General features: G+C 65.0%; 5 protein-coding genes and 1 long non-coding RNA gene across 38 annotated transcripts; 4 read left to right on the top strand and 2 right to left on the bottom strand.

Moving 5' to 3' along the window:
• Nucleotides 1-2,609: 2,609 nt before the first annotated feature.
• FGFR3 (fibroblast growth factor receptor 3) lies at nt 2,610-18,458 on the bottom strand. Of its 26 annotated transcripts, none has more exons than XR_014812034.1 (18): nt 18,270-18,458; nt 17,682-17,892; nt 11,669-11,935; nt 11,472-11,525; nt 9,677-9,849; nt 9,418-9,541; nt 9,143-9,333; nt 8,157-8,307; nt 6,719-6,919; nt 6,278-6,423; nt 5,767-5,888; nt 5,571-5,681; nt 5,204-5,394; nt 5,002-5,124; nt 4,852-4,922; nt 4,552-4,689; nt 4,366-4,471; nt 2,610-4,289 (listed from the first exon to the last, which is right to left on the bottom strand). XR_014812034.1 is itself a non-coding variant. In XM_021100898.2 (18 exons), the coding sequence occupies exons 2-18, from the start codon at nt 17,788-17,790 to the stop codon at nt 4,143-4,145; spliced, it is 2,421 nt and encodes an 806-aa protein (XP_020956557.1). In that variant the 5' UTR covers nt 17,791-17,892; nt 18,270-18,458; the 3' UTR covers nt 2,610-4,142. The 26 variants fall into 26 exon arrangements, 20 of the variants coding, with proteins under 20 accessions (XP_020956557.1, XP_020956558.1, XP_020956561.1 ...); XR_014812036.1 differs by lacking the exon at nt 8,157-8,307 and adding an exon at nt 7,328-7,472; XR_014812035.1 differs by having other exon boundaries at nt 9,677-9,846.
• Nucleotides 18,459-45,405: 26,947 nt separating this feature from the next.
• Nucleotides 45,406-62,439, top strand: LOC110262042 (uncharacterized). The gene is made up of 3 exons (XR_014812033.1): nt 45,406-45,587; nt 57,182-57,323; nt 61,440-62,439. It is a non-coding gene; the product is annotated as an uncharacterized LOC110262042 (long non-coding RNA).
• Nucleotides 62,236-71,851, bottom strand: TACC3 (transforming acidic coiled-coil containing protein 3). 5 transcript variants are annotated; one of them, XR_014812030.1, is made up of 17 exons: nt 71,806-71,851; nt 71,157-71,370; nt 69,939-70,101; nt 69,642-69,784; nt 67,435-68,229; nt 66,892-66,967; nt 66,656-66,776; nt 65,649-65,922; nt 65,383-65,486; nt 65,032-65,119; nt 64,753-64,857; nt 64,086-64,162; nt 63,957-64,000; nt 63,330-63,490; nt 62,742-62,848; nt 62,544-62,664; nt 62,236-62,414 (listed from the first exon to the last, which is right to left on the bottom strand). XR_014812030.1 is itself a non-coding variant. In XM_084971218.1 (17 exons), the coding sequence occupies exons 3-17, from the start codon at nt 70,098-70,100 to the stop codon at nt 62,349-62,351; spliced, it is 2,223 nt and encodes a 740-aa protein (XP_084827344.1). In that variant the 5' UTR covers nt 70,101; nt 70,602-71,370; nt 71,806-71,851; the 3' UTR covers nt 62,236-62,348. The 5 variants fall into 5 exon arrangements, 3 of the variants coding, with proteins under 3 accessions (XP_084827344.1, XP_084827343.1, XP_003128852.1); XM_084971218.1 differs by having other exon boundaries at nt 65,649-65,701; nt 70,602-71,370; XM_084971217.1 differs by having other exon boundaries at nt 65,649-65,701.
• Nucleotides 71,852-71,978: 127 nt separating this feature from the next.
• On the top strand, nt 71,979-77,897 carry TMEM129 (transmembrane protein 129, E3 ubiquitin ligase). Of its 2 annotated transcripts, XM_003128802.5 has the most exons (4): nt 71,979-72,679; nt 75,027-75,501; nt 76,163-76,322; nt 76,422-77,897. In XM_003128802.5, the coding sequence occupies exons 1-4, from the start codon at nt 72,475-72,477 to the stop codon at nt 76,668-76,670; spliced, it is 1,089 nt and encodes a 362-aa protein (XP_003128850.1). In that variant the 5' UTR covers nt 71,979-72,474; the 3' UTR covers nt 76,671-77,897. The 2 variants fall into 2 exon arrangements, with proteins under 2 accessions (XP_003128850.1, XP_003356879.1); XM_003356831.5 differs by lacking the exon at nt 76,163-76,322.
• Nucleotides 77,898-79,504: 1,607 nt separating this feature from the next.
• On the top strand, nt 79,505-94,706 carry SLBP (stem-loop histone mRNA binding protein). The gene is given in 8 exon segments (NM_001244857.1): nt 79,505-79,652; nt 79,745-79,861; nt 83,834-83,938; nt 86,047-86,106; nt 86,663-86,800; nt 88,475-88,624; nt 90,330-90,411; nt 93,793-94,706. Coding segments are annotated over 8 exon segments (828 nt in total). The 5' UTR covers nt 79,505-79,593; the 3' UTR covers nt 93,910-94,706.
• A 6,583-nt stretch (nt 94,707-101,289) lies between these two features.
• Nucleotides 101,290-120,760, top strand: FAM53A (family with sequence similarity 53 member A). 3 transcript variants are annotated; one of them, XR_014812032.1, is made up of 6 exons: nt 101,290-101,372; nt 101,896-102,015; nt 111,060-111,307; nt 113,212-113,266; nt 114,262-117,529; nt 119,916-120,760. XR_014812032.1 is itself a non-coding variant. In XM_021100891.2 (6 exons), the coding sequence occupies exons 3-6, from the start codon at nt 111,230-111,232 to the stop codon at nt 120,177-120,179; spliced, it is 1,080 nt and encodes a 359-aa protein (XP_020956550.2). In that variant the 5' UTR covers nt 101,290-101,372; nt 101,896-102,015; nt 111,060-111,229; the 3' UTR covers nt 120,180-120,760. The 3 variants fall into 3 exon arrangements, 2 of the variants coding, with proteins under 2 accessions (XP_020956550.2, XP_020956551.2); XM_021100891.2 differs by having other exon boundaries at nt 114,262-114,944; XM_021100892.2 differs by having other exon boundaries at nt 101,290-101,478; nt 114,262-114,944.
• Nucleotides 120,761-125,300: the final 4,540 nt, after the last annotated feature.

Genomic DNA, 125,300 nt, shown 5'->3' with positions numbered 1-125,300 from the left:
GGCAGGGGCCACGTGGGCCTGCGGGCGGCAGTGGTGCCCCAGGACCCGAGGCCCGGGCTGGAGCCCCCTTCTCGCTTCCATGGTTCAGACGGCCACATACAGGGGGCGCTGGGGCTCCGGCAGGACTGCCCGGGGACGGGGTGGGGGCAAGGATGGCTTATAGAGGTGGGGCTGCAGTCCAGGGACCCCACAGCCAACCTAGAGGGACCCTTCTGGCTAAAGTGATACAGAATGAGTATCAAAAACGTGAAGACAGGAGCTCCCATCGTGGCTCAGCAGAAATGAACCAGACTAGGATCCGTGAGGACGCAGGTTCAATCCCTGGCCTCACTCAGTGGGTGAAGCATCTGGCATCGCCATGAGCTGTGCTGTAGGTCACAGATGCAGCTTGCATCTGATGTTGCTGTGGCTCTGGCGTAGACTGGTGGCTACAGCTCCGATTCGACCCCTAACCTGGGAAACGTCCATATGCCATGGGTGCAGCCCTAAAAAGCAAAGCAAACAGTGAAGACAAAATCAACCGTAAACAAGAACCCACACACCCAGGTGACCCTCAGACTCCGTCCCTGTGGTGGGGAGTGTCCGTGGGAGCAGGCGACTGACAGGGGAGAGCCAGGGCCACCTGTTTTCCCAGGAGCAGGAGCCCATCCCAGGAGGCTCCCCAGGGGGATTCAGCTGAAGCTGGAGCCCACCTTCCTGCAGGGCCACCCGGGGAAAGGCCACCCTGCGGTCATGGGGACAGTGAGATGGGGTGACAGTGAGGTGGGGAGCTGGGTGCAAGGGCCGCTGGCTGTGTGCCCCAGGCACTGCCCAAGGCTTAGCCAGGGAGGTCTGAGGAGCCACCAGGAGCCACCAGCGTGGCCGTGGCTGCCCCCATCCAAAAGCCACACATGGGGAGGGACGGCCAGATGGGATCCTGCTTGAAAACCTCCTTCGACCATGGTGGGGTGACTGGGTGCCTTCCATTTCAGTGGGGCACACCTCTTTACATGTGGTGACGCCCCCGAAGACTGGGGCCCGGACGGAAACAGCGTGACCAAGTATTATCCACGCAGCCGCCTGTGGAAGAGGGCACCACGGGGTGGGTGTCCAGGCGGGGCGGGTGGGCAAGCAGGCAGCCCCCGCCAGTGGCAACGAGATGCCTAAGGCCAGGGCCCCAGGACAGAGGCACAGACACACAAACCAGGCGAGTCACCCCTGGCAGGAGAGAGAAGGCGAGGTCTGAGAACGGGGGCCTCTGGACCCTCTCCGGCTTGTTTCCTAAGCCCTGCTGCGGCCCCAACCAGGCCTGGGCCGGACCCCACGGATTCTGGGGCTCAGCGGCCGGTGGAGGCTGAGCCAGGTGGGCGAGGGCCAGTGCCAGCGGTCAAGGCGGGGCCACGGGTGGAGGCGCGGCCCAGGGAGGTTCCTGCGCGGGTGGACCGAGCTGCTCCACTGTCTCGGGCCCCCACCTGCCCCCCTGGGCCTGTTCCTCTCCAGCCAGCGCCCCGCCCGCGCTCCCCACCCGGCCGCCCGGCTCCCAACAGCTGTGACCCTCGGTATCCAGAGCGCGCCGGCAAGGGGCACAGCCGGAATAGAGCCCCGCTGGCGCTAGAGGGCGCCCCTGGGCCGCGCTGCACCCGACCCGGCCGCCTTCCCTTCCCGTCGCTGGACACAAACATGGGGTCTCTGGCGGGGGGGGGGGGGGTGCTGAAAGTGCTTCCGGGGGGGGGGTCAGGTTTTGGTTGGCACTGTTATCCAGAACCGAGCCCCTAGCACCTTCTGGTCTCTGGGAAGAGACCACAGAAACGCCCTCACCTGGAAGGTGAGTCCAGTACGGCGATAAGGGGAGTGAGTTTTGCAGAAACCGCAGTACAAGTTCACACCGCCGAGGGGCTGGTTCAAGATGGTGAGAAAGGAGGGCTGTAGGAAGGGGCGTCAGGCCACAAAGCGGCGGCAAGTTGGGGAGGGACAGCTGGGTTCCAGGGAGAACACGAGAAAGTCTGCATGGCCACCTGTCCCTGAATCCACCGTCTCCCCATCTGACCCGGAAATGACTGCCTCCTCCAGGAAGTTTCCCCAGACTTCCTCCCTCCACGGCTGGGGGCGATCTGGAACACGTGGGTCCAGATCTTGTCACTGGGCCTGTGGTAGCAAGGGGGGGGGGGCACTGGAGGGGCCCAAGGGGGGTGCCTGGCCTGTGGGAGGGAGGGAAGCTGGCCAGGAGCAGGACTGTGGCCAGTAGTGCAGACACTTGAATCAAGGGACCAGGGGTGTCCACGGGGCTCTGTTGGGGGGGGGTTGCCCCATGGAGAAACCGCTCCCTCCCCACTGACTGGGAAGGCAGGTAAGAGGGGGGCGCGATGTGGCGGGGCTTGGACGCATCCTGTCCAAGCCGGAGACCTAGGCTAGACACCCCTGGAGAACACGAGGCCCAGGCAGCCTGTCCAGTTCACAGCCCCCGCCCCACCACTGCTCCAGCAGCAACTAGGGCTCCCTCCCTCCTCGGGGGACGGGGAGGGGGGATGGTGGCAGGGGGGAGGCGGGCAGATGACAGAACTTGCCCCAGCTGGGCAGGGAGGACATGGGAGCTGTCCGGATTCCAGGACAGGAGATAAGTTAAGCACGGATCTGAACCAGTTGTCTGTTTATTTTCTTCGGAAGGCACGTCTGCCAGTTTGGGCCAACACCTTTGGCCCCCACGAGGCTGGGGGCCATGAGAACAGAGCCCTACCCCAGCCCGCGACAGAAAACATCCGTCCAAACGCAAGGCTGTTACCGGTACAAAGAGTAATGAAACGGAAATTGCAGCTTTCTCTTCCAAGCTCTGAAAGGTAGTGCGGGCTATAAAAGTCCAGAAGCATTGCATAAGAAGTGTTAAATCTACAGCAAATACATCTTGTAAAAACTCAATAAATTATATATATAGATATATATAAACTCGTAATATCTAATAACATCTGAGCCTGTACGCAGGGCTGGCCCCCGCGGAACCTGCCTCCCTGCCTGGATCACATGGCAATTAGAACTTGTATGAAAATACCAGCTTGCTTTGAAGTTCAAAAAAATAAATCTCCTAAAGAAAATCCTATAGACATCTATGTCTCCTGCAAAAGAAGGCCAAAGGAAATCAAACAGCCTCCCTGGCATCACCTCAAACTACTCTCCCCCCTTCAGGGGGCCGGGGGCCGGCTCCGGCCGCGGATGGTGTGCTGGACGCATCCTCAGCCACCCCCCTAAACGAAGCATAAACCTTCTCACTGTTAATAAGTTAAAACTTAAACCTCTGCCACACGGCCAGCTAAGCACTAGGAGCCCGGGGAGCAACAGGGACACGGGCTCTGGGGGGGGGGGTCCATAAATAGCTTTACAAATATACAGGTCCAGGTACAATCTTTACAACCAAACGCGGTGCCAGAGAAGCCCCTCCATCCTCTGCTGGTTTCTGCATCTGTTTCCATAGTGAGACCCCCAGGGGCCCTCCCCGAGTAGAGCCCCTCCGCCGCCTGCGCCCTCAGGGTCCCGCGCCTCAGTTGTACCAGCGTCCTCCTCCCATATAGGTATTTATATATATACGTATGTGTATATACCATATACACAGCATCTATGCATATAAATGTACACTCATCTCTGAAATAAACCTTTCGGATAGAAGTTGAAGGCTCCTGCCTTCAGGTACCCGTAATTTCAGTCTCTGAGGGGCAGCGGGGAGGTGGGGAGGCCTGGAGGTGGGGGCCGCTCACGCACCCCGGGCGCAGGTGCCACTGGGGTAGGAGGTGTGTCACGGGGGGCCCTTACCGGTAGGCTCAGCTTGGGCACTTGGAGGGGGCTCGGCCCACCCCGACATGCCCTGTGGGGCGGCAGTGGGGGGAAAGGGAGTGGGGGGCCCAGCTCCCTGCCCTGAGGAGCCCCTTGCATTCTACATTCGGTCCCCAGTGCTGCTGGCACAGGTGGCCGGGAGGTCACTGTCCAGCAGGGCAGGCACCCCAGGGACCCCTGCGCACACGCGTGTGCACGCACACCCACAAAGCCGTCTGTCCGCCCACCCGGACCCGTCTGGGTCTGGCCGGTGGGACGCGTGGTCACCCCGTGGCAGCCGCACGGTGGGCTGGGGTCCGCTCTCACATTGATGGGGGCTCGGCCCGCCCGCCGCCTGCGACCCTTCACGTCCGCGAGCCCCCGCCGCTGGGTGGGGCCGGAGGCAGCAGGTCGTGGGCAAACACCGAGTCGTCGCCTGAGGAGCTGGAGCTGGGCGTGTCCTGGCCGCCCGGCGAGTACTGCTCGAAGGGCACCGACAGGTCCAGGTACTCCTGCGGGCGGGGGCGGGGCGGGTCAGTGCCGCCCCCCCCCCCGCCCTCCCCCCCCGGGGGCGGGACCAGCACTCACGTCGGTGGACGTCACCGTGAGGACGCGGTCCAGGTCCTCCACCAGCTGCTTGAAGGTGGGCCTCTGGGAGGGCGCGGCGTGCCAGCACTCCCGCATGATCATGTACCTGCGGGCGGCACTCAGGTCCGGCCCCGCCCGGTGCCCGCCCCCGCCCCCCCCCAGCAGCGGCCGGGGCCGCGCACTCACAGGTCGTGTGTGCAGTTGGCCGGCTTGTCCATGCGGTGGCCTTCCTTCAGCAGCTTGAAGAGCTCCTCCACGGGGATGCCGGGGTACGGCGAGCCCCCCAGCGTGAAGATCTCCCACAGCAGAACCCCGAAGGACCAGCTGTGGGGGGGACCCGCACGTCAGCCTGCCCTGCGGCCCGCTGCCCCAGAACAGACGCTGCCGAGGGCGGGGGGCTGGCTCTGCCCCCACGGCTTCCCCGCCCCTGCCCTGGAGGGGCCTGGACCGACGCCCCCCTCCCCCCGCAGGGCTGGGGGCACGTACACATCACTCTGGTGGGTGTAGACGCGGTCGAACAAGGCCTCGGGTGCCATCCACTTCACGGGCAGCCGGCCCTGGGGGAGGAAGGGGGGTGTTGGCTCCCAGGCGCCCTCGGGCTCGAGCCCTGCGCCCCGCCCCGCGGGCCGGACTCACGTTGGTGGTCTTTTTGTAGTAGTCGAGGTTGTGCACGTCGCGGGCCAGGCCGAAGTCCGCGATCTTCATCACGTTGTCCTCCGTCACCAGCACGTTGCGGGCTGCCAGGTCCCTGTGGATGCACTGGGGGCGGGGCGGGGGCTGAGGCCTCCGGGCGGCGGCCGCTCTGCCCCCCGCCCGCCCCGGCCGGCCCCCCGCTCACCTTCTGTGAGGCCAGGTACTCCATGCCCCGCGCCACCTGGTAGGCACAGGACACCAGGTCCTTGAAGGTGAGCTGCTCCTCGGGCAGCCTGCAGGTGTCGAAGGAGTAGTCGGTGCCCGGGGGCCGCCGCGCCCGCAGGTACTCCCGCAGGTTGCCCTTGGCCGCGTACTCCACCAGCACGTACAGGGGCCCTGCGAGCACAGCCGGCTCAGAGGGGCCCCGGCCCCCCGCCCATGGGCAGGGCCCCCACCGCAACCGCGACCCCAACCCCAACCCCCGCGGCCCTGCGTGCAGGCGCCCGGCCCCCGCGGCCCAGCCTGCAGGCGCCCGGCCCCCGCGGCCCTGCGTGCAGGCGCCCGGCACCCACCGCCCTGCGTGCAGGCGCCCAGCAGGTTGATGATGTTCTTGTGTTTCCCGATCATCTTCATCATCTCCATCTCGGACACCAGGTCCGACAGGTCCTTGTCGGTGGCGTCGTCTGTGCCGGGAGGGACCGTCAGGCGGGGGGGGGGGGGGGGGGGGGCGGCCCGGCCCAGGCTCCCCTTGACGCGCCCCTCCCTCACCTTTCAGCATCTTCACGGCCACCGTGACGGGCTTGGCAGCCCGGTCCTTGTCGATGCCGATGGCCTCTGCCATGACCACCTGGCCGAAGCAGCCCTCCCCAAGAGGCTTGCCCAGGGTCAGGCTGGCGGCAAAACCAGAGAAATGATGAGCACGCCCACCCACCCGAAGTTCTGTCCCCGGAGCTGGAGGTCCAATGCCCCCGCTTCCAGGAAGCCCTCCATGCTTGCCCTGGTGTCCCTTCTCATGACGGTGAGGGACCCTGCCCCCAGCCTCCTGGCCGGAGAGGGCACTCTTCCAGGGGTGGGTACCCCCCCGCCCCCGGTGCCCCAGCCCAGACCCCTCCGGCAGCACCCAACCCCACAGCCGTCAGTGGCCTCGATTCCTACCCCACTCCCATCTGATTCCCATCAGGTCAGGGTGGTGGCCCCACCCCACACGGGACCCCACCCTGTGTGTGCCCCCAGCCCCCCCGCCCTGGGTCAGGGCCCCGGGCCTCGGCACATTACTGACCGGGCCCGGGACAGCTCCCACTTGGGGTCGGCAGGCAGCTCGAGCTCCGAAACGTTGGCCAGGGTGGGCCCCTCCCCCGAGGACAGGCGGGCGATGCGCACCAGCGGCGTGTTGGAGCTCATGGACGAGCTGGACTCCAAGGACACCTGCTTGGGTCCGCAAGGGCAGGTTGGCGCCAGGGCGGGGCCAGGGTGGGGCCTGGGGGCGCGCGTGGGGGGCGCCGGCGCCCGCCTTCGGCAGCAAGCCGGCTCAGATTTTTAAATGTTTTGGGCCCAGCGGAACTCGCTTGGCAGTAACCACGGAGGTTAGGGAGGGGCCGGCCCCCACAGCAGAGGTGCTGGCCCTGGACCCCAGACACCGCAAGACGTCGAGTCCGGGAGGGGCCGTGGGGGCCCCAGGGGGCCGGGTGGGAGGGCAGAGGGCTCGGAACCTGGTATCTACTTTCTGTTACCTGTCGCTTGAGCGGGAAGCGGGAGACCTTGTGTACGGTGGGCGAGCCCAGGCCCTTCTTGGGGGGGCTGCGCAGGCGGCAGAGTGTCACGGTGGCCACCACCAGGATGAAGAGGAGAAAGCCCAGCCCGTAGCTGAGGACCCCCGCGTACACACTGCCAGCCTCACCAGCCTCCACCAGCTCCTCCTCGGCTGCAAAGACACAGGTGTCGGGGGCCTGGCCCGGCCTCTCGGGAGCCCCGGGGCGCCGTGGGCCGGAGCCGCGGGCACAGGGGGGCGGGGAAGGGGGCTCAGCCCCCCTGGTGGGGGTGCCGAGGCCTCAAGGCCCTACTCGTCGAGGGTCCTGCAGCCAGAAACGCCTGGGTCAGGAGGGGAGACCCAGGACAGAAGGAGCCCAGCAGAGCCAGCAGCACCCACACCTGCCACCCGGGAGACGCCAAAGCCACCAGCTGGTTCGGGTCCTCCAAGGAGGCCCCTCTGGTCTTTGTCCCCATACAAGGCGCAGGGCCCAGCTCGGGGGCTCCGTGGTCCCGCCTGTCCCCGTGGCGTTGGCGTGTCCCGAGAGGACAGGAGCCGAGCGACAGCAGCAAGAGCCGGTACCTGGCAGCACCACCAGCCACGCAGAGTGATGGGAGAACCCGATAGAATTGCCCGCCAGACACGTGTACTCCCCCGCGTCCTCAAAGGTGACATTGCGCAAGGACAGAACCTCTAGCTCCTTGTCGGTGGTGTTAGCGCCCGCCGTCTACAAAGAGAGAACAGAGCGCGATAGGAGAGCGCCAGCACCCCCGCGGGCACCGCAGCCAGAGTCCACGCGGCGACGATCCAGCCAGGCTGCAAGGAAAACGCCGCCACCGCCACCACGGCCACGGCCACAGCGGCCGAGGGTCCTCTGCCTCGTGCGTCCACACCGAGCCCGAAGCCAGTCCCTCCACCGGCGAGTCCTCTGTCCCAGGTGAGCACTAGGCGTGCGGCCAGCAAGACAGCATGCGGGGTTAGCGCAGCGGGGAGGGGGCTGGGGAGGGGCAGACGAGCAGGTGGCGGGGACACCAGAGGGACCAGCAGGAGGAGAGTGGGCAGCAGAGCGGGAGAGCGAGAGCGAGACAGTGAGACAGAGACAGCGAGGCAGCGACAGACAGCGAGAGACGGCGACAGAGACAGAGAGTGTGCAGAGAAGCCAAGCACCGGGGAGGCCCCTGGGGAAGGGCCTGCCGGGGGGCACGGGGAGCAGACGGGTCAGCACAGGCCACGGGGCTCAAAGCAGGACGCCGCAGCGGAGGCCAGAGGTGTCGCGCCGCAGAGGCGGCCGCGCCGGGAGCGGAGGGTGAGCCGGGCGGGGAGCGAGCGGCAGGGCGTGCAGGTGGGCGCATGGCCAGGGCGTCGGAGCTGGAGCTCGGCGTGCCAGGCAGGCGTGGGACAGAGTCGTTACCTGCTTGGGGCCCGTGAACACGCAGCCAAAAGGCCTTCTCAGCCACGCCTATGAAATTGGAGGCTCGACAGAGGTACTCGCCCCCGTCGCGCTCGGACACATTGGCCAGGCGGAGGCGCGCGTCGGCCTCCACACTCTCACTCATCCACGACTGCGGGGACAAGAGACCCGGCTCAGGCCGCGGCAGCCCCGCCGCGCACAGGAGGGGCCGCGCAGGCGTGGGGACCAGCCCAGACCCCGAGGTTCTAAGGCAGAAGTGGGAGGACCCCCGCAAGGAACAGATGGGCAGCCAGGCTGTGCCAGCCAGGTGGGCTGCCTGGAGGAGGCGTGGAGGCACCCCACAGCAGCAGCTGTGGTTTCCCCCTGTGCCTTCTCCTCATCCATCTGCACAGCCCAGGGCAAAGCCCTGGCAGGCGGCCCTGAGAGAGACCCTCCCCAGGGGACCCACCGCTGGGACCCCGGCATCGCTGCTGGGCGGGTCTGGACTCCCGCCCCTGCCCCCAGGCCCATCTTGTCTCTAAACAGAAGTTTCTCTCCGGGCCGCAAGTGTCGCAACCACCCCAGCTTGGGAGGCCCTGCCCTCTGGGCCGTGAGAACAGAGCTGGGCCGTCCCGCCCTGAAGGAGGAGGCAGGTGGAGGGCACTCTGCCCTTGTGGACCCTACGCCGCTCTGGCCCAGGGGGCGCCACCTGCCCGCCAGGCTGGGGGGAGTCGTGGTTGCTGCGGGGAGGGCATCTGCGGGCCCCCCCCAGGGCTGAGGCTGACCCGGGAGCAGAGAGGGAACCGGACTCACCGAGGACCCAGCCCCACCGCCCGAGCCGACGCGCGCCCCTCCCCTCCGGAGACCAAGCCCGCGGACCTCCCTGCAGGTCCAACGCCTGTGCCCGCCCCCGCCACGCCTTCCACCTGACAGGCCTCCGGCCCGGGGCCGCCCTCCCTGCCCCAGCCAGGCACACCTGCCCGCGCCCAGCCCGTGGCGGCGCCCACCTTGAGCACGGTGACGTAGGGCGTGCCGTCGGGCCCCACTTTGCTGCCGTTCACCTCCACGTGCTTGAGCCACTGGATGTGGGGCTGGGCGTCGCTGTACACCTTGCAATGGAACTCCACGTCGCTGCCCAGCACGGCCGTCTGGTTGGCGGGCAGCCCCGCCTGCAGGATGGGCCGGTGCGGGGAGCGCTCTGTGGAGCAGACGAGGCTCAGAGACGGCCGACCCCTGCACGCCCGCCCGCCTGCCCAGCTGCGCCCACCAGCCCGGGCCTCACCGAGCACGTCCAGGGTGTACGTCTGCTGGATGCTGCCAAACTTGTTCTCCACGACGCACGTGTAGTTGCCGCGGTCGGAGGGCACCACGCTCTCCATGACCAGGCTCCACTGCTGGTGGCGCAGCTGCAGGAGGACACGTGGGTGAGCGCGTGGCAGGCCGTGCCCCGCCAGCCGGCCCGGGGCCCCAGAGCCCCGCCAGGAGCAGAGCGCGGGGCAGGCCGTGCCCCGCGAGGCCCCGGCCCCCGCCAGGAGGCCCACCTTGATGCCCCCGATGCGATGCTCGCCTCGGAACTCCTTGCCATTCTTCAGCCAGGAGATGGATGGAGTGGGGTTGCCGGCAGCCGGGCAGCGGAAGCGGACGGTGTTGGCAGCTGGCACGGCCAGCAGCTTCTTGTCCATCCGCTCGGGCCGTGTCCAGTAAGGGGCCCCTGCTGTCAGGGGGCGAGAGGCCATGACTGCCTGCCTGAGCCCCACTCCGGCCTCCGCTGCCCCTCCCGCGTGGGGAACGCTGACCTCTGGAGGCCCCCGCCGGGGCTGCCCGAGGCGTCCTGTAGCCTCAGTACTACTGCTGGCACCCCGGAAGCCAGACCACAGGTCCCCTCACCTCGCCGTCCATTTGCCTGGAGCACACCTCCAGCCCAGAGGGTCCCGGTCACCCGAGCATGGCCTGGGAGCCTTGAGGACGCAAAGGTGTCTCCCAGGGAAGCGCCCGCCCACCCACCTAGGGAGGCACACGTGGGGCAGGCCCGCCAAAGGGGAGACCCAGCCGGCGGAGGAACCAGGCCATGCCCGGTTAGGAAGCCAGCTGGGTGGAGGAGCAGGGCCAGGAGTTTACCAGGAGGCAAGGCCCTACCACCTGCAGAAGCCAAAGCCCTGAAACTAGCCAGGAGCCTGCTGGAACCCACGTACCCTGCACCACCCTCTGCAGCTCTCCAGGTGGGGACCCGTGCCATGAGGTCCAGGAGGCCCGCCCCCACCCCCACAGCCCAAATGGCTTTTCTCCTGGTGCTGGGGTGGGGGCTGCATTCCCTGGGGTGGGGGAAGACTGGGTGCGGGGCGTCTCTGGAGGGAGGCACCCCCCCATCCCTGCAACCATCACGGCCATCACAGAGAGAGAGCTGCGGCCTAAGTGGGGAGCAGTGTGGACACACTGCGAAGAGGTGCCTCCAGAATCCTGGGGGCTGCGTCAGAGGCCCCTGGGGTGGCCCAGAGAGCCCAGCAGGCTGTGGCCTGCCAGTGACTCTCAGTGTTCCCAACACTGGCCTGAGACGGCCAGGTGAGCGGGCAAAGGGGATCTGAGGGAGGAGGGCAGCAGGGGCATCTGGACCAGGGGTTCAGCTCTGAGCTTCCTGGCAGCCAAAGGGAAAAAAAGAGACATCTATCGGCACCCAGGCAGGAGCCACTCCAGCTGTCCTGGGGCCCATCCCTCACTCCTGGCACCTAGGCCCTCCCTCTCCGGGGATCCAGCTGCTTCTCTCACTTCCTTGCCTGGTGGACCCCAGAACAGCCCTCACCCCTGCTCCCACATCTCACAGCATCTAAAACTCAGCTCTTCCAAAACCCGACGCCCCCACCTCCCCAAACGGGCCCCTCATGGCCGGGCCGAGCCTGCCCGCTGCTTGCTGTTCCAGGCCCAAGTACCTGGGTGCTGTCACCCACAGCCTGTCATGAGGAACCACTGCCGGCAGCCCCTTCACAGTAAACACGCCCAAACCTAACGTCCTGACACCCGTCGCGGCCGCCCTCTTTCCTTCCCGGACCGGCTCAGTCACCGTCCGCGGCCCCACGCCCGCAGCCCTGGCAGGCTCACGTGTGGATGGACCACCCTACCCACAGCCCCGGGAGCCCTGTGCCCCGCTCACCTGCAGCAGGGGCCCTTCCCACCCGTCTGGGCCTGCCACCCAGAGCTGGGCACCCCACACTAAGAGGCCCCCAGGTCTTATCTCTTGCCTGGCTGATGAGCAGGGCCCTCACCTGGGGAGGGGAGCGCTTGGCCCAGGCGGGAGGGTAGGCCCCCACCCTGCCAGGCTGGCCCCCCGGCCCCTGCGCTCACCTGCGTCGTCGGCCTCGTCCTCGCCATCTTCGTCGTCCCCCGAGGCGGGAGCATCTGCAGGGCAGGCAGGGAGCATGGCCCTGTGACGGGCAGACCCTTGCCCAGAGGTGCCCCGGGGGGCCCTCCTCTCCACCCTGACCAGCCGGCCCCTAGGGCGGTGTGTGCTCAGGAGCCCCGGGGGCCCGGCAGGCACTTACCCGTCACGCGCACGCTGAAGTGACACAGGACCCGCTGGGTGAGCCGCTGCCGGCAGCTGTAGGCCCCCGTGTCCTCGTGCGAGGCGTTCAGCACCTGCAGCCGCCGAGGCCCCACCAGGATGCGGTCTGAGGGCACCAGCCCCGCACCGTCTTTCACCCAGACGGTGGGCCCCGTGGGAGCCCCCGTGGGCAGGTGGCAGCTCAGCTCCACAGCATCCCCGGCGCCGAAGACCAGCTCCTGCTGGCCAGGCTCAGGGCCCGGGGCCTCTGTGGGCAGGACAGGTGACTGTGAGGGAGGTGCCCCCCAACCAGGAACACCGGGTGCTCTGTACCCCCCCCCAGGAGGTGGTGTGGCACCCCCATGGGGGGGGGGGCGGAGGGCCTGAGGGCTGAGCAGCGACAGAGGTGGCTGAGAGAGGGACGAGCCTCTGGTCCTGCCCGGTGGGCACCGCCCATGGTGCCAACAGGTCTCTGTTCCCAGTTGTGACACTTACGACGATGACATGCAAATAAATGGGTGGGGCTGCCCCCCAATACACACAGTTTCCAGACACTGAAAACTCAAATCTCAAAATTCTTCCTTTGATTTTTTTTCAACCAGTTCGCACGGCAAGCTGCATTCTGACCTCACCAGCAACACCGAAGCAGAAGCTGGCACCCTGTGTTTGGCCAACTCAGGCCAAAACAGAGGTTCAGAGGGTGGGGCAACACGGGGAGGGACAAGGCAATCCACCCCAGGAGGGGCCCCTCCTGGTGCCCCCCCTCCTCCGGGCTCACGGGAAATCGGAGAACAGACACCACCCAGCACCGGAAGGACGCGCCGCAGCCAGACGGCGCTCGCCGCAGGCTGCTTACCAAGCGGCCGCAGGCGAGCCGGCCGGGGGCTCTCGGGGGCGCGGAGCAGCCTGTACCCAGCTTGGGAGAGAGAGCCTGGTGTGGAAACTATGCCTCAGCTGTCAGAGAAAACACTTGCAGAGAAAGAGCTCAGAGTGCAGACGTGGTACCAGGTCCGGCCAGTGGGGTCTCAGGACAGTGGGGTCTCAGGACAGTGGGGTCTCAGGACAGTGGGTCTCAGGACAGTGGGGTCTCAGGCCAGTGGGGTCTCAGGACAGTGGGTCTCAGGACAGTGGGGTCTCAGGACAGTGGGTCTCAGGACAGTGGGTCTCAGGACAGTGGGGTCTCAGGACAGTGGGTCTGGACAGTGGGGTCTCAGGACAGTGGGTCTCAGGACAGTGGGGTCTCAGGACAGTGGGTCTCAGGCCAGTGGGGTCTCAGGACAGTGGGGTCTCAGGACAGTGGGTCTCAGGACAGTGGGGTCTCAGGACAGTGGGTCTCAGGACAGTGGGGTCTCAGGACAGTGGGTCTCAGGACAGTGGGTCTCAGGACAGTGGGGTCTCAGGACAGTGGGTCTCAGGCCAGTGGGTCTCAGGCCAGTGGGGTCTCAGGCCAGTGGGTCTCAGGCCAGTGGGTCTCAGGCCAGTGGGTCTCAGGCCAGTGGGGTCTCAGGACAGTGGGTGAGGGCCTGGGATCCCATGTGGGATGAGGACGCATGCAGGCTGGGAGGGAGAGGTCCAGACTCAGCCGGAGCAGGTCAGAGCGGGCACTCCCGGAGCCAGGCTGAGGAGCCCGGCACCCACATCTCCCTGCAGGTGCCAAGAAGCTGGGGTGGGGGTCCCTACCAGAGGCGGATGTCCACTCTGGCCCCTGGCCCCTCCCCCTGCCCAGGGGCCATCCAAGGAGGCCGGAGCCCCAGGGGCGCACCCTTGGTGGGCTGACCATCACCCCGGGCCCTCCTGCCAGGGCCCAGACAATGATTGGTGCAGGCGGGCAGCCTGGGCTGCGGGCCCGGGCCCGGGGTGGGTGGTCCCAGCGTGCAGACCAAGCTGGGCTGGTTGCCCCATTACTTGTCATTCCACCGATGCACGGCCTAGATTCGAGGGCCCAGCTGCCCATTCTGGCCACACCAGGCCCTCGGACAGAAGCGCTTCTGCCCGCCCACCTTGGAGGCCCACAAGCTTAGTGCACACCAGAACCACCCCGACGTGTCACGGAGTCTGGATCCCCAGGAGCCCCGGTCAGGGGGCTGTGTTCTGTGGGGACCACCCAGTGCCAGCAGCCGGCTGGGGCCCCCCAGAAGGCGGATAACAGGCTGCCTATGGCAGCCTCAGCCCCAGGCCCCAGCCCAAGGGCAACAGGGCTCGGTTCCGGTTTGGTCTGGGTGGTGGCGGCAGGTCAAGCTGTCCACACAAGTATTCTCTTCAACCTGGTCCAGCGGGGGAACTGAAGGACCCAGAGCAGCCCCCCGGCCGGTCCTGCCCAGCAACCATCCGCTGGTGCCGGTGGGGGGGAGGCAGGGCCCCATCCTCTGCCGAGGGCGACCACTGACCTGCCCACCACCCTGACCCCTAAGCTGGCCTTAGAGGCCGGGGCCCTCCAGACCAGGGCAGAGACGGGCGGTAGCATCCCACTTCCTGCAGGTCCAGTCTGGCAGTGGCCAAGGGGATGGTGTCGGCCAGGGGGACACGGGTGAGGGACAGAGCCCTAGACGAGCACAGGGGGGCGCCACCGAGGGAGCCATAGGGGCACCTGCCTCGGCCCACTCGGCACCCTGGCAATGGCCTTGGGATGGAGGTTTTCTTCACCAGTCGGGGGGTCTGCCCACACCCACCGGCACTAGGGCCTGTGTGCCATGGGGGCGCCCATGTGCCATGTGGGGTGGGCACCGGCAGGATGTCAGTCCCTCCAGCGCCTCCCCAGGCCTGAGCTCGATGGGGGGTGGCACCACGGGGTACTGTGTCCTGGAGGAGCCAGGCTGGGCCTTCAGGCACAGAATCCTCCAGACTCTGCTACTCACTGGCTCCGTGACTGGGTTCCCTCCCTCTGGGGGTCAGGGAGGCCACCAGAAGCAGGTAGCGCCCAGGAGCAGAGGGAGTGGGAAGGAGACCCGCCCGCCCTGGGTCTGCGCCCAGCATTGACGCCCACCAGGCCACCGGCACAGCCAGGCTGCTCTGGGGACCTGACCCCTGCTGGGGAAATGTGCTCCCGCTTTGGGGTCACTACACTGAGGCCCCTCCACACACAGGGGGCCCAGAGGTCGGCAGCACTCCGCGTCAGAGGGGTCTTGGGGAGACCCCAGAAAATAAGCACCCAATTCAGACCCGATTCAAAGGAGCCCACGGAGCTGGCGGAGGAGCAAAGCCTTCAGGTTCCGGTTGTGCATCAAGCTCTCCGCTGCCAGGCACACACTTAAAAGCGCCTGAGAGGGGCCCCCAAAGGGACCCTGAGGTCAAGGCCTTCCTGCCACCCCACCCGGAAACCACCTGAGAAGTTTCAACAACCTAAAAAGTTTCGTAACAAAGTTAGAAAAAGAAAGGGCGGGCCCCGGAGGCCTGGCAGGCTGGTGCGGGCCCCGGAGGCCTGGCAGGCTGGTGCGGGCTCACGGGATTACCCGGGCTAATCCTCCAACAGCCTCCATCGGGCCCCGGACAGGTGAGGAGACTGAGGCCACAGGAGGGAGCACCCGGAGCCCAGGCGGGCAGCTAGCGGCCCGGAGCCCCAGACGGCCTGGGTCTGAGCGCCCCCAGCCTCCAGAGGCTCCCCTCCCTGATCATTCATTGTAAAAGGCCCAGGCCTGGCCGCCCCGCCCCTGAACCCGGTCTCCTCTGCAGGGAGACCGCCCCCCAGCTCTTCTTCAGGTTCAACTGTAAAATGGGGCACGCCAGGCCCCAGTGAGGACCCCGAGTGGGAGACGAGGCCCTGGGGGGAGGGCAGGGATGCTCCTCGGCTCCGTGCAGGGGCTCAGAAACCAAAAGTCCAGCCTCGGGCTCAACCCAGGTTAATGAACCACCCGGAGGCCCATGGGGCTCAAAGTCCAACCCCGACAAGGAGCCAGTGGGGGAGGCGGCAGCCAGTGGCTTCCAGGGGGAGGGCCCTACCCCCGGGAGATGCCCCCAGGCTAGCTGGGTCCCCCACTAACCTGGCTGCGGGGTCGGGGCCCTGCCCAGACCCTCTCCCCCACGCGGAGACGGCGGCTGCGCTGTGCGAATCTGGTCTGAGGTGGCCCAGGCACCCCAGCAGCAGACACCTTCCCCGCTGTCCTTGGCCTCTGCCAGCTCCAGCTCCATAATTTATGTTTCCCGGGCAAGTGCCAGGCTGGGACCTTTGTAAATTTCACGAGGCCTTTGTATTTTTACTGCCAGGCCTGTGGCCCAGCTCCTTCAGGAACCGGATTAAGTTTATTGACCTATCAACGCACTACCTGTTTCACCAGCTTTACTGCGGGGCGGGGGGACAAGGCCCGGCGCCCCTACCCCAGCCCCCGGTTCCCCCGACCGCTCTCCCCCAGGCCCGCATCGGGTGGGGCCGCTGCCAGTTCCCGCAGGCGGGGCAAGGAGGCCGCCAGGGTCCCCCCGCCCCCCCACCCCCGCCCTGCGCGCCGCAGGGGGTCCCGGAGGCCTGGGGCCCCGCCCCGCCCCTCCCCCCGGGGCTCGTGGCCGTTCCCCGGGCCGTAGGGAGTAATATCTTTATCTGAATGCGAATGCTAATTCGGGGCTCCCCCCGCGGCCGCCTATTCGGCGCCCCTGGAAGTGGGGGCCGCCCTAGCAGGCGCTAAAAGCGCGCGCTGACCTCCCGACGGCCTCTGTCACGCCGCTGAATGACACGCACATTCAAGCGCCGGGCCCACTTTCATTCATAAAAAAATGACATTGTTCCGCAGGCCGCGGCCGCCGCGGGAGGAAGGGGCGCTGGGGCGCGGGGAGGGGCGGGCCGCCATCTGCCTCGGTCCGGCCCGCGGCCGCCGCCTCCCTGGCACTGCGCGCTCCCAGCCGCTCGGCTCACACCTCCCCGCGAGGCCGGCCGCCATCAATGCGCCGTCTGTGGCCGCGCCGAGGTACAAAGGAGCGGCTGTTCGGGGCTCGCCCGGGTGGGGCGTGAGCTCACCGGGCGAAGGCCTCCCTCCGCGCGGCCGCCCGGCTGGCGACAGGGGCGCGCGCGGGTCCTCGCCAGCGCCCCGGAGCTGGCTGTCCCCAGGGGGCGAGCTCCCGACGGCCGCCCACCAGGCCTTCCCTCTCCGCCCCGGCGCCCGAGGCCGGCAGCGCGTGTGCGGGGCGTGGGCACCGGAGCGCTCGGCCGGGCTCGGCGGGGGGCCGCGCGCGCTGCACCTCAAGGGCCCGGCGCGTGTGTGGGGCAGGCCTGGTGCCAAGACGCGCTCCTGCCCTCCCCTGCCCATGCCCCCACGGGTCCCGTTCGCAGACCCTCGACGTCCCACCGGACCTTGACCGCCAGCCAGCGGAGGTCCGCGGCTTCACATCGCCCTGAAGTCCGCCCTCTCACCTCCCGGCACCCGCCTGGCATTAGGCGGGCCCCCCCGTGGGGCAGTCATCTTCACTCTCAGGGCTTGTGATCTGGGCGGGGGGAACGGAGGCACTACCAGGTGTCACCTGGTCTTACAGGCCACTGAGGAGCAGGGACCCGGCAGCGCTGACGCACTCAAACCCTCCCTCCAAAGTCCAGCCTCTCTCTTTGCCCGAAGCTGGCCATGGCCTGGGGCCCAAAGGGGGACTAGGGGAGCGGCACCAACAGTTGGAACTTTCCGTCAGTCAGTGCAGAACCCGCCGAACAATGGGAATCGTGAAAACACAGCCCCCCACCCCCACTCCCGAGCCCTCTGGACAGCGCCGGGGGCAGACTGCGCCCCACTGGGAAAGCACCGGGGGCGGGGGCTGCGGACGCCGCCGCGGTGCCCAGCTCGCCGCCGCAGCCTCGCACTTGGGTGGCAGCCCTGCGGCTCCAGGCGCCCCACAAACTGCCGCGCCAGCTCTGGCCCCGATCCCCGGGGAGGGAGGGCGGCAGAAACCCAGACGCCGGCCCCGAGATGCCAACCCAGAGCGCGCCCCGGGACCCACTCAGAGCTCTGGCGCTCCACACCCACCAGGCGCCGGCTCCCGGCCCCGACGCCTCTGCCTGCCGAGGCCCGGGACCGCTCCCCTGTACCCGTCGAGGCCGTCCGTACCTGCCGCTCTCCGCACGACGCGTTGCTCCATGCCCGGGGGCCCGGAGGCGGCGCGGGTCACGACTGCCACCGCCACGCAGAACGCGAAGGCGCAAGCCGGGGCGCCCATCGCGGGGGCGGGTGTTACGGCGTCCTCAGGCGGCGCGCGCCAGCATGCTGCCCCCCATGGCCCGGCTCTGGCACCGGCGGGAGGAGGGCGCCGCTCGGGAGCCTGCCGGAGGAGGCGGGCAACTCGTTACTCGGGCGGGCCGGGGCGCGCAGAGCCGGAGGCGGCGGCGGCCGGGCTCCTGCGCCCCGGCCCCTCGGATCCCCGGCCGCCCCGCCCGCCGCCGCCGCCGCCCAGGGCTCCCGGGCCGCCTGGCGCCGGCCGCCGCCTCCCCGCCGCGGTCCCTCCCTCCCCCTTCCCTCCCTGGCTGCTGCAGAGCCCTCCCAGGGCGGCGGCGGCGGCAAACTTTCCAGAGCGGGAAGCCGGCGCCCGGGCCTGGCCCCGCCGCAGAAGACTGCTCGGGATCCGAGCCCGCCGCGCGCCCTGGACTTGCCCCGCGCCCGCCTCGACCCCTCGCGCCCGCCCGGTCCCCGAGCACCGACCTGGCGGCCGCGAGCGCCCGACTCGCTGAGCGCGGCTCTCGCCCGCGCTCAGGGCCCGCTGGCCCAGCGCCTGCGCCGCGTCCCTCCGGCCGTCGGCTCGGCGGTGCGTCCGTGCGCCGGGCGGAGCAGGACCGCGCGGCGCCAGCTGCCCGCGCCGCCGCCGCCGCCGCCGCCACCACGCACTGAGCCCGGGCTGCCGGGCGCGCGGCAGCCAGTGGGGGCCGGCCCGCGCCCGCCCCGCCCCGCCCCGCCCCGGCCACGCCTGCCCCGGCTCGCCGGGCGCGGGGACACGCCCCTCCCCAGGGGCGGTCCGAGGGCGGGGCCGCGGCGCGCCTCGCCCCCGCCCGCGGAGAGGATTAGAGGGGGCGAGGCGAGGCGAGGCGGGGCGGGGGCGCCTCGCGGTCTCGGAGGGCGTGGGAGCCCGGCTGCTAGGCGAGGCCCCCCAGCGCACCGCTGGGCCTCGCTCAGAGAACGGCCCCGCGCCGGGCGGGCGCACAGAGAGGCTAAGCGCAGGCCTCTCTTTGCACAGCAGGCAGCCCAGGTCACCGCCGACTGGCCAACCAGGGTCTTAGGCCTGAGAGGGCCGCGGAGTGGGGGTGTGGAGAGGACTGGTCTGCGGCTGAAACAGGTCAGAGAGGCTTCGCAGAGAAGGAGCTGCGCAGGCTGAGCCCCGAAGTGTGAGCAGCACAAAATGCCAGGGGCCGAGGGACAGCTCTGTCTGCTGGCCCCAGGTTGAAATGCTCGTGGACGGCGCTCCCAGAACTGAGGGGCCGCTGCACTTATTATGCGCCTGTGGCACAGGTGGCGCTCAGCTGCCTGAGTTCCCTGCCAGAGGAGCACGGACCCCCACTGCCCCAGGAGGAAATAAGTTTGGAGATTCAGTACTTGCCAGACATCAGATTGGAGAGCAGCTGGGGGGGGGGACTGGGGGGGGAACCCCAGCTCTAGGGCTCTGAAGAAGGGGGTTGGTGGTGGTAGAGCCGCAGCTGGCTGGAGATGTGCCCGTCCTAGGACACTGCAGGTGGCAGGGCCCAACATCAAGGTGGCTTCCGTATCCACCTTCACAAGGTAAGAGGGCTCTCCCCTGACCTTCAGACAAGCCCCGGGGCTGGGAGCCTGCAGGAGCCCGGCGGGCCACCTGGCTTATGGCTTTGGGGACTTCGGTTGGCTCACTGGGCAAATGGACGGTGAAAGCGCCTGTGTGATCCGCTGCCCCTGTCATCCACGGAGCCGAGCCTGGCCTGGACACAGGACAGCCGCTGAGGCTCGGCCTCAGGACCCTGGAGGGCCCACCCCTCTGTGCCCACCTGACAGATCAGCACCTGCTGCCCTCGCTGCCTGCTCTGATCAAGCCCATGTCCTCCAGACTGGCCGGGGGGGCCCTCTGAACCCTAAGAGGGCTGTGTCCACACCCTGGGCCCCCCCCAGTGCACCACCTGGGCCCTCTCCGGATGCCGTCCAGGGCCCCGTGGCTCACCCTCACTCCGCTCTAATCTAGTAGCCAGGTACTTAATGGACCAGGACGGGCGTGGCCACGGGCCCCCTTGGCCCCCTCTTGGGGGGACTGGGTTTGCCCTCCAGATTCCCCAGTGAAAGGCGAGGACACAGGCCTCTCTTCTGGGGGCCTCCATTCTGCCTCCCGCGGTGGCTGGTGTCTTTGGTGCTGCCCACAGTTTGAAGTGTCCCCTTTACTACGGCCTGTCTCCAGTGGCACTTAGGTCAACGTTCAGCAGCATTTCCATGGCTCTTGACAGCTGATTCTGCCAAATTGCTTCCAGAGGGTCTGAGTAGCGCCTGTGGCCAGCGCGGGACCGGTCTGAGTCGTGGCCCCACCCTCGCCACCAGGGGAGGGCATGGCCTCAAGGCATTTGTATTATTCTTGACAAACTAATTTTATTGGTCGCAATTATTGCCTCCAAGTCAGCACATTCAGCTGGAGCAAGCTGTTCCATGGTCTCTTCCCCGGACGCCAGGCGAGCCCGTTGTCCACACTGCCGCCTGCGTCCTGTTTCCCAGAGTGGGCGATGCTGCCTTCAAAGTAGCCACCGTTTCATCCGAGCTCTCCCGACAGAGTAGTTCCCCCAAGGCGCTCTTCAGAACCACCGGCTCCGTCCTCCTGACGCCCGGTGAGGTAGGCACTCCTCCAGCCCGTCGGACAGGTGACCCGGGTGCAGGGGGACAGAGGGCCCGCTGAGGGTCAGCATGGTGGTGCCAGAGCCCGGGGTCAGCCCGCCCTGACGGCAGGGCCTGCCACCTCCCTGCCTGTCCCACCCCCAAACACCCAGTCCACCGCCCAAGGACCACAGCGCCGAGCCCCAGTGGCTGAGGGCGAGGCAAGAGTGGGGGCCTGACAGGCAGCCCGGCCCAGCCCAGCCTGGTGGGTGACTCAGAGCTGGCGGCCCGGCCTGCTGGGGCTTGTGCTGGGGAGCGGGCTGCAGGGTGCCCGGTGCGGGGATCGCAGGCGGCTGTCAGCAGCCGGCCTGCGCCTCCCCCTCCTCCCCTGCCAGGCCTGGGCAGGTGCTGGGATCAGGCAGTGAGGTGCGCTCAGCAAGGGGGACGCTCCTGGGGACGTGAATCCACACCCACCCACCATCCACAGCACTCCTGGCAGCCACGGCGGCCGCGGTCCCTGATAGGTGCCCCGCTAGGCCGGAACCAGACCTGGAACCAGATCCTGCTGCCCCGCCCCGCCGAGGGACTCAGGGTGGCACGCCTGGCCCCGAGGGGCTGCTGCGGGGGCCTCTCTCTGCGCCGCCACAGGCTGAGTGCGGGGATGGGGGAGACTGAGCCCCCAGAGGGCTTCAAGTCCCCGGTGCCCCATCCACTCTCGGGAAGCCCCTGGGCCCCTGAGGCGGGCACTGCTTCATCTCCTTGGAGCCCCCATCTCCCAGCACCGTCTCCACCTGGAAACCACTGCCCGCTCTCAGGGCCCAGGGCGGGCCCTCAAGGGAGGAGGAGGAGGGTCCCTGACGTCCCCACTGGGTGGACCCAGAGGAGAACGGGCAGGTTGGTGGATCACGGGTAATTTCTGCCTTTTAATTCACTCTCCAAAAATCTGAAGAGGATTTTTTTTTTAAGTGCAATAAATTTGCTCATTATAACAGAAACAGAATGTTTGTTTTTTTAATGGTGACACCCGCGGCATATGGAGGTTCCCAGGCTGGGGGTCGAATCAGAGCTACAGCTGCCGGCCTACACCACAGCCACGGCAACGCGGGATCCTTAACGCACCGAGCAAGGCCAGGGATCGAACCCACATTCTCATGGACCCTAGTCGGATTTGTTTCCGATGAGCCACAACGGGAACTCCCAGAAACAGAATTTCAAAGAACATAGAAACGGACAAATATTCTAGGAGTTCCTGTCGTGGCTCAGTGGTAAGGAACCCGACTAGTACCCACGAAGACGTGGGTTCCATCCCTGGCCTCACTTAGTGGCGTAAGGATTCCATGTTGCCGTGGGCTATGGTGTAGGTCACAGATGCGACTGGTTCTGGCATTGCTGTGGCTGTGGTGTACGGTGGCAGCTGTAGCTCCGATTGGACCCCTAGCCTGGGAACTTCCATATGCCGTGGGTGCAGCCCTAAAAATATCAAAAGAAAAAATAAGAAGAAGAAAGAAAAAAGAAAAGAAAAATATTCTGCGTTCCGATAACTGCTGTACATGATCCTTAATTTTCGCTCTGAGCTCCCTGGCAGGCTGAGCAAAAAGAACAACACCATGACTCCTGTGCTGTTGGGACTGTTTTCTCAGATGTACCCTGACAGCCTCAGTCCAAACACTGGCCTTTTCACCCCTGGTTCGCTTAGACGGCTGGACCTCAGACCCTGACTTTCGTTTGGAAGATGTGGTTGCTATGGGATGAGCAGAAAAAGGAGACCAGTGCTGTCTGTAGACACAGGAAGGGCTGAGGGGGCTGTGGGGGAGCTCAGCCTTCTGCTAGGTGCCAACCCAGCCTGGAGCCTGGGACCGACGCCGCTCCTCAGCGCAGAAGGGCAGGAGGTGCTGGTTGCAGAGAGTCCGGCTGGGGGCGGGGGGCGGGGGGCGGGGGTGGCCAAGGTGTGGGGAAGGCCCGGGGCAGGAAGGGGGCCGTGGAGAGCTGGCCAGCACTGGTCAGGGAGGGGTTAAGGCCTCGGCAGCTCCTGGGCCGGCGGGGGCCAGGCCGGTAGCCGCTGAGCAGCTCAGAAATCTATTTTCCTAAGCACTTGGCATTTGCCTGAAACCTCAAGTGTATTTTCCCTAAGTTTTATTTTTTCTTTGACCCCAAACTCTGGTAAATTTAAGGGAAATTTAATTATGGTGTTTTGGGTCCATTTACACTTAAACCTCCTCAGCATTTTTTCCAGGACGCTTTTGGAGTTGAGCACGTCTTGGGAGCCTTCTAAATGAGCGTTTTTATTATTATGATTTTTCGAGAAGGCTTTACTCCCCCCCACCCCCACCCCCCAGCACCAGCCTTTCTGCCAAGAATAAACAAGGCCGATTCCACAGGCTCCGGCTGCATTAGGAATTGAGGCCGAGGCCGCCAGGCCAGGCCCACGTCATGCGCTGCCCCCTCCGTCCAGCCGGGCAGCCTCCACCCTCCTCCACGTGCCTCTTCCTCTGAGCCCTGCCGACCCTTCCCGGTGGCTGTCACCTGCTCCAAGAAGCCCTGCGAGCTCTGCCCTGAGCCTCGGCCAGATGCGCCCCCGCCCCCCCCGGGCCTCCATCCCTGCCCTTTGCCCCTGCTGGTCCCTGAACCCGTCCCCAGTGGACACACCTCAGCCACGCTTCCAGCCGGAGTCCACCGGTTCAGAGTGGCCGGCTGGGTGCAGCCGGCAGCGGGGGCCTTGGGTCAGCTGGCTGGAGGCTATGGACACCGTTCGACCCAGGCGGGGCCAGGGCGTCCCCAAGGCCCAGATCGGGGCCACTGACGCCCCGTGGGGCTGGGAACGGCAGGACTGAATTTTCAGTGACGGCGACTCCTGACAAAGAGCCCCAGGGGCTGGGTACTCGCACCAGCCCTGTCATCAGGCCTCTGTGACAGGTGGGGACATCGAGGCACAGAGCCTCCATGGCAAGGCCTGTCCAGGCACACAGTGGCCTGGCCAGGAGCATTAGGAAGGGCGGAGTGTTGTCTGCAGCATTCAGGGAGCTCAGGCAGCGCCCACTGGGCCAGTCCCGGCCCGCCCGCCCCCGCCCTGGCGCAGCAGTCAGTTGCTGGCTCTCGGGCTGCAGGAGGCTACGTGGGGGAGACAGCCGTTTGCAGAGTGAACTTGCAGACCCCATCAGCTTGCCCCGCAGCCACTGGCCGGGCCCTCTTCTCTGTGTGCGCCCCTCACCAGTGGCCGGGCCCTCTGCCCAGGGTCTGCTCAGCCCTGGCGCCCCGTCCCACGGATGCCACCGACACTGAGCAGTCTAGAGGCTGTAGCAGCACCTGGCCTGGGGTGGCCTTGGGGTGAAAGGTCAAAACCTTGTGTCTAAGGCAGAGTTCTGGATCAGGCCCAGCACCGCTGCAGCCCCGAGCTATGGTTTTGGGCAAGTGGCCATTTGCCCAGGGCCTTGACCCCCTCTCCACCCAGGGACACCACCAGCACCTGCTCTGGGGCGGGAGGAGGCAGGCTGGGAAAGTGCTCGGCGGGGAGACGGGGGTCCTGGGCTTCCCAGAGTGGGGGCCTGGCTCTGGAGAGTCCAGGACAGAAGGCCTTGGCTGGGCTCAGCTCATCCAGGACCCCTGCGGCACCCTGTCTCCTGCCCCTCAGCCCCTGGGAAGGACAGAAGGGGAGTGGCTGGTCCAGGGGGGGCCTCTCCCGGTGCCCAGCTGCTGGCCATTAAGGAGCAGGACTGGAGTTCGCCTGGGGTCCGGCCAGCCCCAGGCTTGGGCAGAGTGGGCAGTGCAGGCTCGAGACTGCGCTCCTGTAGGAAGCCGGCTCTGGTCCCACTCTCCCAGGAACTAGGGCTTCTCTGGGTCCCCCAGACCCTGATCCTGCTCAGCCCGGGCACATGGCGGGCGCCAGTGGAGGCGTGTCTATTTGAGTGAAGAGTTGCCAAAGCACTGAGCGTCACCCCACTTTACAGATGGAGAAGCCGCGATGCACAGCGCCTCACGGAGGGGGTGGGGCGGGGGAGGTCTGTCCCAGCCACTGTCTGCTGAGGGTCTGCTTGGGGCCTGGGGCAGAGTGGGCATGGGGTACGGGCACCTCAGGGCACACCTAGTCAGCGCCCAGCTCCTGGCCTTGATTTGTTGCTCTGCCTAATGGGCCTCAGCTCCTAGGGGCTGCGTCCGGGGCCCTGGGGGCCTGGTGGGCAGTGTGCCCCCACCTGCCCTGGGCCTGAGGGCCTCCTCCGGGGAGGCCCACCCCTCCCAGCTCTCGGAGGCCCATGGCCAGGCAGGGTCTGCAGCCCCTAATAGAGACATCTTTGAGGGCCCCTCCCCTGCCTCGCCTGCCTGCCGCCCCGGGGCCCAAGGCCAGCTGACAGCTCTATTGTCCCAGCCTGGCCTGCCCTGCCGGACGGAGGGGTGGTGGGGATGCCGTCCACCCCCTGCAGTGGGTCTCAGCGAGGTAAATGCACCCACCCACACGGAGCCCTTCACACACCTGTGCCCACACTGTGACGCAGGACCCCCGCTCCAACTCGGGGTGAAGTGGTGGGAACAGAGCAGGGGGCAGGGCCCCAGAGCGCAGGGTGCGGCCAGAGCTGGCAATGGGCTTGCGAGCCAGGAAGCTCCTGGGGTGGGGGAGCACCAGGCCCCCCTCCCTCTCTGCGGGTCCCTGCGATCCTGGCGCAGGCGAACCCTGCCCCTGCCTTCCAGTCACCCCTGCCCTGAGGAGCAGTCACCTTCTGCGCCAGGGTCCGCCTGCGGCGGTTCCCAGCCAAGTTTATCTCAGGATGAGGGTCCGCGCTGCCTCGGTGGGATCCAAGCGGCTTATCCGTGGGCCAGGGCTCCCTTCCCTCCCCGTCCCGCCCTCGCCCTGGCCTCCCAGGCCTCTTTACCCGGGGCCATCTTCCGAGGCCTCAGCCCCAAATCCACCACCTCCAGGCCCCCAGGCCCCCCACCGCTGGGAGGATGTGGCGGGAAAGCACACTCTGCCAGGTCAGAGGGCAGGCACAGGCCTCAGCCTTTGGCCTGTGTGCGGGTTCAGCCTCAGCCAGACGGCTGGGCGGAGGCGCGAGGACAGGACGCAGGTGGCCCGACCGCAGCCGGAGGACACCCCCAACAGGTCCTCCCCGCGGCCGGGAGCCTTCTGGGCTCAGCCACAGGCCCAGGGACGCCCGCACGGCTCTGCAGGAAGCAGCCTGTGCCCAAGCGCTCAGCTCGTCAAGCCGGCGGCTGCCCCAACAAGCTGCCGCGGGCCCAGGGCCTCTGCTGCCGACCAGCTCTGCAAGCTCCCGCTGCCAGCACCACCCGCCAGGCTGGGCGCAGAGGGCCAGGCCAGGCCTGGGAAACTGGGTCAGAGCAAGGCCGGGCAGGCTCCCCGCGCCCACTGAGCACACACCCAGCCAAGGTAGGGGCTTCAGATCCTGGCACAGCCGGGGCCCGGGCTGAGCCTGGCGCAGGTGTCCACAGTCTGTGTGCGCTCACCCGCGAGTGCCCTGGGGCATGAGCTGAGAGCCTCCACTCAGGGCCCTGAGTGCCCCTGTCCCACAGGCCCCTCGCCTGGCCAAGGGCGACCTTTAGCCAGGACGGACTCCAGGCCAGCCCAGGTCCCCAGCTAGCCCACAGAAGCTGGCCAACCCCGGCCCCTTGGCTCTTTGGGGCCCAGGAGATGAATGATCTGAGGAAGACAGATGAAGAATCTACTAGCTTCCGAGAGGGCAGTGGCCCGCCCCGGGGCACACAGCAAATCCAGAAGGGTCCTCCCTCGCATGCCTTTGCTCATGGCTTCCTGGTGCTTCCCAGGAACTCTGCCCCAACACGCATGGCCCATGTCCCCACTTGCGGCACCTGCCCTCAGAGAAATTCCCCAGGGGTTCAGCAAGGCCTCGGGGTGGCCTTGGAGCTCAAGGGTTCTCCACCTGGTGCGGGGCCTGCAGGTGCAGCAGCCCAGGCTCTGCAGGGCCAACGTCCAGGATCCACACCCTGAGGCCCAGCCCCCGGCGGGCGAAGGCCCCAGGCCCCAGCTCCCAGAGGGACAAGTGCCGTAGCTGCCCCTGCCAGGCACCTCCTCTGCCTCTGCCTCACCCACGGCCACGGTCTGCCCCACAGCCACAAGTGGCTGGGAGGGTGGGGCTGTCCGCACGCCATGCTGGCTGGGGCAGCACCCTTACCTGACCTGGCCACCCTGCCCACTTGCTGCATCCATCTGCTCAGCCCAGGAAAAGCTACATGTCTTCCAAACCAAGAGTTGGTGTAGCCTTAAAGGTCCCCCATCCCCAGGCCCCGCTCCCACCCTAACCCTGTCCAGCCCCTGTCCCTGCACCCTCCTAAGGCCAAGAGACCCTTAGTCCAGCCCCCAAGACAAGGCGGCCTTGCCAGGCGTCACAGGTGGGTGACACGTGCCCCTCAGCCCAGCTCAGAGGCTGACCCCGCCCCTCCCGGAGGCTCTGGGCTCCCCAGCATTGCAGAACCTGGGGGCTCAGAGTGGCACCCCCACACCATCCCCTAAGACTTGCTTCCTCGTGCACATGCGCACACGCACGCAGGGGGCCCAGGTAACTGCTCCCCCGTAAGTGGCTTCGAGGATTCCAGGCTGCTTGCTGCTCTGAGCTCACAGAACTGGTAGCGCCAGAGAACAGGCTCGTTGGGCAGGTGGAGACTCGATGGCGGCCAGCCCACTCCCCGGGGCCTCTCTGCTCGGGTGACCCCCCTCCCCAGGTAGGGGGCCGGGAGCCCGGCGCACGTCCTCCTGTGGCTCTCCACAGACCTCTGCGTGTCGCGGTGCCCTGGCCCCAGCTGGTTCTTCTGTGTCACCACCCCAGGTTGCCCAGAGCCACCCAGCCCTTCCCGTCCCAGAGGTGGTCCCAGCTCTGCTGGCGCTTGGGGGTTGCCTCAAGCATGTTTATGAAATGAGGACAGGGAAAGTGCCACCCTGGGGCGAGGTGACCAGACCCGCAGGGAGGCTGGCTCAGACCCTTCCCGCAACCCCAGTAGGTCAGCCCCAGGGAGGGTGCTCCCATGAGGTCAGACCAGCACGCTGTCCTCTGCTGAGACTCCCAGTGGTCCCTCAGCCCAGAGCTGGGTCCCCCAGAATGCGGCGGGCCTCCCCCAGCAGCAGCTGAGCCAGTCTCCAGCCAAGGAGACCCTGGGCGGGCGCCTTGGGACAGAGCCTCTGAGGGCTCAGGGTGTGGAACTGTGACCCTGGAGGGCTAGAGCTGGGAGGTCAGGAAGCACTCGGGGAAGGGGGACAGTTACATGTCCTGCAAGCCACCTTGTGCCAGCCGGTGCCCTGGCAGATGTCACTCGTCCACTGCAGCATCATCTCCCCCACCTGCGGACTGGAAACCTGTGGCCAGGACCAGGTCTGGCTCAGCAGGCTGGCCCTGGAGAGGGTGTGTTCTGCCACAGGAAGGTCAGCCAGTGTCCCCCCCACACCTACCACCCCCGCCCCAGGACCTTCGTGCTGCTCCCGAGGGCGCCCTCCTCAGTGCCAGCCCTCGGGAACCCCATCCGAGGCGCGGGCCTGAGTCTCCGAGCCCTGCCCAACCCAGCGTCTGTGGAGGCGCTCTGGGGCTGTTGGAGGGGCTTTCAAGCTGGGGCAGGAGGACTCTGGCCCCTAAGGATCAGGACCTGTACCCCCAGGAAAGAGGGACGGCTGCTCAGGCCGGGCGCCGTTGGGAGGATGTCATAAGCAGCCACCTGTCCTGTCTGTCACAGCCGTGACTGTGGCCTCGAGGACAGTGGCCGGGTACAGGGGCAGCAGAGTGATGGGCTCCCTCTGCTGGGGGGACTCCCAGTGCCCCTCGGCTGCATACCAGCCTCGGGCCATGTGCGGCTGCCAGCTGCTGCCAGCTGGAGCTGGGGCCTGCCAGCAAGGACACATCTGTCCTGCCAGGTGAGCAGGATTAGTGGAGCACAACGGCCCGTTACAGTGGCCCGTGCGCAGCCACCTCCCCTGGGATGCCCTCCAGCCCCAGGGCCCACCCAGCGCCCCGCCAGCTCCCTCAAACCCAGGGCCCTGCGCCGCGGGGGCTCCGACATGGCAGATCTCAGCTCGTCCGTGGGATGCCAGGACCAGGGCCTTTGTCCCGCCCCTTCATCAGGACGGGACACTCGTCACTGCACCTCTGCTCTTGTCTTGGGTGCTGGTGGCCTCAGCTTGAAGCTTTTGGCAACAGGGAGCTCACGCCATGCGGGGCCCCCTTCCCTCGGAGGCAGCTGGGGACACAAGTAGGTCCCCATGTCCTTGATCCGGGAGGCCATTTACGCAGGGGGGTGGCCTGGGGCTGCCTGCCCCCAGCCTAGCTCCTGAGCACCAGGAATGCAGGCCCTGGTGGTGGCTCTGCCAGGGTCCCTGGCATGTCGGGGCCTTGGGGCTGAGACAGAGGAGAGTGGGCCTGCGGCAGCAGGCGGCGGGCGCGTCTGCTGTGCAGGTTCGAGAGTTACGCCCGTGAGAAAATACACCTTCCCTACAGTGGATTTATTTAGACGAAGAAAAGAGAAATACTCCTGAACCGATGGAGAGAGGTTGCCCTCGGCAGCCAGGGCGAGGAGACAAAGCAGAGGCAGCTGTGGACATCCGTGCCCAAGCGAGAAGGTCCATACGGGAGAGTCTGGCTGGCGAGAGGGAGGGCCCCCCGGCGTGCCGCGGCCCTCCCGGGCTGACCAGGACTCCCCTGAAGGGGGCTGTAGTGCCACCTCGGTGACCTGACAGCAGAGGGGCAGAACTTCTGTGCAGTCATGATCCGCCCGGGCAAGGGGTGGCTGAGGGACGCTGAGTGGGGCCCTCTGGGGCTTGAGGGGCCCAAGCCTGAGGGTGAGGTGGGGCCGCGGTGGGGCAGGGCCTCCTGGGGGGTCCACGCCTGCTGGCTACTGTGTCTTTCCAGAGCCACCCACACCAGCGCCTGCGTGCCTGCTCACCCCTCCCTTGGGCCCTGCCCCGGAGGCTGCAGCGGACGCCACCTCCGTCTGCTCAGGACGCTGCGGCCCTGGGCTCCTGACCGAGCGTCGCACAGCTGGGAGCTCTCAGAGCGCCCTCTCTGACCCCCTCCCGCTGGCGGCTCCTCGGGCCCCCCGAGCCCATCTCGGCCCCCGAGCCTTCCTCTCCCTCCAGCCCTGCCCCCACCTCCTCAGCACCCACTTCACCCACTCCGGGCTCTTGCGCTGCCACCTGTTCGCTCTTGGCCCTGAGCCAGCACCCCCGAGGACAGCTTAGCGCTGGGGCGCCCTGACCCCCGCACCCACGTCCCCCAGCCTGGACAGAGGCCCCGAGGGCCCGGGAGGAGGATGAGGGTTGGCGCGAGGCTCTGGCTGGACTCAGCTGAGCCGGACGGGCCTGGGCTCTGTGGGCCCTCAGCGCTGGCAGCTCCAGAGGAGCGTGGGCGCCTCTTCCTTGTCCTCGTCCTCATGCTTGACAGCCGAGGCCTGGCTGCCCGCCTGCTGCCACCCACCCGACGACAAGTGGGGGCTGGAGGCCGGCAGCTCCACACCCCCACTCGCCGGCTCAGCTGGGGAGGGGCCCCAAAGGGGCTGCAGGGGGTCCCCGGGCCTGGGCGCCCGCTCCCTGCCACCCCCGCCGCTCACTGCCTCAGTCGTCAGTTTGTGAGATGGGAGTCATTCCTACATGCATCGTGTCACTGGCCCCTGAGCATGACCTGTGCGCCCGGCTCCGCTTATGTCACACAGACTGAGGCCTGCCATCCAGGCTGGATGGTCACGAAATGCAGAACGAGCCCCTCGGTGACAAGGGCAGCGCTGGGCTCTGGTGGCCGCACAGGGAAGGGGCCCACGTGGTGCTGCCACCGACGCCCGAGGCGGGGGGGAGCTCCCGGGGAGGGTGGGTGGGCCTCCGTGACCAAGGGGTCCAGTGGGGCAGAGGAGGGCCTGGCGGCCAGGGAGGGACCAGACCTGAGAGGGACTGGTCTGGCTGGAGGTCTCAGGGCAAGGCAGAGGCTGGAGGCCAGAGGGCTTTCTGGGGTGGGGGCTGGTTCTGGTTGCCCCATGCAGGAGGGGAGTGCTGGGCAGGGCCCCTCAGCAAAGGGCACCCCTTCCTGTCTCCAGCTGTGTGGCCTCTGCGTCAGGTCCTGCGGGTGAGGCTGCCGCGGTCAGGCCACTCTGGGGTGTCCTGGGGGGCTCGGTGTGGCAGGGCCTGAGGCAGGCTGGCCTGGAGCCCTCCCCCACCCCTCCCCCACATCCCGGACACCTGTCTGGGGGAGGGGCCCGTGCCCACCCAGGACACAGGCCGGACCTGGCGGGCTGTCCACCCCGCCAAGGATACCTCCGCTCTCTCTGAGCCCTGGCAGCGCCCCCCCGCCTCCCCTGGACCCAGGAGACAGGTGGGGGAGCTCATCTTGCCAGGACGGAAGGAGGGACCCACAGTGGGATTGTGCTGTCCGTGGGCACTGCGCCAACCCCGCTCCAGCCCCTGAGTTCCCTCCAGGCCGGGCCCCGGCAGCCAGGGCTTTGTGCCTCGTGGTCACCCAGGCCTTCCTGGATGACCCTCCTAGGCTCAGGTTCCCTGGCGTCCTGCCTGACATCCTCCAGCCCGGGCCCGAGGCAAGGCCCCTGGCACAGCCTGGAGGGAGGAGGGGCTGTCCCCAGCCCCAGAGGACAGCGAGGACCTGGACCTGACGGGTGACCCCGTCTGGGCAGAGACGGACACCAACGGGGCTGCTCAGCCAATGCTGGCCCCACGGGCAGAGGACAGATCCAAGGACGGACAGAACCTGGCTCCTGGAAGCCTTGGGCTCCTTGCAGGATGGGCCTTGGCCCTCAGGGCAGGGCCAGGACAGGGGCTCCAGGGCACGTGGCCAACAGCTCAATTGCACTGAAACCTTGACTCCTCAGATGCATGTGGACGGATGCCCTGAGTCCTGGCTGGGGACACCCTGAGTCCCGGGCTGGGGATGCCCTCAGTGCCAGGCTGGGGACACTCTGAGGGCTCGACTGGGGATGCCCCGAGTGCCTGACCGGGGATGCCCTGAGTCCCTGGCTGGGGATGCCCTGAGTGCCAGGCTGGGCACAGAGCAGGGCTGAGAGTGTGAAGGGAGCACCAGGAAACAAGAGAGGGACCCAGGGGAGGAGGCAGGCAGGCAGGCGAGAGCAGGTGAGGTCGGGGCCTGCTGGGTGCCGCAGGGCAGTGAGGACTGGGAGGGGGCGGTCAGCTGGCCTGAGATGGGGAGGAGCCCGGCCTTGGTCCCCCTGGGGCAGGGGGCAGCCCCTGAAGCTCTAGGCAGGGGCGGGGCTCCATCTGATTAAGATGCAGGCTCGCTGACGGTGGGGGTGAGAAGACGAGGCCGTGTGGTCACTGGGTCAGTCGAGGGGACGCAGGCCATGCCTGCCCTGGACCCAGCGGGGCGTGAGCAGGGTCCACCCAGCAGCTGACGTTGCTAGCGGGGAGGGGCTGGGACAGAGGAGGGGGGTCCCCAGTGGAGGGGCTCTGACGGCTCAATCCTGCCCGTCACCGTCACCGCTCAAAGGCCCCTTGTCCCTCGCCATTGAGTGCTGCGTTCCGGCCCCCTGGCGACGCCCGGCCACCGCCATCTCCGGGGAGGCAGGAATGCAGCGGGCGGGGCTCAGGCGAGGGGTGGGGGCTCCCGTTCTCACGCCCGCGGCCACTCAGGCCGACTCAATTGGAATTTAAATGCTGGCCATTGTTGTCCCCAGAATGGCCAGGAGTCAGCGCTGCCCTGGGGCCTGGACCAGGCCTGGACCGGGCGTTAGAGCAGCAGCCAATTGAGCAGGCCAGCCCCTGCTCCCTGTAGGCCTTTTCCTTACCCTCTCCTCCAGGCAGCCCACCAGGAGCCCCCAGTCCTCCCTACCTGGGCCCAGCTCCAGTTGTGTCTGTCCCAGGGCAGGACTGCAGGACCCCCTGCAGTGTCCCGGCCAGGGTGGGGACCGGACTGTGGCATCTGCTTTCCCTGGGGAGCCTGTTTGCTCCCAGACGTGCTGAGTCAGGTCCCTCTGTGAAAGGCAGCTTCTGCCCTTCCAGGCCCCACTCCCGGGGTATCAGGGGCGGAGAGGAGGGGCGGAGGGGCAGAGGGGCTCAGGGCCAGGCTCAGAGAGTTTGGTGCAGCTTTCCGTGGACAAGACCCCTGGAGGCCGGGATCCTGGAGCCCAGTCACACGTCCTCTGCGCTCTGTCCCAGGCTCAGGCTCGCGGCCTGGGCCTCCCGCCCCAGCTGGAAGGCAGCCCACCAGGCCCAGGTCGCAAAGCTCAGATCCAGCAGGAGGGTCACTTTTCTCGGCTGAGGGTTGTCTCCGGGTCCAGCTGGGACCCCCGGAAGGTGCCCAGTCAAGGGCGGCACCTGGCTTGCGGGGCCATCTGGGGGACCAACCATAGGCAGGCCTGCCACTCCTCTCCTAGGCGGGGGGCCCCCCATCCTGCCCTCCCCGCAGGGCACACCAAACTCCAGACCCAGCCCGGCCCGGGCCTTGGTGGGAGCCCTCTGCGTGAGACTGGGCCGGTCCTGAGCCTCGGACCCCAGACCATCCCAAAGGCCGCTCAGGGCCCAGGCCGGCCGGGCACAGGCCTGGCTCTGCTGGTCACCCTCTCTGTCCCCGGCACGGGCTCCCCTGAGGGTGGGGGCCGCCCACGGAGCACGCCAGCCTGCCCCCCAGCCCTTCCCACCACCTCCTCCTCCGCCGAGACTTCATTCATTTATTTATTTGCTGAACCTCTGACGTCCCCTGAAAGGGGCCTTTGTCCCCACAGACAATCAATGGCACGAATGGAAATGAAGTTGTGTTTGAGGAAAGTCGAGTGTGTGTTGGGGGGGGTGTGGTCCGGGCCGGGGCGTGGGGGTGGGGCGCGAGGCCGGAGCAGCGTGTGCTGGGGGGACCCTAGGCCTGGCCACGAGCCCTCTGGAGCGGCAGGGGCCCCCGAGCCCTGAGCCCAGGAGAATGAAGACCTGAGGCCGCGGTGCTCGCGGGGGGCCGGCCAGCCCCGCTGCCTTTGCCTTCTCAGCAGCAGAGCTGACGGCAGGGGCGCGGCACTGAACCAATGGCCCAGGAGTGCCGGGAAACCGCCAGGGCAGTCAGGTGCAGGGAGGGGACAGAGGCCGGCCCGGGAGCCAACACCTGAGTGAGGTTTGCCAAGTATTGTGCAGGGCGGAGCAAGGCCAGCCAGGAGGTGAGCATAGGACAGGGTCCCAGCCGCCGGGGGTGGGGGGGGGTAGGCTGGGATCGGGAGGGGGCTCCAGGGGGCGAGGGTTAGATTTTGGCCCATCTTGGAGGCAGAGCCAGGTGGATTTGCTGACAGCTTATTCACTCTGTGGGTGCCCGAGAGATGGGAGCAGGTTTAGGAGAAGGGGAGTGGCCGAGCCCCTCACGCCAGCCTGAGCAGCTACCCAGTGGGACGGGGTCGGTCAGGGCTCCCCACATGCTCTGCCCGCTCACACTCAGGGCTGACCTTGGAGGTCACTGGCCAAGGCTAGGACATGGAGGCCATCATCTTCTGGGAGGGCTTCCTGGCGGAGGTGTCCGTGCTGGATGGAGAAGCACGGCTGACAGGCTGGGGTGGGTGGCGGCTTCCCTCCTGGGCAGGGCCTGGGCCCTCGGCCCAGCGTGGGTGGGGAGGGGTGGGAGGCTCCCTGCCTGCCCGGGGTGCCAGCAACGCTGACCCAACACTAGGCCACCTCATCCGACGCTCTGCTCCGGCCGGCGCCGGCCCCAGACACAAACGTGGCCCATTCACGGCAGAAGGGGCAGGAGTCAGGAGGCATCATGGCAGCAGGCTGGCCTGAGAGCGGGAGGGCAGTGGGCTGGCCCGGGCTGTCTGTCCAGTGTCCATTTGTCAGTCTGGGCCACGTCAGGCTGGCTGTGTGTGGCTGGTTCGGGGGTGGACTCAGCCCCTGTGACTGTGTCCCCGGCAGCTGGTGGGCAGACTGGGCAGGAAGCCGTGGAAAGAAGGCAGGAAGGAGCCCTGGTGTCCAGGGCCAGGTGCGACACAGGGGACCTAGGTCCCCAGCTGGATCTACCACTGCTGCGGGGCCATCTCTAGGCCTGGGCACCGCTTGGGACCCAGGCCAGGTTGGGCTGCCCTGTTGGTGGCCAGAGCCCCCAGTTAAGTCCCAGAGGTCAGCTTCCTCTGGGGACAACCTCGATGCTGAGGCTGAAGCTGACCCACCGATCCAAGGACCTCGGGGTGTGAGCCCCCCTCGGACCTCGAAGACGGTATCTGCTCTCATCGGACAGGCTGACGTGGGGCAGCTGTTCGCTCCAGCGATCGTCAGCCCCGCATCTGCCCCCGAGCCTGGCTGCTGGCTATGGCAGAGCCATGAAGCCCAATCTCAGACCCCAGGCTGCAGGGGCCACGGGGGAAGGTGGGCACTGTCCCTTGGGTGACCTGAGTAGGGTCCCAGGCAGCCCCATTCTGCCATGACCTCTACCCGCCCCCCAGCCCCGCTGGCCACAGGCTCAGCCTGGTTCTGACTTGGCCTGGGGACGGGGGGAGGCGCCTTCATAAAACCAAAGCCAGGGGTTTGGCTATGCCGGGAGGCCGTCTGGGGCCAGAGCCCAAGTGGGATGGGGTCTCAGCGATGCTGGAGCTGAACTGTGGGCCCTTCTTCTGGCCTCCTCCTGAGACCCAGGTGTCCCCCGGGCCTGGGCCTGATGGCTCGGCCTCAGGGTCCCGGAGCTGCCATGGGCCAAGGCAGACCTCGGCTCACATGGGGGGCCGTGTCTGCAAAGTCGCCGCCGGGCTGCGGCCTGTGAAGAGGAGGCAGGAGAAGCCCCTCCCAAGCGGAAGGTGAGCTGTGCCGGGGCCCCGTGACAGGGTAGCCCAGCTGGGGACCTCAGGCTGGGTGTGGATGCGGCCCCACGGAGAGCCTCCCACGTCAGTCGCGGGTGCTGGAGAGCAGGTGGCCGGCAAGGCGGCCGGATGGAGCGGCCAGCGGCGGGGCTGTGGACACCGGGCGACCTGAGAGCCATTCTCTAGGAAGGGCAGAGAGCCTTGGGTGGCCTGGCCCAGGGAGGCCACAGCCTTGCGGGGGAGCAGGCCGAGCCGGCAGGCGGTGGGGCTCCAGAAAGACCAGCCTTCAGGCCCTGGACCTCACTCTGTCCTTGGGGCCAACCACGCCATCACCCCCACTCAGCCCTGCAGTCAGAACAGAGGGGACACATGGCCCACGCATGGGCCCTGGTGGGGCTGCTCCCCTGGGAGCCCCTCACAGGCAGTGAGGCCCAGAGTGGGCGGGCCAGAGTGCCCACCTGAGCAGGCCACAGGTGGGCCAGGGCTGAGACAGAGAGTGTGTGTGTCCCGGGAAGGGGCCATGCCTGGGTGGGCGGCAGCGGTGATGTGAGCTGGCGGAGGCATCAGGGAAGGCCCCAGCTGGGCATCGGCCTGGCAGGCAGTGTGGAAGCTGGCCCACCGTGGGTACCCTGGGGCCGTTCTGGGCCGGGGAGCCTGAGGGAGGTGGCTGGGAGAGAGTAAGCCACAGCAGTGCACCCCAGTGCGCCCGCCCCGTCCTGACCCAGATCTCGCTGCCATCTGAGCAGGAAGGGAGCCGGGATCTGACGTTGCCCCCACAGCTCGGGTACCGAGAGTGGGGGCCCCTCCCTGCAAATGGGGCACCAAGACCTGAGCGCCCCCTCCGGCTGCCTCGCCAGGCCCCCAGCCCTGGAAATGGCTCCAGTCCCCTGGGCCCGTACCCCCGCCCCTATCTTATCCGGGACGGATCAACCTGGGAGGGGCTGGGGCAAGGGCCTGCTCGTCTAGTCTGGGAACAGCCTGCCGGGTTGGCAGCGCGGGGGGCGGGGGGAGGTCGGATTTCCAGCTGGCCCCTTCCCAGGCGCCGACACCCGCCCTGGGTGCGACGGGCCCATTCTGCTGCTGTCACAGATAGCACCTCCGGCGCTCACCGGCTGTCTGGGGAACAAGGGCTGGCACTGGGCTCCAGCAGGGCAGGGAGGTGGACGCGGAGGGGCAGGACCCAAGGGAGGGGCAGGTGCAAGTGGGAAGCCCAGGCCTCCCATCAGCTCCTCTCAGGAGCTCAACCCACTTCTGGTTCGGGGTGGCCCCGGAGCACCGAAACCCTGCACCTCTACGGGATGGCAGGGAGGGGCTTCCTGGGGGGACGGGAGCTGAGCAGACTTGGGGTCTAAGAGCATCCCTTCCTCTTAGAACACAAACCACCCCTGCACCCAGCTGGCCCCAAATCCCAGGTCACATAAAGTGGCCAGAGAGGCCCTGCCACAGTCCCACACCTGGGGGCACAGGATCGGCCCTGCTCACAGCCCCCCCCAAACCGGCTCCCCAGTCCGGCTCTGGTGACTCCTTGCCCAGCCTTGGAGCAGGGGACCCCTGGAGTCTTTCCGTGGCTGTGGCACCCTCCCACAGCCTCCGTTTCCCATTCTGTGAGATGGTGGCCTTTCCCCAAGTCACCCGCCATCGCTAGGCCCTCAAGCACACGTGTCTGGGTGCCTGTGCCTCGATGGTGCCTAGAGCTGACTCTGGAAAGACCTGGGTGCCCTGCCCATTGGTGCTCTCCGCCTGGCCCTGGCTCTCCTGGCACACTGGGTCACCACGCTGGGTCACCATGCGGCTTCCAGGTCCCTCTGCCCAGAACCTCCTCTCCTGCGGCCTCCTTGGTACTCACGGAACCTGAGCCAGGGCCTGGTGCCTGCCTGCCCAGGGCCACGTGCACACACCCATGTGCCCGCCTGCACAGAGGGACCAGGCTGGAGTCCTTGGTAGGACTCGCTGCTCAGGACCTGGGCCTCCCGGGCCACCCTAAGTGGTTGTGTCACCCGCGAGGCCGTGTCGCCAGTGGGGAAGCTGAGGCCTCTGCTCCCAAGGCCTGCACCCACTGCCTGCGGCTCTTCTCGGGGCCTCTGTGGGCCCGCCAAGGTTCACTCTCTTTCAAAATCTGGGCCCCCTGAGCCTCGTCCAGGGCCGGATGGGGTGGGGGCAGAGATAGGGGCTGCATCACAAGCTGGACCTGGAGGCCCCAGCAAAGCCCCGAGGCCTCAGCACTGAGAACCCCTGACGGGCAGGTAGGGGTGCTGGCCTGCAGCCCCAGGCTGCAGGGTCCCTCCAAGGTGGCACAGCATGCCAGGGTGGGGGGCAACAGAGTGTTGACACCCCAACCCCCAGCCATCCACCCTGGGCCCCGCTGACCCTCGGCCTGGCCAGGGGTTCTCTCATCTCCCCGACCACACGCCGCCCCAGCCCCATCACCACGGGGGCACCCTCACCATGACCGGAAGCCCTGGGAAGGAGGTTTGTTAAACCCGCAGAGCCCCCCAGGCCACGCTGCCCAGTCTGAGCTGGCACCCCCAGATCTGCCTCAGAAGTTTGCCGCCCCCAGGACACAGGCTGCTTTTCTGAATGAAAGCCTGGGTTGGCTGGGCCCCTCTGTGGCCTCTGCCCCGGGCCACAGCCCCGGTGACAGGTAGCACAGTCAGGTCTGGCTGCCAGGCCACCGACCCCACCCCTCAGCCTCGTGGGCTCCTCACTGCCCTCCGCGTTCTGACTTCTGAGCGTTTCCTGCAGCCCGTCGGGGGCTCTGCGTTGGGAGGGGCCTTCCCGCAGCCCTGGGGTTTGGGGGGCATGCAGCTCCACCTGGCAGGTGGGTGCAGATAGGGAGTCCCCTGGGCTTCCCCCCAGGACGGGTCCCCAGCCACCCCACCCAGGCCAGCTCCGCCCCCACCCGCCCCGCGCCCCCCTGGCGCGAAGCCCAGGGCTGCGGAGCTCATTAGCACTGCGGCGGCCCCGCCGAGCTCGCTTTAATTGGGGCCGGCGGGACGTGAGAACCCGGGGACCCCGTGCCCGGGCCACGGGGGGAGGGGGCACCCGCCTGAGCCGCCCGCAGCGGCGGCCGGATTAGCGCGGCTCAATGGGCCCAGCCAGCGGTAATTAAAGCTGCCCGCCCGGGCCGCCGCGGCCGAGGGAGGCTGGGCCGCCCTGGCAGCGCCCTCTGTGCACTCGGCCCGGGGCCTGGGAGTCACTGCACGCTGGGCCCTGCCTCAGCTTCCCCTCCCGAGAGTCGGGCCCACACGACCTGCCACAGGGCAGCGGGGAAGCAAGGCTCCTGGGTGCGGACGGCTGCTCCGGGACCCGCGGGGACCCCGCAGGCGTGCCACTGCCTTGAGAGACCTGGCTGGTGGCTCCACACCAGACCACAAGAGAGGGAGCCCATGGCTGTGCTTGTGGGCGGGGGCACCAGGCCGGGCTGCTGGGCGGGTCGTGGTGGGGCTGGTGGCTGCAGGACACCCGGAACCCTGGTTCCTCTTGAACTCACCTGAGTTCCCTCCTGTCCCAGGCCCTCACCTCGGAGCTCTGGGGCCTGGAGGCAGCTCAGCTGGGACAGGGGGGCCCCACTGGTAGCAACTCAGGGTACAGCTTCCCTCAGCCTTTTGCCCCTTGGCACAGCGACCCCGTGGGGTTGACTTCAGAAGAGCAGTTTTAGGAGTTCCCGCTGTGGTGCAGCAGAAACGAATCCGACTAGGAACCATGAGATTGCGGGTCTGATCCCTGGCCTCGCTCAGTGGGTTAAGGATCCGGCATTGCCCTGAGCTGTGGTGTAGGTCGCAGATGTGGCTCGGATCTGGCTGTGGCTGTGGCGAAGGCCGGCAGCTACAGCTCCAATTCGACCCCTAGCCTGGGAACCTCCACGGGCCGCGGGTGCAGCCCTAAAAAGAGATCTAAAAAAAAATAAGACAGAAGGGCAGTTTGGGAAGTTCCAGGAGGTTCTGGAGCACTGCTGGTACGGGAGCGCCTGAGGGTAGGTGGACCGGGTGAGGAGAGGCCGGGTGCACCACGAATACAAAAGCGGCCATAGGGGGATGGGCAGCTGGCACAGGAAGCCCTGAGGCCTCACTTCGGGTGTCTGCCTTTGGTGGGAAGAGGAGGGATGGGGGTCCCCCGGTGCTGATAGGCCCATGGTGGGGTGGCTCCCTCGGCCGGTCACCCCCACGCCAACCCTGTCATTAGTCGATCGGGTTTCTCGCTGCAAACCCCAGGCTCCGTGTGGTTTCTCCAGAGTCATAGGATCTGGCCAGGCCTGGCCTTGTCCTGGCCAGGGGGTTGGGGGCCCCTGGAGGGGGCGTCCAAGCCTCTCTCCTGCCTTTCCAGGCAAAGGGGTCAGTCGGGGTCGGTCAAAACCTCCTGCAGCCAGCAAAGGCAGGACTCCTGGGCTCGGCGGCGTCATCCCGGGGGCCCAGGGCCCAGGGAGCCTCTGTCTTGGGCCTGCCCCTTAACGCCCCACAGCCCCATGACGGCCTGAAGCTGGTCGGGAGCTGTGGGCCCAGGGCTCAGGGTAGGGGCCCAAGAAGGCCCTGCAGCAGAGCAGTGGTCCAGGTGGGGGGCCGGGCTCTCTCTGAGGCAAGATCCCAGCCCCCAGGGTCAGTCCTCACGGAGGGGTCAGGGAGGGACTCCCCGCAGCCTGCCTGCACGGGCGCGCTCGGCCCCCACCACATCAGGGCCAACCGACCCAGTCCCACAGGCCCGCCGGGCCATGTGGGTGCCGGGCTGGGAAGGGGGTGGGGGCTGTCCGTGTTTCACCAGCAAAGTTGAGAGGCCGTCCTGGCTCCGGGGTGGTAGCAAGAGTGAGGCCACGGCCGCCTGGGTCTGGTTTGGCCACATTTTTTCTCTCGGGAGACAGGCCTGCTGCTCCCTCTGGTGAAAGTGTTCACTCTCGCCGGGCGGGGTGCTGCTCCAGCGCCTGCGCCTGTGTGTGCACGTGTGCGGGTGCACGTGTGCGGGTCCCTGTGCTCTCGGCCCAGGAGGCAGTTGGGGTTTGAGCCAGCGCCCAGCGGTGCGCACGGACAGAGGCTCAGAGCCGGGAGGCCCAGGCCAGGCCACACCCTGGGGTGGCAGGAGCCCCACCCTACATCCATCTCGCTGGGCCAGCAGCAGCCCCCAACAGGCAGGTGGCTGGATGAGAGTGAGGACGAGGCCCCGGGTGCGGGAGGGAGGCTCAAAGGCCCGATCCACACCGCCTGGCAGTGGGACTTTGGGCAGCTTCCCTCCCTGCTCTGCCGGCTCCTGGTCTGCAGTATGGAGACAGCAGAGACCCGCCCCCCCCTTGCCGTCCGGTCTGCCTTAGTGGTCCAGGACAGGGCCCAGCACTCAGAACTGTCATCCCGGAGTTCCCTCTGGGGACAAGTCCAGCCTCCTCTCTGGCCCCCGTCAGAGTCCCTGACCCTTAGGTCCCGGAATTATTTTCAGAGAAAAGGCTGACACTCCACCTGGGAGCTGCGGTGGAGAAGCTAAGCTCCGCCTCTCGCAGCCACAGCGATTCCAGGAGGAAGTTTCAAGGACCCCGCAGCCTGGAGGACGATGCTTGGGAAAATCCAGGCAGGCTGCTGGGACAAGGTGATGCTTAGGTAGGTGGGAAGAGGCTGGAAGCAACAGCTTGGAGGTGGGCGTGGGAACAGCCCTGCAGCCCCTGTCCTTCGCCGCCTGGGGTCGGAGAGCCCTCCTCCCCGCCAGCCCGGCCCTTCTGCCGTCGCAGGGACTTTGCTTTGGAGGAGAAGGTGGCCGAGGAGCTCCCTAGGTCAGCCCTGGGAAGCCGCCTCATCAGCGATACCTGCCCTAGCCCAGCCCTGAGCAGCGGAAGTGGTTCCACCGGGTGGGCACCCAGCTCCACCGGACTGTGGGCCGCTGGCCTCCAGCCCCGAGCCCCCTGGGCTCCAAACCGCGGCGATGCCCTGACCCCAGGCGGGCGGCCGACGGGGGAATTCCGGCCGCCCAGGGAGAGCGAGCGGACCCCCACCTTCAGCCCGCCCCCGCCCGCCCCTCCCCCGCCTCTCTCTTCCCCTCACTCTCCCCTCCCCAATCTCCCCTCCCCTCCCTCCCCCGACTCTCCCCCCTCCCATCCCCTCCCCCACTCTCCCCTCCCCCCCACTCTCCCCTCCCCGCCCCGACTCTCCCCTCCCCTCCCCCCCGACTCCCCCCCCACTCTCCCCTCCCCTCCCCCCCGACTCTCCCCTCCCCCCCCCACTCTCCCCTCTCCTCCCCCTGCCGTGGTCCGGCCTGCGCGGGGGCGGGGCCGGCGGAAGGGGCGCCGCGGGCGCCGCTCAAAGGGCCGCTAATGTTCGCTAATCCCGGCCTTTCAGGCGGCCGCGGCCCCGGCTGTTGGCCCAACAACAGGCGTCTGAAAAGGGGCGCGGGGGCCGCTGCCCCGGCCGCCCCGCCCCCGACCCCGGCGGCCCCGGGACCCTGGGCCCGCAGGACCGGGCGCAGGTGCGTCCGCGCCCCCGAGCCCGGGGCGTCCCGCGGGAGAAGCGCCGTCCGGGTCCCGTCCCGGCCCCGCTGGGGAGACCGCGGCCGGCCGGGAGGGGAGGGCGGGGGGGGGGGGGGACCGGGCCGGCCGGGCGCGGGGGTAGGGCTGGCCGGTCCGCCCCCGCCGGCGGCTCGGCGGTTCCCAGGCCCGGGAGGGGCGCGGGGGCCTCACGTCGCAGACGGGCGGGCCCCTCCGGAGCGTGACCCCGGCTTTCAGCGCCGCCCCTGGCCCGGCCCCAGCGCCTCGTTAGGGATTTAATTAAGGAGCCGCCGGGGATTTGCATAATCTCCGAGCCAGGCTGGGGAGCCGGGGCGGGAGGGCTGGGGAAGGGGGGCCGGCCCGGCAACCCTCTGGGCTGGGGTCTCCAGGTCCAGGGACTGAAGGGGCCTGGAGGAGGCGAGGCCGGAGGCAGGAGGACCCTTTGTACCAGAGCTGGCCCTGGAATTCCCATCTGAGCCGGAGGGTCCCTCCTCCCCCCAGCTGACCAGAGCTGTAGACTCAGCTGGGCCTGGGCCCCCAGGCAGGCTAGGGGAGGGGTGCCCAGGAGAGGCCGCAGGCACCCCCCTCAGGCAAACAGTGAGCGCAAACATTCCAGCCCCAGCCCAGCCCTGGGGAGCAACAGGCCCCGCCCCTTCCCACAGGTCCTTGGAGTGGCCCCCATTCCTGGTGGTGGCCGGGGTCAGGCGGCAGGGGTCAGAGCAGAGTGATGGTGGCGGCTGCCCACCCTCCCGGGGCGGGACCCCCACTCCCCCCCCCACCCCCCACCCCCCACCCCCGGGTCGCAGTGACTGGGGGTGTAGAGAGCGACTCAGCACTCCAGCTCCGGCTGGAGCTTCTGGGCTGACCGCTAAGGGGTGGAGATGGCCGCATGACACATCCTTGGACCCTGGACCTGAGTGGAGGTTCAAGAGGGGCCTCTCCGGCCTGCCCTCCCCCAGAGCCTAGTGATCAGTGGGCCTGACCTGCTGGGGCGAGTCCTGCTCCTGCTCCCTCTCCCCCTGTAGTCCCCAAACCGCCCTCTCCTGGCCGTCTGGATGGGGACACTGAGGCACTGCTCTCTGCGGCTGGGTCAAGGAGGGTGGTACGCTCCGACCCCGGCTGCCCACAGGCATCTAAGGACAAGGGTGTGATAGTGTGGCCTCGGGAGGGTGGCCAGGGCTCAAGTCAGAGGCCTTTTGGGTCCCAGCCACAGCCCCCACAGCCCCCTCCCAGTGCCTGGCACCTGACCGCCCTGTGGGCATTCCCACAGCTTCAAAGGGCACTGTGGGGCCTGCACGGGCAGGGCCTTTCATCTCCTGGGTGGCAGGAGGGGGACAGGATGATCCCTGGAGGCATGGCCACCTCCCAGGCCCTTCCTCTGGCACCCTGCTGGGACTTGGCACCCCAGGCCAGCCTAGGTTCTGCGTCTGCAGTGGCTCCTGGGGGCTCTGAGTCAAAGCCCTGTCCCTCTAGTGCCCACGAGGCCAGAGGACCTGGTGTCTTGTGCCTTGCTGCCCCCACTCCCCACTCCGCCAGTTCCCTCTGTGCCTCCAGCCGCTCAGGCCTCGTCATTCAGGGCCCAGCTCAAGGGTGCCCTCCCAGGGGCGCCCTCCCTGACCCCTCACTGCCCTGCTCCTCTGCGCTCACATCACCACCTGAATCCTGATGTGGGGTCTTTTTTACATAGTCTGTCCCAGTGGGAGGCTGGCTCCACCCCCAGCCTGTCTCATTCATGGGACCCCCGCTCTGAGTTAGAGGGCAAGTGGCAGCTGTTGGTGCCCCATGGGGTTGGCATCTGTAAAAGACTGTTGAGACCCTGGGGAGCCCACCCCCATTTCTGGATCCCCCAGAAGATAAGTAGCGGCCGGAGCCAGGCACACAAGTGCGTCTTTGGTTGTGGTGATCATCATACAGCTATAAATGCAACAAATTCACTGAGTAATTAAAAAAAAAAGTCTGGTGGAGTTCCCATCGTGGCTCGGTGGTTAACGAATCCGACTAGGAACGCTGAGGTTGCGGGTTCGATCCCTGCCCTTGCTCAGTGGGTTAAGGATCCAGTGTTGCCGTGAGCTGTGGTGTAGGTTGCAGACATGGCTCAGATCCCGCATTGCTGTGACTCTGGCGTAGGCTGGGGGCTACAGCTCCAATTGAACCCTTAGCCTGAGAACCTCCATATGCTGTGGGAGAGGCCCTAGAAAAAGCAAAAAGACAAAAAACAAAAAACAAAAAAACAAGTATGTCTTCGGATCTGGGGCTGCCACATGCCAGCCTAGGTCAGGACAGAGGGGGGCTGCAGCGTGGGCACCATATCAGGCAGCTGCCTTTTGCTATCTTCCAGACGACAGGGCAGGGGGACAAGGCCCAGAGAGGGTTGTGGTGAGTCCATGGGTGCCCCATTCTGGCCTGGTCAGTTCAGGGGCCTGCCTCTGGGCTGGGTGGTAAGAGAGGACAGGGCCTGGCAGGTGGGCTCGGGACTCTGGGCACACGTTTTGGTCCTGGCAGCCCTTCCTTCCACAGGCTCCTACTTCATTCAGCTCTTGTTACCCCAAGAAGCTCCACACACCTGAGAGCTGGGCTGAGCGACAGGAGGGTACCAGGAAGCCGCAGGTGACCAGGAATGGAACAGCCTTGGCGAGGCCTGCGGTGCAGAGAGGGGGGTCTCTGGCTGAAGCAGGAGGATGTCCCTGGAGAGAGGGGGGCTTCAGCTCTCAGCCGAGGTGCCTGGGAAGCCCAGAGGGCACAGGCCAAAGTTAGGGGCACCTTCCCCAGACAAGCCAGGTGCTGTCCTGCGTGGGGACCTGGGCGCAGGAGAGGCGCTCAGCCGCGTCACTTGGCAGCAGAGCGGGGGTGGGGTCTCAGGCTGCAGCCCCGCTGTGGCTGTGGGGCTCGGGGTCCTTGGGGGAGTCTCTGGAGGGGCCTGAGAGCACAGGAGGTGGCAGAGGATCCCGCCCAGGGGAGCCCCTGCAGGGGCAAGCCCCTGGGGTGGCAGGGCCAAAGGCCTCCGGGGGCCTCCTTCAAGGGATGACTTGTGGCAGCAGAAGCCCATGCCCACAGCCCCCCACCACGCCAGGGTCTGCGGGACCCGGAACTCTCCTGGCTGTGAGGGGGTGGAGGTAAGCCCCAGGCTCCCGTCCATTTCCACTCGCGTGGTCTGAACATCACCCCGGCAGCTCCCATGGCCCCACCACCCCCTGCCACCCTGGAGCTGGAGCAGCCAGGAGCCAGCAGAGGCCTGGCGGGGTTGGCGGGGGACCCCGGAGGGCTGGCCTGTGCTGGTGGCCCCCCTCCGCCGGGGCTCTTGGCTGCGTGGGGCCTGACCCTGCTGGGGGCAAACGCAGGCCCCGGGGTCTCCCCTCCCCTGCTCGCCAGCCCGGACCCCGACGGGAAGCGGGCTCTGGGGGTAGATGTGGCTCAGCAGGCAGGAGCCCCGCTCTGGGCGCAGGGCCCTCTGGCTGGGTGCAGGCTGGCCCGGGAGAAGCCCAGGGGCCAGGGCAGAGCCTGGGGGGCCGGGGGTGGTGGTGGCAAGGGCGAGGCTGCCCGGAGAGCCGGCCGGCAGCCGCCCTCGCTGGAGCTGGTCCCTCCTGAACGGGCCTTTCTCTGGGGCCCGGGGGGCGCGGCAGGGCCCCCCCTCCCCGCCTGCCCGGTGCCCGGCCTTGCTGTCGGCGCCTCCCGGCCCGGCGGCCGCAGCCCTGGTGTTGCCTTCATAAAACAAAGTTTTCCTTTCGCGCGCGGCCTCCGGCGGTGAAAGGGCCGATTTAGGAGCGCGCGCCCCGCCCGCTGCGGCGGCGCTGGCCCCGGAGTTTAGAGCGGCAGCGCCGCGCTCCCCGCATGACTGGGGCCCTTTATCCCGGCGCCGCTCACCGCGGCCGCCACGTTTCCCATTAAGACGTTTGGAAACCCTGCGGAACCCCGGGGTGAAAACAAGCCGGGCTGTTTGTGCCTTGGCGGCACGTGGCCACCGCCCCTCCTACCCTGCGGCAGCCTGCGGTCCCCGCCCCATGGGCGTTGTGACCCCTCCGCCGGCGGCCGGTCCCCAGGTGAGCAGCCCAGGGCGGCCGCTGTGCGGGCCGGGCCGGGTCGCCTGCAGGAGTGCAGACCCAGGGGAGGGGGGTTCTGACCCGCCCCGGCAACACCCCGTCCTGCTTGGAGGCCTGGCCGCCCGCCCGAGGCGGCCAGGACGCAGCTTCACTCATGCGGTGCTCATTGCATGGCTGGGGAGTACGGGACCCCTCGCCCATCCAAGGAGGAAGCGGTGGGGGCGTGCATGCAGGGCGGAAGCTCAGCACCAGGCCAACGGGGCGGGCGGCCGTGGGCAAAAGTCGGGGGGCTCCCGTGGAGACGGGAGCTGTGAGCCGTCCGCGCCCCCCCTGGAGGGACCGCTGCCGGTGACCCATGGACTCTTCTGCCACGCAGACCACCCGGGTGGCATTGGGGGCCCGGCTCTGGGCTGGCACCCCAGACCCCTGGGCAGGCACGGCACACCGGGCACGTGCGGACCCAGAGGAGTGTGCTCGCTACCCCGGGTCTACACTCAGATCCAGCTGAGTGCCGGCTTTGTTGGGCTCCTGGACTTGATGCGTTCACGGCCAGCTCCTGACCGCGACCCCCACCCAGCTCAGGGGCTGGCAGCTGTCCAGGTCTCAGGCCAACCCCTGGGGTCCTCTTGAAGTTGCCTCTCCATCTAAGCTCGAGGGTCCCTGCCGGACCTTGGCCTCCTCACGATGCCATCTGCCCCGCTCTCTCCTGGGCAGGTGCCCCTTGCTGGTCTCCAGGTGCCCGCCGGCCACCGTGGTCTGTGCAGTGGCGGAGTCCTGGGGAGGTGTAGGTGGGCTGCTGTCCTCAGCTGAGGGCCTGGCTGGCTGCTGGGCTGGAGTCCAGAGAGCAGAGGTGGCCCTGCCCAGAAGCGTGACCTCTGCCCGCTGCCAGGCTGCGCCGGCTGGGCCCTCCACCCCGTCCCCTGTTGAGAAGTCGGCCAGACAGCAGGGGCAGGAAGCACATCCCTCCCCATGTCCTGGAGTCCGGTTGCAGCCCAGGCCGGGTGCACAGGGCTGCCGTGGGGGCGGCCTCAGGCTGAGGAAGCAGGTCCCCCTCCTCGGGGGCCTGGCACCTGTGGGGGTGGGGAGCACCCTGTCTGCTACTTGCTGCTGGGGTGGGGGCTGCTGGGAGCAGTGCTGGGGACTCGGTGCTTCCAAGGGTGCCTCCTGCCACCGTCCTGCCTGCCCCCCAGTCCTGTTGCCCACCTCCTGGGGGGCTGCCCGCTGCTGGCCCCCATCCTGGGGCCTCTGTGGACAGTCTGGCGCAGCTCAGACAAGAAACCTGTGTCTGCTGACCCACACTGCCCTCTGGGCCCTCAGACACCTGCCTGTCCAGGAAAATAAGGCTCAGGGCACCCAGGGGCTTACCAAGGTCACATAGCAAGTCCAAGGTCACAGCTGGTGATAGGCCCAGGCACAATTCTGCACCTCCAGGCAGGAGGTGGGAGGCAGTGGGTTGGGGGGAATGGGGTGGGTGGATCCGCTGGCCAAGCAGCCTCGGAGATGGCCGCCTGCGCCCACGCCTCCTTTGGGCCCACGAGCCCATCTTAGAGGTGGGGGACCAAGGTGTCACAGCACAGCTCTGGCCGCAAAGGGCTCCCATTCCCCTCCACCTGTGTGTGCTTGGGGGCTTCCCACACTGCAGGTGACACCTGACTGGAGTTCAGTCCCCTGGCCGAGGTCAGGCAGCTGCGAACGCGGGGTGGACCGGGTGTCCAAGGAGTCTGGGGGCCTCGTCTCACCCAGCACCTCTGCTGGGGATGGGGCACAGCTTGCGTCTGGGAGCCGGGTCTGTTTGGAGATGAGATTTTTAGGTCTTGGTTTTCACGTGGCGCCAGTCTCCCGGGGTCAGTGGCAGGGGTTGGGGGGCGTTGGCCTGTGTGGGCGGCCTCAGGCATGGGCCCGACAGGGTTAAGGAGCTGCCTGCACTCCCACCGTTATAGTTGGGTCATTAAAAGCCCATCTCCTGCCGGGGTCCCAGCCCTCCTGGGGCCTCCCGGGCCTTTGTCTCACTTTCTAAGGCTCTGACAGGATCGGCCAAGCGGGGGCCAGGAAGAGAGGGGGGCTGCAGCACACAAAGTACCCGGCCCTGGCGTCTCCTCTGCCAGGATGCCAGCCTCGGGGGCTGGCATGAGTCAGGCTGGGCAGGCATCCCCCAAGCCTGGCCTGGACGGATCCACCCCGGCCGCACCCCCGGCCACCCCTGGGCTGTTCCCAGGCCCGTGGCGGAGAGCCCCCAGCCCCTCACATTTGCCCATGGTCCGCTGCAGGTTGCTAGGAGCTGGGTGGGGGTGGGCGCGCAGCTGGTGGAGGATGCGGGCGGGGGGCGGGCGCCCGGGGACAAAGCCAGCCTGTGATTAAGTCATCTGCCCGTTGGCGCCACGTATGCCACCCCCCCACCACCACTGAGGGCCACTCCCGCCACACCCTGCAGCCCCTGCAACCCAACTAGGCCCTTGCCCCTGGGCCCGGCTTGAAACCAGCCAGGGGGTCTGCTGCCAGCCCACGCCCCCCTGCTGTGTGGCCCCTGCTGCCCGCTCCCCAGGCTTCTTCCCAGCTCTGCGGCTGGCCTGCAGGTGACCTCAGCCAGGGCCCTTTGCCTCAGTGCTCCCATCTGTTCCAGAGGTGGGCTGACGGCCTCAGCGTCCCCACAGCCCCCTGGGGCCTGACCCTCTTCCAGCCCCACACCCGGGGTTCTGGTCTATCTGGGGGTACTGCCGCGGGGCCTAAGGAACTGGCCGGGGGGAGGGGGGCCTTGCTGAAGGGAAGGGAGTGGGGGTCTGCGAGCCACTGTGCTGCCATTCCTGCTGTTCCCAGTGTGTCCCAGGGCCCCCCCCCTCCCTTGGTGGGCTGGTCTCTTCCTGTCCTGCCCACCCAAGGGGTGGGGGCTCTCTGGTCTCCGCCTTGGGCCCCCGTGGCCCCGTGCAGAGCCTCTACCACTTCCAGGGAGGAGCCCAGCCTGGTGGGGCCCCCGGGGGAAGCGGGTCTGAGGGTCTCTGGGGACAAAGGAAACCACACAGGGTCCGCCTCCTCGCTGGGGCCCTGGTGGCTCCCCTGGACATCATGGGGCCCTGGCGCAGCCACAGCAGGATCCGGCACCCCCTTGGGTCTGCCAGGAGCCGGGGGCCTTGCCGCTGTTTTAGGGCAAGCGCTGAGTCGGGAGGCCCCTGGAGGCAGGCTCAGCGCGAGTGGCCTCCGTCCTCTGGTCCCCAGAGTGGACGGGACAGCCTCTGGACGGGTGGGGGCTCGGGGAGGGCGGCTGGGGCACACTGGTGGTGATGGCGGCGGCCTCTGGGGCCAGGCCTGGCCCGGATGGGTGGGACCCCTGCCCGGGCCTAGCCGGCTGCTGATGGGGTTTCAGGCTGGGGCGGGAACTTCCTGGGATCTTCCCTTAACCAGGGCCTTGGGCGGGGAGTTGATCTGCCTCAGTCACACTTACCTGCCGGGGAAGGGGCAGCCTGGCTTCCCGGCTGAGGCGGGCCCTGGGGCCAAGCCCAGCTGAGGCATGGGGCGGGGGCACCAGGAGCCTGTGTGCAGGTCTGGACAGGTCCTTCTTTCTCAGGCCTCAGCCCTCATTGGGCTGAGAGGCTGCTGAGCCCCCCCCTCCCCCCCCCCCGCACAGTCCCCGGAAGCCCACCCGGAGGGTGCGGTCAGCTCCCTGGGGAGCCCGCCCTGGGTTCCTCTGTGGCCTGGGGACATGTGAGCAGGCACAGACGGTGTGGGGGGCCTTCCTGCCCCTCGCCCGTCCGTCTCTCCAGGACTGGGTTTGGGCTGTGCCCCGGGGTCTCGCCAGGCCCCGCCGCCCATCCCCAGACTCGCTCCGCTCTGCTGGGGCTCTGGCTGGGTCCCAGCTCAGATGGAGGCGGTGGTCTCGTCCTCCCCGGTCTCACCCTTTGCCCAGCTCCATCTGCTCTGGGCCGGGGCACGGGCAGGCCAGAAGAGCCTCCTCACCCACCTCTGCCAGCATCACCCCCTCAGCGGCCAGCCCCGTGCCCCCGCGGTCATGGGAACTGGCAGCTCCAGCCCAGGTGCACTGTGGGGAGGGTCCCCCCCGCCTCTTAGCCTCTCCCGGGGCCCCAGGGACGCCCCTGCTCAGGCTGGGCCCTGCGGTTCCTCCGGTCCCGCTCTCACCGTTGCTGCCCATGTGTCCACTGCCTCTTCCCGGCGAACACCTATTGTCCTCCCGCGCCCTGCTCAGGGCCACCTACTCTGGGGGTCGTCATCCGGCTCCGCCGCCCTCGGGGTAGCTTGTAACCCGCCCCTAGGCTGAGCATCTGTGGCGCCTGGTGTTCTTAGGCGTGAAAGGGGCCAGCCTCTGGGCTGGGCCCCGGGCAGGCCCAGGGCACAAGGCAGTAGTAGAGCAAACCCACCTCCAGGCCTGGTGGGGCCAAGGCCACCCTTGCCCACGCTGCTGGCAGTGTGTCCGGCTGTTACAGCCCCTCCCACAGGCCGAAGCCCCTCCGCTGGGGAGACCCCAGGGCTGGCCCGCCACCCACCCTGAGCTGGTCCTGCTGCCCCGGGGTCTGGGAGGCCCAGCCTGGCAGGGCTGATGCCCGCGGGCAGGGTGCTCTCCTCCCCGGTGCCTGGTGCCCGGTGCCATCTGTAGGGTCACCTTCAGACTGGCTCCTTCACCGTGGCCTGAAAGGTGGCACTGGGACCGGGTTCCACCGGGGGCTGGAGGGGCCGAGGCCCGCCAGGCGAGGAGGACGGAAGGGAGGACGGCTGCATTCCGGCACCTTCCCGGGCGGGCAAGGGTGAGCCCCCGCCGCTGCCGCCTCTCTCCCGCCTGCCGGGGCCTGTCTGGCCTGGGCCTTCCCAGAACCCCGGCTGCAGCGCCGGGGGCGGTCTGTGCTGCCCGCCACGGAGAGGGACGCGGTCCCCTTCCCTCACCCCAGACCCAGCTGCTCCAAGACAGGCTCTGGCCCAGGACCACCCCCCCGCCCTGTCCACATGGGCGCTCCCCAGGTCTGTCCTGGCACTGACTCTCACCCAGTCTCGTTTCCCTGTTGTCAGCCGGGGCCCCAAGTCCCACCCAGAAGGCGCCCCTGCCTCCCCACCAGGGCAGAAGCTGGGTCTGGGGCCATGTGCACGGTCAGCCAGGGTTTGTCAAGTGGACGGGTGGACCGGGAAATCCCTGACCGACCTGGCCAGCGGCTGTGGGAGGGTGCGGGGCGACGGGCTGGCGGTCGGAGGAGGGGACGTGGGTGCCGCTGAGTCACCAGGTCGGCAGACAGCCCTGCGGGTGCAGGGAGCCGAGTGCTCTCTGTGGGAGGGGAGGGCGGCGGTGAGCACACGAGGGGTGGAGGGCGGGGGTGGGGGTGGGGGTCGGGGGCCGAGTCTCTGGAAGGTTGGAAAGGAAGCGTGTCTCCCAGAACCCGGGAGCCGCACCCTGAGTGCGTGTGGTTTCCTGAGCGGCCAGGAAGGTGGTGAGAGTCCCAGGCCTGGCCTGTCCCATCCCGTGCGTTGGAGAGCGTGGCCTGTGGCACCTGCCTGGGCCGGGGGTGGGAGGGGTGGGGGTGCGCCCTGGGCTGGGAAGTGGCTTCCAGCATGGGCTGTGTGGAGGCCCTGGGGAAGAAGCCGCGGGAGACCAGGGAGCAGAGCTGGGGCTGCTGGTGGTTGGGGCCGGGAGAGTCATCAGCGACCGCCAGTGTGGACGCACGCCTGCGCCTGCCTCAGTGTGCCCGGGAACCCCCGTGGCTCCCGCTCCCCGTGGGCCCGAGGCCGAAGGATGATGTCACGTCTGCTGCGGGTGCCCTGGGGCCTGGCAGCCAGCACACAGCCCAGGGGCATCGCCAGCCAGGGTGCCCTGCCCAGGGCTGGGCCAGGTCCCCACCTCGACCTTGCAGCCTCAGTGCACTCAGGTCACCCCGGGGTCATGGAGCAGGCGAGGCACCATTGGCTGGGCAGCCTCCCCGGCCTCCCCGGTCCCTGGCCTGGTCCCCCTGATCACCTCTAGGGGCACAGGCTGTGGCCGAAGGAGCTCCCCAGGAGCAGGGCCAGGAGAGGCAAAGGCATGACCACGGACACAGCAAGCCCTGTGCACCTTCCCCGACACTCTGGGAGGGACCCGCTGCCCTGTGCCCATTTTTCAGGTGGGGCTTGGAGGCGGCACAGCGCTTGGGCCAGGCACTACCTGAGGCAGTGACTCTGGAGCCCCTGATTTAATGGGCTGGTTGCCTCTCTGCTCAGGCCAGCATCAGCGAGGCCACTGCCATCGCCACCCTGGAGGCTGAGGGCAGCCCTGCGGGCACACCCTGGCAGCTGCTGTGGGCATCTCTCCTCATTGCTGTCATCCCCTGGAGCCCGCTGGCTTCCACCACCCACCCCCATCACCCCGCAGGGAGCCGGGCCTGTGTCTGTCCTGCCCATTCGGGCAGAGCTGGGGTGGGGGTGCGGCCAGACAGGACAAAAGGAGGGTCCGGCAGACGCGGTGGCCACCTCCCCAGAGGAGCCAGGAAGGCTGCACGGGCAGATCCGATCAGCTGGTAGACTTCCGAAGCCCCATCGCTGACCGCCCCGTGAACTGCCTCATCCGCGGTGCCGGCGCTGCCCTTGGGGGCTGGGCTTCGTGAGCAGGTAGACCCCGGGCCCAGCTCTGGGGCCAGCAGCCGCCTTTCCCGGGCAGCATGGTCCAGGCCCTGTCCTGCCCTGGGCTTAGGCAAGTGACCCGCGTCCGTGACACACTGGGCTCCTGCTCCAGGGTCTAGGACAGCCCGCCCCTGCGGCTCCCAGCTTGGAAGGGCCCTTGGTCAGGCCCGGCGGTCGCAGCCTCAGTTTCCCCATCTGTAAAATGGGACTCATGACCAATAAATGCGGTTCCTTTGGGCGGGGAGCTGGGCCACGCACCCCGTGCCACGGGGGCCCCCGTCACCCTAGAGGAGGCCTGGCTCGTCCTCTCTCCCTCCCCCACCCCAGGCCCAGTGCGGAGCGGCCGTCAACTGGGTCCCCATCTGGAAACGATTGCGTTCGTGGCCCTCAAAGATATAATTAAAATATATTGGGTTTTTATGCTCCCTTCTCGGCTGGGGAGGAATCCAGGCTGGTTATGAAACCGGATCGCTCTGACGTTGGGCCCGGGGAGCCTGGGATCCAGCGCGGCGGCCTCCACGGCCACAACGGGAGCCGCCAAGGCCCACAGGGCCGGGGCTCCTCTGTGTGCTGGGTCCCCAGCGGTCCTGTCCTGTCTGGCTGCTCCAGGCCACGGGCAGGGGTCCCGGCCTCTCCCTGTGGGGTGGCCTGCCCAGTGGTGGACTTTGAGACCCTCTGCCCACCCTCTGCCCACCCCAGCCTCTCTTCCTGCTGCGGCTTCGTGCTTCAGGCCTCGCCTCCCCCAGGAAGCCCCTCTGGCTGTGACCCCATCGCAGGACGGGCCCCTCCCCCAAGCGGCTCCTCTGTGAGATCTGAGCGTCATCTTGGCCCCAAGGACACGGTGGCCCAGGGTGGACCTGGGTGGCAGGGGGCCTCAGAGTGAGTCTGCTGGGGAGGCCGGCCCCTCCTGAGCCCAGGTGCCTCTGCCCAACCGCGGGCTCCAGGGGTCCAGGGGCTGATGGGAAAAGTCGCTCCTGCGGGTAGAGCCCAAGGGGCAGATGTAGGGTGGGCTTTGGGGGACTCTGCCTCCTCCAGGGAGCCCTCCCGGCCCTCCCTCAGCCGACAGCGAGCCCAGGTTCGCCTCAGGGGCCCAAGGGAGACACAGGCACTGCCTCTGGCCTCCGCCCCTCCCTGCCTGGGCTGGGGTGACCCTGAGGGTGCCCAGGGTGTGGGAGGGCCCTGCCTGAAGCCCCCACGCTCCCACGACAGTCGCAGGGTGGCGTCCCCATCACGGCCCCTCAGGGAGGAGAAGGAGCTGCTGCCGACCCCGGACCTCAGAGGTGGATCCTGCCTAGCGCCACCCGGAAACCTGGCCTGGGGTCCCCCTCGCAGCCCCCGGCATCGCTCAGCCCCTCCCGCTGCCGGTTCAGCCTCAGAATGGCTGGCAGGCTCTAGCCCGGCTGTGCCCCTGCCCACATCCCACGGCGGAACCCGAGGCTCTTCCTGTCGGGAGGGACCGGGGCCGTGGCAGGCTGGCCATCACCCAGGGAGCGCAGACTGGACGTGGTGGGACGGCCGGCCCTCCAGGTTTGGGTGGGGGCAGAACACTGGCCCTTGGCCCTCAAGTGGCTGTGTCGCCCAGGTCCTGGCCCCTCCCCCAGCCCGGCCGGAGAGCCTGCCGCCGGGACCCAAGTGTCCCACTGCCCCGGTGGCACCTGCTGCAGGCCTGCCCCGTTGGGCGGCTCCAGACCATCAACCCTCTGCTCTCCCCACCCCACACTGGGCTCCCGGGGCCTGGTTGCCCACCCAGGGGCAGCCCTCTCCACCCAGGTCCCCCAGCCCTGGGACCATCCCGAGGAAAGGGACGGAGGTTCCTTGGGCCCCTGGGCAGGGAGCGCTGGCGGCCGGGGGCTGCGTGGGTGTCTCTGGGGAAGGGCTGGCAGGTGAGGGCTCCGCGAGGGCGTGCGGGCACAGGCTGCAGGCATGGGCCGGAGGCAGGAGCAGCGGCACAACTGGCCTGACCAGCTTTTGGCCATGTCACCACCGCCGGTCTAGAGGGATGGAAGTCCTTTATAGGGAACCCCCTGCCGAGGGAGGTCGGGAGTGGGGGGACTTTGGTGTGAAGACGGGGTTGGGACCCTGGCCATGGTGGAGGGCACACTGGAGGGAGAAGCCCTGGCCTGGGGTGCCAGAGCCGTGTCACCGGGTTCCTCGCCACCAGCCTCCCCCAAGGCACCTCCCCCAGGAAGCCAGCCTCGCTCAGCTGGCCCCGGCCAGGGGAGGGCGTGTCGGGCTGGGCCCGTGGGGCACCTGGGGCCCGACAAGCCTGGGCTCGGGGCGAGGGCACATTCCTGCTCTGAGCCTGTGGGGAGGGGGTTCCCAGAAGCACCGAGGAGGTGTGGCCAGCCTCCCGCAGGGACAGCCCTGCGCTTCCTGCTTCGGGGGGGCCCCTGGGGGGGGGACGTGGCAACAACACCAACCGTGAGTGCCCGCCTCCTGGGCCCTCCCTCCGCTTGGCCTGGCTGCCTCCCCCAGGCTCCTGCAGACAAGGCCAGCCCCCAGCGGCCCCTGCCCCCAGCCTGTGCGGTGCCCTGGGCTCCTGGTCAGGGCCCCACTTTCGTTGTCTCTGTCCGCAGGAGCACACGTGGGTTCGGGGACCCTCTCCAGGAAGTGATCAGGGCAGGGTGGGGATGGCTGTGGGACCTGTGGGGTGGGGTCGCGGGCCCGCCCTGCCGGCAGATGAGATCACGCTCCTGGCGGGTGTGCTGGCACCTGGCGTGGGGCACGCTCCCGGAGGAAGCAGCGGTGGGCACGTCGGGGCGGGTGCACACCTGGCCGCACCCCACCCAGCGGCCCCTAGGCTGGGCGTGGGCTCCCCAGGGCCCATAGCGACCCTCTTGTCCATGGACCTGTGGGCCTTCAGGCACCGACAGGCATTTGAAGCTTCCTTTAGGAGAGAGGCCCCTGCCTGTCACTGCCCACTCCTCCAGGAAGCCCTCCAGACACCGGGCCAGCCCACAGCAGGCCCCCAAGGAGAGGAGGGGGGAGCGCGTGCTTGGTCCCAAGGCCTGGGTCTCTTGGACGCTGAGCTCGCCGCTCCGGAGGCGGCCTGCCTGCTCCTGTCCTGCTCGTGGCCTGGGTGGGCCCCGGGACACAGGGTGTGCGGGGACGTTGGGGCTGGGGCGAGCCACCCCTGCCGAGCCCGGCCCAGGCCGCTGGGAAGAGGCCGTGTTGGTGATTCTTTCCGCGAAGCCTAACGTCCAGTCCACCAGACGCCTGGAGGGGTAGGAAGGGCCCCTCACCCGTGAGCAACCCTGACTCCTAGCTCCCAGCCCCGACCTTGACCTGACAAGGCCGGTTGGAAGGCCTGGGCCTCCAGCAGGGGACGCAGGCGAGCCGGCTGCGTGGTGGAGGGGCCGAGACAGACGGCAGATCCCTGGAAGGGACAGGCGCGTGGGGACGGGACAGCTGGCGGATCCCTGCCGTCTCTGTGGGTGAGCTGCCTGAGGCTGGACCAAGGACACAGGGACGCCGGGCCGGCCTGGCCATGTGTTTCTGATTCCTCGATGCCTCCCTGGCGTGATGCTTGTGCAAGAGATGCCCCCTTCCTTGATGCAGGGGGCCCTTAGTCCACCCTAAGGCGGTGGGCTGGACCCCAGTGGGAGGCTGCCTTCCAGGACCCAAGAAGCCCGAGGGTCATTGGCCTGCGGCCTTGTGAGGCGCTGAGAGGGTGAGGACGGAGGGGGGACAGAGCGGAGCCAGCCCAACGGCCTTTCAGGGGAGGCGCTGCCCGCCCAGTGCCCAGGCCAGCTGGGGACCTTGCCGTCCAGCCTGGCCAGGATCCAGCCCGCCCCGGTCCCTCTCCTGTGCTGCCTGCTGCTCTGGGTGCCCCTTACCAGAGGGCCCTGGGGCCCCTGCCCGCTGGCCTGGCTGAGAGTGAGCGCCTGGCCAGGAAGTGGGCAGTGAGGATGCACGACGGTGTGGGCAGGAGGCGCCGCAGAGAAGCTGCTGGGCCTTACGGGCTGGGGGGGGCCTGGAGCCCCCAAGATGCCCCCCCACCCCTCCCACCTGTCTGCCCCATTCGCTGTGGCGCTGTCCCCCCATGTTCTGCACTCGCTTGTTCATTCCTTCAGTGTCTCCCCCGCCCAGCCGGGAGGCGGCCCTGCCAGGGCAGGGACTGGACCCATCCGTCCCAGGGTCTGGAGCAGAGACGGTGCTCAGCACGCCTGCCCCGTGGACGATCGGGTGGCCGGAGCGTGAGGGGCCTCGAGGCTCAGGGTCCCACCCACACTGACCTATCGGGAGGATGGATGGGTGACTGGTAGGGTCTGGACGGGGGTCGGCCTGGAGCTGACAGCCCTGCCCCTCCTCACCCAGAAATGCTGCTGCCTTCTGGAGCTGGGGGGGAGGCCCTGGGAGAGGGTGGGGGAGGCCTCCCTCTGGGCACCGGCAGGAGGGCGAGTGTCCGGAGCAGGGGCAGGCAGCTCTGGGCAGGTCACCAGACACCCCCGGTGGGAGCCCTGAGGCCCAGCCCGAGGCTCTGTCCTTGGCGGCCGCCCTGCCTGGGAATCAGCTGCCAGGCTGGGCACGCTGGGGAGCGGGCGCCCCCTGGTGGGCTCGCTGTGTCCCCAGCGCTCGGCCTGCTCCCCCCCCCAGCCCCACAGGACCCCCCCCCGCCCCCGCAGCAGACCCCTCCCTGGACTCTGCCCAACCAGGCCCTCGATGGGCCGCCGCCGCCCCTGAGAGCGGCCGAGGATCCCCGGGGCAGGCAGCACCAGAGCAGCCACTCGGCCCCACACAGGAGCTGTTTCCTGAGTCCTAAGGCCCGGCTCAAACCCTCCTCCCCGTGGGCCCCCGCACCCTTCTCGGCCCCGCAGCCAGGCCCCGTCAGCCCGGCCCGCTCAGCGGTGGACACGGGGGCTGGACGGACAGTGCAGCCGGAAGGGGGACAGCAGGGGCTGTCCTCTGGCAGGGTGGTGTGCTCAGAGGAGCCACGCGCGGGGACCTGGCCGCCACCACAGCGGCCACTCGCTGGCTCATTCATTCCCCGCTCACTCTGTCACTCCCAGGTCACGTCAGCCCATCCCCCGGCTGCAGGAGGCGCGACACCCCGCCCGCCCCGGAGCCAGAGAGCCTGAGACACACGCGCATCCATCCATCCATCCGCTGTCCAGACACCCGCGTGCGGTCCGGCCGGGTGCGCAGCGCCAGGTCTGAGGAGTCCAGCCTCTCTGAAGCACTGTGTGCGTGGGGGCCTGGCTGGTGGCCCGAGGGCCAGGGTGCAGCTGCCCCCGCACCATGGTGTAGCCCAGAGGATCGCTGGACAGGGACAGGGACAGGGCTGGGGAGGAAGGGCCTGGGCACTGCCGTACGCTGGTCCACAGCCCCCCAGGCTTGCTCAGACCCTCCGCAGTGATGGTGACGGGGGTGGTGGGTCCCCCAGCCACCCTGGCCCAGCCCTGCCCACCTGGCACCTGTGTGAAGGTGGAGCCTGGCCTCCACCAACTTGGGTTGGGGGAACTGGGCCATGCACGGGGGCCTGAAGGACAGAAGGGAGAGGTGGGGGGCGGGCTGGAACCCCCAAAGCTGGGCAGGGCTAAAAAGGAGTTGGTCCCTGGACTCCCAGAGTGCGAGTCTGGGAGACCTGACGACAGTCACTGCTCAGCTGGAGTTTCAGGCCAGCCCGGCGCTGCCCCCTACAGGCTGCCTGGGCTAATGGCACCCATGTAGTCACAGCCCGGGTGGGAGTCCCTGGGGCCAGGGGAGCACAGGGGGCCTGGGATCCAGGGCCTGGATGTGTGTGCCTGTCCTCACACGCACAGCCCCGCCCCAAGGACACACCCCACAGCCCCGAGGAGAGCCTCTGCTGGAGGTCGCCCCTTCTCTGGCCTCATCCAGCCCTGGAGGAGATGCTGCCCCCTGGGACCCCCCCAGTAGGACACAGGAACGGGCCCAGTGCACCCAGGGCAGCCGCAGGGCCCAGGGAGGGCTCTCTCGTTTGTATGCCCGGGCACACAGGCACACATGGGCACAGACACCACCAGTGGGTCCTTCCCAGAGGGTGGGGTGCCAGCCTCAGGAAGACCTGGACAGCTGCTGGGCCGGGCAGCAAGCCCCCTTCACCTGGGCTATGAGGGGCCCAGGGGAGTTTGGGGTTCGGCCTCGGCTGGGGTAGCTGTGGGTAGAGGCAGTGCTTGACTTCGGGGGGCTGTGGTGGAGGGGGGGGCACCTGCAGGAAGCAGGGGGCACGTGGAAGTGGGGCTCCGGCCAGCCTCCCTGCCTTTCCATTCCCTCGGGGACTCTGGCATGAGGCTGGCAGCCCACTGAAAGGGCCGACCCTCCAGGCTGGCTCCAGACGGACCCTCACAGAGGCGCAGAGGTGGGCGTCTCCATGAGGGGCTGGGACCCCGTGGGAGGCCCGCTCAGGGAGGCCAAGGGGGCAGTGGGTGGGCCTCGGGCTGCCAGCCCCCGCCGTGGTGGGGGCTTCGTCTGCTCAGGCTGCCCGTAAGAAAATGCCACCGGCCAGGGCCTGAAACAGCAGATAGGTATTTTCTCACTGCCCTGGAGGGTGGGAGTTTGAGACCAGGGTGGCGGCCAGTTTGCTGGGGGCGAGGGGCTGCTCCCTTGCTTGCAGAGGGCCGCCCTCCGGCCGGTCCTCATGGGGGAGGCAGAGGCCTGGTCCTGCCTCTTTGCAGAAGGACGAGCCCTAATCGCCGCCCAAGGGCCCCTGACTCTGGGGTTAGGGCTTCAGTGCAGGCATTCTGGGGGCACACACCTTGGCTCCAGGTCCCCACCGCACACGCGGGGAGGGGCTAGGGGACCCGCAGCGTCCTGTGTCTGGGCAGCTCCACTTACCCCCGTCCCCATCCTGGCAGGAGGCCCCTTGGCCCCTGGGGACAATGTGCAGGAAATGCAGGGGCACAGAGGCCCGGACCCGCGGCTGTGTGCCCGGCTCGGGTCATGTTTACCCTCGGAAGGCCAGTGCCAGGGCCCCCACCCGGCCTCGCGGCCCCGAGTTAACTCCAGGATAAACGGCCATTCAGCCACACAAGGCCCCTTTGTCCAGGGGGAGGCTCCCGGCCCAGCATGCTGCCCGGCGGCCCGTGTCCTCAGCGTGGCCCGCCGCCCCGCGTGGCCTTCTCTGGGCAGGGCCCTGGCCTGGCTCAGAGAGGCCCCCGCTGGGGACGAGGCCCTGCAGCTCTTGCAGTGGCCGGGGGGCCAGGCAGGCTGCGCTGGGGGAGGGGGTGCCCGAGGCTTCTCAGAGCAGCCCTGATCCTGCAGGAGAACGTGTCCCTGCAGCCGTGTGGCCACCTCGGCCTCTGGGCCAGGCACTCCCGTGGGGGTGAGTCTGGGGGCTGCAGGCCCCATCCTGCTCTTTGTCCACCCGGGCCCCTGCGGCTCCTGCCCGGCAGGAGAGGTGCCGCCCACAGCCTGCGTCCTGTCTGGCCCCTGGCCCCTGTGGCCTGTTTCCTTGTCTTTGAAATGGGTCTCAGCAGGCGGTTGAGAGCCCCCCCTCACCCCCCACCCCCGGCCCCCAGGGGAGAGTCTGTCCTTTGCTGTCCGCAGTGGAAGGCAGATGTGGGCACCACTCAGGAGTGGGGTTGGGGAGGGGAGGGGAGGGGAGTGGGTGGAGGGGAGCGAACGGGGAAGGGAGGGGTGGGAGAGGGGAGGGATGGGGAGGCCCTTGTCTGGGGCCAGGGGTGGGCGGACATGGGGGGTGGGACCGGGGAAGGGGCTACAAGTTTGGGGGCAGGAGCCTGAGTCACTCCAGGCAGGGCTGGTGCCTGAGCGGAGGAGCCGGTCAGCCTGGCGGCCAGGCCTGCCTGCCAGGAGGAGGCCGATGGCCTCGGCAGCAGAGGAGGGCTTCTGCCTTGAGGGCCACCTGCCGCCTTTCCAAAGGCTCTGGTTCTGGGGCTCAGGGGAGGGGGTCCAAGGGGCCTCCCTGAGGAGAGGCTTTCAAGCAGAGAGGTGGGTGCACTGGGGCAGCGTCCCGCTGGCCAGTCCAGGGGCTTGGCCCTTCCCCTTGGAGCTGGGAGCTACGGCAGGTTCTTGAGCGCCGGAGGGCCGTGTGTGACTGGCTGTACGAGCCCCTGGCGGTTGCAGTGAATGGCTGCAGGGCGGGTGGTGGGTCTCCAGGAGGCCGGACAGGAGGTGCCGCGGGGGAGAGGGTGGGGTGGGAGCACAGGGGCGCAGGGAGGGCCCCGGGCTGGGCAGAGCACGCGGAGAACGACCCCGCTGTGCGTCCATGGGGGCCCACAGGGTGGGGGGCTCCTCAGTGGGGTGTCACCAAGTTCCCATCCCTGGGCAGCAGCCCATAGCCAGCAGCGCCCCCTGGTGGCGGCCAGCTGGTCAGTGCAGCCCACCCGTGGTCCCTCCTGGGGCTGTCGGTTCCCTGTGCTGGGACCCCTACGCCCCGCTGCTGAGAAAACACCCTTTTGTTGGCGGTTTCTGTTTAGGGTGGGCATTCTCTGCATGCTCCTCCTGCTCGCAGACACAGAGGTCTGGGCTGGCAGCAGGGGCAGGGATGGGTGGAAATGCAGATTTCCTAGGCTGCAGGGGCCTGTTTCATAGACCAGCATCCAGCCAGCTCTCTGGACACCTGGGTCCCCTGATGCCCTGAAGAAGGGCTCCCGGGGGCTGCCCCACACACGCTGTGCCTGTCCCACGGGCCACCTCCACCGTCCAAGTGCCTCCTGCCCTCAGCCCCAACCCCTGTACTACACGGTCAGTGAGCACAGGACGCAGCAGCGCGTGGCCAGTGTCCAAGGGCCCCTGGAGCAGCCCGCTGGGGCTGGGGCTGGAAATTCTGACACTCTCACCTTGAGCCTTTTTTTTAAAAATGAGAGTTGCGGTGTTTATTTCAGGTTTTCTCTTCTTTTGGCCACACAGGCAGTGTGTGGAATTCCTGGGCCAGGGATCAAACTTATGCCACACAGCAGCAACCAGAGCCGCAGCAGAGAGAATGCAGGAGCCTCAACCCGCTAGACCATCAGAGAACTCCCAAGACATCATTTTTTTGTCTTTTTTTGTTTGTTTTGTTTTGTCTTTTGTCTTTTTGTTGTTGTTGTTGCTATTTCTTGGGCTGCTCCCGCGGCATATGGAGGTTCCCAGGCTAGGGGTTGAATCGGAGCTGTAGCCACCGGCCTACGCCAGAGCCACAGCAACGCGGGATCCGAGCCGCGTCTGCAACCTACACCACAGCTCACGGCAACGCCAGATCGTTAACCCACTGAGCAAGGGCAGGGACCGAACCCGCAACCTCATGGTTCCTAGTCGGATTCGTTAACCACTGCGCCATGACGGGAACTCCTTTTTTTTTTTTTAAAGGGCCGCACCTGTGACACATGGCGATTCCCAGTGGCTGATTCAGAGCTGTAGCTGCCCGCCTGCACCACAGCCACAGTAATAGAGGATCTGAGCTGCGTCTGCGACCCACACCACAGCTCATGGCAACTCGGGATCGTGACTCCAGGGCTTGAACCCACGCCCTCATGGGTACTAGCTGCTTTCGTCGGGAAGGGAACTCCAGAGACGTTACTCCTTACTTAGGAGCTTCTGTTGGGTTTTAAATGTCATCCTGGGAAAGGTTCTCCAGAAACCACCGTGGGAGGGGAACCGGCTAGGGGGCTGCGGGGGCTCGACAGGCCGGCAACCCAGGCAGGGGCTGCTGGTCTCGGGTGGGACCCTCCTTCCTCGTGGACTGGAGGGGCCCCCACGCTGCCGAGGCCGGCCCAGCGCCCCGCCGTAGGCGTGAACTCCGCACTGCTACCAACCCCGGGGCAGCGTCCTGCTGTGGGTAATGGGGACTGTGACCAGCCTTGCCAGGTGACACAAAGCCAGCCGTCAGCTTGGCCAGCTCAGCTTGCCTCTTACAGCCCGAGTTTGTCTGGAGCTCCAGCTGTGGTGCAGGGGGTTAAGAATCTGACTGCAGTGCCTCGGGTCGGTGCAGGTGTGACTCAGGTTCGATCCCCGGCCCAGCAACTTCCCCGTGCTGTGCGTGCAGCCCTAAACAACGACGAACGTGGGCCCTCTTGGGTTTTGACCTGTGGCCCGAGGGAGGACGGCAGCCGGGGTCGGCTCAGCCGAGCCCTTCCGTCCGTCAAGACCAGGACCGCTCCAGGGCTCAGACTTATTTCTTTATTGAGACTTCTTCCTAAAAATGAGGTGAGGGGAACAGAGAGGAAAAGCCCCGACAGACAGACAGACAGGCGGCCGGCCGAGGCCGGGGCTTCCACGTCAGATCCTCTCCATCTTGGAAATGAGGTCGTCACAGATTCTGGTCAGTTCGTCATTTTCCTTAGTCTGAGGGAGGCAAGTCGAACCCCCAGCTTCCTTACAGGGCTCGGAGCCCGCAGCAGGCCTGGGGGCTGCTGGCGGCTGCCGGAAGCTGGAGGGCTGGCCCCCCTCCCGCCCCGCATGCCCCCAGCCCACCTTCTGCTCCATGGCCTTCTCCAGCGACTGGACGCGCATCTGCTCCTTCTTCAGGACGGCCTGCAGCGCCAGGACCTCGGCCTGGGCCCTGCTCCGCACCTGGGCCATCTCCTCGCTGGCCCTGGAGCAGCGAGGGGCAGGGCTGAGCCCTGGCGGGCCGGGCCCCGGGGACCCCCCCTGCCCCCCGCTGACACTCACAGCTGCAGCTTCTCCTCCGCGTGGGCCTTCAGCGCCTGGTACCGCTGGCCCTCCTTCTCCAGCCGCTCCATGTACTCCTCCACGCACTTCTTCAGCGACGCCTCGTTCTTCGAGGGGCCGGGTGGGGACGAGAGCGCGAGGCGTCAGGGCTCAGTCGGGGCCCTGGGCCCGTCCAGGCCCTCTGGGCCGCGGATGGCGCAGCCCTTGGCGGGGTCCCTCAGAGATGCCCGCCACACGCACGGCCCCAGGCCTCCCGGCCCCGAGCTTCAGGAGGGCCTCTGGGCGCTGGGCCTGACCCCACGGCCCCCACGCCCGGGCACCCCTGGGAACAGCCTGTGCCCTCCCTGCTGCCCCAGGAGGGACATGCCAGCAGCGGGGTCACGGCCACGGGGGCGTGGTGTCTCTGCAGGGCCAGAGGACGGCCGTGGGTGCCGAAGCCGAGAGCCGCCTTCCCAGCCTCCACGCCAAGGCCCAGCTTGTCTCCCGCGTCCTGCAGGGCCCCCAGCCTCCCATCCCCACCGCTGCTGCCACGCAGCCCTGCTGGCAACCACCGTGTCACCAGGGCCTCAGGCCCGCCCTGGCGCCTACCGTGCGGTAGCCTTCGATCACTTCCTTCTGCTTCTCGAAGCGCCTGAAGAGTTCGGAGAAGGACTTCTCCACGGAGCGCAGGTCGCCGCTGACGTGCTCCTGCTCTTGGAGCGCCTTCTGGACCTCAACTCGGGCGAGTTCCTTCTGCTTCTGAGCTTCCTCTTAAGGAAGGAGGACCGGCTCCCGGTTAGAGGGGTGGCCAGCCAGCGGCTCCACAGACGACCAGCGCCGAGCCCGCTGGGCGGGGGCACGAGTGCCCTCTCTCGGGGTCTCGCAGGGCAGGGCCCGAGGTCACACGCGCCCAGGAAACAGCCGTCGCCCCAATACCACCTCCACCCAGAACCAGGCACAGGGGGCAGGGAACCCTGGGCCGAGGCCCGCAGGACCCGGGGCCAGAGCTGTCCGCCCATTCGGGGCCGCTGCCCCCGCTGCAGCTGGGACATGCCCGGGGCTCAGCTCCCACGGAGAGCAGCCACCTGCGGGAGGGGAGACCCTGGGGGCAGTGCCCACGGGAGCGACTCAGTCTGTCTGCCACCTTGACCCCACCAGCTGTTCAGCCCAGGGGCCACGGCCGGCAGGCAGGCGGTGGGAACGGCTGCCAGGAAAAGGGCCTGTCCCCACACTCACCCATCGCCTGGTACACGGTCTCCTCAAACCTGTCCATGATCTTCCTGTGGGAGGAGAGCAGACGCGCCGTGAGCGCCCCGCGCGAGCGCTGTGGCGGGCGGCCCGGCCGGAGCTACCGCGCGGCCTTACCCCATCTCTAGGACCTTCTCCTGGAGCTCCGTGCACCTGCTCCTCAGCTCCGCGTTCTCCTTCTGTGTTGCTTCCACCTGCGCAGACCGCACACCCGACTCGGTGCTGGGCGCCCTCCCTCGCCAGGTGTCGCCAGGCTGGGTGGCCGGCGTGGGTGGGGACACCTGACACAGGCATGGCTGGGGAGCAGCCCGCAGGGGGAGGGCCCAGCAGCAGAGGGGGACACAGCCTGGAAGTGGGGGGCGGGTGCTGGGGGCCGCTGGGCTGGCTCTGGGCAGGACACAGATGCTGTGGGGGTGGCCTGGGCACATCTGGCCAGGTGTACGGCCCATCCCGGGCCTGGCACACAGGCCTCCCAGAGAGAGGACCAGCTGGACACTGCCCAGGGCATCGTCGGGCGATGAGGGGGCCTGGGGGCTGCTACCCCCAGGATGACTCAGATCGGCCCCCACGGAGGAGGCCCAGACCCCGCCTGCGAATGAGCTCAACGTGGGAGGCTGGGGGGACACAGGACACTCAGCTCACTGGGGCCTGGCTTGCGGGTCTGTAAGTGGAGGCCGGCCATTCGGCCTGCAGCCACGGGAGGCCCATGCATGGAGCCGCGCCAAGGACGGCAGCCAGTAGGGAGCCGAGGAACCACCACCGCCCCCCCAGCCCTCGTCCTCACCGCTGCGTCCAGGTCCCTCTGGCTGTACTGCAGCACGTCCACGATGGGCCCCACGGGCAGCAGCGGGCCCCCGGGCCCCAGGTCACTGGGGGCTGGGCCAAGTGCCTGTGGGCGACGAAGACCCGCTGGGCCACGCGCTCCTCCTCCTCCTCCGGCGCCCACCTCCACCCCGTCCGCTCCCCCGACGGCAAGGAGCCGGCCTTCGGATCTTCGAACAGAAAACCCGGGCCCTTCCAGCACCGTGCGTCTCTTCAGAGCACAAAGGGCTGAAGCACTCACAGGAAGGGCCGGTGCTTCTAGGAAGTCCAGGTCCAGCAGTGCGGCTTCCGGGGCGCTTCCCGAGGAAGGGGCGTCCATGCCACATGCGCTGCAACCAGGAGGAACATGCAGGGCAGGGGTCAGCCTGGGGCCCCCGAGGCCAGAGCACAGGTTCTGGGGACCCGTGGGCCTCTCTGCTTGTCCGGCTGCTGGACTCCGCCAAGGCACAAGTGTGGCCCCGCGGGTGCAGGAGAGACAGGGTCGTCGGCCAGGCCACTCAGACTCGGACCCCAGCCATGGGCCTGTCCTGCTCCAGCGTCTGGTTCCCATTCCCTCCCACCTGCCCGCGCCCCGAGGTGGAAGGAGACACACCTGCTTGGCTTGGGGCCCGTGGGCGCCGGTCGCCGAGGGCTGTCCTGTAGGAGCGGGTCGAACTTGAGGTACAGGGACTGCTTCCGCAGGGCTGAGTCCTTAAACTGTGGAGGGTGGGGGCAGGTTCATGGGCGCCCGAGTGGCAGCAGAGCGGCCGGCGGGGGTGCCCAGCCAGGACGGGACAGGACCCTCCCCCTGGGAAGAGCAGCCTCGCGGGCCAAGACGTGGGGCCGTCCTGGGGGCCGCGCCTTAGGACAGGTACTCACGGAGGAGGCCCCGAACTGCTCCAGGTAGTCCACCTCGGCGCCCGTGCCTAGGACTGAGAGGGAGGCGGTAGCCGGGGCACCAAGCACCCCCGAGGCAGGGGCGGCCCCTCCTCCCCCGAGGCGGCCCTTTGCTGGAAAGCGGGGCTGCCGTCCTTGGCTCAGGATGCCTGGGCCTGGATGGTTCTGGGGGCCATGCTGTGCACCGCAGGGCACTGACAGCACCCTCAGGCATGACAACCAAGAGTGACCCGTGGGGAGTTTCTGGTGTGGCGCCCTGGAAACAAATCTGACTTGTATCCATGAGGATGTGGGTTCAACCCCTGGCCTCATTGGGTTAAGGGTCTGGCGTTGCCCTGTCCTGAGCTGTGGTGTAGGTCGCAGACGCGGCTCGGATTCTGAGCTGCTGTGGCTGTGCTGTTGGCTGGCACCTGCAGCTCCAATTCGACCCCTAACCCGGGAACCTCCCTATGCCACGGGTGCCGCCCTAAAAAGACAAAAGTGACCCCTGGGAGCCAGGTTCCCTGGGTTGAGAACTGCTGTGGAAAAATCCAGCCTAGGGAAGTCCTTTAACTTTTTTTTTCTTTCGTCTTTTTAAGCACACTCACGGCATGTGGACGTTCCCAGGCTAGGGGTGGAATCGGAGCTATAGCTCCCGGCCTACACCCCAGCAATGGCAGATCCGAGCCACATCTGCAACCTACACCACAGCTCACAGCAACACCCGATCCTTAACCCACGGAGCGAGGTCAGGGATCAAACCCGCAACCTCACGGTTCCTAGTCGGACTCGTTTCTGCTGCGCCACGACGGGACTCCAGATTTTATGTCAAAGGTCTCAGCTCTACTCTGAAAGTGCCTGCCTCCCGATAAACCAGAAGTTCCCCTGCGGATCAGTGAAGTTGGGGAACAGAGTGGCCTGCGGGACGGTCACCTGCAGACGCCCCTGAACGCCTGTGCTCATGGACACGTGTCAAGCACCAGGGCCACGAGGACGGAGGAGGGACGTACCGTCGGCGGGGTCCCGGAACTGCTCTCCACTCAGGTCTGGGGCAGGCCCTGGGCTGCACGGAACAGGGGGCGTAGGGCTGCTGGTGGGAGCTGGTGTGCCCGAGGCATCTGTGGCCCCCTCCTGGAAGGGAGGTTGGGGTCACCTTGGGCCCGTGGGAGCGAGGGGACGAGGGGTGGAGCAGTGAGCCCCACCAGGCACCTCCACTCCCCGCACGAGGCCGAGCTGTGCTCCCTACCTCGCCAGTGGCTCCTGGGGTCCCCGCCATGGGCTGCAGCCCTGGCATGTCATCCACTGACGCTGAAGGCACCTGCCTGAAGAGACGGGGTCAGCAGGGCCCGCGCCCCACGCCTCCCCCTCTGGCACTGAGCTGCCACCTGCCCAGGCTCTGGGCTAAGCCAGGCCCCCAACCTCACCTGCGTGGGAACCACTTCTTAGGAGCAGGCAAGGTGCTCTGAGGCCATGCCAACGCAAGAAACAGCCAGCCCCAAGGACCCACTCATCCTTTCCACCGGCAAAGCGCCACAGAAGCCGGGGAGAGGCCTGGAGGCCTTGAGCCCCTCAGCAGTGTCCCCGGGCAGCCCTCACGCAGGGGACTTTGCCAGGTGTTGTCTGGGAGAGCACGTGCTCAAACAGCAGGTCAGCCTGCCCAGCAGGGGGCACAGCCACACGGACGCTCCCTGCTGCTCCCCCCCACCCCCGGGCCACGTGTGCCCAGGCCCACAGGGCTGCAGGGGGCATTTCTGGTCTGGGGCGCTGCCCCCACTGCCCCCGTGCTCACCGGCTCGGAGACGTGTCCTCTGCGGCCGCGGGCCCGGCCGGCCTGCTCGGGCAGGGCTCCGGGGTCCGGGCCTCCCCATCGCCTCCGAGCGGGTTGCCGTCCAGACCCTCGCCCGCCTCCCCGGAGACCGTCCCCTGCTTTGCCTTGGGTCTCCTCGAGGGAGGCTGGAGACCTGGGGTCTTCCCCCGTTTCCTCAGTGGGGGTGGCCTTTTGCTGGTGGCACTGTCAGAGAAGTCAAATTCCAGCCTCACGGGCCCACCCCTCGGACGGTCGGCCGTCTGGCCCGCGGCCTCGTGCTTCCGAGGACTGGGGGACGGGGCCCCTCCGGCCGCAGCAGGGCCAGCGTCCTCGCGGCCAGCAGTGTCCTCGGAGCCTGCCGGGGCCTCGCCCGGCTGGTCCACCAGGGGCTCTTCTCCTCGGGCTCCGGCAGAGGGAGAGGGCACACCCTTCTCCCCGGGGGCTCCGAGCGGCTCCTCTGCCCGGTCTTGGGGCGGTGGTGCGGAGGCGGCCGCGAGGCTGTCCTCTGAGGGACGAGGGCGGCTGTGTCTCTGCGGGCTGTGAGCGGGGCTGCAGGAGCCTTGTCCGCCGGGCGCCACTTGGCTCTCAGCACGTTCTGGCATCTGGGGAGAGCTGGGGGGATCCGGGCTGGCCAGGGGGGTTGCGGGAGGCCTGTCGGGGTGCTGCTCTTCAGAGGCGGGTGTCGGGTCCCCCGGAGGAGGATGGGCATCGGCCACTGCTGGTTTCGGGAGAATTCCATCGGTGGTTCTGGTGTCTGTTTCCTTGGTAAGCTGTTGGCTTTTTAGAAACAGACTTACTTAACTTTAAGTAAGGACCCAGACAGGTTTCTAGGTCTGAGTCCATGTGACAGCATTAGCTAAAGACAGGAAAAAAAGGTCATCCAGTCAACCCTCTCCCAGGGGCGGTTTCCCAAGTGCGTCCCGCAGAGCCATGCTGGGGGGCCACCCGGAGACACGGGCACTGAGCACAGGAACCCGACGGCCACGGTCAGAGTCAGGTTCCCCACGCCAGCCCATGTCCCCTTCCAACAGGGGACCACCAGCCAGGGCACATGAGAGTCGGGCTTCTCACTGGAGGGAGAAAGGGCAGGTCAAGGACGCTGCCTTCGGGCAGAGCAGGCCCAACCCCGGGGCCCACACGCCTCTGCTCTGCAGGCCTGGAGCGGCTCGCGCGGCTGGAGTCTGGAGTCGCGCTGACCTCAGCTGGCTGAGTCTCAAAAAGGAAAGCGAAAAAAACACTGATGTTGAAAAGCAGCACGGAAAGCTGGGCGAGGGGAGAGCCAGGACTGCAGGGTCCCCCACGGGGAGACGGGCACTCGGCTGGAGGACACTTCCCTTGAGTTGGGTGAGGGCACATTAGCCATCTTTGGCTTTTAGACACCTGAAATCCGTTTAAGAGAAAAAGCAAGCATAGGAGTTCCCTGGTGGCCTAGTGGTTAAGGATTTGGCGTTGTCACTGCTGTGGCTCAGGTTTGATCCCTGGCCCAGGAACTTCCGCGCCAGGTTCCTCATCTCCAGACGGAAGCAGGAAAAGCCCTGGCAGGTGCGAGGCGACCACCACACCCAAGCCCATGGTTGGCAAGGTTGCAAAAAAGCTTCTGCCGCCAGTCACGTGTTTAAAATCTGAGCCTCTGACCACAGCACAGGACAGACAGCTCTTCTGCCTCTAGAACTAAGGCCTGTCCGTAAGCTTTCTTCAAGGCCTGATGTTGAGAATGGGAGGCTGACTTGCAAGCGGAGGGAGAGCCAAGTGGGAGGCTAAGAAGGCAGCAGGGAGCTCCCCTGTGGCTCAGTGAGCTAAGCACCTAGCTCTGTCACTGCAGTGGCTCAGGTTGTGGCTCTGGCGTGGGTTCAACGCCTGTGCCGGGAACTTGTGCCTGCCACGGGCATGGCAGGAGGGAAGAAAAGCAGCAAAGCCACAGAGTGTCCCTCCATGGAAATGCGGCCAGGACATTTCATGCCCAGAGACAAACAAAAACCAAGGCCAAGTTGTCGGCAAGGGCACAACAGAGGAGTGGAGTGTGAGGTTTAAACTTCCCCCGTTTCGCAATTCGCTTTCCAGGAAGAAACGACTTCCAACTCCCACACAAACTTGGAGCAGAGACCAGGAGGAACCAGCTCGGACGTTTTCCTGCGGAGTCCGCCGGAGAGGTTACCGATTGCGGGTTGCCAAACAGCGCCAACACTTACCTCTCTTTCCGGGCCCGGCCTTGATGAGAGCTTTCTAGTCCAACGGTGTCCCCTAGAGCTGAAGAAGCGTCCAGCTTGCTGCCCATGCTGGGACTTAAGATCCGGTGAGTCTGTGGATCCCGCAGAGGTGTCTGAAAAGTCACCTGTCGGGGAGACAGGAAGGCACTCGTCCAATAACTCACACCTTCCCCCACCACACTAGAAGCCACCGGGCCCCGCCCGGCCAGCTGGCTAAGGCCCCGGGAAAGCAGGCCCCGGGACTGCACGTGTGACCCCCAGGAGATCTGCGGGGCTCACCTTCGTGGCTTTGGCTGTGCTCTTGGGCGGCACATTTTCTTTCTGGGACAGCCGGAGGACAGATGATCTTCCGGTAAGTTCCAGTGGTGAAAACAGGAAGTCGCAATTTTCTGTACTTCTGTCACCAGTGACATTTTCATCACTGAAGACGTGCAGACTCATTCTGGGAAAGCAGAGAGTTGTGAGTCAAGAGGAGGGCGGGGACACCCTGTTGTCTAGACGCACATATGTGAAGACAAGCGAGCTGACCCCACGGTGCCGCAGGGTGGACGTCCCCTTCCTGCACGGGCGTGTGTGTGTGTGTGTGAGACACCGCAGGCAGCATGTCCTCTGCCAGAGCGTGTCCTTATCCCGTTCTGGGGGGAGCTGCCCCTCCCGGGAGAAAGAGCTAGGAGGGCTCTCAGCCCACAGGGCAAGAAGGAAGAACAGGTCCTCGAAATAACTGGAACTTTGTGGGTAAAAGTTGGGAGACAGATAAGGGCTGATCTGTGACAAAACTGGCAGAGGCCTTGGCACTGGGGCTGGAGCAGGCAGCCGAGATGGAGGAGGGCAGAAAAGCAGAAGGGCAGGGCAGCTGGCTCTCTGCCCACCGACGGGGGCGCCAGGAGGGCCAAGGCTCAGAGGAGGAGCAGGGATGGTAACAAGCGGCACGTGCAGGATCACCTGTGGGGAGTTGAGGTGCTTCTACACCAGGGTCTGGAGACTAGAAACACACCAGGGGCCTCCGGTCGGGTCCACGAGGTTCTAGAATAGTCCTACTCCTCCTTCCCAAATTCATCATGGTCACCTACCCGGCATTCCCAACTTAGGAGTCACCAGAAAACTGGGCAGCACAGGTACCTGCTGGGGGTGGGGGCCCCGGGGACCTCAGCTGCAAGAGCAAAACGGCTGGGGCCTAAGGAACACGGGTGCCCTGGAACGAGGTGAGGTCAGGGGGATGAGCCGCCTGGAGGGTGTGGGGTTGGGTGCTGCGTGTGGAGCAGGGAGCGGGAGGAGGGAAGCAGGGAGCCAGAGGCTCTTGTCTGTGGCCAGGGGGGAGCGGTCAGCCCTGGCTTGGCCAGCAGGCCCACACGCGGCGTGGGGAGGTGGGAAAGGGAAGCCTAAGTCAAGGGGGACTACTGGGTTTGGCCTGGGGGACGGGGTGAAACGGGGAGGGGCCGGAGGGCCCTGGGCCACAGGAGGGAGACTTAGAGCACCCTTTCTGTGGGATCCCTTCACCTGGGGAAGGTGGGGGTGCGACAATGGCAGCCTCTACGGGTTTGGCTCCTACTAATGACGGGGGGCCAGGGAGGCGGCTCCTGAGCAGAAGGGGCGAGGCCAGCGCGGAGGAGGACTGGCGTCGAGGGCCTGCCGGCAGGCTCTTGAGAATCAGCGCTGGAGCCCAGGTTTCTGCTGCAGGTGCCGCGGGGTCGGTGATGACTCACAGGTGGGGCTGCGCCGGGAGGAGGGGCCGGGCAGCAAGGCGGAGGCTGGTCAGGGGCGGAGTGCCAGTGCGGGTCACCGCCACAGGGGGCCGGGGGCTGGGCGAGGTCACCGGGGAGAGGGAAGACCGGTGCGACCGGCCGGAGGGTCCTCGTGGAGGGCGATATAGGGGCCACTAGGCGTCCTCGGGAGGCAGGGCCGAGAGCCCACCGGCTCCGCTGCCAGCTGCGGCCGGGCCGGCTGGATGAGTGCGGGCGAGATGGGACCCCGGGGAAGGGGGCGCCCCGAGGTGGGGGGGGCGAGGAGAGCCGACTGTGGGCACCGCGGCGCCGCGGGAGGAGTCAGAGATCCGTGTCCAGGCCGCCACTGCGACAGGCTAAGGCCCGAGGACAGGCCAGAAGAGGCAGGAACGGAGCCCCGAGCCCGGACCCGGTCGCCGTCTTACCTGCCGGCCGCTGCGCGGAACCGAAGGAGCGGGAGGCGCCGTGTCCGGGAGCCCGGCTGCCCGCCGCCGATTCAAATATCGACGGTTGGCGCGTACGGCCAATCAGCGCGTGGCCGGGGCGGGACACAGGGCGTCGAAGGCCAATGGGAGGCTGCGCCCAAGAGGCGGCTTCCGCTTCCGGGCGAGGCGGCACGCTAGGCAGGGCGGCCCCTGGAATTCTCGGTAGCCCAGGCTCGTCCAGCAGACGAAGGTGAAACGCGGCTCGAGAGCGGGCGGTGAGTGCGGGGCCCGCCGTCGCCCAGGAATCTCGGGCTCTGCGCAGACGCGCCTGGGCTGCGCGGAAAGGCCCAGGGCCTGAGAGCTGCTCGCCCGAGTCTGTATTCCCAGCTGTGGAATGGAGCCAAGTTCAGCGCCGCCCTCAGGGCGGGTCGTGGGGAGGCTCCAAACCCTCGCGAGGACTGCCGCGGCGGCTCAGGACGTCTGGCCGCGAGCGGGGTCCTGGAACTTCATTTCCCAGAGCGCCCCGCGAGCGGCCTGAGGGTGGGGACTACACGTCCCAGGGCGCCCCGCGCGGCCCCGGCGCCTACCGGACGCGGACGCTGAGGCCTGTTTTGCGCCCCGGGGCGGGGGGCCTCGCCCGGACGGCTTCCCGGCGGCTACGGCGGCGCGATGGACAGCCCCGAGGTCACCTTCACGCTGGCCTACCTGGTGTTCGCCGTATGCTTCGTGTTCACCCCCACCGAGTTCCACTCGGCCGGGCTCACGGTGCAGAACCTGCTGTCGGGCTGGCTGGGCAGCGAGGACGCCGCCTTCGTGCCCTACCACCTGCGCCGCACGGCCGCCACGCTGCTGTGCCACTCGCTGCTGCCGCTCGGTGAGCTCGCGGGGCGCGCGGCGGAGCTGGGGGCGGGGGGGGGGGGCGCTGGAGGCCCATCTCCCGGACCCCAGGGGGGAAGAGACGGGGGAGCGCGCGCGGGCCGCAGAGCCGAGGCCGTGGGCTAAGCGCCCCGTGCGAGGAGGAGGGTGCTGGTCGCAGCTGCCTCTTGCGGGCAGCAGAACCCTGGGGGAGAGGATGCTCTGGTCACTGGGGCAGGTGGGGAGCTGTCACCTAGGGGCAGCTCCCAGGAAAGGGGCATGATGCCAACAGAGGTGGCCGGCCCCAGTCCTTGGAAGAGGGGTGCAGGAAGGGCAGGCAGGGAGGGCGACTGCAGTTGAGAGCGTCTCAGGTGCGGGGCGGGGAGAGGCGTGTGTGCGGCCAGGAAGCTCAGGTGTTGCCAGGGGCTGTGCTGGGCAGGTGAGCCAGGTGCTAACTGGCCTCTGGGAGGCTGACTGGTTGGAGAGTGGGGTCCTAAGCGCGGAATCTCTGGAGAACTTGGGCTCACACGTAAGTGGGGGAGGGCGGGTGGCGGTGGCCAGCCCTGTCTGGAGCTGCCATGGTGGACATGGGAGGGGTTTCCAGCTGGCATCAGGGAGATACAGCCTGGGCCAGTGGAAAGTGGCTGGGAAGGGCTGGGCTGGTCTGACGAGGTGGGCCTGTGCCTGGGGGCTGCCTGCCCCGTGGGGAAGGCGGGCAAAAGACAGCCCATGCCAGGATAGAGGCAGGGCCAGGGTGGGGAGCTGGTCGCTCCACCTAGCTTCCCTGCGGGGCAGGGGTGCCCGTTCACCGGTTTCCGGGAGAAAGGCATGGCTCAGAGTTTGGGTTCTCCTGGGGGTTGTGCCCTGGGAACTAAGGATCTCTGCAGCTTTATGGAGCCTCCATCTGCACCTTCCCAACAGCCTGTGTGTGTGTGGGGTCACCACCATCCCAGGATGGAGGGGGACAGAAAGGTGGGCTGAGTGACTCATGGGGCCACATGGGGAGGAAGTGGAGTTTGGCCTTGTGCTCCGACAAGGAACGTGTTTTGTTTTGTTTTGTTTGGCAGTGGCATCTGTGGCCTGTGGAAATCTCGTCTTTTTTTTTTTAACTTATTATTTTTTGGCTTTTTAGGGCCGCACCTGCGGCACATGGAAGTTCCCAGGCTAGGGGTCAATTGGAGCTACAGCTGTTGGCCTACACCATGGCCACAGCAATGCCAGATCCAAGCTGTGTCTGCAACCTACACTGCAGCTCATGGCAACGCTGGACCCTTAACCCACTGAGCGAGGCCAAGGATCAAACACGCATCCTTATGGATTGTGGCTGAGCTACAATAGTAACACACACACACAATGAGTTGCTTAAAATGTGTCAACTTGGGGTTTAGCTGTGGCACAGTGGGCTAAGTATCTATTCTTGCCACAGCTGTGATTTAGGTCACAGCTGTGGCTCGGATTCAGTGCCTGACCTTGGAGCTGGCATGTGCAGCCGGGTATGTGTACTGACTTGATAGCATCTGCTGTTCTTTTTGCTGTTTCAAACTTGTTTGCGGGTCACTGTCTACATTGTTCATTTCACCGTGCAAATTGGCCTGCCGCTGGCTAGCGGGGGCCCTGGAGCTGGCTCCTCGGCCCTTGGGACAAGCCTCTGTCATTCTTTGCTTGCTGTCTGACACATGACGTCCCAGTTCTGGGATGTGCCAGGCTCTGATCTGCCTCCTCAGAGCAGGTGAGGTCCAGAGGCCAAGATCCAGCCCTCGGAGGGCCACTGGGCAGCCCCGCATTGGGCGACACCAGGTCCTTGCATTTGTTTTTGCTTTTCTAGGTTTTTCTTGTTTTTTGCCCCCTGGTACTCAGCTGTTACTTGTACAAAGCTAGAACAGTAAGTTGAAGATGTTTTCTGGAATTCCCGCTGTGGTGCTGTGGGGTTAATGCTCTGGCTTGTCTCTGTGGAGGCGCCGGTTTGATCCCTGGTCCAGCGCAGTGGGTTAAGTGTCTGGCTGGTGTTGCTGCAGTGGTGGTGTAGGTTGCAGCTTTGGCTCAGATTCAATCCCCGGCCCAGGAGCTTCTTTCAGGCGGCTGAAAAAGAAAAACAGAAATGTTTTCTTGTTGAAAGAGAAAAAAAAAAAGAAAAACAAAAATGTTTCCCGCGGACAGGACAAGGGCGGGCTTGGGCCTGCTGTGGAGGCCGGTGAGGCCCACCTGCCCTGGGAGCCGCCAGGGCAGAGGTCCAGGCCCAGGGCTGGGGACGAGAGGAAGTGCCCCCAACCCCCCACGCCAGCTCTGGAGGGACAGGGACAGCACGGCGGTCCTTGGCGGGCCCCCGCTGGGGAGGCTGACGGCCCGGCTCGCCCTGTCCCCTTCAGGCTACTACGTGGGCATGTGCTTCGCAGCTTCAGAAAAGCGGCTCTACTCCCCGAGCCAGGCCCCGGAGACCTGGCGGCTCTTCCTCCTGCTGGCGCTGACGCTGCCCACCGCTGCCTGCGCCCTGATCTACCACTGGTCCCGCGACCGCTGGGCCCACCACCCGCTGGCCCGCGCCCTGGCCCTCTACGCCCCCCCGCAGTCGGGCTGGCGGGCCGTCGCTTCCTCCGTGAACACCGAGTTCCGGCGGATTGACAAGTTTGCCACCGGGGCGCCAGGCGCCCGTGTGATTGTGACGGACACGTGGGTGATGAAGGTGACCACGTACCGCGTGCACGTGGCCCAGCAGCAGGACGTGCACCTGACCGTGACGCAGTCCCAGCAGCATGATCTCTCGCCAGACTCGAACCTGCCCGTGCAGCTCCTAACCATCCGCGTGGCCAGTGCCAGCCCTGCCGTGCCGGCCTTCGACATCCGGTAGGCTTGCCTGTGGCCGGGGCGGGCTGGAGGCCGGGGTTGCTGGGCTCCAGACGCTCGGCCAGCACCCAGGGTCTGGTCTTGGTGCTGCCCCAGGGGTGGTGAGGGTGGCTGGTGCCTCCGGCTGCCCCTCCCCAGTGACCCTCCCTCAGGCCCCCACTGCCCGTCCCTAGCCCGCCCCCCAGGTACTCCCCGCTTCCTCTTTCTTCATCCCCTCCTTTGAGCCGCCTTCTACCGCTTCTTGGGGGGAGCACGCCGGCGATGTTGGGGGGCACCCGGGCCTGAGCCGAGGTTCTCCCATCTAGTTCAGGCTGCGTCTGGCCTGCCGTCCCCCAGGACACACCCTGGGCCTGGACCGGCTGAGGATGAGCCCCTCTGCCTCTGCTGCAGTCTTTCTGCCCGCCCTGTCCCCGTCCCGTGGGGCCAGTGGGCAGCGCCAGCTCTGTGGGCTCTGTCCCCATGGCCGTCTTCGCTGGCTGGCCTTCCTCTGGCAGCTGGGCAGTGCTAAGCCGTCACATTCTGTGTGGTTGTGGGTGCCCTGGTCACGTGGGCGCAGCCTCGGCCTCCCTGCTGCCAGCTCCGGGGTCCTGGCCAGGCCGCAGGGGAGCCACACCCCGCCCTGGCGGGGGGTGGACAGCCCAGCAGCGCCCACCTCGTGCAGGCTGAACTCCACGGAGTACGGTGAGCTGTGCGAGAAGCTCCGGGCACCCATCCGCAGCGCAGCCAACGTGGTCATCCGCCAGAGCCTGGGCGACCTGTTCCTGGAGACCTTCGCCTCCCTGGTGGAGGCCAACCCGGCCTACTCAGTCCCCAGCAGCCAGGTGTGGGGGCGGCTGGGCCCCCAGGGCCATGTCTCCTGAGGGGGGGCCACCACCGGGCTGTCGGGCGGGCTCCCTCTGACCACCTTGGCCTGCCCGCAGGACCTGGAGGCTTGCATCGGCTGCATGCAGACCCGGGCCAGTGTGAAGCTGGTGAAGACCTGCCAGGAGGCGGCCGAGGGCGCGTGCCAGCAGTGCTCCTGCCGCCCCATGTGGTGCCTCACCTGCATGGGCAAGTGGTTCGCCAGCCGCCAGGACCCACAGCGCCCTGACACCTGGCTGGCCAGCCGAGTGCCCTGCCCCACCTGCCGGGCGCGCTTCTGCATCCTGGACGTGTGTGCCGTCCGATAAGCCCGCTGGCCCTGCCGGTGACCCTTGAAGAGCAGGCAGGACTTAGGGCCTCCATTCAGGCTGTCCGCGGGTTGGCAGGGTGACTCGCCTCTGTCCTGAGGCTGCCAGGGGGGCCAGGGCTTTTTGAAGTTTTCTGCTGCAGTGGGGTTGGTTTTCAGCACCTCTGCGTCCCTCACTCTCTGTTCTTCCGAGTAGGGGTGGGTGCTGGACACAGGACATGGTGCTGGGTCTGTCTCCAGGGCGTCTGGGCCGCTGTGCCGGAGACCCCGTGGTCTGCCCCAGGTGGCCCTCACCTGAACCACTTGCCTTAAATTTCTGGGCACAAGACCTTTGACTGCTCCTCATCAGCTACCCGACAGACTCAGATTTGCCCAAGGCTGCCCCACTCCTGTCCCCAGCCTGCCTCCACTCTGAGGACCTGGCACAGAGCGGGGAAGTGGAGGGGGAGACCCGAGTCACTGCTCCAGGGAGGAGACAGCGCCCAGGGTCTCCCGGGGATTGTGGCCAGCCAGGGCCCGCTCCCTGCCCCGGGATACCTTGGGCTTTCTGTCAGGGTCTGGGTGCAGGGCTGGCTGTTTTTAGCCATGTGTTTGTGGGCGCTGCCCACCCCTTAGAGGGGTCTGTACCACGTGCCTTCTGCTGCCCATGAGTCCAGGGAAAGGGCCCAGTCTTAGACGCCTGGTTGCAAGGGCACTGAATTGAAGGCCAAGCACCCCGGCAACATCCTCCATCTGGAAAACAGGCACCAGGCTGGTCACTGCCCCGCAGGATCTGCCCCTTCAGAAGGGGACGTGCTGCGCGGTTGAGGCTGTGACAGCCATCTTCCCAGGTCCTGGTGGTGCCGGTGGGGAGCAGTGAGGGAAGTTCCAGGCCCAGGGTGCAGCTGACAGATGGAGCTGTGGGAGTGGCCCCAAGCCCCCTAAACCTAGCCATTTTAAGCGGGGGAGATGGACTCAGCTGGCCCAGCTCACCCACGGCCGCACCAAACTCAAGGATTGGGAGTGAGAAGGCCCAGCTTTGTGGTCCTCGGGGCCACGCACAGATGAAGGCCATCAGAGGGGCAGCCAGGAGCCGTGCCCTGCCTCAGCCTGGAGTTTCAAACCCTGGTAAGGGAGAGCCAGGTCTGGGGACATTTTTTCTGCGAAAGAACATTGCTTAGTTTTATAAAGATAGATCTATTGTAGTGAAGTGATATACTATTTAATAAAATGTTAGTATGAACTTGTATGTATTTTCCTAATGGGAGTATTTTGTTTTTCCTGACACCCAAGCTTTGGTAGCAGTTGGGGAGAGGCGGTCTTAGAAGCGGCAGCTTTAATGTGCGTATTTGTTCAGAATGAGAGGAAAAAGGAGGCAGACTCTAGGGATCTTCTGATTCCTAGCTGGGGGGCTGGGGTCTCAAAAAGTCCACTTCCCCGGCACCCTTGTTGAAGGGTCTGGGGGATTGGGAGGGGTCAACACGCGGGGCCCTATGTTGGGGAGGATGCCAGCGGCCCGAGGTGTTGGGGCCTCCAGCCTGTGCTCTCTGCTGTGTCCGCTGGGGTGCCTGGGTGGCCGAGAGAGTGGCTTGGGCCGGGAGTTCCTCAACAGCGTGTGCCTCCTGCTCCCTTATGTTCTCTCTCCTCTTTTTAGGGCTACACCCGCGGCATAGGGAGGGTCCTAGGCTCGGGGTCGAATCAGCCTCAGCCACTGGCCTACGCCGCAGCCGCAGCCGCGCCAGATCCAAGTCGCGTCTGCGGCCGCCGCCACTGCTCACAGCAACGCGTGAGGCCAGGAATCGAACCTGCGTCCGCAGGGATCCTCGTCAGATGTGTTTCCGCTGAGCCAAGAAGGGAACTCCTCCTTTATATTCTTGCCGGACCCTGAACTTTTGTAGAAAATGGTGCAGTACAACCCGTTACAAACAAAAGCAAGAGAGGTGGAAGTTCCCTTGTGGCGCAGCGGGTTGAGATCTGGCCTTGCCGCAGCCTTGGCACAGGCAGCAACCGCGGCTCTGGTTCGATGCCTGGCCCGGGAACCTGACAGGCCGAAGGGGAAAAGCGCCGCAGGTGCACTCGAGTTTTCTGCATCCCCAGTGTCTCTTATTTCTCGCTGCGCTGGGGTCCTCCTTCCCTCCTCTTGCGCCCAGCATCAGCCCTTAGGGCGGGGAGCGCTCCCGGAGCCTGAGCGGGGGCCCGCGGGGAGCGCTGCCGGAGGCGGCGGACGTGAGCTGTGCTGAGCGGCGAGGACTGACGGAGGCTCGCGGCGCCAGGCTCCCGGGGCGGCGAGCGAGTTACCACAGAGCGCTCGCCCGCGGAAGACCTCGGGCCCGCGCCGCCCCGGCGCCGGCCCTTCCGGGTTCCGGGTTCCCGGTTCCCGCCAGCGCGGGTCCTGCGGTCGCGGCCGGCCGGCCCAGCGGAGGCCGCCCTCTCCGGGCCGACCAATCAGGGGCCGCTCCCCGTCGGGACGGGGCTCTTCGGCGATTCTCGCCGGCCCCTCCCCTCGCCTCGGCGCGCCCGCGCCCGAATCTCCCGCCAATACCCCTCCCCGAGTCCGCGAGGGCGCGGCCAATCGGCGTCCGAGGGTGGCGGCGGCCCGGCCGCCTCCATGGCGGAGGGGACAGCGTTTTTAGGGAACCCCGCTTCGGTCGGCCGGGCGGCGCCCCTCCGCCTCCAGGACGGCAGCGTGCGGCGCTGCGCTCCCGCCTCTCCCGCCCCCGGCGGGACGGCCTGCGGGGCGCGCGGGGCCGGGCGGCTCCCCCCGGCGTAGGCGCGATGGTCTCGCCCGGCTCGGCGCGCGCGGGAGCCCGGGGGGCGGGGCGGCGGCCGATAAAGGCGGTTGGGGGCGGGGCGCGCGCAGTCCGTCGGCGCCGCGCGGAGAAGGCAGCGTCGCCGCCGCCGGACCCGAGGACCCGAGGACCCCCGCCCCCGCCCGCCGCGTCGCCATGGCCTGCCGGCCGCGAAGCCCCTCCGGGTGCGGGAGCCGCCGCGACGGCGACGCCAGGTGAGGCCGGGCCGCGCGCTGGGGGCTCCCGGGCGGGGCGCGCGGGCGGGGGGCCCGGGCTGCTCCGTCCTGACGCGGCCTCTCGTCGCCAGCCCGCCGCCCCCCGCGAGATGGAGCCTGGGACGCAAGCGCACGGCCGACGGGAGGCGCCGGAAGCCGGAGGACGCCGAGGGCCCCGCGAGGCCGGCGGGCGGCCGCAGACCCGACAGGTGGGCCCGAGGGCCGCGGGGGGCCGGGCCGGTCCGAGGGTGAGCGCGGGCGGGGCCTCCGCCCCCGACTCGCCGGGGCGCCGGGGGTCGCCCCCCCCCGGCTCGCGCGGGCCCGCGGTCGGGGGGCCTGTGAGGTGTCTTGGTGGCGGGTGGCATCGCAAGCCGGGCTCGGGCGCCGAGCCCTGTACGTCCCCGGGGCGGCACCGGGGCGACCCCGTCTCAGACCTTGGCGACGCGGCTGGGCGGGGGGCCTTCAAAGGCGTCGACGCGCAGCGTCTCCGGGGCCCCGCGGGGTCCTGCGCCCGCTGCCTGGCCCGAGAACTGCCCAGGCCGTGGCCGTGGCCGTGGCGGACGGAACGTCAGCGCAGGAACGTTCGGGGTCGGCCCGGAGTCGCGGCAAGTCGCGGGCGGGCTGCAGGCGGAGGGGGAAGCTCGCGTTCTGCCCCCGCCGCCCGCCGGCCTCGAGCGTTCGCCCCCCGGTTTACGCAGCGTCTCGCAGGCGGGCAGCCTGCGGTCTGGGGCCGAACAGGACTTGCCTCCTGCCGTGCTCCCCCGGCGTGTGGCAGAGGGGCGAGGAGCCGGGCCGGGGGAGGCCTCTGTCGGGGGACCTTTTGGGGGGACCGGGGTGCCGTGGGAGGGGGTCCTGGCAGCTCCGCAGGCCTGAGGCGAGGCCGCCCTGCAGGGGCAGCTGCTGAGCTGAGGCGAAGCGGGGGTGAGGACGGAGCCGCGGAAGGGCCGAGCCGGGTGCTGCCCGAGACTTTTCAGAACTTCCTGGGGGCGGGGGTTGGTGCAGAGTCCAGCAGCACTGAGCTGCCAGGCCTGAAGCCTCGGCTGGTGGGACCGTTTGCCAAGGTGAAGAGGGGCGGGCGGAGCAGGGCTGCCCTGGGGAAGGAGGTGCTCAGGTTTTAGGAGACTTTTCAGGGAGTTCCCCGTGTGGCGCGGTGGGTTAAGAATCTGACCGCAGCAGCTGCAGAGGCTCGGGTTTGATCCCTGGCCCGGAACTTCCGCACACTGTGGGTACCGCGGCGAAAAGGAAAAGAGAGTTTTTTTCCAGACGAGTAAAGGAAGCTGTACGGAGAAGGGAGCAGGACCTCCCAGCCTGCTGGGGCGCGCACACAGGCGTAGCCGCAGTCCAGACGCTTGAAGACTTGGGCCTCGAGACTGCCTGGGGCAGGTTTAGTGTAGTGGGCAAGGCCTTGACAGCCCTGGGGCTGGAGGTGAAGAGAGGTCACCAGACATTCTCGTTGAGATCAAGCTCTGACCCCTGCAGTAATCTCCCTGCGTTGTTTCAAAACTCCTTTGGATCTCCTGGGTGTCCTGGCTCAAGTCCGCCACACAGGACTCCTTACTCCACGTGCAGGGGTGTTCCCGACCCGGGCCCACTGGACACCGTGCTTTTTGCCTGCGGTTTGCTGGGTGATGGTGGGGAGGGTGTTCGGGTAAGAACAACTGGGGCGGAGGAGGTGGTCCCTCTGGAAGGACGTCGGCGCAGTGTGTAAAGCTTCCTTTGTTTTCCATTTGAGCACTTTTCCCAAAAGTACTCTCGTCCAGGAGTTCCCCGATGGCTCAGCAGGTTAAGGATCCAGTGTTGTCAGTGCTGCGGTGCAGGTTCAGTTTCTGGCCTGAGAACGTCCGCATGCTGCAGCTGCTGCCAGAACAGAAAAAGTCCTCTTGTCTTGATGAGGTGGGGGGGCCTGGTGAATGTGACTTGCCTCACCTAAGACATGGTTTTCGTTCTTCAAAGGTAGTTGCTGTCACACGAGCACATCTTGGGAGGACGTGACAGCTTGTTGTAAACACCTTGAGAAAGTCCCCGCCGCAGTCAGGCGGGGAGACCCGGGCCTGCGCCCTCAGTACACTGTTAGGAGGTTGAGGTCTGGCCCTGGACAAGCCTGCATGTGGTTCTCTTCTGTATTTGTGACACGGTCATTGGGTCATTTTAACTTTTGTTTCACTAATTTGGTTTCAGACTGCCAGCTGTGTTTAGACTGGAAGTTTACTGTTAGAAATTCAATTTGAGGAGTTCCCATCGTGGCTCAGTTGTCAACGATCCTGACTAGGAACCGTGAGGTTGCAGATTCCATCCCTGGCCTCGCTCAGTGGGTTAAGGATCCAGCGTTGCCTTGAGCTGCGGTGTAGGTCGCAGACGCGCCTCTGATCTGGCATGGCTGCGGCTGTGGTGTAGGCTGGCAGCTGTGGCTCCGAATGGACCCCTAGCCTGGGAACCTCCATATGCCTCTGGAAGTGAACCTAAAGAGCAAAAAAAAAAAATTCAATTTGAGTTTCCCTGGGTTAGGTAACCGTAAAGAAAGAAACGATAATTACATAAAGAGATTCTTTTTTTTCTTTGGCCGCGCCTGCAACATGCAGAAGTTCCTGGGCCAGGGATGAACCCAAGCCACAGCAGCGTCAACACGGAGTCCTTAACTACTAGGCCCCCAGAGAACTCCGAGAGGTTTGTTGTTTTTTTTTTTAGGGCTGCACCTGCGGTATACGGAAGTTCCCAGGCTAGGGGTTGAATTGGACCTGCCGGCCTATGCCCGGCCAGAGCCCAGCCACATCTGCAACTTATGCAGTAGCTTATGGCAACGCCGGATCCTTAACTCATTGAGCGAGGCCAAGGATGGAACCTGAGTCCTCATGGATGCTGTTCAGGGTTCTTAACCTGCTGATCCACAATGGGAGCTCCATCCAAGGCATTATCCTTTGGTTGCTGCTGCTGCGTTTTCAAAGCACGCCATCGTGTTTGCACCTAGAAAACATAGAGTTGCTCGTTGTGGGGGTTGAAGGTCGTTTCTACTTTGGATACACCGGTGACGGCCGATAGAAAGCTGAGGCGGAAACGTGGCCGTGTGGGGGTCCGTCTAATCATAAAGGACAGACGTGGCAGCAGGTCTCACTGTCAGGATTCTTGGCATCATGCCCTACTTTTTCAAATTGCCCGAAGTTGACTCAATTCTGGATAGACCTGAGCTCCTAAATTCAGTTTAACCCTTTACCAGGCAAGTGCGCCCTAATGCCGTAAGACCTCTGAGGTTTGTTCTTACTCTTTTCATTTTAGCTACGATGTGACATATTCTGAAGCATTAATCGTGTGCATCTAGGAGTAAGGAGTAGTTGGATTTATTAGGCACCTTTTATGTGCTGGTCTTTCTGCTTAAGGCTGTATTAGCTGAAATCTCTTTTATTATTTGTTTATTTTTTGTCTTTTTGCTTTTTCTAGGGCTGCTCCCGCAGCATATGGAAGTTCCCAGGCTGGGGCTCTAATCGGAGATGTAGCTGCTGGCCTACACCACAGCCACAGCAACGTAGGGTCAGGGATCTGGCGTGGCTGTGGTGGAGGCTGGCAGCTACAGCTCCCATTTGACCCCTAGCCTGGGAACTTCCATATGCTGTGGATGTGGCCCTAAAAAGACAAAATTTGGGGAGGAGTTCCCATTGTGGCTCAGTGGTTAATAAACCTGATTAGGATCCATGAGGTTGCGGGTTCGATCCGTGGCCTTGCTTAGTGGGTTAAGAATCCAGTGATGCCATGAGCTGTGGGGTAGGCCACAGAGGCGGCCGAGATCCAGTGTGGCTGTGGTGTAGGCCAGTAGCTGCAGCTCCAGTTTGAGTGCGCCGCCCCCCCAAAAAAAAATTCTGGGCAAAAGCCCTTATTTTGCAAGTCGAGGAAGTCATCTTAGGAAGCTCCCTCTCTCGGTGCTGACGATGCCGTGGACGGTCTGCCTTTGCCCGCAGTGGACCGTGTCCTGGCCCGGCAGCACTGGCGAAGGGGGCGTGCGCCGAGCAGAGCCAGAGCGCTTTAACCCGACTGCCCAGACCCAGCAAGCTAGTGAGTCACGGGGCAGAGAGCACCCTGCAGCCCGTTTCCCTGGCACCCGCCCGACCACCTGGGCACGTTTCCTGACGTGCGACGTGAAAGGAAACTGAGAGCTGGGTCCTGGCTCACGCGTGCGTTTCCTTTTGCTGCAGCTTCACCACCCCCGAAGGCCCTCAGCCCCGTTCTCGATGCTCCGACTGGGCGAGCGCCGTGGAGGAGGATGAGATGAGGACTCGGGTGAGCCAGGAAATCGCGAGGTGAGAGTCACAGGCCCCTGGGCGCGGTCGGCACCGTGTTTTAGTTGTACGTTACCCCGAGTGGGGGCGGGTTCTTGAGTCCGGTGGGCCCCAGGCCAGCAGCCTGGGCAGCTGCTGGGAACTTGCTGGAAATGCAGATTTCCAGGCCTCACCCCAGGCCCGCCGAGGGCAGCTCTGATGGGGCCCAGGTCCCTCTGAAGCCCTTCAGGTGCCTCTGCTCCCTGCAGTTTGAGGACCGCGGTCTTGGTGGCTGTCCTTCCAGGGTGGCAGTAGGTGGGGGGGGGTCCTGCTGGCTCGTGGAGGACGTCCACGCGGTGCGCCCGCCCGCCGTCCCAGCAGAGCACCTGCAGCTGCCCTCTTCACAGAGGGAGCGCAGTCCTGACGGCCACTGGGCTGGGTACCAGCTCAGCGATGCCGGAGCACAGGGCGGGGTCCCTAACATGGGGTGTGCAGTCGTCCCCAAAATTGTATGTATTCAGGTTCAATTCCAAGCTGATTCCTCCTCCTCAGCTCATGACGTTTCAGATGACACGTCCTTAGCCACCTGAGTCGTGTTCTCACTAGTGTTGGGGGCCTTGGACCCTTGAGATGCGCCATCCAACCCAGGGAATGAACCTCGTTACAGTGTTGTGGCTCGAAATGAGTTGAAGTATTTTGAACCAAGAGTCTGTTAGCCCCTCTGGTGAGCAGGTCTGTCCCCGTCGGCAGCAGGGCAGCAGGGCCAGCCCGCTTCCTCCCTGTCTGCGGTGGTTTGTGGTGCCCTCGGCTGCCTCCTCTTGGAAGGCCTGGCCGCGGAGGGTTGGTCGGGACCACTCCACCTCAAGGGCCCTGACGTGTGAGTGGGTCGTGTGCCTGGGTGGGAAAGTGAAGTGTGAGTTGGCAGACGTGGCCCCAGTGTTTTGAGGGAGTCGCTGTATCTGCCTAGATCTCAGCTTGCCCGGCTGTGAGGTCAGGCTGCCTGACTTGGTCGATGGCGTTTTTGTGTCCTGCTCCCAAGGCCTGTAACACTGTGTGTGCTGTGTGTCTTCACTGCGCCGCCACGCCTCACGGGCCCTGGCTGCAGCTCTCCTGCCCTGCAGGACACCCTCCTGTCCGGACCCTCTTGTTGGTGGACCCCTCTTGCTCCGTCGTCTCACAGGCCTGTCTCTGCCACGCACAGCAGGCCTCCTCTCGGCCAGAGCGCTTCGAGCCGCTCTGGGGCGCACGCCCCTTCTCATGGGGCGGTGCCGCCTTCTACACCCCAGGTTATGGGAGCCGACGATGCCAGCCTGCCGTCCTTCCTGCCAGCTGTCTGAAAATCTGAGGATGGGTTTGAGTCATACCCAAAGCCCGTCTTTTCCCCTTGGCCTCCACAAAGAAGGAAACCCTCCCGAAGAGGGTGGAAGGGACTGGTTTCTCGCTTCTCCTAGGGTGGCGGGTCATCACTGCCGTCCCGACGCACAGGAGGGAAACGAGGTCCTTGTCCCCTGGCGTCCAGACTCGCTGGGCTGCCGCAGCGAACTTGGGAGGCGGGAGGGTTTTAGCTTTGGAAAGAGGCGCAGTCAGCTGCGTGAACCTCTGGCCGGAGGTGGTGCTCAGCTTCAGCATCAGCTTTTACTCCACTTTCTTTTCTGGTGTCACACCTTTGCAAAGCTGGGTGCTGGTGGATCCTGTATAGAAAGCAGATGCCTTGTGAAGTCGGCAAGGAAGGGGGGGCGTTCAGTCTCTTCCCGAGAAGGGGGGCAGTGCCCTGGAGGCACGCACGTCTGGTTGAGTACTTTTGGTATCGTAAAGAAAACTTCTGATTTCAACTCCCTGTTAGGTTTTTCCAAAGTCTCCGGGATTAGAGGGTGTAAATATCTTGGTGTTTGGATCTCACTACTTAAACAGAAACTGCTGGAGGACACGCAGGCCTGGAACCTGTTGCTTTAAGCACTTTCTGTGGTCTTGACGAGTAATTTTCAGCCCTGTGTCTGTTAGTCAGAGAAGGTGACTGCTGGAGGCGGAGCTCGAGAGAGCAGACCGCACCCTCAGAGGCTTTGTTCCTGTGTGTGTTTTAGCTCTGAAAGCCTTGCGGAAAGTTAACGTCTGTGCCTTTTTAAGAACAACAGCATGTGCTTCGCTCTCAGGTATAAGAGGAAACTCCTCGTCAATGACTTTGGAAGAGAGAGGAAATCCTCATCAGGAAGGTAAGTGCTGGGAATCGCTCCTGTCCTCATTTACTTATTTTGTCTTTCCAGGGCCGCTCCTGCAGCACTTGGAGGCTCCCAGGCTCGGGGTCGAATCGGAGCCGTAGCCGCCGGCCTGCAGCACAGCCACAGCAACTCGGGATCCGAGCCGCGTCTGACCCACACCAACCACAGCTCACGGCAACGCCGGATCCTTAACCCACCGAGCGGGGCCCGGGACCGAACCCGCACCCTCATGGTTCCTAGTCGGATTCGTTTCCACGGCACCACGACGGGAACTCCTCTTTTCTAATTTAATAGGCCTGTAATTTATTAATGAGAAAACTTGTGACTGCGGGAAGCTGCGTGTCTCGGTGCACTTACTGTGTTTCTCTTCTTCACTGCTGTTCGAATGTGGGCTCTTGTGTACCAAACTCCCACATGTTCAAAGACCGCGGCCTGGGCGGGTTGATGGGGTGTGGGACCCGCAGGGCAGATGCTCCGTTGTCGAGTCTCGGCGTTTCCTTCCACACTGGTCCTCACCGCCAGGCCCGTTCTGTTCATTTCACTGTCTTAGTTCCGACTCGAAGGAGTCTCTGTCTGCGCTGCCAGCTGACCTGGAGACTGACGAGAGCGTCCTGATGCGGAGACAGAAGCAGATCAACTACGGGAAGAACACCATCGCCTACGACCGCTACATCAAGGAAGTCCCAAGGTAGTCCTGCCCCGCGGCGCGGCGCCGCCTGCTCCCACGGGCCCTTGCCGTCTGGGTGCTCCGTCTGATTCTGCACGTCGCTCACACCTGCTAACAACTGTGTTGTTAAGGGCTTTCGGGCGCTTGTGTAAATGGGGTGAGTGGGCCGGCGGCTGAAAGACTGAGAACTCAAAGACAAAAGATGGAATGTTTTCGTAGTTTACAACGTTAGGTGACATTTCATTTCTTAAGACTCACAGCTGTCTTATAATTTGTTTTTTATTTTTTTTTTTGCCTTTTTTCTTTTATTTTTTTTTGTCTTTTTGCTATTTCTTTGGCCACTCCTGCGGCATGTGGAGGTTCCCAGGCTAGGGGTCCAATCGGAGCTGTAGCCACCGGCCTACACCACAGCCACAGCAATGCAGGATCCGAGTCGCGTCTGCAACCTACACCACAGCTCACGGCAACACCAGATCCTCAACCCGTTGAGCAAGGGCAGGGATCGAACCCGCAACCTCATGGTTCCTCGTCGGATTTGTTAACCACTGCGCCATGACGGGAACACCTCTTTTTTTTTTTTTTTTTTTTTTTTTTTTTGCTTTTTAGGGCTGCACCGAGGCATATGGAATTTCCCAAGCTAGGAGTCAACTGGAGCTGCAGCTGCCAGCGTACACCACAGCCACAGCCACGCGGAATCCAAGCTGCTTCTGCGACCTAGACCACAGCTCACGGCAACGCCAGATCCTTAACCCACTGAGCAGGGCCAGAGATGCAACCCAAGTCTTCATGGGTACTGGTCGAGTTTGTTGGCGCTGAGCTGTGACGCGAACTCCCAGTTTTTTTGTTCTTTTCATTTTTGGCCACCCACGGCATATGGAGCTCCCGGGCCAGGGATCAGATCTGAACCACAATTGAGACCTAAGCTGCAGCTGCAGCAACATTGGATCCTTAACCCACTGTGCTGGGCCCAGAGTCGAACCCGTGTTGCGGTGGTCCCAAGAGGCCGCAGATCCTATTGCGCTACAGTGGGAGCTCCGCAGCTTTCCTTTCTTTCTTTTTTTTTTTTGTCTTTTTGCCTTTTCCAGGGCCGCTTCCCACAGCACATGAAGGTTCCCAGGCTAGGAGTCGAATCGGAGCTGTAGTCTCCAGCCTACACCAGAGCCACAGCAACTCGGAATCCGAGCTGCGTCTGCGACCTACATCACAGCTCATGGCAACGCTGGATCCTTAACCCACTGAGCAAGGGCAGGGGTCTGAACCCGCAACCTCAGGGGGATTCGTTAACCACTGCGCCACGACGGGAACTCCATGCAGCTTTCTTATAAATGTAAAATTATGAAAATACGTGATGGAAAAAGTGAAGTTCAAATTACAGATGGTAAATATCTCACTAGAGAAAACCACGAGCATTGTCCCAGTTTGCGTAAGTGGCACCCTCCCGCCCCACAAGGACGGAGCTTTAGAGAGTGTGTCTGCTTCTGGCAGAACTGCAGGTCAGATGTACTTTTCTGCAGCCTAGATTGCAAAGAAATCGCGTCGCCAAGGACGTAGTGCTGGTTATCGGTTCCTTTGTTCGTTGTGTGGAATCTCACTGGTCTGTGGTTTTTAATGAGACTCATCTCGGAGTTTGTTCCTCTGGAAGCCAGTGTGCAGAAGTGAGAGGTGTGTGCCAGGACCGTTTCTCTCTCCTGTCAGGCACCTCCGACAACCTGGCGTTCATCCCAGGACTCCCAACAAGTTCAAGAAGTACAGTCGACGATCGTGGGACCAGCAGATCAAACTGTGGAAGGTGGCGCTGCATTTCTGGGACCCTCCAGCTGCCGAAGGGTGTGACTTGGAAGAAATGTATGTCTGTACTGCATTCTCCTCCCGCTCCTGCAGCTCCTGCAGTGACTGCAGAGGCCTTGTCACTTGGTCGTGGCGGGTTGTCCTGGCACAGTGTCCACCTGGATGTTCTGGGGGAGCAGAGCAGCCAGTGGTCACAGTTTCATGTCCCTTTTCTCTGCACAAGTGTGTGAAGCCTGGGCTCTGGGCGGGCTCGGGGGAGGAGGGTGCTTCCTGGGTTGAATTCACTTTGCAGCTGGGGAAATTGATTGCAATAAACCTAGAGATATGTGGGGGTTCTGTTTGTTCCTAAGATAAACTTTTTTTTTGTCTTTTGAGGGCTGCACCACAGCACATGGAAGTTCCCAGCCTAGAGGTCGAATCGGAGCTGGGCCTACGCCACAGCCACAGCCACAGCCACATGGGATCCAAGCCACATCTGCCATCTACACCACAGTTCACAGCAATACCGGATCCTTAACCCACTGAGCAGGGCCAGGGATTGAACCTGCGTCTCATGAATACTAGTTGGGCTATGACTGTTAAGCCAAAATGGGAACTCCCAGCTTTTATCTCTTTAAGCTGCATCTAGTTGGGAAGATCTCAGGCTTGTTTCTGCCACGTGGTCAGGGTGCTGGGTGGACACAGAGGCAGAGAGAGCCTGGGCTCTGCAGCCTCTCTTCTCAACTCCCTTTTGGCTGCGCCTGTGGCCTATGGGGGGACCTGAGTCAGGGATTGAATCTGAACTCCACCTGGCCACAGCCGCAGCAGCGCTGGGTCCTTAACCCACCGTACTGGGCTGGGGGTTGAACCTGCACCGCCACAGAGACAAGGCGGGATCGTTAACCTGCTGTGTCACAGTGGGAGCTGTGGCTGCCGGCTTACACCCCCAGCTCCCTTCTGACCCAAACCTCTCTCTCCCTCACAGACACGTTTATTCTCGTGAATGTGTGAGTTTTGCTCTGTGCCAGGGAAATTTACTGGGAAACTTTTTTTTTTTTTTTTTTTTTTTTGGTCTTTAGGGCCACACCCACCGCACATGGAGGTTCCAGGCTAGGGGTCGAATTGGAGCTGTAGCCGCCGGCCTGCACCACAGCCACAGCAATGCGGGATCTGAGCCGCGTCTGTGACCTACATACACCACAGCTCACAGTAACGTCGGATCTCTAACCCTCTGAGTGAGGCCAGGGATTGAACCCACAACCTCCTGGTTCCTAGTCGGATTCATTAACCACTGAGCCACGACGGGAACTCCAGCAACTGTCATGTTGAAACAGCGTCCAACCTGTTCTCAGACTTGGGCTCGCCAGCGTCACTCGCTCTTGTCCAGCTTGTCCCTCTTCCCGTCTCCTCATGCGGAGGGAGTTGGAAGCATCAGCGACTGTGTGTGGTGTGGTTTCTCAGTGTTCTTCTCCCCCCACACTTACTGTTTATGCTTCCGCTCCCAAGGATGCTCGTGGGCGCCTGTGGGTCGCCGCTGCCGTCGAGGACGGGCAGGTTGCTGTCTGCTCTGGGCCTCCTGCCTGCAGTAACTGCTGCCGCCTTGCCTCTCCTCTGGGTGGCCCGGGCAGGGCTGAGTCTGGACGTGGGTGTCGCTGGGGCCTGTGGTCCCTCGGGGAGCTAGGAGGTGCTTGGCGGGGGGTGTCGGGCAGCGAGGCTTTGGTGCGCTGGTTTGCGGAGGGTGGGCCTGCCTGGCTCTGCTGACGTGCCTGCTTTCTCTGCGCAGACATCCCGTGGACCTCGGGGAGATGGAGACGGACTCGGCGGGAAGCAGCTCCGAGTCCCAGGCGAGCTCGCAGGATAACCTGGTGAGCCCCCCGAGGCGCTCTGCGCGGGCGTTTCCGGCTCGTGGTGGACTGGGTGCTTCTTGGGAGACAGGCTGCCACCGATGTCGACGCGGATGCTCGTGAAGAAGGGGCGCCGTACCCCTTTCTCTGTGAAATGTCAGACTTGACGGTGTTCATAGGCGGGGGCCTTGCTTTCGACCTGGGCTCGTCTGACCAACCCTCGTGGCGGCGGGTGAGAGCGAGGCCCTGTCGCTGGTGCCAGTTTCAGGCTGTACGGTTTGTGCCGGCGTGTGGCTAGGCCAGGAGTCACCTCCAAGGGGTTAGGGTAGATTAGGTAGAGGGGTGTTGGGCGCTAGGTTTCCACATTTGCCAATTTAAAAAAATCACAGTTACCTTTGTGGCTCAGTGGCTAACAAACCTGACTAGTATCCATGAGGACACAGGTTCGGTCCCTGGCCTTGCTCAGTGGGTTAAGGATCAGCATTGCCGTGGGCTGTGGTGTGGGTCACAGAGGTGGCTCGGATCTGGTGTTGCTGTGGCTGGGGTGTAGGCCGGCAGCTGCAGTTCTCATTCAAGCCCTAGCCTGGGACCCTCCATGTGCCACAAGTGCGGCCCTAGAAGAAGCAAAAAAAAAAAAGGTGGGAGTTCCCGTCGTGGCGCAGTGGTTAACGAATCCGACTAGGAACCATGAGGTTGCGGGTTTGGTCCCTGCGCTTGCTCAGTGGGTTAACGATCCGGCGTTGCTGTGAGCTGTGGTGTAGGTTGCAGACGCGGCTCAGATCCCGCATTGCTGTGGCTCTGGCGTAGGCCGGTGGCTACAGCTCCGATTCGACTCCTAGCCTGGGAACCTCCATATGCCGCGGGAGCGGCCCAAACAAATAGCAAAAAAGACCAAAAAAAAAAAAAAACAAACCAAAAAGGTGGATATTTTTTGTGGGGGGAGGTACTGGAAAGATGAAAAGCAACGTACAAGATGGTCTCGTCTCTAATTCTGTCATCGTCGGTCAGGTGCCGGTTCCTCCAGACCTCGCCGTGGGTGTGCAAGCCGCATGCACAGCGGCAGTTTACACAGGCCCCTTTGTTAGTGTGAAGGAGACGGCCCCCTGTTTACACACAGAAACATCCTGTGCTGTTATTACATGAGACGCGATGGGTTAAAAGTGAGAAAAGTTGAAAACGTGTTTTAAAACCTCATCCTTTCTCTCAGATCAACCTGTGTGCACTCGGCCAGTTCAGAGGCGTGTAAAGTCACGCTGCACAGTTGCCTCTGCCTGCCTGCCGTGTGTCTGCGTCACGCTAACGAGCCTGGTGACGGCTTCCAGTCTCGTGACCCTGTGCCCCACACTCTCTGTGATGAGTGCGGTGTCGGAAGTAGCACAGGTGTCCAGAGCAGAGCAGTGACAGCGGGGATGTGGCGACTGCAGCTGTCTTTTGGAAGATGAATAACATGACAAATCGGTGGCGTAGATAAAAATAGGATGTTTAACAACAGGCCGATCCCAGTTTTGTGGATTTTTTTTTTTTTTTTTGTCTTTTTTTGCCATTTCTTGGGCCGCTCCCGCGGCATATGGAGGTTCCCAGGCTAGGGGTTGAATCGGAGCTGTAGCCACCAGCCTACGCCAGAGACGCAGCAACGTGGGATCCGAGCCGCGTCTGCAACCTACACCACAGCTCACGGCAACGCCGGATCCTTAACCCACTGAGCAAGGCCAGGGACCGAACCTGCAACCTCATGGTTCCTTGTCGGATTCGTTAACCACTGCGCCACGACGGGAACTCCTGTGGATGTTTTTAAGTAGGTGGCACTAGAAGGAAACCCATGGAGGTCTCAGAAGGTGGTCTCCGTAGTCTGGGCTAAAAGTGCCCCTTCCAGAGCTCCCGTTGTGGCTCGGGGTAATGAACCCGACGAGTAGCCATGAGGATGCGGGTTTGATCCCTGGCCTCGCTCAGTGGGTTAAGGATCGGTGTTGCTGTGAACTGTGGTGTAGGTCGCAGACGCGGCTGAGATCCCATGTGGCCGTGGCCGTGGTGTAGGCCGGCGGCGGCAGCTCCGATTCAGCCTGGGAACATCCATGTGTCATGGGTGCGGCCCTAAAAAGAACAACCGAAAAGTCCTTCCCCAGCTCAAGATTCTGAACCTGGCACTGGTGGTAGGAGGAGCTGGAGGGAGACAGAGCCAGGCCGGGGTCCGGGGGCCTCCGGGAGGGCGGCCCTCAGGCAGGGGGTGTGCTGGAGGCAGGGGGGAAGCTGGGCTAAGGCGGCGAGTCACCGAGTTCCGCCCGTGCCCATGTAACTGTCCCCAGGAGTCCCTTAGCGCTGGAAAGCCGGCTGCCTGTTGGGCTTCACCAGACCCTGGGCACAGCCACACGCCGATGCTTGCGCTCGAGAAGTGTTACGCCGGTCAGTGCTGCTGCCTGACAAACAGGCTGTGCTCGGGGTTCTTACTTGTCCCAATAATGTCCTTTCCACAGGACTTTTTCTCTTTTTTTGACCCAGAATTTAGTCAGGGATTACGTTTCATTGCCGTGTCTCTCTCTTTTTTTTTTTTTTTTTTTTTGTCCTTTTTTGCTATTTCTTGGGCCGCTCCTACAGCATATGGAGGTTCCCAGGCCAGGGGTCCAATCGGAGCTGTAGCCGCTGGCCTACGGCAGAGCCACGTCTGCGACCCCACACCACAGCTCACGGCAACGCCGGATCGTCAACCTACTTAGCAAGGGCAGGGACCGAACCCGCAACCTCATGGTTCCTAGTCGGATTCGTTAACCACTGCGTCACGACGGGAACTCCTTGTTGCCGTGTCTCTTAAATGTCCTTTAACTTAGAGTTGCCTTCCTGCTTTCCCCTCGCAACGCTGGCTCTCGAAGAGCTCAAGCCAGTTCTTATGAGGCCGCGTGTTCCTCACCTGGACGTTGCCACCCTGTTTCCTCAGGGATTAGATTCGGGGGGGACCCTCTGGGCCAGAAGGCCACGGTTGGGGGTGTGGAAGCGGCCCCCGTCTGGGGCTGGGATGGAAGGGGCCGTCCTCAGCCCAGTGCTAGAGCTGAGGCTGGCCTGCCTGGGCGGGTTTGATGTGGTTCTGCCTCCGAGGGCACGTGGGCCAGCTGCCGGCGGAGTTGAGTGGCTGCCGTACGAAGCCTTAAAGGGTCCGTTGGTTTCCAGTTGGGTGGAGTTGGCGGGCGGGAGTGGCACGCGTCCCCTGGCCGTTGAGTCGGATGTTATCTGTGGGTTGGAATTAGTGGCTCCATCTGGGCTCGGAGGCGAGCGTCCAGCCTGCACTGGCCTTGGCTGGTGGCGCCGTTGGCCCGGGGCACCCGCTCCCGCGTGGGTGAGCCGCCCGTGCTTGACAGCCCAGCAGCAGCGAGCCCAGGGCCTGAGGACGAGTGTGCCTCTGCTCCCTTCTAGGACGTGTACTGTGGCACACCCACCAAGGTCAGACACGTGGACTGCCCGCTGGAGGATGAGTTCGACTTGGAAGCGTGTTTAACGGAGCCCCTGAAAGACTTCTCGGCCATGAGCTAACCGGTGCCCCCGGAAGCCCCTGGGAGCCGGGCTGCCCCGCTCCCTGCCCAGGAGGAGGCCGGCGAGGCGCCCTGCATCTGGAACCCGTTGTTTCCTGTTAATAGTATTGTCTCACGTGGATTGCTGTTCTTGCCTTATTTTCTTGAGAAAATTAATTTTACGTATAGGGAGTGTATTTTGCATGTTTTAAATTGAAGATGGAACTGAATTCAAGGAACATTAAACTTGAGGCCGTCTTGTGACAGCCGTAATGGCTCAGTCTCCTCCATCCTTCAGCTGAACCCACAGGCATCCCTCACCTGGTTTTCCGCAAGTGTTTCGGGTATTAAGTTGCTCTTCGTCAGAGGGCTGGTTTGGGTTTAACATGTGTTCTCGGGACCGATCTAGCTTCAGCTTTCCTTTCGGGTGTCTGAGGATCATAATCAGATTCATTTCTGGCTGTTTGTCAGTATGTCAGGGCTGGTTTTTTCCTCACACAGCACCGAATAGTCAGGTATGAGCTTGAGCTGGTACGTTAATGGGTTTTATGTAAGTTTTACAGTCTTCATCTGCTACTTGTAAATAGTGCTGGGTAGGCCTTCTACCTGTAATACTCCAAGAGGTCAGGCAGCAGAGGGGCTTAGAAAGAACTTTTTTTTTTTACAATCAGTTAATTTACATGTAAAATTGCTGTAAATGATAATGTGTACAGATTTTCTGTTCTGATACTCAATTGTAAACTTCTTGTTAAGACTGTTATGTTTCTGTTGCTTTTGTATGGAATGACATTGCGAAAATAAAAGGGACCTTTAACTGACTTGGTGCGTCGTCAGACGGGCTGACTGCTGGGATGAGCGCGTTTGGAGGCTCAGGGAGGGCGGGCGTGGTGGCGGGGGCGTGGCCCGGGCCGAGGACCTCGGGCGGTGGGGTTGGAGCTCTGCCCTGGGGTCTTGGTCAGACCAGGGCCAGAGCCAGAGCCAGACCTGCTGTGCTTCCCCCGGCTCCCTGTGCTTCCCCCAGACTCGGGCCTCCCGGCTGAGGGAGGTGTGGGCCCAGCAGGCGAACGAGCAAGCGAGCGAGCAAGCGAGCCAGGGACGCTGGTTTGATGCTTCCTCAGCAGCTGGGGTGATGGCCTTTCTGTGTTACTGAGACACCAGGGCCACGCCTCTGCCCTGGAGCAGCTCCGCTGGTGGGCACTGCCGCCAGCCCACAGCCAAGATAGCTGACTCCGCTTGAGAAGAGTCACCCTGGCTGCTGGCTTTTGCTTCACATCCGAAGCTACTGGCTTTTGTCTTTTAAGGGCCACACCCGGGGCATATGGAGGTTCCCAGGCTAGGGGTCGAGTTGGAGCTGTAGCTGCCGGCCTGCACCACAGCCACAGCAACTTGGGATCTGAGCCGCGTCTGCGACCTACACCACAGCTCACAGCAACACTGGATCCTGAACCCACTGAGCAAGGCCAGGGATCGAACTCGCAACCTCATGGATGCTAGTCCCACATCTAAATACTTAGAATGCTCTCAGGCGCTGAGGAAGTCGATCCTCACACTTGAGTTCTTGCCTTTCAGTGCTGTTCACAGTCTGGTGTTTTCGTGTGAGTGTGACAAGTGAGCAGGCGGCCGGGGCCGGTGGTCTTTATTCTTGACTCTTGTACTTTGAACCAAGGGGTGTCGGAGCTAAATGACGTTTGTCCAGCATGATTAATTCCTCCCGGTTCCAGGCGGATCGCTCTCTTGTTCCCACTGGAGATTCGTTTTCCTATCTTCCGTGTATAGACGCAGGCAGCTTATCAGGGTTGTCATCCTGCAGCCCCAGCTGACTTCGCTTTGTGCGCTGTGAAGTCGTTCCTGCTTCCCGCTGGTCCCTCAGGAGCCTGCCCTCCAGCTGCTCTTTTTGGGTAATTCTGCCATCGAGGTGCTGATACCTCCGTCCTCGGGGAAGAAGATGCTGATGGAGCCTCCAGGTGAGCCGGCAGCTTCCGCCTGAGCCACAAGGCTGCACTTTGACCCATAGGTGGCTCTTCTGGTTGACCGAGGGGTCACAGGATCATTGTCTTCCCATGGAGGCACATTCAGAAGGGCCCCAGGTCAGGTCCTGCGATAGTACCTAGCAAGCCGGAAGTGCCTTGCAGTGAACGTGTTAGCTGTCTTCTGGCGCAGGCAGTGTCTTTTTGACCCATCATTCTGTATATTTATGTTCGAGAATCTTGAGAGTTTTGGGGCTTTTTTGCTTTTTAGGGCCGCACCCTTGGCATATGGAGGTTCCCAGGTAGGGGTCCAATCGGAGCTACATCTGCCAGCCTACACCCCAGCTCACAGCAACACCAGATCCTTAGCCCATTGAGCGAAGCCAGGGATCGAACCCGCAACCCCATGGTTCCTAGATGGATTCGTTTCTGCTGCGCCAGGACGGGAACTCCTATGTTCAAGAATCTTGTGAGTTTTCTGTTTTAGAGATTTGTTGCTTTGTTGTCACTGTTTGCTTCATAACGTTCAGGCTTTAATGGGATCTAAGCCCCTCTGTAAAACTCAACTTCAGAGATGCTCGTAGAGTTTTCTGGAAGAATGCCGCCTCAGTCGGGGGGAAACAAAGGCTGCAGACACTGGCACTAGGGCTCCGCGGGTGACCTGCCAGCAGAGGCGCCGACCGTTCAGCGTCTCCAGAGCCCACTGGTTGGCACGTGGGCATGGGTGCTTGGAGGGCATGCTGGAACTGTCACTGTCCTGTATTGGCATCTGTATTAGTTTTACCAGTGTTTTTACCCTGTTAGCTTTAGCATCTATATTAGGACTCTTCGGAGAAAGAAAATCAATAGAATGTATAAATATATAAAATATTTGCCCTTTTCCACTATATACACACCACACGCGCGCGCGCGCACACACACACACACACACCCCCCATACAGTGTCGTCCTTTTGTGTCTGGCTTCTCTCCCTGAGCAGTCATTGTGCTCTCGCGCTTCATCCATATTTAGCATGTGTCAGAAGGACTTCCTTTGTTGGCCTGAAAGATCCTCCATTCTGCGGATGGCTCACATTCTGTTATCTACTCGCCCATGAACATGGGTTATTTCCACGCCTCGGCTCTTGTGAATGGTGCTGCCTTGAACATGGCATCTCTTCGAGACCCAATTTTTTTCTTTTCTTTTTTTTTTTTTCTTTTTAGGGTTGCATCCGGGGCACATAGAAGTTCCCAGGCTAGGGGTCCAATTGGAGCTGTAGCTGCCGGCCTGCGCCACAGCCACAGCAACATGGGATCCGAGCCGTGTCTGCGACCTACACCACAGCTCACGGCAACGCCGGATCCTTAACCCACTGAGCGAGGCCAGGGATTGAACCCAAAACCTCATGGTTCCCAGTCGGATTCATTTCCGCTGCCCCATGACGGGAATGCTGAGAGCCACCTTTCGCTTCTCTTGTGTCTGTACTCAGAAGTGCAATCCTGGACCATGTGATAGTTGTTTATTGTTTTTTTAATGGCCGTGCCCTTGGCAGAAGGAAGTTCCTGGGCCAGGGATTGAATCTAAGCTGCAGCTGTGACCTGTGCTGCAGCTGCGCTTTGCTGGATCCTTTAATCCACTGCCCTGGGCCTGGGATTGAACTTGCACTTTCAAGGTGACCTGACCTGCTACAGTCGGGTTCTTAACTCACTAGGCCTCGGCAGGAACTCCTGGTAGTTCTATTTTTAATTTTTTGAGGACCCTTCATACTGTTTTTAGTTGCCTTTTCATCTTGTAAACTGTTTTTGAAGAGCAAACATTTTCCATTTTGAGAAAAGTTCAATTTACCAATTTTTAAAATTTATGGTTTGTGCTTTTTGTGTATTTTAAAATCTATTGCTGGTATTGACTTCTAGTTTAATTCTGTTTCCATCAGAAGAGGGACCTGGGTGCCAGGCCCCACGCACACCCGAGTGCTTCCTGCCATGAGACCCTCCTGCCTGCCCGCTGCCCCGAAGGCTCCTGCCTTGGTCCTCCTGCAACTTTCGGGGCCCCCCCCCACCTCCATTGGCATCTTGTTCCCTAACCTGTTCGCTTGACAGTTCAGCCTCAGACTCAGCGGTTTGTCTAGGCTCGGGCCTCGCGTGCTCTGCGGCCGCCTGGCTTCCCAGAATCGCAGGGCCCATCGCCGCCGCTCTGCCCATGAGCTCTGGAGTCAGAGTTTGAAATCTCCTCTGCAGGAAGTCCTGGGCCTCCCGGAGCCTCAGGTTTTCTCATCTGTGAAATGGGATGAAGACAATAATTTGGAGGAGTGTTTTGAGATTCAGGAAGCTGGGAAACCCACCGTGCTTATAGCAGGGCCCGGTGCCTGGGAAGCTGCCAGCACCGAGCAGAGGAAAGAGACAGGCTGCCGTCCCGCTCGCGGTTCACATGGACAAACACACACACCAGAGCATTCGGACCAGTGACGGGCCCCGGCGTGGCGCCTCCCTGGAGGAGGTGGCTCTGCAAGCAGCAGGGGCTCACCTGAGGGGCTGGCCTGCGGGCTGGATGGCAGGGATGGGGCCTCAGGGGTGCAGAGTGCAGGCCTGCTCCTCTGGCTGTGTCGGCGCTGCTGGCCTGGCCGCGATGGCACCTGACTGTCACACCGGGATGGAGCGGCATTGGTTGTGAGACACGTGCCGGGATGGAGGATGAAACCGAGGGGGGGTGTGGGCCGGGGCCCCCCCACTGGGGAGGCTTCAAGGCCGGGTTTGAGGCGCTAGGTCTGCAGGGACCAGGCTCCGCGGTCCTGGACCTTGTCGCCCAGGCAGGCGCCCCTCCAGGTGCAAGGAGCTGGCCACTGGGGCAGGCCCCACAGTCACAGCCTCGTCACATCCAGGGAGAGGTCTCCTCCCTGGTCCTAGGCTCAGGGTCCCAGACCAGCCTGAGTCCAGACGGTCCAGGTGACCACGGAGGCCAGGGCGGCCACGGCTCCCTCCTGAGCCAGGGCTGGTGGAGCAGCCTGTCTCAATGTCCCGCACAGCTGCTCAACCTTCGCCCGTCTCCCGTGATGATGGGATTTTTAGCTCAAGGCCACATTTCCTCACTAGCTGTGGCCATGCAATGAGGTCCTGCCCAGTGGCGAATGGTCCACTTCTGGGTTCTGCCCTGAAGGAGAAGTGTGTGTGCCCTCTACTTCCCTACGGCTGGAATGCAGAGGAGATGACCGGAGTCGGGCAGCCACCTTGCAGCAGGAGACAAAGCCATACGTTAAGCGGAGCAGAGCAAGAAGGAGGAGGAGCCTGGTCCTGACATACCAGCTATATTTGCCAGGGTCTCCCAAAGAGACAGGACCGGTAGGGGTGTGTGTATGTGTGTGTGTGTACTCAAAGTTCACCCACTTCAATGTTGGTCTCATCCCCAAAGACCCTCACAGCAACCCCAGAGTAATGTCTGACCAAACGTTTGGCACCCAGTGACCCAGACGAGCTGATGTATAAATTAACCATCACAACAGCCTCAGGCTATGACATGGAGGCCTCTTGCTTAGGGCAGCTGGGCCGTGTCCTGATGGCTCCAGTTTCCCTGGGGTGGCTGGCTGTGTTACCAGTGCAACCTGGCAAAAGCAGATGCCACCAAAGAAACGGTGATTTCTTGCCTCCCCCAAATGCTGTCAGACAGGTCAGCCCATGGGGGGCTTGGCTGGGGTGGTCCCGCTCCTCTCAGCTGGGAGCCTGTTCCTGCTCTGATGCCCAGACGGATGCCATCCGTCACACCCCTCTTGTTCAGTGGGCCTGGTTTGCAGTGAGGCTGACAGCTCTGCCAAGATGTACCTTCTCTGCCCACGCTTAGCCTAGGCCCTGGCCTCGCCTGCCCAACTCTGGCCCTGAGGGCTCCCTGGTGGGGTCCAGACCAGATCAAAGCCCCCGTTGTATGCTGGGTGGTCCTGCCTCTGCTACCTGTCCAGCCTGGTGGCCCTCCTGTCTTGGAGGAAGGGCCTTGTCCCAGAAGATGTTAAAGGGGGCATTGTGTCCACGGGAGGGGCTGCAGGGTGCTGCTGCCTAGAGGCAACAGGTGCCCCCTGAGGCCTGGGTTGGGCACAGTGGTACACCCATGCAAGGGCACTGCCCGAACCAGGCCCAGCACATGGCGGGACACAGCTGTGGGTGGACTGTTCCTGCAGCTGTGTGGCTCAGGTGAAGGCCCTGGGCTCAAGTGTCTGCGGATGGCTTCTCCATGCACGGCCAGTGAGACCAGGGCACTCCTGAAGGCCCAATTTCAGGCCAGGCCAGGCCCTGGGGCTTAGCGCACTGATGGGCTCAGCAGGTTGCCTGCCTGGCATCAATTCCCCTTTGCAGAGACTGTGCTCCATTTTGGGAGTTGGTAGCAATGTGTCAGGTTAAAGTGCCCCTCCAGGTGCCCTGGCAGCCGGGTATCAGGAAATCTGGGTGATCCGGGAAGACTCAAATGGGCGGAGCTCTGGACCACAGGGTCCTCAGACCTCTCCCAGCCCTGGCCACCCCTCTCACGGTGGTGCTTCTGCCTGCATCCTTTGAATGAACAGGCCCATACAGACAGCCAAGGTCCACACGTGCAGTTTCAGTGCTGCCCCAAGAGGTGGGGTGGCAGGGCGTCCTGCGCTGTGCGGGGCCAGCGAGTCTGGGGCGGTCAGAGGCCAGGGTCCGGGGGTCAGGACCCCAGGTGGCTCCCAGGATGTAAGGCTGGAGGGGGAAGCAGGACCCCTTCCAAGGGCAGTCCCGCTGACCGCCAGCCTCTCGACGTGGAGCCCCCCGCCTCGAGGTCCGGTCACAGCCGCCAGACGAATGAGTGCCCACCCTTCTCTCCTGCCGGGAGCCCTAGATCACGGCTTCTGGGCACCCGCCGTCCTGCTGGTCACACAGGGCGGAATCGCGGGGAGATCCGAGAGGGCGAGAGACCTGCCCAAGGTCACACAGCGGGTCACAGGCAGGGCGGGTGGGCGGCGAGCCAGGGCTCAGGGGGAAGATGCGGGGAGTGCGGTCTCTAAACGGCCGAGCCCCTGGCGGGACCAAGCCCTTCGCGCCAAGCAGCCGCCTGCTCCCCTGCCCGCCGAGCACGCCCTCCCGCCGCCCGGTGAGCTACGTCAAGCCCAGCGCCCGCAGGCGCGCAGGTGGGTGGGGCTTCGACTCGGGGCCGGGGTCTGGGGGAAACGCCCGGACAGCTTGGCGCACGCGCTGTGCGCCCGCTCGCCTCGGAGACGCGCTCTGGTGTGCGCGGAACCCGCCCCGTTGGCTCAAGCCCCGCCCTCCTGGCCCGCCCGTTCGCCCACAAGGCCCCGCCCCCGGGGCACAGGCCCCGCCTCCCACGCGCCCCGGGCTCCTCAAGGACGGCCGGGGCAGCCCGCTGAAGGGCGGGGCGGCGGCGTGGGGCGGGGCGGCGGCGTGGGGCGGGGCCTGTGTCGAGGGGGCGGGGCGCCGCTCTCAGTCCCGTTCCGCCGGGGTTGAGGCGTGTCGTCCTTTGAGCGAGGAGCGCGGCCAGAGGGCCGGCGGCTCCCAGGCTCCGCCCGCCCTGCTGCGCTCAGGTACTGGGCCCGTAGTGGCCCGCGGGGCGCCGGTCCGTGCGCGCGCGCGCCCGGGGCTGTGCGTGCGCGAGCCGGCGCGGGGCCGCGCGTGAACTTGGCCCAGAAGGTACCCGTCCCTGTCAGCTCGCCAAGCCCGGCCCGCGCGGCCCGATGCTTTTCCACCAGCGTCGGTGCCGAGCGTTTCCGCCGCTGGACCGGGAGAGCGCGGCGGGCGGGGCGCTGAGGGCGCGGGGACTCGAGGGCTCGCCGTCTGGGGTTGGGACCCCCGCCGCGCGCACGACCCCCAGGCCCGCCGAGTCCCGAGCCCCCGCGCCCCCCGCCCCCTGCGCGTCCCAAGAGTCCCGGGCCCCGAGACTCCTGCGCCCCCGCAGCCTCACCCACCCCGGCCTCCTGCGCCCCGAGACCCCCGCCCATCCCGCGCACCCGGGGCCCCGTGCACTGCACGCACCCTTTGCCTCGCCTGGGGCGCGCTGCCACTTGTTGAACCGACTTTGACCTGTCGTCGTTCCTGTGCTGAGAGCAGTTCCTGGGGCTCCTCTGCCTGGCATCTTGCAGCGAGAGAGAAGCAGGAAGTTTGACGTGCTAAGCTGTGCGTTAAGGGAGCTCCGAAGCTGGACCTGCGCGACGCGGGGACCTGTGGAAGGTGATTGGAGGTGGATTCCCGAGCTGCTTTCTCTGCATAGACGTGGAGTCTGGGTCCCTTTAAGACTTTCCCGAGTGGAGGGAGGTGCGCCGGGTGATTGCAGTGTTCACTTTGTTTCTACGTTATGTGCCCTTTTCGGTGGCAGGTCTGACGTGTATTAGTCTTCGTTAAACTGACTCCGTGTTTGCATTTTATCATGGGCCACGTCTGCTTGACTCTAAGCTTCCATAACTTCAAAATACATTTTTTTTCTTTTTTCTTTTATGGCTGCCCTCACGGCTTATGGAGATTCCCAGGCTAGGGGGCGAATGGGAGCTACAGCCGCCTGCCTACACCACAGCCACAGCAACGCAGGATCCGAGGCGCGGCTGCGACTTAACACCACAGCTCCCAGCAACACCAGATCCTTGACCCACAGAGCAAGGCCAGGGATCAAACCTGCGTCCTCATGGATACGAGTGGGGTTCGTTAACCACTGAACCATGATGGGAACTCCTCAAAATACTTTTTAAAAAACCCTCAAACTTGATTCATTACTCAGCTGAGTTTACGCTGATTTCTCAGGATTGTTTGCTTGACGTCAAGAATGTGCTTCAGTTTCACAGTAGTTAAGACATTTAACTCGAGCTTATGGATCCTGCTTCCTCTTCCTGTCTCCCAGGCGTGTTGCCCTGGAAGCAGGTGGGGACAAGAGGGCGCAGCCTCGATCCAAATGGTAGAAGGAAACCACCTTCTCCCTGAGGCAGGAAGTTTCTCTTGATTCCGATGTTCTCGAATGTTCCTCCCCAACTGAAACTGAAAAAGCATTTGTTTAGAAACAGTGGCTTTTCTTTAAACGGGTCTCCCTCGGCTCCCTGTCCGGTCAAAGTAGCCCTGGGCCCTGCAGCTCTGTCCCCTGCGGTGTTGTGTGCACCTCTTTCAGGCTCGCAGGAGTGTGGGGCGTGTGGTGTGAGTGGGGCCACTAAACGGCTGTGTCCATTTCCTTGGGACCGGGAGGGGAGAGCAGTTCTTGTGGCCGCTGGGAATATGGAGTGGAGAGGCTGCCACCATTCTTGTCTTTTTCTTCTTTCTAAGTGAGTCATCGGGACCCTCCCTGCCATGGAGGCGCCGGCTCCTATGCACCTGTGCACCCAAGGAACAGGCTGGTACGCAGACCTGTTGGTTGGTTGGTGGCTAAAAGAGCCGGGAGACTCCTGTCTTAAGCCAAAGTAGGACTGAAAATAAGTGAGTTTGAGCGAGATGTCTTTAGGATGATTTTGTTCTAATGGTTGGTGTCCAGGGTCAGTGCAACGTTTGAAACAACTTCTTGTTGTCAGTTTTCCTTTGTAGAAACTCAGTTGTCCATCCAGTCAGGGTCAGGGCTGTTACAGAGAATGCAAGCAAAAGTTCTAGATGCCTGATCAGGTCCTACGCCAGTGCTGTTCATGGGAAGCTTCTTTGATGCGGGAGGGTCCAGCATGGCAGCCAGTAGCCACGTTTAGCTACTGAGCACTTGAAATGTGGACAGGGTGATGGAGGGGCTGAATTTTAAAGTTTATTTAATTGTCATTAATTGAAATTTAAAAAAGCGTATCTAGGAGTTCCTGTCGTGGCTCTGGACATGAGCCTAAGAACCCAACTACTATCCACGAGGACACGGGTTTGATCCCTGGCTTCGCTCCATGGGTCAAGGATCTGGTGTTGCCGTGAGCTGTGGTAGAGGTTGCAGACGAGGCTCGGATCTGGTGTTGCTGTGGCTGTGGTGTAGGCTGGCAGCTGTAGCTCACATTTGATCTCTAGCTTGGGACCTTCCAAATGCCGTGGGTGTGGCCCTAAAAAGCAAAAAAAAAAAAAAAAAAAAAAAAAAAAAAAAAAAAAGCCAGTAAAAGAATCGGGTGTTTTTTGCAGGTGCATTGCAAACATTCAAAAACAACTTTTTAAAAATTTTTTTTATATAAGCCCTTTTGGCTTTTTCTGCTATGATGTTTTTCAAGGGAAAACTGATGTTTACAGTCTGTTAAACATTTGGTATAAGTGCTCGTAATCTCACTTGGGTGCCTGGGACCCATGCGTGTCCTTAATTTGGCGCCCTGCAGCCTCAGGCGTGGGTGGGTCTTTCCCAGAGAGAAGCCAGCCCTGCGCAGGCCAGCTGGGGTCCGTCCCTGTGGCTCTGACCTATGTCCACCCACCTTATGTCCTTCTCAGCGTGGACGTTCTGGGTGTGGTCTATCTTCACTGCGGTGCAGAGAGGCCGCGACGCTAGTCTGAACGGATGAATTTCTTCTCGTTGGCTTGCAGAGGTAGCAGTTCAGACATGGTTTCTGGGCACTTTTAAACTAAAAATCCTGGTGGCCAAACCCTCTAATTGTGGGTTGTTTTTTTTCTTTTTATGGCTGCACCTGCCGCTTAAGGAAGTTCCTGGGCCAGGGACTGAATCCGAGCCGCACCTAGGACCTACTTAGTCCACTGTGCCAGGCCAGGGATCGAACCCGATACGCCGCAGAGAATGCCGGCTCCTTAAGCCACTGCACCACAGTGGGAACTCCTAGGTGTGGGTTTCAGTATTGGCAAGAGGTTGGTGAGTTAGGACAGGTGATTTTTGACTTCGAAAAGACTTCTGTGGTCTTGTGCATCGTTTGTCGGTGAAACCGACACAGGGCTCTCCTTGCCTCAGGCTTTCCGAGGGGTCACCTGGTCTGCCCTGTTCGAGAAGGGCCTGAAGCCCTGAGGTGGAGTCATACCCCAGGCGCTGCCCGCTGGACACCGTCCGGCCATGTCAGTGGCTGCAGTAACTTCACTTATGTGACTCGTGTGGAGCTTGGGGACACGGCCACTCCCCTTTCCTTCCCTGCCTCCATGTGACGCAGGAGTGGTGACTGGGATTTGTCTCTGATGTCGCGAGAGGGTGTATGGCTCCGCCGGCTTTGCTTCGGGTCACTGCTCTGGTTTCTACGGCAGCATACCAAATTAACTCAAAAATGCGGGCTTCAAGCAGCAATGGCCATTTATTACTGCTCCGGGCCTCTGGGCCTGGAACTCGGGGCAGCGCGGCCAGCTGTCCGTGTATAGGTGGGTCAGGTGGGGCTGAGGCCGAGCATCCCCTAGGGACGGCTCACGCTGGGGCTGGGAAGACTTGAGCAGTGGGGCTGCTGGGCCGCTCTGTCACTGAGTCACCTTTGGGGAGGGTCCCTAAAGGGACCAGACCTTTGTGGCTCCTGCAGTCACCTCGCCTCCGACCGGTCGAGGGGCAGGTAAACTCACCTTTTCTTGGGCGACGTCCCAGGGAATCCGCAGCCATGTGCCCACAGTGCCACGCTGCCCAGCGCTGGAGCTGACTAATGTGCAGCCAGGTTTTGAGGTGTTGTTCAAATGCTCTTTGAGAGAAAACTACATAAAAAAGGCCCAAGAAGGTAGAATTGGTGCTGCTGTGTCAGGCAAGAAGCTGTGATGGTACATGACGCACCTTGAACTTGGGGTGTGCAGGATCCCGTGGTGCTGGCGGACTCCGTGCTGTCTTTTTTTTTCTAGGGCCGCTCCCGCGGCATATGGAGGTTCCTAGGCTCGGGGTCCAATCGGAGCTGCAGCTGCCGGCCTCCACCACAGCCACAGCCACGCCAGATCCTTAACCCACGGAGCGAGGCCAGGGATCAAAGCTGCGTCCTCGCGGATGCTAGTCGGATTCGTTAACCGTTGAGCCACGCCGGGAACTCCCGTGTGCTGTCTTTTGCCCAGAAAACTCACCTGGGAACGTGGAGCGTCTGTGTCAAGGGCGGCCGGGCTCCGAGTCAGCTGACTCAGCGGTGGCTTGGAGGTTCTCTGCCCATTTTGTGCTTCAGAAGCCAGCCTGGGGTGCGGGGTTCAGGGGCGGCAGAGGTGGACGCGTCCATCCGTCCATCCGCGAGGGCGCCCACCCAGCAAGTCCTCGCCGACTTCCCCGAGTGCCAGGTGGCCGTGGGGGCAGATGCTGGGGCGAGTTCCCTGGCTGCCCGGTGCTGGGGTGACGGGCACAGGGCCAGCTCCAGCCCGAAGCAGAGGAGGCCGAGGAGCCGACGCGGTGTGGCAGGACCGAAACGACCATTGGGTCCAACCCTGGCTTTAGGGATGGGGCCAAGCGGCTCCTGGCGGTGAGTGCGGAGGGGCCCTTGCTGGTTAACCAGGAGGAGCAGAAATAAACACGTCATCGCCGTCGCTGGTTGGAAGGTGGAGCTGCCAGCCAGGCGTGCACGTCCATCTACGGCGACCCCTGAGGGCCGGGCTGGGAGGCCGGGCCACCCCCCGTTCCAGAAACAGACCAGGGCAGGCCCAGCAGGGACGTCAGCAACCCTCTGAGGCCCCCGTGGCTGGCGCCCCTGCCAAGAAGACCCTGCCCAGGCTGATTACGCCTCCCAGGCCTGGGGAGAGACGCCTCGGAAAGTCCTGCGGGGCGCCACAGCACCCCTCGGACCCAAGCGGAGGCCGGGGTCCAGGAGCATAAGGGCCAGAGGCCGCCCTGATGCCTTTGACTGACTGAAGCTCGTTTGGCGGAGTTGGCATCGGCGGAAACAGCCTCGGAGAAAAGGGAGGGATGGTTAACTTTGGGAAGCAGGCTCGACTGTGCGGCTCAGCCGGGAACAGTCTTTAGGTGACAGAGTGACGTTGGTGACGAATCAGTGACATGTCGCTAGGAGCGGAGGGAGCTGGCGCAGGGACGTGTTGGTAGCCCTGATGCCCGGTTCCTCGGCGTCGGGAGACGTGTGTCAGGTGGAACAGCCGAGGGCAGCGGTGCCCGACCTCCATTCCCCGTGGGCTGAGGGGATACTGCGGGCAGAGCTGGGGGCCAGGTGCCCGCAGAGGGCCTGGTGGTGCCCCGGATCCCCTGCATTTCGGGAACACAGAGGTTGTGGATTTGAAAGCTGTGCGTTGCCGTGATACAATAGATGTGGCTCGTTGCAGGCTGCTCAGCCTCAGCGCCCTGGGAATAGGCTTGTTGCCGACGTGCGTGGTCAGAACGACCTCACCCTGGAGCGGGCGGCCCCCTAACCAGAATGCCTGGCGCCCTTTAAAATGGGATTTTGGAAGTTCCCTTGCGACGCAGCAGGTTAAGGATCCAGTGTGGCCGCAGCTGCTCAGGCTGCTGCTGTGCGTCCCAGGCTCAGATCTTGCACACGCCAGGGGCAGGGCCACACCAGACAGAAGGGAAACTAAGGCAACCCCTCAAACCCTGGGGGATTGTGGACACAGACGCGGGGAGAGCAACGCTGTCACTGGGAAGGAACTGCCAGGAGCCCTGACTGAGCCTCGAACAGTCGCTCCCCAGCGCCTTGGGGGTGGGGGTGAAGCACAGCCTCCAGAACGATAGTTTCTGTCCTTTAAGCCCCCAGCGTGTGGCTCTTTGTTACTGCCACCAGGAGGGTGCCTCTGTGGCCAGTATGTGAGAGGAGGTGAATGTGAGATCCGAGGAGGTGAGGGGGATGGGAGGAGGTGAGGGTGGGATGGGAGGAGGTGAGGGTGGGATGGGAGGAGGTGAGAGAGATGGGAGGAGGTGAGAGTAGGATGGGAGGAGGTGAGGGTGGGATGGGAGGAGGTGAGGGTGGGATGGGAGGAGGTGAGAGAGATGGGAGGAGGTGAGGGTGGGATGGGAGGAGGTGAGGGTGGGATGGGAGGAGGTGAGGGTGGGATGGGAGGAGGTGAGGGTGGGATGGGAGGAGGTGAGAGAGATGGGAGGAGGTGAGGGTGGGATGGGAGGAGGTGAGGGTGGGATGGGAGGAGGTGAGGGTGGGATGGGAGGAGGTGAGGGTGGGATGGGAGGAGGTGAGAGAGATGGGAGGAGGAGAGGGTGGGATGGGAGGAGGTGAGGGTGGGATGGGAGGAGGTGAGAGAGATGGGAGGAGGTGAGGGTGGGATGGGAGGAGGTGAGAGAGATGGGAGGAGGAGAGGGTGGGATGGGAGGAGGTGAGGGTGGGATGGGAGGAGGTGAGAGAGATGGGAGGAGGAGAGGGTGAGACAGGATGGGCAGGAAGGGCCAGACCCTGGGGGCGGGGATCCAGCATCAGGGATCTGGTCTCTGTCTTGCAGCCACATAGCTGTTTCTGGGGGTTGGAGCCTGGTGGTTGCTCTCTGTTGAGGCCGGGGGGAGGGTGCCGCGTGGACGGGGAGGGACAGCTCAGGCCGCTGAAGCCCTCCAGGCCCGAGTGGAGGCCGGGAGAGGAGCCCGGAGCTGAGTCACTGGTTTGGGTGCCTTTGCAGGCGAGGGCGGCGAGTCTGAGTTTCTTGCTTTAGGACAAGTGGAGCTGAGTCTCCCATCGTGTTCCTCTGGGCTCTCGACCTGGGAGGGGGTGTCCCTGGGCTCGGGGGACACGCTGGTGCGCGCCGGGTGTCTGGGAGCTTCCCGAGCAGGAGCCGTGGGGGTCACAGGTCACCTGTGCGCCCAGAGGAGCCCCAGCCACATGTCCTCAGCCCTGGAGTGGCTTGTGGGGCAGAAGCCCGTTTCTCACCCTGGTCGGCGGGGCGGATGAGTTGCCTCACGCCTGGCGTCTGCGTCCACCTGGTCGCCCAGGTCCTGGCTTTGCCCTCTCTCCTGGCGCCTCCTGCCCAGCTTTCTGTGGCCGCCTCTCAGAGGGGCGTGTCTGAGCACTGTCGCTGCAGGCTGCCTCGCCACAGATGGGGACCTGCTCGCTTTCTTTGCATCTGCCACCAGCTGGCGTTGTTGCAGCGAGACCGTGAGTCCCTCTGGGCCACGTGCTGTCCAGAGCTGCTCCAGCAGGGCCTGTCTTGCTGACCGCTGGGCGGGGACTCAAGGGTGTGACGCCTGGCGACCAGGACTGACTCCATGAAGTCTGCGTTGCTCGCGGGGACCTGGCGTGCCCCCCAAGGTCTGCTCAAGTCCTGACCCCCCAGGACCTGTGACCGTGACCTTATCTGGAGACAGATGACAAAGCTGTGACTTAAGGTGAACTCACACAGGACTAGGGGCCTCCATCGGATCACGGTGCCCTGACGAGCAGAGAAACAGAGGCTCGCTCGCGACTCGATGGGTGAAGGGTCTGGTGCTGTCGCTGTGTGGCTCTGGTTACACCTGTGGCTCAGGTCTGATCCCTGGCCTGGGAACTTCTGCCTGCAGCGCGTGTGGCAGAAAAATAAATAAATAAACGCGATCCAGAGATTGGGGACCACCCGGAGTGGCTGTGTGGAGATGAAGTGAGGCCGACACAGCCAAGGACGCCAGGGCATCGGCCGCCCGCTGCGAGGTGGGAGGGAGGCAGGGAGCCCCTGCCTCTCAGAGCCCGGAGGAAACGCACGCCGCCTTCACCTGGACTTAGGAGGAGTTGGATTTCTTTCCTTCCTTCCTGTCTTTCTCTCTTTTTTCTTTCTTTGTCTGCCGCACCTACAACACTCATAAGTTCCTGGACCAGGGATCAGACCTGATCCACAGTAGTGACAATGCCAGGTCCTTAACCCCCTGAGCCACCAGGGAACTCCCGGGAGGAAGTAGATTCCTGCATTCTCGGGCCCCCTGTGCTTTGGTGTTTTGTGCTGGTGATCCTGGGAGCTGGGGCGTGAACCTGCACATAAGTAACCCGAGCGGCCTGCCTCCTCCGTGAGGGAAAGACGCGCTACGCGTGATGGTGGTTCTCTCCTCTCCTGCCCAGCGCTGCCCCCCCCCGGGGGGCGAGCACTACTGCCGGCCTGGCAGCTCCTCCTGAGCATCTTCACTGGGCACGCTGTTTTGCTGCCTTTTCGTGCGCATCTGTGGTGGCGGGGAGGACCGGCCCAGGCTGGCGTCGGCCAAGCCCCTCTTGAGGCCGCGGGGCTCCCGTCCACACGTCACACGGGGCGGTGTGAGGGTCCGCTCCTGGCCTTGACCTCTGCGCAGACGCAGGTGTCGGGCGCTGGGCCCTCGCGTCCTCCTGGCGTCGGCGTCGGGGCAGGGCCCCTCGCTCCCGTCTTTCCTGACCCCGGTGCTGGGGCGCTGTGGTCACCGCCTGCCGCTCTGCACAGTTGGCCTTGATGGGCTCGTCTGATCCGCCCCCGACGGAATTCAGGTTCTGCATCGCGGGCAGGCATGCCGGGTGTCCCGGGGCGCTGTGTCCTGCCGCGTGTCCTGTGGTGTCCCTTTGTCCTGTGACTGCTGTGCTCCTCTTGGCCACTGGCTTAAGCTGGTGTGGCCAGGCTCCTCTGCCGCTTGGTCAGCCCCTCGCCTTCGGGATGAGCGTGTCTTGCCGTCGTGAAGCTCTGCGGCTCCTGCCTTTACCCTCCGCCTCTAGCTCCACCGATGCTCCTGAAACATTACGGGATGTTTGTCGGGTGGTGACTTAAAAAAATTCCGTCTGTATTTCTTAGCTGGCGTTCCGCCAAAAGGAAGAGTTTTCCCTTCCCCCATTTTCTTATTTTTCTATGATTTTGCCAGCGTGGACCTTACTTTTTCTCTGAGTCCAGTCCACTGGCCTCGTCCTCTCTGCGGCTGCCCCCGCAGAGCAGAATCGGAACCCTCTGCACCTGTCCTGACTTTCTGGCTCTGGCCTCCTCTGGCCCTTCCTGTGCGCCTGCCCCGGATTCAGCCATTTCTCCGGGGACCAGGGGACCTGTATTTAAAGCAAAGTACAAGCTTCCTCATTTTCACCTCCTATTGTGGCTGCTTTTCCCTCCGAGGGTGTGTGTGCCATGGCCGGCAGGAGGGCCATGAGCGGTTGGCACGGGGTGGCGGAGGGTGCTGCCCCCTCGCCATCTGTCACAGGGCCGTGCTGTGGCCATGTGACACGGCTGCTGGGATTGCAGCAAAACAGGCCGGGCTGTTGCATGTGGGGCCGGGATGCACCTCCCAGCGGCTCGCTGGCTTCCAGGGCGGCCTGGTGGCGCTGGCGCTGGCGCAGGGCGGCGGCGGCCTTCCCGGCTGGTGCTCACGCGTGTGTCCCCTGCCGTCCGTCGTCAGGCCCCTGCTTTTATTCCTCCTTCCACGGGAGGACGCGTGTGGGGTCTAACGTGGGAGGGTCTCTGTCAGGCACACGCGTGCGCGGGTCACCCCGGGGGACGGGGACGCGCGCCCAGCGGCTTTGCTCGCCAGCACGAACGATGAGCTCTCTTTACAGAGACAGACGCGACGCTCGGAGGAACCCGCGGAAATGGACCCCTCGTCTTTCAAGGGGGAGCGCGGCCTTGAGGCTTAGCTCAGGGCCAGCAGCGGCCGGGGCCTCCCGCAGCCCCACGCGCCGGAGCGCCGGTGGCCCGCGCAGCGGGCGGAGGCCGCGGGCCTCAGACCATGCTCACCCTCATCACCGAGAAGCTGCAGAACCAGAGCCTGGACGACCTCGCCCGCAAGAGCTTCGATGCCGGCCTGGTAAGCTGCCCGCCCCCGGCTCAGGGGCGCCGTCTGAGCTGTAGCTTAGACTGCTCTCCGAACTGTTTGGTGCGTGGGGACGTGGCCGGTCAAGCCTGGATTTTCCCCATCTTTTTCTGTGGCCGTGTGGTCGGCCCAGCACCATTTCTGGAATGATTGTCCCCTCTCCGTCGTTGGTCATGTGGCCTCCTGTGCTCCCGTGTGTGCCCGTGCGGCCCTGGCAGCAGCGCTGCCCTGTGTGTCCCACGGCCACACCCCCACCCTGGTCGCAGGCTGGTCGGGGAGCTGGACTCAAGGCGGGTTTGCCCTGTGCCCAGCCCCACTCCTGGCCGTGCACCTGCACTGCCCAGCTGGTCTCCCGGGTCTGTGGCGGAGGCGGTGGACTGGGACGGAGCCCCTGCGAGTGTGGTGGGGCCGGCCTGCCTTGGCAGGAGCCCGTGGCTTCAGCATCCTCGGCCAGTGTTCAGAGGCCACAGTGTCTGTCAGGGCTTCTGGACCCGAGGGCGCTAGGCTGGCTGGTCCTGGGAGTCGCAGGCATGCAGCCCAGCGGCCGCCTCCTGTAGGGGCCTGGACCAGCCCTCCCCCGCTCCCAGCGTGGCTCCATCAAAACCCCGGTTCCTGAGCTGCCCCTCACTGCTCTGGTCTGCACACGCTCTGTACTGGAGACGGCCACCCCGGAGCAGCCGCCTGAGCTGGCCGGGCCACTCCGCTCGCTCCCATACTAGCTCGAGCGGGTCACTGCTGCATCATGGGGACATGCCGGGAGGCAGCCCCTGGGGCTTGTGCTGGGGGAGGGCCGAGGGGAGGGCTGGCGGCCCCAGGGCCCAGTGGGCTCGCCGCAACCAGCTGTGGACGCCCTCGCCGCTCCGAGACCCGGGCTCAGCCTTAACCGAGCGCTTTCTGGTCATTTCCAGCCCTGCTGTCTCATTCGCCCCAAAGGACGGTGGTCTCGGGCTGGCGATCCTGCCGGTCCCTGGGTGCCCAGGCCTGTGCCAGGCGCTGTGTGCCAGGCCCCCGCCCGCCCTGGCCGGCGTCTGTCCTGGCACAGCCCGATGGTGATGAACCCAGCTGTCACTTAGTCCCTTTATGAGAAGCAGCACGGGACCGCCTTTCTTCCCCCTTGACCAGGAGTGGACATCCCACGCACAGCTCCCTCCTCGCCGAGGTTAGGGTCCCGAGGGAGGAAACGCAGACCCGAAGGGCGGAAGGTGGGCGGCAGGTCCACACGCGGGGTCTGCTGGGGCTCAGGGAGGGCAAGAGAAAGCAGACCGACAGACCGACAGGCAGACACAGCGTCGAGTGGACGCAGCTCCAAGGGGCCCCTCCACCTCGCCGGGCAGACAGTGGCTTGAAAAGAGCTGCCAAGGCGCGAGCCAGGTCCCATGGCTGCCGGGCCCTGCGCTGCCCTCCTTGTTGGACGGAGGGCCGCCTGTGTGGACCCAGCAGTGGAGGGTGGGTTGGTGAGGACGGTCGTGGCTGAAGGGGCAGCAGTGGACACACGCTTGCTTTTTTATGTCCTTTGCTCAACTGCATATTAGGCTTTGGAACCTCGACTGAGAAAAACTGTGTTCTGGGGTCAGTCCATGTTTTCTTTTTAATCACCAAGAAGGGCATGGCTGGAGCTCCCATTGTGGTTCAGCAGAAACGAACCCCACGAGCGTCCATGAGGTCGCGGGTTCGATCCCTGGCCTCGCTCCGTGGGTTAAGGATCCAGCGTTGTGTGAGCTGTGGTGTAGGTCACAGACGCGGCTCGGATCCCGTGTGGCTGTGGCTGTCGTGTAGGCTGGCGGCTCTGGGAAGAAGGTTTAGTGCCGTGCTAAAGGCACAGGCCTGTTTCTTGAGCTGGAGCTATTTCTGATTCTGCACAAGTCCACCGATCGAAACCTCTTCCTTTTCGCTTTCAGTGTTCTGCTGAGAAACTGAACAAATGGGGCCCCCGGATCCCTTTTGAGCCTGAAGGTAAGTGTTTAAAGCCCCGCCAGCCGTCCTGGGCGCGAGGGGGCGGGAGGGAGCGTGAGGCTGGAGCCTTTCTGGAAGGTTCCTGGCAGCGCAGAACTGAGAGGCCTGGGGTGGGGGTGGGGTCCCTCGGCCACCAGGGCAAGAACAGGGTGGGGTCAGGTGGTACAGGAGGGTGGCCCACGCTGTGGATGTTGGGACGTGCGTCCTGGAGGGCGGGTCTGCCCTGACAAGTGCCCACGGGGCGACGGGGCCGGGGGCGGGGAGCGGAGGCCGTGACCATGGCTGGTCCGAGGTTGTGGTGAGGTGCTGGTGGTGTGAGTTTCATCCAGGTTGTGACTGGCCCTCCTGTGCGGCTCTGTCCCTTCCGTTGGGTGACCTTGTGCCGGGCGCCCTCCAGGGCTCAAGTGCGGGCTGCCACCAAGGTCTTGGGTATCTGGACAGGAGGAGCAGGTGTGGGCCCAGCACCTGGCCGGGGCACCACATGGGGCCAGTCCTGGCTCAGAGCCCCTCGGGCCTGCCACAGATCTGGCCGCGCTGTCCTCGGGCTGACCAGGCCTCCTTGTGCCCCAGGGTCCCCCGGGCCCTCTGCTTGTGCCTGTCCCTGCAGGGGCCTGGCTTCCTCCCCTGGGTCCCACGGCTTCTGCGCCAAGGCCCCTCAGCCGGCAGTGCTGCTGCAGGACATGTCCTGGGCCAGGGTGGTGGGGCTCTGGGCCTCCCCAGCCCTGCCTGCTGCCCTGGCCGCTACACTGGCTCAGGCGTGCTTCCTGCCCGGGCCACCAGTGCAGAGCTGGACGCTGGCCTGACGGCGAGGAAGCATCCCTGTCCTCGGGGTGCCCCCTCTGTCCCTACCCTGATGTGCACTGTGACTGCAGGACTGAGCAGAGGGCACCTGCTGCCCCTCAGTGCCCACCAGCGGGGCAGGGCCGCCCCGAGGCCAGGCAGGGCTGCGGGCATGCGGAGGACGAGCCGCCCTCACCGCCTCCCCTTCTCCCCAGGAGAACAGCGCCCCCAGAAAGTGGTCAGTGGAGGACGCCTCATCGGAAGCCAGGCGGCCACGGGCGCCGCCCTCCCCTTCCCGCGCAGCCCGCGTGGCCCAAGCGCCAGCCTGGGTGCCCTCAGCGCCTGGGACCTCAGGGAGAGCGTGGGGCCGCCCTCCGCCCCCCCCACCAAGCGACACTGCCGCTCCCTGTCCGAGCCTGAGGAGCTGGCGCGCTGCCGGTCGCCCTGGCGCCCTGGCGGCTCCAAGGTCTGGACGCCTGTCCCCAAGAGGCGGTGCCACAGTGGCGGGAGCGCCACGCTGCTGGGAGGCCCGGGCACCGGCTCGGCTGGGAGCGCCGGGTCGCCGCCCAAGCCCCGGCCGGCCTCGGCTTCAGCCCGCAGCGGCCTCCCGGACCCTGGCCCAGCCCGGCTCCTGGCGGGGCCCTGCACGCTGTCCCCACGGCGCCGCCTGTCCCTGTCGCAGGAGCACCTGGCTGAGGGGGCCGCGGGCCCGCCCTCGCCCGCGTCCATGCCCGCGTCCACGCCCGCGTCCACCCCCGAGCTGGGCCGCCGGCCGGGCCTGCTGCGCTGCCGCTCCCAGCCGTGCGTGCGCGCGGGCGGGCCGGGCCGGCGGAAGCGCAGGCTGGAGGAGGACGCCCGCTGGCCGCGCCCGGCCCTGGACTTCCTGAAAATGACCCGGGTGAGGCCCCTGTCGCGTCGGGGGTGGCTCTGGGCGGGCGGAGAGGGGGCCGGCCTGCCCTCGTCCTCGTCCTCGGGTGGACGCGGGTAGGACGTGGGCCCCCCGCTGCGCGGGCCCCTCCTCGCCCCGCTCTGAGATTCGGGGGGGCGGGCGCCCCGGGCCCCGGGCCCCAGCAGAGCAGCGCTAGGAGCAGCCGCTTTCCCGCGGCCACTGGCCGTCCCTCCGGGGGCCTCCTGCCTTCCTGAGCTGCGTGGGGCGCTGTGCCTGGGGTCCCGGCGGGAGCCCGCGGGGCGGGAGTGAGGTCTCCGTCGGGGGCAGAACCCGCAGGAATCTGGGCTGCATGGTGCCGCCTGCACCCAGCGGCCAGGTCACTGTCCGCTTTGCCTTGCCTGACGGGTGGGTGTTCTGGAAGGGTCCTCCCAGCGGCTGGCAGGGGCTGCCCACCCGGACCTGCTGGCTGCGCCGTTTCCGTGGAGAGCTGGGGCTCAAGGGACCGTTCTGAGCTCTCGGGGGGCGGCGGCCATCCCCGGAACCCCGTGGGGCAGGAAAGCTGCCCGTGAGCCCAACAGGCACCCCTGTGCCCAGTGCTGTGGCGTCTGTGGGCCCTGAGGGGGCAGGACGTCCCCGCCAAGACTCCAGAGTGGGTGGGGGGCCTGGGCTGGGTGGACAGCCCACCCCTAGAACAGAAGTGGTGCTGTGACAAGGTGGAGCGTGTGGAGACTCCCGACCACGCAGCCTGGGGGCAGGGGCGACCCTGGCGGGGCAGGGTGGGTACCCTGGTGTGGGAGACGTGAGGGCCGAGAGCTTGCCTGCTGCCCTGGGGGGCCACGCCTTAGAGGGGTGTGTGTGTCTGAATAGAGCATGTGGTATGTGTCGTGTGTGACTGCGCGCGTTGGTATAGGACATATGTGTTGTGTTTGTGTATCTGTATAGGGCACATGCTGTGTGTCTTGTGTGTGCACGTGTGTGTGTGTGTGTAGAGCACATGCTCTGTGTTGTGTGTGTTGAATAGGGCATATGCTCTGTCGTGTGTGTGAGTGTGTGCGTGTGTGTGTGCTCTCTGGGCAGGCGGAGGGTCAGGGTTCTGGTCCCCCATCCTCCCTGCTCCTCTGGGATGCCGCAAAGACGGTCCCGACCCTTGGACCTGGAGCGGAGCCCGCAGCTGGGTGCTGACGTGGGCGTTTGGTGCCGCCTGCAAGTGGGAGACGGCAGGCGTGCGGGACAGAGGGGCCCCTCTCCCCAAAGGGACCAGCCAGATCAGAAGCCGGGTCTTTTAACCGTGTCCTTCGGTTACGGGCTCGCGGCTGTGGTCCTCATGCTTCCGGTGGCCCCACTGCGCAATATCCAGGCCTGGTGGCCCTGTCCCGAGGCCCTTGTGCAGGCGTCCTGCCCAGGAGGCCCTGCTCGCCCAGCAGAGCCGTCCCTGAGATGCACGAGCCTGACGGTGTCGGCCCTCTGTCGCCGTGTAACACGCAGCCCATGCCCAGCGGCTCACACAAGCACACGTCTGCACGTTTCTGCAGGCTTGGCACCCAGGCTGGTCCAGCTCACAGACTCCTCGAGGCGGCGGCCGCACTGCGACCGTCTGTGGCCCTGAGGCTGGACGGGGACCCAGGGGGCCACCTCGGGGCGCCTCACCTGATGACGCTCAGTGGGACTCACCTGCTGAAAAGCCAGCCAGGCCTGGGCGCAGGTGTGAACACACACACACACACATACACACACATACACACTCGTTGGGGTCTCTGCTTGATCAGTTAAGCTGCGTATTTCCGGGAAACAGTCTCTTTCGTTTAAGGTCCCGGTTTTGGGTGCGGAGCTGGTGGTTGTTTCTCAGGCCTCGACCGCCTCCCTCACCCCCACTGGGAACGGGCGGGTGCAAGAGGCTGGAAGCCCTGGAGACGAGCACAGCAGCTGAGTGTTTCCGACCCTCTGGAGAACCTGCCCCCCTTCTTGGTTCTGATCCCCAAGGTGGGCGTTGGGCCGGATCGGGCGTCGAGGCCCGTGGGCCGCCCGGCAACCCCTCTGTCTCTCGCCAGCCGCCAGCTCACTGCCTCTGGAAACTGAGCCCCTAAGTGACAGTTCTGCAGTGAGTCAGCGGCGTGAACGTACCACCTCTGATGCCCCTGCCCCTGACTCCTCCAGAGCCCTGCGGGCGCCAGTGGGCACCCAGCAGCCCCTTGCAGCCCCCCACCCCCCCATGGCCTGCTCAGGCTCGGCCCCCAGGCCCACCCTCTCCAGGCGCCAAGGCCGGGCCTCCTGTATGTCTGATTAAGCGGCTGTACCCTGCCGCGCCCCCTGCCCTCCTCAGGTTCACCCTTTGCTGGACGGGCTCACAGAACCCCAGACAGCGCTGCATTCACTCACACCTGCTTATTCCAACAGACGGCCCAGGAAGAGGCGCCCGGGGCCAGGCCGGGGGCGGGGGCAGGGGTGGCGCAGAACTCCACCCCCTCACTGGGGGCCCGCCCCTCAGCTGCTCGGCTGCCAGTGCCACCCTTGAGGGCAGTTACGGAGGTTGCGTCACCTGGGTGTGGCGGATTAAGTCTCGACCAGACCACCGGGGATTAACCGGCTCCCTGGAGGTGAGGCTGGGCTGCACGTCCCTGCCCCGGAGTCCCAGCCCTTGAGCCTGGCTGGGCTGCGGTGAGGAGGGGCTCCTCGGACTCCGGACGACTCTCGCCTTGTTGTTCAGGGGACCCCGAGGGCCTTAGGAGCCCCGGGCCAGGGACCTGGACAGAAGCCAAATGTATGTTTCTTTTCTGTTCTTTTGTCTCTTTTTTTTTTTTTTTTTTTTTTTTTTTTTTTTGTCTTTTCAGGGCCGCACCTGTGGCATACGGAGGTTCCCAGGCTAGGGGTCGAGTTGGAGCTGTAGCCGCCAGCCTACACCACAGCCACAGCGACGCGGGATCCGAGCCACACTTGTGACCTACACCACAACTCATGGCAACACCGGATCCTTAACCCACAGAGCGAGGCCAGGGGTTGCCCCTGCCACCTCACAGAGACAGTGTTGGGTCCTTAATCCTCTGAGCTACAATGGGAACTCCCCGTATTTAAGTCTATAAGCCGTTTGGGGTTTACTTTTGTGTGGAACCTGAGGGCAGGTCCACCTTCATTGGTCTACACGCGGCTGAAGACACCGTCTCGTCCCCGCTGTGTCTTCTCGCCTCCTTTCTGAAGACGTGACACCTCTTGGGGCCACGTGCGCCGTGTGAAGAGTCGGTGTGTTTGCGCTGTGCGGGCACCCGTCTCTTGGCGGTCGTGTCTCTTTCACGGTGGCCTGAACCGCTGCGTTCACGCTGGAACCATGTTGTGGTCGCAGATGACTTGTGTCCTGGCCACAGACCGTCTGGCCAGAGGGTTCCAGTTCTGCGCTGTGGACCAAAAGGAGAGAGGCCACGGCGCGTTCCCTTTAGTCCACGTGTGCAGGGCTGGGCCCCGCTGCGCTGGGGTCTGCACGCGGAAGTGACCTTGCTTTGTATAAAGAAAACATTACTTCAGGAGCTCCCCTTGTGGCTCAGGGGTAATGAACCTGACTAGCATCTGTGAGGACGTGCCTTTGATCCCTGGCCTTGCTCAGTGGGTTAAGGACCCTGTGTTGCCGTGAGCTGTGGTGTGGGTCGCAGACGCGGCTCGGATCCCGCGTTGCTGTGGCTGTGGTGTAGGCCAGTGGCTACAGATTCGCTTCGACCCCTAGCCTGGGAACCTCCATGTGACTCGGGCGAGGCCCTAAAGAGACAAAAAAAAAAAAAAAAAGGAAGGAAAAGATTATTTTAGGAGTCCTCATTTTGTGACCAAACGTGTGGCCAGTTGTGGAATCTTTACAGACCGGACTCTGCAGACTCTCCCTCTCAGTGCCTCACTTCCCACAGCAGAGCCACTAAACCAAAAACAAGTCCGTTTGTCTTGTGGGGCCTATGATGTGTCCCCAGAAGCGCTGGGCCCGGCGGGAGCTCTGCGCACACGTGCGGGAGCCAGCGCCCGACCCCCGTTGGCGCCGCGGCTGTGGCGGTCGCCCCCCACGCATCACCACGCCGCATTCTGCCCTCGGAGCCCCAGCACATGGTGATGGGTGGGGAGCATGGCTGCCCAGGAGGGGAGCCCGGAGGTGGCCCTGGGACAGGAGGAGCCAGGCGGAGGTGTGGGCAGCACGTGGCGCCACCCGAAGCTGCAGGGCCCGGAGTTGGGGGTGGGGGCCGGGGCTGGTGTCCCGGGAAATGAAGGGGCTTCATGTGCCGAGGGGCTACTCCTTCGTGTGGCCCAGAGGCGGTAGGGGGTGAGGAGGCCAGTGCGCCCCCCACTGCATGGCCTGGGTGGGTTGGGGTCCCGACCTGCTGTGGGACAACCAGGGAGAGGGCCGCTGAGCGGGAGGGACGCCTCTGCAGTCTCGGAAGGAGCTCTGGTCGCGGGGAGGCCGTGGGGTCAGAGGGGGCAGGGCGGGCCATCTGCAGAGCCGGTCCCGGCGGGGGTGCCCTGGGTGCCCAGGAGACGCCGCCAGCGGAGGCCCCGTGTGTGGAGTGTGGGTCCTAGGGGGTTAGATGGGAGCTTGCAGCTTGTGCGTGAGGGCAACCGGCCCACTGGAGGGGGGCTGAGGAGGGAGAAGCCGGAGCTGCGAGGGGCTGCGGGCCTGGCGGGCCTACCTGAGGCCGCGGGGCGGGCGTTGCTGGAAGGGGCTGGGTATTTGACGGGGTTGAGGGCGCAGCTCCAGGCTCGGGTCCTCGCATCTGGGGGCTGCTTAGGGGCGGGTCCTCATGCTCAGGGCACTGGGTGGGCCTCGTGGCCCCCTGGGCCTGGCAGGGAACTGGGCAGACGGGGCTCCAAGACGGTGGCCCCAGGGAGGGAGGGCCTGTGTTTGGTGCCAGGGCCTAAGGCCACCTTCCGAGACCTCTGGTCCCCTCCAGGGGTCAGTGGGAGGCCGCCTCCCCTGTGACCCGGAGACGCCCTAAGCCTGTGTCTTTTCTGTTGCAGACTTTAAAAAATTCAAAAAGCCTTTGCTCCCTCGACTGTGAAGATGAGGAGGACACCCACGCGAAGGCGGCCACGTCCTCCCGGCGTGACCCCCACAGCCCCCCAGGCAGCGCCCGGCCCGGCCCCGCCAGCCCCACCAGCCCCAGCTTGGGGGCCCCGTGGGAGTGGGCGGCCGGCGAGGCTGGGAGTCGGGGCGACCCCAGGGACTGGGACAGCGCCGGGGAGGAGGGCGAGCTGGACCTGGAGCAGATCGAGAGCAACTGACCGCTGCCCTGGGCCGGGCCGCCGGGCTGGCTGCTCTGGACGTTGCAATTCACGCCGACGCCGTCTTTCCTAGAGAAGCATCTGGCGTTGTTACGGCTCTTGCAGTTCGGAGAAAGCGTCTCTGTTTTGAAACGCCTTTTCGGAAGGGCATTCTTTTCGGGGGAGGTGAGCTCAGCGCCCAGCCTGGGCCTGGGCTCCTGCGTGACGGGCGCCTCGTGGCTTGGCTGCCGGGCCCTCCTCGGACCCGGACGCCCGCGGGCAGAGCCCCCAGCCCGTGCCCCCGACCGGCCTGCTGTTTGGAGCCGGGCCTGTCTCGGGCGGGGTGCTCTTGTGGCTGAGGCCGCGGGGTCCCGGTGGCCCTGCCGTGTCGCTGCAGCAGAAGGCACTGACTTGCTTTGCACGCGCGACCGCTGCACGCTGCTTTCCTGTCCGGGTTCCCCGGCCGAGGCCGGTCCCGGCCGGGGCATGAGATGTCCGGTTTCGTAAGATCGCAGGGCTTCTGCCAAAGATGTAGGTCTGAGGCGCTCTGGATAAGAGGAAGGAGCGCGTGACGTTGAAAGAAAACATTTCCAATCTTTGGAGACATTTTCTTGATTGATTTCCTGAGAAAGTTGTAGCTCCGGTCATTTCTGCACGTAGAGCGAAGGTGGGCAAAACTGGGCAGCGGGCGGCCTCTGACCCCCCCCCGCCCTCCGGCCTCCCTTCCGGTGGGGGGGCGGTCTCATGTGCCGGGTGGCCCCTCCTGAGGAGGTCGAGTCCCTTAGGTAAAGTCCAGGGGCACCTGGTCTGGCGTGTTTCCTGGCACAGCTGGAGTGGCTGCCGCGGTTTCTTTTCTGATAAATGCCAGCGTCTTTCTCGAAACCTCGGCTGTAGCCGAGGGCCCGCTGTCCTCAGGGGGCAGAGCAGGCCGCCCTGGCTTCTGCTGGTTCTCCTGGGGAAGGAGCGGGTGGCCCTCTCTGCAGCAGACGGATGCCGAAAGGGACAACAGCCTGCGTGTCTAGCCAGGCTCCCTGCCTCTGCGGCTGGGCCCCTCCGGGGTTCTGGAAGCTGTCCAGGTTTAGCTGAAAGAGGAAAGAACGAAACCAACATGCCGACGCAGCCAGGGTGCAGCAGCGCCACCGTGGGGGCGTGGGGTGTAGCCTAGGAGGACAGCGTGGTGGTGGTGTCTGGCTGGAGAGCCCTCTCAGGACACCTCCCGAGGGAGGGGCTCGAGGGGCGGTGCTGCAGGACCCAGGCTGGGAGGGGACAGCAGTGAGCCCAGCCTCGCCCTCAGACCCGGGTGGCAGGTGGGCGGGGAAGCTCCTCAGGCCCACCCAGCCGGGCAGAGCCTGGCCGGGACCGCAGGCTGCTTGGGAGCCCAGGTGAGAGCCACCCGCCAGCCACATCCTGCCGTCTGGGCTCCAGGGTGGGCCCCTCTTGAGCCCCGCCCACCCCTCCCTGCGGGGTGCCAGGTCACCAGGCTCGGGCTGCGCGGGGTCTGTCTGGGCTGTGGCCGAGTCGTGGTCACAGGGCAGCTGCAGCCAAGGGCCAGAGGACCTGAGCGCCCTGCCCCGGAAGGACCCCCCCGACCCTGCTCGGGACACCCCTGCCGGAGCCCCAGGAAACATCCCCCACCTGGGGCTGAAGCATTTCCCACCCGTCTCCCGAGGACCCCTTCCTGAGCTGCGGACAGGGCGGTCGGGGGTGGGCCCAGGGCAGGCTCGGCGCCCCCACATCCAGCTTCCCTGTCCAGGGTCCCTCGGCCAGAGGCAGGGGTCTCTGTGTGTGAACTTGCTCCCCAACCCCCTGTCAGGTGCTCCCTGTGGCTCCAGCCCCCACGGTGGCCCCTGGGTCCTGCCTGGCTCCTGCCCGTCCCCATGCCCACACTCCTCCTCCTGGGAGGCCCCTGACGCCCCGCCCCTCCTGCCCATCAGGGGGTGGGGGGGGGTCCCTCTCCGAGTGGCCACGCCCCCTGCTATTCTTGGGCCCTGGGTGGGGGTCCCTGCTGTCCTCTCCCCTCCTCCTCCCCCAGCTGGGTCAGTCCCCCGGCACTCCCACCTCTTGCTCAGGTGTCAGCTCGGGGCCAGGGCAACGTGCATGGCCTGCTGGCCCATCTCTGTCCTGTTGTCCTTCCACCCGCGGTGGCCCTGCAGCCCACGTGGGGTGCTTGGGGGCACAGGCTGGGGGATGGTGGCCGTGTACGCAGACGGGCGGCCATGCCTGGAGTCGTTTCACTGAAGTCATGAGAAGTGCCAGGTCGGGGGCTGGGGGTCTGGTGTGGGTAATGGCCCTGGGGGCAGGTGGGCGACCCTGGAGCATGGGCATGTGGGTGGGAGGGGCCTGCAGAGCAGCTCAGCTCCTGGGGCCCTGGGGCTGGTCCTCAGGCATCAACTCCACAGTCAGTGCCGGCAGGGCTCTGGGTTGGAGCAGACCCTGCCCAGGCAGAGGTGCTGGTGGCTGGACACCTTGGTCCCAGGGGGTGGACAGGGGTCATGCCGGACAGCCCCCCTCCCAGGCCCACTCTGGCTGCCTCCACCAGGCTGCTTTGGGGTCTCCTCTTCCCCTGGACCCTGCCCCCTTCCCTGGGTCGTCCCCCACGCCAGGCCTCCCAGGGCAGGGCCACCAGACAGGTCCGAGAGGGAGGGGGCTGAGGCCGGGAGGAGGCTGGATGGCAGTGCCCTTGGCATCCAGGCTCCCCGTAGCCACCATCCAAGCTGGCTTCTTTTCCCCTTTGCTCCTCCCCAAAGACCCTGCCCCCCAGGACTGGCCTCTCTGGGTGGGTGGGTGGGGCTTCCTGGGCCAACCCTGCAGCGCCTGCCCCCCAGGCCCCTCAGTCCGCTGTCTCCCACTGCCCTCCACACCTGTCAAGGGGCCTCTGAAGGCCAGGCCAGGGGAAGGCAGTGCCTTGGAACGGGCCCTGGAATCCTGCCCGCTGCACAGGCTGCCCTGTTGCTGCCCTCTGCTTGGCCCAGCATGTACCTGCTGTTCCTTCGGCCAGGAGGCTTGAGGGACCAGGTGGGGGGGCCTGTGGCTGGAGCACCGAGGGTGAGGCTGGGGCCACTGGGGCCCACGCCCTGCGTGCAGGCCCCCACCCCATCTCTGTCTTCAGCCTGGGTTTGTCTGGCCACCTCTGCCTGAGCGCCAGGGCCCGGACCATGCAGACTGCCCACCCCATCCAGGCTGGAGACAAGTGACAGGGCAGCTGTGGCTGTGGTGTAGGCTGGCAGCTGCAGCTCCGATTAGACCCCTGGCCTGGGAACTTCTGTATGCTGCAGGTGCGACCCTAAAAAAGCAAAAAAAAGAAAAGGACCACAACCAACCACACACTTGCCAAATACATCTGAAGTTGTAAATGGAAAGGAATTTTATTTTATTTTATCTTTTTTGCATTTTAGGGCCACACCAGCGGCATATGGAAGCTCCCAGGCTAGGGGTTAAATCGGAGCTGTGGCCTACGCCCCAGCCACAGCAACTCGGGATCCGCGCTGCGTCTGCGACCTCCACCACAGCTCATGGCAACGCTGGATCCTTAACCCACTGAGCGAGGCCAGGGATTGAACCCGCAAACTCATGGATATCAGTCAGGTTTGTTTTAGAGAAAAAGGGAAAGTGAACCCTAACCTGCTAAGCACACCATTTAAAAATCGAGGCGAAGGCCAGCCGCGTCCTGCCAGGGCCGGACAGGAGAAGCCGGGGAAGTCCAGTATTATTCTCTTGCCCCCAGCAGTGCGGATCCAGCTGAGCCCTTGGCTAATCGCCGTTCAGGGGTTGTTTGCCGACCCCTGAACTGGGCAAATAAAAGGATGAAGCCAAAGAAAGAAGCAGGAAAGATAACATCTGGAAGGAACGAGGCTGGTGGGGCCAGAGGGGGCGGGGCGCAGGGGTCCCACAGGGCAAGCGGCCGGGTGGGCGCCTGCGGGGGGAGTCAGAACCCGGGGACAGTCCTGCGACCACTAAACCGCAAGGACAGCAGCTCCACCTCCTCCCATGGGGACCACGCCAACTCCGGGCGAATACGCCAGAACGAGCCGGTGAGACCCGGACCCGAAACCAACCGGGGTCGGGGGGGCTGCTGGGGGCCTCGCTCGCTCCCCGCGCCCCTGGCCTTGGGCCCCAACCCCGCCCAGCTGGGGCTCCCCCCACCCCCGGCGCCGCTGCCACCCTGGTGTCCAGAGGCAGGGCAGGTGCCCCCGTCAGGCACCTCGTTCTGTTTTTCTGCCGTCTGGGCTGCGGCTTCTTAATCGCTGTGGAAGTGGATCTGGGTCATTCACGCCGTCCGAGGGCCGTGTCAGTTTCCTCAAGACCCGGCCAGGCGCTAGCTTGTCACTTTTCATCCCGGCCCCTCCTCGGCCTCGAGTTCGCTCGCTCTGCAGATTAGACCGGTCTGAGGTGTGTTTATTGTATTTATTTATTGTGAGGAGCCAGCTCTTGGATTTACGGACGAGTTTCCCCATTCTTCTTGTTTCCAATTCATTAATTCGCCCTTATCTGCCTCCCCCCACTCCCCGGAGTTACTTTATGGCTCCGTTTCCCCTCCTTGTGCCGAGTGTTTCCTTCATTTATTTTCAGTCTCTCTTGCTCAGTCATAAAAGCCCTCGAGGCTGTGAATCCTCGGCCAGCTCCTCCTGAAGCCGCTCCGTGCCCCACAGGCTCTCTCCGTACAGTTGTAAAATCGTCTGTCACGGCAACTTTTATTTGCTCTCTGACCCAGGAGTTATTTAGGAGAGTGGCTTTGAATTTCCAAATCGTCTGGCTTCTTCTTAGATCTCTCCAGCAATTTTTAGGTTCACTGCATGGGTTGAAATAATGAAGCCTTTACATGTTTTACTGTTTGGAATGTAGTAAGGCGTGTGTGATGTGTGTGCCCATGCGTGTACCCTGTCTGCACACGCATGCAGTGAACACTCGTGCCTACACATGTACCCACGGACACGCATGTGTGTGCCCCCGGGGCTCACATGTGCTGGCCCATGCACAGCCATGTACTCGTGTAATGTGTGTGCGCGTTCCAGCGTGTGTGTGCTCGTGCGGGGCTGTGCCCGCGTGCACATGTGTGCAGGCACACGCATGGGGGATGCCGAGCGCTGCCCAGACGAGGGTCTGGGAGGGGCCGCCTGATCCTGGCTCTGCAGCCTCCTTGCC

This window comes from Sus scrofa, chromosome 8, assembly GCF_054392235.1.
Source record: "Sus scrofa isolate SSC_HxYL_T2T_F1_AM1 chromosome 8, Sscrofa_HxYL_maternal_Yorkshire_Landrace_v2.0, whole genome shotgun sequence".
Taxonomy (NCBI): Eukaryota; Metazoa; Chordata; class Mammalia; order Artiodactyla; family Suidae; genus Sus; species Sus scrofa.
This window is presented reverse-complemented; position numbering and strand designations above follow the sequence as displayed.

Bases quoted from the DNA above. Each gene is read 5' to 3' on its own strand.
- FGFR3 (XM_021100898.2), bottom strand. From the start codon at position 17,790: ATGGGCGCCCCGGCTTGCGCCTTCGCGTTCTGCGTGGCGGTGGCAGTC. The intron at 11,526-11,668 runs GTAAGTGCCTGC...CCTGCCCTGCAG, and splicing joins CTTCAGCGTGCGCGTGACGG to ATGCTCCCGCCTCGGGGGAC. The intron at 5,889-6,277 runs GTCAGTAATGTG...TTTTGCCGCCAG, and splicing joins TGGGAGCTGTCCCGGGCCCG to CCTGACCCTGGGCAAGCCTC.
- TACC3 (XM_084971218.1), bottom strand. From the start codon at position 70,100: ATGAGTCTGCACGTCTTCAGTGATGAAAATGTCACTGGTGACAGAAGT. The intron at 64,163-64,752 runs GTGAGGACGAGG...CGGTCTGCGCAG, and splicing joins AGAGGGACCTGGACGCAGCG to GTGGAAGCAACACAGAAGGA. The intron at 64,001-64,085 runs GTAAGGCCGCGC...CTCCTCCCACAG, and splicing joins GAGAAGGTCCTAGAGATGGG to GAAGATCATGGACAGGTTTG.
- FAM53A (XM_021100891.2), top strand. From the start codon at position 111,230: ATGCTCACCCTCATCACCGAGAAGCTGCAGAACCAGAGCCTGGACGAC. The intron at 111,308-113,211 runs GTAAGCTGCCCG...TTTCGCTTTCAG, and splicing joins AGAGCTTCGATGCCGGCCTG to TGTTCTGCTGAGAAACTGAA. The intron at 114,945-119,915 runs GTGAGGCCCCTG...TTTCTGTTGCAG, and splicing joins ACTTCCTGAAAATGACCCGG to ACTTTAAAAAATTCAAAAAG.
- TMEM129 (XM_003128802.5), top strand. From the start codon at position 72,475: ATGGACAGCCCCGAGGTCACCTTCACGCTGGCCTACCTGGTGTTCGCC. The intron at 72,680-75,026 runs GTGAGCTCGCGG...TGTCCCCTTCAG, and splicing joins CCACTCGCTGCTGCCGCTCG to GCTACTACGTGGGCATGTGC. The intron at 75,502-76,162 runs GTAGGCTTGCCT...CACCTCGTGCAG, and splicing joins GTGCCGGCCTTCGACATCCG to GCTGAACTCCACGGAGTACG.